We start from the raw sequence: 144179 nt of genomic DNA, 5'->3' as shown, positions 1-144179 counted from the left end.
GTGGCCAGGCTGCTGTAACCTGTTCCTCATCTAAGAAAAAGCATAATCATCAATACCAGCCACCACAGCCAGGCCTGAGAAAACAGCTCAGAGAAAGTGCCAACAGACACACCCTTCCTGCAGGCTGGTCCTGTCTGCTTTGTGAGCTGCTTCATGCTGGGTCCAGTGGAATTATTTTGGGATTATTTCTGAGGGTGGAGAGAACATTAGACACCCAGTCTTCTCTCCTGGTTTCTGTGCCAGAGGTTGGCTGTGTTCTTTGGCAGTGGATCAAGGAAGTGTGATGCATTCTTAGTAAGCTAAGATGGCTGGGTGATGTCAGGGTTTATTCCCCGGGCACAGTTTTCAGCAACGTGCCAAATTCAATGGCTTCACCTGCTACTTCCTAAAATACATACTGGGGACTCAGATCTGATTCTAGACCATGGTTTAAGTGACATTCCACATAATACAAAATATCCCAGGTCTTAGCTGGCAATCTAAAGTAATATAAATTAACTTTCAGTACTATAGGATTTCAGTCCCCAAAACTAATGTGGACAATACGTTAAGCTTCACTGACTTCCTCAAGACCTTTTCCACTGGCACAACCCTCACATTTTACATTATATAAACTTTATGCTTACTTTTTTTCCCTATTGGGATATTTAAGATTGGAGAAAATGTTTAAGCCTTATAAAACCAGTGTCCTGGAATCCATGCCCCAGTTATTCTCTTTTTCCCAATTCTCCACCTGTACACGCAAAGTAACTGTGCTGTCCCCTGCTGACAGCAGGTGCTCCTGTCCTATGCCACTCATGACCCTATCAAAGATGCTGGCATCTGCCCCACCATGCACACCATGCCCTGTGGAGATGCTCTCTCCTTCCTCCCTCCCTCCGGTGGTCCAAAGAATAATAATTCATAGTTTATAATCAACACATGTCTCCCTGGTACCATCTCCATGAGGCTGCGTGAACAGAGTTATCACATGGGATCTCAGTGCTCACCAGTCAGGGCCTCCCAAGATGGCAGCTTCTGCCAATGGCATTCTCATGCTCTTTGTCAGTCAGTGCAAAGCTTTGATGGGACCTTGAACTCTCTCCCTCCTTTTTGTCCAAATATGCCATCAGCCACCCGTGTTGGCAGTTCTTCCATCAAAAACACTTGTTGTATCTCTTCTTCTAACCTCAGGCTTCCTCTCTAATTTGGAACCACATCTGTTTGCTCCAGTATCATTCCCTGAGTAGTCCTGACTCCAGGCTCTCCTTTTAAACTGTCATGATGATGATTATTTTTTAAATATATTTATTTTATTTTATTTTTGGCTGCATTGGGTCTCCGTTTCTGTGAGTGGGCTTTCTGTAGTTGCAGCGAGCGTGGACTACTCTTCGTTGCGGTGTGCGGGCTCTAGGCACACGGGCTTCAGTAGTTGAGGCTTGTGGGCTCTAGAGCACAGGCTCCGTAGTTGTGGCGCATGGACTTTGTTGCTCCACGGCATGTGGGATCTTTCTGGACCAGAGCTCAAACCCGTGTCCCCTGCATTGGCAGGCGGATTCCTAATCACTGCACCACCAGGAAAACCCCTATAAATTGTCATGATTATTATCACTTTCCTCACACCCCTTCTCCATGCAACAATCTGGGCATCTTAATTCCTACTGCTTACATTTATATAATAATTTCATATCATGAAGAAAATAATTTAATACCCAATTATTTTGGACCTAGAAACAATTTTTTCCAGGGACCATTCTACCCGCTCTACAATAGCTTTAATGATTTAAATACCTTAAGGACCTGGAGAAATTCTGCTATAAACATGTTTTATAAATTGTATGCATACTATGCTGGCCTTTCGACTTAACTATTTAACCTGCTATTCTACATTATTGAATTATCAGCTTGAAATATTTTGAAGCTGTTTTATCAGGTGCATATATGTTTAAAACTGAGATAGCAACCTGGTGCGCTGAAGTTTTTACCATTATGTAGTGACCTTTCTTATCTAATAATATAAGAATAGGGTTTAAGACCATAAATATTAGTGGAGTTGGAGAGGGTCACTATACAATTGTGTCTTTTTTCCATTCTTATATTTTCAGCTTTTACACATCCATGTAGTTTTCACTGTAGGTTTATTTCACTTATATTTATTGACATTATTGATCAATTTGGACATTTGTAGCAGACAATGTCGTGTTCTGTCCAGATCAATTCTCATATCAGAGTGTGCTTTGGGGGAATCTGATCTAACAAAACCTATTTTTACAGTCTCAGTGTATTATTTTAGTTCTCTCTCACATTTTCCATTATTTTAATGTCTCACTTTTTTGGGGGGATATTGATGTTTACATCTCCTCCACCCCCCAAAAGAAAGAATTTTAACACACTTTTAAATATTCCAGACTCTTCACTCCTTATGTTGGTAATACCTAGATTTAAAATTCACAGATATTACGGTATTTTTTTTCTCTTTGATCTTATTTTTAAAAACAAATATTACCAAGGTATGAAATCTCTTGTTCCCTCATATATCTCCTATAGCATCTCCTAGACTTTTCTCTCCACTTATACAAATACTTCACCCTAGTTTCCAATGCAGATCTTTGTTTGGCAAACCTTCTAAGACCTTCTATTCAGAGAATATCTTATCATGTCTCCAAGTTTGAATGACAGTTTATTTGGATATAAAATTCTAGATCCTAACTTGTTTCCCTTCAATATGTTGAATATCCTACTTCATTGTCTTCTTTCAACTAGTTGGTAGTGAAAAATAAATCTAATGTCAATCTGATTCTTGGGCTCGTCTGTGATTTGTTTTGTCTGTGAAGCCCTCTAATTTCTCTTTACTTTTGATATCTTATGTTTTACTGTAAGGTACCTTCATGTCAGCTTTTCTTTACCTCTCTTTGAGGGCACTCTATGAGGCCTTTGAAACAGAGGTCTTTCATCTTTATTTAATTTGGGAAAATTTAATCTCCATTATTCCTTCAATTATTTCCTCATCTCCATTTATATTTTCTCTTTCTGGGACTCCTATTACCTGGATATTGGCACTTCTATTTCTCTCCTTCATATATTAAAAAAAATTTTTTTTGGCTATTCTTCCAAGAGATTTCCTCAGTCTGTCTCCTCACTCATTAACTCATTCCTCAGACACATCCCATTGAATGTATTCTTTATTGTAAGTATTATTTTTGTTACCTAATATTTCTGCTTATTTTCAGACTTTTTTTTCTTGTTTCACATTGCCAGTTTTGTTTTTTGTCTCACTGAGTATGTTTATTGGGATAATTTGATTCATTTGTCCTCTTTTAATATTTCTACATCTGACACAATCTATAATTGAATATGTTATTTTTAGTTTTGAAATAATTGTGTTCCTCAAATGACTTCTTCTTTTGGTGTAAGTACACGTAACATTAAAGTTTTAGCTCATCTACTAGGCAATGTGGAAGGTAAAACCCTAACTTGCCTCAGCCCTGGTGTGGGAGGGAGATGTGTCCAGAGTGGAGAATCCTGGGTACTAATCACTTCACACGGTCAGGACTTCACCACTGTGACCAGCAAGAAGTACAGTTGGTTTTCTTGTAATCTTCCTACATCTTTTTGGTCTTCTATGGTTTTCTCCTCCTGTTTTTGTTTATTGACAGCTCTGCCACAGCAGGGTCCAAAGAACACTTGCACTGATGTCTCTTCTGGGTACTTGTTAAAAGTGTGTTTTCTGGGCTCTACCTCAGACTTGCTGATCCAGACTGAGTAGAGCCTGGGAAGCTGAATGTCAGCAAACTATCCAGGTGAATCTTACAGATGTCTACAATTCAGTCATTGCTAGTTCTTACTATTAATTTTGCTCTCAGAAGCTTTATTGAGAAAGTTGGAGGAGAATATACTGTATGACTGAACTGTATGACTGAAATGAGATTTTAATGTGTTGATATCATGTATCTGTCTTACACTTGGATCCCATTAGTATAAGTAAGCAGGGAGTGAATTTAGTGCATGTCTCCCAAGGGGCTCAAAGGACTTCAAGAATCTTAAATCTCCTTAATTATCAAAATATTCTCTAGTGGGCAAACATATTAATAGAAGAATAAGGAAAATAAAGCTTATTTTGTGTTGATGAATTATGCTGTCTATGGAAGAATATAGTCAGTCAAATAGCTATTGAAGATCATAAAACTGGATGGTAATAAGCAAGCCTGGAGAACCTGGGACACTGTTTGTGGCAGAAGAGTCCTTTGGTCATGATTCAAGCAGAAGCAGTTTACAACCACTGCAAGAATCTTCCTAGCAGCATATTCATTATATCCAAAAATAAGAAAGAACTCAGATGCCCATCAACAGTAGAGTGGATTAGCAAAATGTAGTATATTTGCAGTGTATGACAATAGAAATAAACTACAGACCCATGACACAACATGAATGAATTTCACGGACATAGTTTTGAGTGAAAGAAGATAGGATTCCAATTCCATTTATACGAAGTTCAAAAAACAAGAAAACTAAACTACAGTGTTTAGGAATTCAAACTTGGGTAGCTAAAGTATAAAGAAATGCAAGGAAATTATCTCCATAAATGTCTCCTTTAGGAAAGAGAGAGGGTTATGTCAAGTCTGTCTATCATTTCATACTGGCCTTTCCTGTCCAGGGATCTTGCCTGTTTATGCCGATGCGGGAGCTGAGGATACTGTGTTTGGGCTATATCAGCAATTCTCAGTGAATGTCCTCCTGACTGGAAAGGGAATTCGAATCCTCCTTTCTTTGTATAAAGGACAGTGCAGGTTTGAAGTGAGCAGTCAAAAATCTGCCACGGTTACCAGAACACCAAGTAGAGTTCCCTGTGCAGTGTAAAGCAACTATACTCGAATAAAAAAAATACATACATAAAGAAAGAAAAAAAAATCTGCCAGGGTTTACTTATCATGTCCCACTTCTGAGGCCACATTTCTTACAGAATGATTGAAAGTGACTGAGTTATTCTTCATTCATTCACATAACTTAATGTCACTTCTGGGGCTTTTAGGACTTTCTAACTTAAAGTGCTCTTCCCCATTTATTCACAGACTCGACTGATAGTTATGAGTACCTACCCGATGCCAGGCAGTCTTCTGGCTGTGCTAAAGATACAACATGTGGAAGAGACAAAATTTCAGCCTTTATAGAACTTGCAATTGAGATGGGAAGATAAAAGGCAAATAATAAATAATAAAAATTATGTATAGATGTAATTTAAAGTAGTAGTTAGACTTGAAAAAAATGTACCAGGGAAAAGAGGTAGAAGTAAAAGTGTGTGTAGGGGAATATGATTTCAATTTTTACAAGCCAGGGGAGACCTTTCTGAGGAGGCAATGGAAGTTTTCCATGATTTCCTTGTATATGCTATGAGGTGATTTTGTTCATTTTTTTGCCCTAGTCCTTAGGGTTGATCAGATAAACTGCTTTAGATCACTAGATCTAAAAAGTGTGCATTATTCATAGTTCTTTTTCATATTAGCCTGCAAACTATGGCCTGTGGGCCAACCTGGCCTGTTGGTCAACCACCTATTTCCTTAATGTCTATGAATGTTCTTACTCTACAATGGCAGAGACGAGTAGTTGAGACCAAGACCATATGACCCAAAAGCCTGAAACACTTACTATCTGGGCCTTTACAGAAAAATTGTGTTGGCTCCTGGCTCAGATCATTGATTTTTTTTTTTTTTTTTTTTGCGGTACACAGGCCTCTCACTGTTGTGGCCTCTCCCGCTGCGGAGCACAGGCTCCGGACACACAGGCTCAGTGGCCATGGCTCACAGGCCCAGCCACTCCACGACATGTGGGATCTTCCCAGACCGGGGCACGAACTCGTGTCCCCTGCATCGGCAGGTGGATTCTCAACCACTGCGTCACCAGGGAAGCCCAGATCATTGATTATTAAATTTCATTGTATTTAAAGCCATTAATCTCCCACTAAGCATTGCTTTAGCTGCATTTAACTGGCTTTGATATGACCTACATGTTACCATTCAGTTTAGACTATTTTTTAAATATTCACTATAATTTATCCTTTTAATCATGGGTTAATTAGATGCAAGTTGTTTAATTGCTAAACTATTAAGGATTTGTCTATTTATCTTTCTGTTCTTTACTTCCAGTTTAAATTCAAAGTGGTCAGAGAGCACACCTTAAATCTTTTCATTTATTTTTTTTTTTTCTGAGACTTTGATTGAGGGACCAGTATATGGTATATTTTGGTCATTGTTCCAACTAACAAAAAAAATGGATCTAAGTCTCCAATAAAAAGAAAATTGATATGCAGCTGTTAAGCATGGTATTTTACATAGGTAAATTTGATTAATTATGTTGTTCAAATATTTTATATCCTCGCTGATTTTTTGACTGCTGTTCTAATACTTAGAGATATGTATCAAAATCACCAACTGCTATTACATGATTTTAGCTGTTTCTTCTTTTAGCTCTGTTAAGTTTTGCATTGTATATTTTCGAGTTATTAGGTACACATATGTGAAACATTAAGTACAGAAAATTTTAGAATGACTATCTGTTTAGTTGATATTTTTATTGTTATGAAATATTTCTCTTTGCTTCTAGTGATTTTTTTTTTTTTGCCTTAAAGTCTATTAATTTGATATTATATACAAATAACCAGTTTTCTCTTGGCTACTGTTTACATGATATAATTTTTTCTATCCTTTTACTTTCCATTTACCTGTGTCCTTATATTTAAACTTCTTCTCTTATAGATAGCACATACTCAAGTCTTGGTTTTGTGTCCAGTGTGACAATCTCTGTCTTCAGTTAGAATATTTAGTTATTCATACATGATGCAACAAATAAAATAAATGGATCTAAGTCTCCAATATTGCTATTTATTTCTGTTTATACTATCTGTTCTTTGTTTCATATTTTTTCTTAGCAGGCTTCTTTTGTATTAGTTAAACATTTTTTTGTTATTCGATTATTCATCTCTATTAGCTATTCTCGAAAATTTTAGTAGTTACCTAGAGATTCAATATGAATCCCTCACTTACTACAGTTTACCTTAAGTTAGTTATTTTTACCACCTGAGCAATGCAAAAACTTTGTAGCATTTTTAATCTATTTAATGTTCTTGTTTATTGTGCTATTGTTGTCATATATTTTTATTTTTATTTATTCTGCTTAAGGTTCACCAATCTTCAATCTGTGTGTTGATAGCTTTCAACAGTTTGAAGAAATTGTTGCTAGTCTATTTTCAAATATTCATTCTGCTTCATTTTTTTTCTCTTCTTTTCTGCTGGAATTCACATTAAATGTACAGTAATTAGTTGACTGTTTAGATTATTTGATTACTTATTTCACATATATTTTATGCTCTTTATTTCCATTCTTCTTTTCTCTGTGCACTTTAGTTTGGATACATTTTATTGACTTATTTTCAACTGCATTGTTCCTGTCTTCTGCTATGTCTGGTTTGCTGTTAAATCCATCCAATGAGTTCTTAATTTTAGACATGGTATTTTTCATTTCTAGAATATTCATTTCTAGAAATGTATATATATTTTAGAGTTTCAGGTCTCTGTTGAAAGTATTCCTTCTATAGTTTCAATTCTCTGTTGAAAATCTTCAATTTTTTGGTCTTTTCATCTCTTACTTTTTAAAAAAAATCTATTAATCATAGATGGTCCTCCCAGCCTTTTGATTAAGAGACTGTAAAATTTTCCATCTCCTCAAACCTGGAAATTTTGCCCTTCGTAGGTTTTGAACTTAGCTATTATTTTACCCTGTGCAGGGTCAAAATCTGGCCAATGTCATGAGGTTCAAAATCTAGACCAATTATCTGTTTATTGCAGGCCTCTCTCTCTAACGGAATTTAGCACCATGAGACCATGGGAGACTCCATTCTGCCTTTCAGGCTCAAGTTTCCGGTCGCATACATTGTCTCATAAATCAACAACTGTCCTGTGAGGAAAACCAATATATATGTCAATTAGGTTGGATTTGCTAATTGTGTTATTCAAATCTTCTATATGCTTATCAATTTTTGGTGTACTTGTTTCATGAGTTACTGAGAGGATTATATTAACATGTTCCACTCTGAGGATTTGTCCTTTACATACTTTGAAGCTCTATTATTAGATACATAAATATTTAGATCAATTCTACCCTCTGGGTAACTTGAAATTTTATTGTCATGATGTATCCCTGTTTATCTCTATTTAGTATTTTGCCTTAAAGTTTATTTTATCTCATATTAATATGATAATATTAGCTTTCTTTTCATTAGTGTGTATGTTTTCCTTCCTTTAACTTTCTCCTATTTCTTTTTATCTGTATCCTTATATTTAAGATAATAGCATAAGTTGGGTTTTATTTTATTCAGTGTGACCATTTTTTCCCCTTTTCTGAAACATTTGGTCTATTTTCATTTAATGTATTTACCAACAAAATTATTTTTGTTCTCCCATCTTTTTTTTCCATCTTTTCTGCTTCTGTTTTCTCTTTTTCTCTTATATTTAATTGATTGGTTTTACATTGCAATTTTCACTCTAAATTTTGAAGTGTTTTTTTTCTACTATTCTATAAGTAGTCATGATGGAAATAATCCTGCATCCTTGCCTTGTAACATTTTTTGTTTTGGTCATCTTTCTGGACTCTACAGGGATTGTGGAACACTTTAACTCCATTAACCCTCCCCAAACCTATAGGTATTGTTGTCATGTATTTTAATTCTATACATATTTTTAAACCCCACTAGATTTTATTTCTTTATTAATTCATCATCCATTTAGATTTGCCACTTATATTTAAATCCTTCCTGAGTATACTAATAATCCTTGGTCAACTTAATTAAATTTCAGGTTTGCAATTTTATGGAATATCTTGGTTTACTTATGTTTGCCCTTACATGTAAGGTTTCATCCTTCAGGGTCTCATCTCAAAGCATGGTGACTCCATCCATGATAGGCCCTGGATTCTAACTTTTGTCTCCCAGGCTTACAAGTTTTTAAAAAGTGATGCTTATTTTCAACCATTTCTTCTGGTATAAAAGCCTCCCTGGTAAGAAGTTCCAAATGCCAATTTTACCTCTCTAGATTTCTGTTTATTCCCAGATACTTCTCAGCCCTCTGATGCCTTCAAGAATACACTCTTCCACTATAAAAGAATTTGGGGAGACTGTGAAAAAGATTGGAGATTACTAGAGGAATTTTGGGAGAGAGATGTTGGTAGGCTACAGAGTATTGTATCCCACTTCATCATCAGTCAAGAGTTGAGCTTAGTGCATCTCCTCACAGTCTCACAGAGTGACCAACACAATGCTAATTGTTATGCATTGAGTTTTGTCCCCTCCAAAAAGATATGTTGAAGTCCTAATCCCAGTACCTTGGAGTGTGACCTTATTTGAAAATAGGATCATTTTAGATGTCATTGTTAAGATGACGGGATACCAGAGTAGAGTGGTCCCTTGGTCCAATATGACTGCTGTCCTTATAAGAAGACGACCAACTGAAGACAGAGACACATAGGAGGAGGCCATGTGAAGACAGAGGCAGAGACTGAATTATGCTGTCACCAGCCAAGGAACACCTGGGGCTACCAGAACCTCAAAGACTCAAGGAAGGGTCTTCCCTTGGAGACTTCAGAGAGAGCACAGCCCAATCAACACCTTGATTTCAGACTTCTAACCTCCAGAACCATGAGAAAATAAATTTTTGTTGTTTTAAGCCACTCAGCTTATGGTACTTTGTCATGATAGCCCTAGGAAACTAATACACTGATTCACACCTAAAAATCTTAAAAGGGAAAATTGTTAGCTAGTCACTCTGTGTGACAAGAAAGTGTGACTGGGTTGGACAACCTTCAGGCCTATATTTCTCAGGGAAAAGAATGGATAAACATTTCCCAGGGATTAGAGATGGGTCATACCTGAGAAAGAGCTGTTGTGGAGTTATCTTAGATCCTGTCCAAGAGAGCCACCAATATGTTAGGAACTCAACAGCAGAGCAAAATTCCAAAATCTCAGAAACTAAAAAACAATCAGTCACAGAAGATCTATTTTCCTATATCAAGGGACCTACAGGGGAGAGATCCTCAATGATGTGGATCAACAGTCTCAAGGCAACCCACTGAAACATCCCTGAGATAGTCAGTTAAAAAAATCCACGTATCTCAGGAAACACTCATGCCATCTCATAACTAGTCAGGTAAGAATTCCCTGCTCCTTTTGTCTGAGTGAAGTAAAAACAGATTTGAGAGATGGAAGGAGGAACAGTAGAGGAGGATCAGTAGAAGTTCAAGGAGATGAAGACAGAGGATGGAAATCACAGCCCCTTTTCCAATGCAGTTGGTCAGTCTACAATAAACCTAAGTTGGAGGAGGAGGAGAATATGCCACAGAAATAAAGTTTGGCATTTCTGATTACTACCTTGGATTAGACATTTTAATTATTAAACAGACTTTGGAGGAACTGGAGTGATCAAGGAATATTTTCTTACCCAAGAAGGACCCAAGAAGTCATTGAATCTTCCATAAATTTCATCCAGGAACAGAGAAGAAACAACCCTACATTAAAAAATGCAAGGAGAGAGAGAGTGATAAAAATAAAAATAAATTTGCCTGCCTCTTGAATGTAATACCTACATGAAGCAAGTAGAAAATTTTGGAGTCAGCCTACTGAGAGAAGTAGGTAAGAGACAGAGTCCAGTGACATTTGAATTTCAGCTTCTGGTTCTCCCTGCTTCTAAGTTGTGCCCCTCCCACCTTGGTGCAAGATAATTGTTCAAGTGGTCACAAATAATCTAAAATAATTTTCCTCCTTGGGAAATCACTCCTTTTCTGTTATGGGCTGAATTGTGTGCCTCTCCCCACCCCCACCTGCCATGCATATGTTGAACCCCTAACACCCAGGACCTCAGAATGTAAATTTACTTGGTGATAGAACCTTTAAAGAGGTGATTAAGTTAAAATGAGGCACTAATCCATTATGACTGCTGTCCTCATAAGAAGAGGAAATTTGGACAGAGAGACACCAGGGATGCATGTGCATGGAGGAAAGACCTTGTGAACACACAACAAGAGGATGACCATTGGCAAACCACAGAGAGAGGTCTTGGCAGAAACCAAACCTGATGACAACCTGATCTGGAACTTCTAGTCTCCAGAACTATGAGACAATACATTTCTGCTGTTTAAGCCAACCAGTCTTTAGTACTTTGTTATGGCAGCCTGAGCAAACTAACACATCTTCCATGATTCTATCCATGTGGTCTGAATGGCAGCTTTCATTTTCATAAAGATCTTATTCTCTTAGTCACAGACATAAGACATGATGTAGGCCAATCATGGTACTTCATAGGCCCCAGTGATTAAACCAGGATATGGGTTTGTGATCCAAATTAGGACAATCAGGGACATTTTCTGTAATTTTTCAAACTGGAGCTGGGATAAAGGATTTCCAATTTCCTTTCAAAAGTGGGTATCTAATCCACTATTCATTTTCCTCTCCATGATGGAATAGGCCAAATATATTTTATTGCCATCAGGTGGCTTTTGCCTTTTTGTAGGGCTCAAATTTGTTCAGTTGTTCTTTGCTGTTGACAGATTAGGCACTCATTACTAACTATAGCCAGACAGCCCTGGTGAAGATAATTTCATGTTGTTGGGTCCATGCACAACGTCCACCCTTGCCACATTGGCTGATTGTTCATGAGTCCATTGAGGAAGCACTTGAGGTGGCTGAGGAGAGAAGACTGACTTCTACAGAATAGTTTGCTGTGTTCACCAGGTCGTTGACAACTTCTCCTAGGCCTACGATTTATTGCCTCTCATCTCCAAATTTACTCTTTTTTGCCTGCTCTGTGAAAATGGATCTGGACCCTTTAAATTTTCTCTCTTTTCTCTTCCTTTTATTTATTTATTTTGCCAGCTGGTATATATTAAGCTTTTTCAGTAAAGGGTACTGAAGAGATATTTCAGGAGGAAAGTGTTCTAGTGCTGACTCAGTGGGCTCCTGTAATGTGGGCAACTTTTCCATTGTCCAGTTTCTGCAGTGCTTTGTAGTCAGCCACCCAGCAACTTCCATTAGCATCACTCTCCATTAGGTGGTGCCTCTGGTGAGATACCTTTCCTGAAGAGCAGAAGGTACCATCAGCACAACACCACAGCAGCTTCTCTGCTCTACAGTGAGCCATGGCCATGCCATCTCCAACAAGGTCTGCATCCTCAGGCTCTGGGCTCTTCGTCAGCCCAGGGTCAGCAGATCTTCTCTTTATCCACTATCCATGTATACTTTAGTGTTCTTTTTACTTCTAATTAGCCAATTCCTCAGTACTCCAATCCCCTATATAGTTAATAATTCTTTACACTAAACTTTCCCTGTTCCAATTATTAAGTGGATTTTCTCCTGATTGGACCCTGACTGACACACTGCACAAGGGGTCTTTTTGGTGGCATTCACAGGGGACACTGATATGCTCACAAGGCAGGCACATTCTTAGAGTTCCACCCTCAAACCAAACCATCTTGTCACTGATATATCCATGTTGTTCCTTACAAGTCCCTGACCATCTAGCTATCCTTTAGCCACTGCAGTTGACTCTATAAGTAGAGGAACAACTCAGTGAGCCACTCAAGCTTCTTCCCATCTGAAAGATTTATTTCCCACTAATCTTCAGAGATTCTCTGAAATAGAGATAAAACAATGCAATGATCAATCATTTCTGGCTGGTGAGAGCATCTCATGCAGACCAACTGTATACTAGGCTCAGATCAACTGGTAATGGTAAAACCTTCCATAAGTCCATAGGTGAAAGTTGAATGAGAGGTGGCAATGGGTCAAGAATTGGCCTAATGGGAATGTGAGCCAGCTGCTCAAGCAACTTACCAAACCCTCATAGCTGCTTGAATTCATTGTCCTGTAGACCACCCATCTGGTGGAACTTTATTGTTTAGTGGGCCAGATAACCTGCAGTACAGGAAGGCCACTCAGCATGGACATATGATGTCCCATCTACCTAAGCTCAATTACAAGAGAAGAGCTCTTTCTGAAAGGGAGAATAATTACCAAAGAAAACTTAGCTTTGTTTCAAAACCCTGGGTTCTTTGCAGTGATTCTCTAATTGTGACTTGCCACAGACTCCATGTAGTATCTAGTCAATCACAGGCACCTCAAGTTTAACTGGATCCATTGCCTCTTAACGGCTAGATGGCAGAGATGCTTTCTTGAAGCCTCCAGCTGGAGAGCCTTCTCTTGCTCAAGATCACGAAGAGCTGGCAGCCTAATTGATTCCTTAGTAAATAGTTTTTGGAGCAGCATGCTCAAATGTGGCATATGTTGCCTCCAAAACCCAAAGAAGCCCAACAACCACTCTTTCATCATAGCCCTTCCAGTTAGGAGATTATTTTCAGAAAAAGCAGATAGTCAATAAACATACAAAAATATGCTTAATTTCATTAGCAATCACAGGAATGCAAAGCAAAGTCATAATGATATAAAATTACTACCCTGCCAACTTGGCAAAAAATTTAAAGTCTGAATAAAACAAGAATTGGAAAGGCTGTAGACTAGTGAGTATTTTCATGCTTTGCTGGAGGAAGTATAAATTGGTAAATGACGTTGAAAACAGTATGCCATCACCTAGTGATGTTGGACACATACATAACCTATGAACAAGCAATTCTACTCCTGGTTACTTACCATAGAGAAACTCTTGCACAAGAAGTTTGTAACAAGACCCGTAAATAAAAATGTTCATGGTAACTTGTTTGTCATAATAAAAATCTAGACAATAACACAATTGTAAATCAACAGTAGAATGGTAAATGAATAATATAGATATAATGGGATAACACAGCAATTAAAATAAATGAAGTACAAATATCATGTTTAGTGCAGTAGGCAGAATTCTAAGATAGCCCCAAGATTCCAAAGCCCTAGTATACACACAATAGTCCCCTCCACTTGAGTGTTGATGGGACTTGTGAATATGATGGGACAGTCACTCCCTTTATTGTGGTATGTAATATGACTCCACTGTAGCAGACTGGTGAGAAATTCTCCTGCTGGCCTTGAAGAAATGAGCTGTCATGTTGTGAAAGGAGGGACCCACATGGCAGGGATGTAAAAACTGAGAGTTGTTTCCAGTTGGCAGCTAGTAAAAAAAATGGGAACCTCAGTCCTATAACTGCAATAAACTGGATTCTGCCAATAACCAGTGAGCTTGAAAGAGGATTCTGAATTTCAGATGAGACTGCAGCCCTGGTTGACACCTACATTTCAGCCTGGTGAAACCCTGAGCAGATGACTCAACTAACTCAGATGATCTGACCCATGAAAACTATGAGATAATAAATGTGTGTTTTTAAGTCACTAAGTTTGTGGTAATTAGTTACAATGCAATAGAACACTAATATATTAAGGTAAAGAAAGAAATCACAAAGCAAAATATATAGTATGATTTTATTTATGTAGTGTTCAAAATACTATGTTCCCTGGAGGTACATATATGGATAACAAACCTATAAAGAAAAGCAAAGGCATGATTGTCACTTAAGTCAGCATAATGATTCCCTCTAGGTTAGAGGGAAGGTTTACCATTAGAGAAGGGCATGTGGGAAACTTCTAAGTTTCTAGCACTAGTTCATATACTATCTTGGGTAGTGTTTACATGGGGATACACTTTATTATCACTGATGAAACAGTGCGTATAGAGTTTATACAGTTCTCTGTAAGTATGATATATTCTACAACATAAAATTTTAAAACGTGAGAGAAGGAATGGAGGAAAAAATGAGGTAGGAGAGAGAGAAGGGAGGGAGGCAGATAACCATTTTAGGAATGGCAACTGCAATTGAAATCACCATCTGATTAGACCTATTATAATGACACGGTGACTCCCCAATATCCATCTGATTTTTGCACAGGACATACAGGCAAGTTAAATGGGAGAGGTAGTAAAAATCAACACTTCTGTATCCTTCAAGTTTTGGGTGGTAACACTAATCACCAACATTCCCATTGTAAAATGGCACTACTTTGGGTTTATGTTTTGAGTACAGGGTAGGTGCATATGTTTATACCACAATAGCCCCTCACTCCATGGGTCAGGAAGCTGATGTGAGAATCCTGCCAGATGACAAGCATGCTTATTACAACTGACATTCAGAATCTGGAGAATTAATCTCAGGATGGCTTGTGGACCTACTGGAACCACTGAGAAATGATGCAGCTGGTGCTCACAAGTCCCCATTCTGATTGAGGGACCATGGTGTCTTTCTAGGAAGTATGTTGTCTCTATTCAGATGGCATCAGTCAAGCTTTGCTTAACCAGAACTAGCATTGTACTTATCAAAAAAGGCATAGTGGACTGCACAACTATTTCAGTCCTTGGTACTTTCTGACCAATTAGCCTCTGTTAAATATCCATGTAGGCCAAACCATTCAGATTTCTATTCTAGCTCTTTTATGTAAGAATTCTTCTCTTAAGTTGGACTTTGTAAATGTCATCTAGGAGCCTTCTTAATGATATGGACAAAGAATCTCTTGGTTCATCAAAGTCTTTTTTTCAATACCCACTTTAGTCCAGTTGACTACAGGCTATCATTTAAGTAACTACTTGGTTACTAGCTGCTGTGGACTACTGTCCCATTCTCTAACACTACCTAGTGTTCTTATTGCCTTCAGCTAACCATTTCAGACACTAGTCCCAGATTTCTATTTCTTTGAGGATCTTTCTGGATCAGTTCTGTGTCAGTAATAGTTCTTGATTGAAGACAACAGAATCCACTGTAACCAGTTTAGGCAGGTGTGTCAGAGCTTCCCTAAACTACCCTCAGGCTCGATGATTTGCTACAAAGACTCACAGGACTCAGAAAAGCTGTTATATTCATGGCTACAGTTTATTGTAGCAAAAGAATACAGATTAAAATCAGCAAAGAAAAAAGGAGATGAGACAAAGTCCAGGAGAAACCAGGCACAAACTTCCAGGTGTCCTCTCCCATGTATTCACATGGGGATGTGCTTAATTCCCCCAGCAACGATGTGCGACAACACATATGAAATATTGCCAACCAGAGAAGCTCACCCAAGCCTTGGTGTTCAGATTTTTTATTCAGGGTCAGTCATGTAGACATGTAATGCCTTACAAGACAGAGTCTTACAAGGGCTCAAAGATTATTTCCCAGGGTTCCAGTCAAGGGTTAGTCTTGAAGGCAGGCCCTTCTTTAGAATGTGCAGTGTTTGAACTACCCAGGCTTATTGAGTTAACCCATTCCTGCCCAGCAGTTAAAGATTTATAAAGAAATATCACAAAGATCACAGTACAGTCAGAAGGGACTGCCTCTAGGTTAGGTTTCTGAGAACATTTCTCAGAACTATATCATAGAGATGGCCTGCTAATGGAGATGCTGTCTCAGACAAGACTATTTTTGCTGCACATGGAAGGCTACCACTATCTAATATGTACAGCCTAAGTCCCCCTGAACAGAAAGACAGAAGACTGGGGAATGTAAGATTGTTTCAATTCCACTTTGGGAGGTAGAATTCAAAATGTCAGAGCATATCAAAATGACCGCAGGGAGTTCAAAAGAATTGGGGGCAGCCATTAATGATTAATGACAGTTGTTCTCTGAAGTGGGTTATGGTTGGGGGGATGAGTGGTGGGGGGATGTCTGGATAATTACCATTGAAATCACCTAAAGATTTGGCAAAAATTCAGGTTCCTGAGATTCATCTAAGACCTACTGAATCCCAATCTATGGTGTTAAACTCCCCCATTCCCAAATATTTTAGTAAGTTAGTCCAGTACTACAGTGCTTGAGTTTCTGACTTCATTAATTCTCTGCTTTCACTCAGATACTTATTTCTTTTTTTTTTTTTCGGTACGCGGGCCTCTCACTGTTGTGGCCTCTCCCGTTGTGGAGCACAGGCTCCGGACGCGCAGGCTCAGCGGCCGTGGCTCACGGTCCCAGCTGCTCCGCGTCATGTGGGATCTTTCTGGACCGGGGCACGAACCCGTGTCCCCTGCATCGGCAGGCGGACTCTCAACCACTGCACCACCAGGGAAGCCCTCAGATACTTATTATAGCAAAATGATAAAGCAGAGGCAGAGTAGCAGCAACTCACTGCCAGAGACAAGGTGAGTGTGGAGCTACAATATGCAACAAGGCCAGAATGATAATTAGCAAGGCTTACCCTACAGGGGGTCTTTGGTATTGGGCAATCAATCACAAGGTACATAAAAGAAAAATATAGGAGCAATCCATGAAGCAATTTAACTTGATCCATATTGCAAAAGGAATTCTTAGCTGGGGAACAAATACCATGAGGATTCAAAATCCTTCACCAAGTCCCAAGTTGTAGTTATTTCACAGACCCGGAGCCCCCTGAATTGCTTGAGGAAGCAATTTCTGAAAATATCACGAGTACAAATGGTAAATATTCCTCCTAACATTTCCCAGTCTGAGTAGCAGACAATTACAAGGCCAATTGTGTGCTGAAGAAAGAGAAAAACCCAGGTCTTCTGTGGACACTTGGAATTAATTCTGTGGTTCACTAAACAGATAGGTAACACTAAGGTCAAAAAAAAAAAAAGACTTTGAGCCTGTGTCTAAGTCTCAGAGGACCATGAAAACAAGCTAAAATTATTTTCCTAGATCTTGAGAGTGTTATTGGACTAACCTTAGCAATTGACAGAATCCTCAACTGGCTCCCTAGTCAGTGGAGCAAAGCATATTATTGGATGAAAGACCAAAGGAAACTATGGAGCTGCCTCTCTAAAAAAACAGAAAAACACATGCCTGTGAAAATTTCGAAGATCACACCACATTCAAAGGCTTGAAATATATAGTAGTTGGTGATTCCTATCACATCTCCGGAGATCAAATTGTTAGGGGAACTACTGACTGAAACTGCCTACCCTGGCCAGGCCCACAGTAACCGTTTGCATGAGTTATCTTGTGACAGAAGGTCCTGGTAAGGAACGTGGAAATAAGAAGCCACCACCAATGGTAAGAATTCAGGAAAGGTCAAAAGAAGAGAGAAGAGGCCAGTCCATAAGTCCTACCAACCTCCCAGAATCCTTCTTGCTGGAATCCATCTTGGCTGAGTGATGTGCAGGCCACCAGGAAGGACCCTGACTCAGAATGATTGGCCAGAGACAACCCGGAAACTAATCCCATCACCACAAAACCTGAGACTGCAAGCCACGTGGCACAGCAGTCCTCCTGGGTTCCCTTACCCTGCTGCTCTCCACCTGGGTTCCCCTTCCCAACAAAGTCTCTTGCTTTGTCAGCACATGTGTCTCCTTGGACAATTCATTTCTGAGTGTTAGACAAGTGCCCACTCTCGGGCCCCAGAAGGGGTCCCCCTTCCTGCAACAAAATAGGTCTTGAAGAATGACAGCAGATTACTATAATGTCAATCAAATTGTGATTACAATTACAGTTGCTATCCCAGGTATATTTTCTTTACCAGAGCAAATAAATACAGTTCTTGGTTACTGGTGCATAGTGATGAATCTGCAAGATGATAAGTTCTGTGTCTCAATGACCAGAAAACATCTGAAGGAATTCATTGTGTCTGGCAGGAGTAACCTCTACAACTCTGTGCCAGAACAACCTGCAGAGGATTTGCTTATCTTGTCGTTCTACAGGAAATCATCCTTGTCTGCTACATTGATGACATCTTACTGAGAGACACTGGAAACCTGGGAGTGGCAGATACCAAAGATGCCTGGGTAAGACATAGCGATAATAGAGTAGATAAGTGAGATTTCATTTAAAAAGGAAGGCCTTTCCCAACATTTATCACCTTGGGAAGATGCATGTTCTCAGTCAGGAACTGTAAGCCATGGTGACTCTTGAGTAGGCAGTAAATGATATTTATCCTATTCTGAAATTTTCCAATTAGCTTGCTACTTGGTTCTGAAAGAGACTAAACGCGTGATAAGGGGACATCAAGTGACTTCATGAACTGAAATTTCCATGGTGGACTATTATTTAATCTACCAAGCCATAAAGTTGGCCGTGCACAGCTGCACTCTATCAGAAATTGGAAGCAACTGATATAAGATCAAAAGCCTGGTAAATTAATCTTCCTGCAAATAATAGCTATGAACTCTGAACAATAACAACAATACCAAAATGCCTGAGGGCTCTAGAGACTGAACAAATAGAGTTGGGGAAAGAGCTGAAATTGGGAACAAGTGACATGAAGGGAGAGAGTTCCCATGTTTTCCAGCTTTGCCCCGAGGGCAGCCACAGTTAGGGAGATGACAATGTGGGGCAGATAACATTTGATAGAAAGGTTGCTATCTTCTGGAGAGAGGAACCAATAAAAGGAGACCAAAGTAATAAGGGTCATCAGAGAATAAGGGGGAACCCCATAAAGAAGAGAGAGAAGGCAAACCGCAAATTCCATGTTTAAACTCAGCCAAACTTTCTTGCTGATCACTGAAACATGAATGGATGAAGCAAACTGAAAACAGTGTGCACATGCTCCCCACATCAGCTATGACAGCTTTCAGTTTGAGTATAGCCAAGTTAAATGCCTGCACTATTCAGAACAATATAACATGAACCAGAGTCTGCATAACATAAGTCTTCCTGATGTCCAGGATATAATACAAAACTATTTGATACATGAAGTACCAGGAAAATATGACTTAGCCTCAGGGGAAAAGAAGTTGACAGATGCCAACCAGAGATGACCCAGATATTATCAAACAAGAATTTGAAAACAGCTGTTGTATCTTTGCTCAGTGAAGTAAAGGAAAATACACTTGCAATGAATTTTTAAAATTTAATTTTTCTTTAAAAAAGAAAACTTTAGAACTGAAAAAGTACAGTATCTGAAATAAATTAACTACATGGGTTTAATAGCAGAATGGAGATGACAGAGTAAAGAATCAGTGAATCTGAAGATAAATCAGTAGTAATCATCTAATATGAAGAAGAGAGATTGAAAAACAAATGGATAGAGTTTCAAAGAGATGAAGGGCAATTTCAAAAGGGTTAACAGAAATGGAAAGATATCTGGTGCTCTTGGATTGGAAGGATTAATATTGTTAAAATGAACATACTACCCAAAGCAATCTACAGATTTAATGTAATCCCTATCAAAATGACATTTTTCACAGAACTAGAACAAATAATTCTAAAATTTATTTTGAACCACGAAAGACTTTGAATTGTCTAAGCAATCTTTTTTTTTTTTTTTTGAGCAGAAGGATTCAGCAAGAGGCAAAGTGAAGTCAAGAAGTAGATATGTTAATATCGGATGCTAGTGAGGGATAAAAGCAGGCAGGTGAGGGGGCTTTGCCTGCCAAAGCAACCTTGAGAAAAACAGAAGAAACTTCCCAGACTTCAGACTATACTACAAAGCTACAGTAATCAAAACAGTATGGTATTGGCACCAAAAAAGACACAATGGAACAGAACAGAGAGCCCAGAAATAAACTCACACACCTATTGTCAATTAATCTATGACAAAGGAAGCAAGAATATACAGTGGAGCAAAGACAGTCTCTTCAATGGTGCTGGGAAAACTGGACAGCCACATGTAAAACAATGAGCAACCCAAGCGCCCATCAACTGATGATTGGATTAAGAAAATGTGATATTTGTGTGTGTGTGTGTGTGTGTGTGTGTATATATATATATATATATATATATATATATATATATATATATATATAATCTCCAAATAAAGATAGCTCTAGGCTGAGGTCATGAACCATTGAGGTACAGTCTCACTCTACTCTCAAAATGAAGGTTCTTTCTTACTAATCCAACCCTAATTATGTACCTGCTGGTGCCACTAGCAGTCTCAACTTCTCCTCTTGGTACTTGTTTCCAAATGCCAGTCCCTATGCATGTATCTTCTCAGCCCAACATTGTGGCTAAGAAAGATATTATGGTGTTTTCTCATACTATATCTCTTAGGAACCCAGGCATGCCCAAATCCTGTCTTACCAATTTCCCTTGCCTGAATACTATTTTCCCACTGTGGTAATCAACAATGGAATCCTAACTAAAATAGAATCATAGTGTGTCTTTATTAACACACCAACGTATTCCTAATAACTCTCAGTATAGATTCCAACAAATGCTATATTAAAGCATGAAGCTTAGACTACCTATTGTCCTTTATATTTAAACTCCTGTGACCAGTTTGGTCAGGCAATAAGCAAGCAAATATACAGAGTACAATGGCTGGGACCCCAGGGGATCCCCAAGTGAACGTATATATCCTGGCACATGGAATGAGACACAGAGGGAGAGAGAAAAAGAGAGAGAGAGAAGCAACTTTTAACATACAATGACCTTGGGACTTCCCTGGCAGTCCAGTTGTTAAGACTTCATCTTCCAAAGCAGGGGGTGCGGGTTCAATCCCTGATTGGGGAGCTAAGATACCACATGCCTCGTGGCCAAAAAAACAAAACATAAAACAGAAGCAATATTGTAACAAATTTAATAAAGACTTTAAAAGTGGTCCACATTAAACAAAATCTTTAAAAAAAATACAAGGGCCTTGCCTACTAGTAAAAATAATCTAATGATTGTCAAATATTTTATGTTTTCATGTCTCTTTAATGAAGTATAATTTACATACGTGAAATTCACTCATAAGTGTCAGTTAAACAATTTTTAGTAAATGTATACAGTTCTGCAAACATCACCACAGTATAATTTTAAAACAATTCCATCACTCCATGAGGTTCTCTCATGTCCGTTTGCAACCAATCCCTGCTCTCACTCCCAGTCCTAGGCAGCCTTTGATCATCTTTCTGTCTCTTCAGTTTTGCCTTTTCTAGAAATTTTGTATAAATGGAATTCTATATAATTTATATAAATGGAATATACAGTGTTTTCTGTCTGCCTCCTTCCACTTTAGCATAATGTTTTGACATTCATCCATGTCGTATGTATCAGTAGTTTGATCCTTTTTATTGTTGATTAGCATTCTGTTGTACAGATATACCAACTGGGGGAGATTTGCACTGCTTCCAGTTTTTGCTATTATGAATAATGCTATACAAGTCTTGGTGAGTATGTATGTTTTCATTCCTTGTGGATAGAAAATTAGGAGAAGAATTGCTGGGTTATATGACAAGCACATGATTAACTTTTCAAGAAAGTTCCAAACTGCTTTCCAAAGTGACTGCACCATTTTATATATCCACCAGAAATTTTTCCACATTCTGGACAACAGCCTTATATTATCAGCCTTTGTGATTGTAGTCATCCTAGTGGGCATGAAGTGGTACCTTTTTGTGGTTTTAATTTGAATTTCCCTAGTAACTAATGATGTTGAATATCTTGTGTTAATTAGCAATTTTAATATTATATTTGGTGAAAGGGCTATTCAAATATTTGGTCACTTTCAAATTGGATTGTCTGTCCTCTTATTATTATTTATTTATTTATTTTTATTTTTTGGCTGCACCACGGCATGTGGGATCTTAGTTCCCTGACCAGGGATCAAACCCGTGCCCCCTACATTGGAAGCACAGAGTCTTAACCACTGAACCACCAAGAAAGTCTCCTTGTCCTCTTATTTTTGATTTGTAAGAGTTCTTTATATGTTCTGAATATATCTTCTATTAGATAGATAATTTTCAAATATTGTCTCCAGTCTGTGGCTTTTCATTTTATTAATAGTGTATTTTGATTAAAAAAACTTTTTAATTTTGATGATGTTCAATTTGTTGTGTTCTTTTATGGATTGTGCTTTTGGTGTTGTCATATCCAAGAAACCTTTACCCATGCTGGGGACAAAAATTTTTCTCCTATGTTTTCTTCTAGAAGTTTTATAGTTTTAATTCTTACATTTAGGTCTATGATTCATTTTGAGTTAATTTTTGTATATGGTATAAGGTAAGAGTATAAGTTCATATTTTGCCTATGAATATCCAATTGCCCCAGAATCCCATTAGTTTAAAAGACTATGCTTTCCCCACTGAATTGCTCAGGCACTTTTGTTGAAAATCAGTTGACCATAAAAGTGAATTTATTTCTGGACTCTCTATTCTGATTCATCCATCTATAAATCTATCCTTATATTAATACCAAACTGTCTTGTTTACTTTAGCTTTATCATAAAATTCAAAATCAGGTAGTATACAAAAAAAAAAAACAAACAGAAGAACCATTTTTCAAGAAATTATTTTGCTATTAGTTCCATATAAATTTGAGAATAATCTTGTTAATTCTACAAAAAAAAAAAGTTTCATTGCATCCATAGATTAATTTGAGAGAGACTTGACATCTTAAGAAGATTGAATCTTCCAATCCATGAACATGATATATCTCTCCCTTTATTTAGTTCTTGTTTAATTTCTTTTAGCAATGCTTTGTAGTTTTCAGTGTACATGTCTTGCACTCCTTTTGTTGAATTTATCCTAGGGCTTCCCTGGTGGCGCAGTGATTGAGAGTTCATCTGCCGATGCAGCGGACGCGGGTTCGTGCTCCGGTCCGGGAGGATCCCACATGCTGCGGAGTTGCTGGGCCCGTGAGCCATGGCCGCTGAGCCTGTGCGTCCAGAGCTCCGCAACGGGAGAGGTCACAACAGTGAGAGGCCCACATACCGAAAAAAAAAAAATTTATTCTAAATATTTTATTCTACGTGAATTTAAAAATCAGTTTGCTAATTTCCACAAAATGCTGAGATTTTAAAATCACATTTGTATTGAATCTGTACGTTGATTTAAAGATAATTGACGTCTTAAAACTAGTCAATTAATCTATAAAGATGGAATAAATTTCTATTTATTTAGATCTTTAATTTCTCCCGGCAATGTTTTGTAATTTTCTATGTTAAGGAGTAGTATATCACTTATTACACTTATTACTAAGTATTTGTTGCTTTTTCAATGCTATAATCAATAATGTTTTCAAAATTTTTCATTTTCTAGTTTCTTGTTGCTAACATATAGAAAAAAATTGATTTTTATATATTGGTTTTGTTTCAAACAATCTTGCTAAATTCCTTACTAATTCTAAAGGTAGACTTACAGATTCATTTGGATTCTCTTTATTATAGCAGAGTATATAATTTTGTCATCTATGAATAATAATAATTTTACTTCTTCCTTTCTAATTTGTATGCTTTCTATATCTTCATCTTGCCTTATTTCACTGGCTAGGACCTCCAGGAAAATATTGAAGAGAAATAATGAGAGTGAAAATCCTTGTCTTAATTTAGAGGGAATGCTCTTAGTCTCTTGTTATTTAGAACAATTTTGTCTATAGCCCCTGCAATCAGCTAAGTCATTTGCTATTGCCCACGAGTCCAGGTGTATCTCTCTCTCCCAAAATGGATGACGTACCACCAAAAGCTCTACCCACTGAGAGGCTTTCCACTACCCTGCACCACTGTTTTTCATTTTCTGATCATACCAACACCACAAGTTGACCCGTAGTGAATCAAGCTCAGGTCTTTTTCTTCTTTGTTAGCTGGCTATAGGGAATACTTTACTGGGTCAAAGGTGTGAGCTCAGGGAGTGGGAACAGTGCAACAGTGGTGAATAACATGGGGGTGAGAGACAGATGTTCTTTCAGCTTATTTGTGATGTTTGGATCTGCTTAAGACTGATCTTGGATGTATCACTTCCACTGTTGCGATGAACTGTTGCTAGTCCTATCTGATCCTATGACTACATTTCAAAAAAATATTATGGAAATAAAAGATCTGAATCTGTATGTTGAAAAGGGCCTCACTGTGAATTTGGAAAACTGGTCATCTCCAAATCATATCTTAGTAAAACCTTTAGACATTAAAAATAAAGAAAAATCTGGACTCTATGCTAAAAGACCAGACAAAGGACAGAAAATCCAGTTGCCATCAGATTTCTTAAAAAGCAACAAAAGCTAAGAAGGAGTGGAGCAACATATACATGAAGATCAAAGATAAAATGTGAACCAAGGAATTTTTTAGAGCCAACCAAGCTGTGCTTTGAATATCAAAGCTGTAGGAAAACAGTTTTAAACATAAACAAACTCAGGGAATACTGTATGCCTGATCTCTTCCTGAGGAATTTACTAAAAGACAGCTTTTATTAAACCAAGATATGACTGAAGAAACATCAGTAAAAGGACTGATTATAAGAGTTAAATGTATTTAATTATAGCTCTAACCCTAAAACAAACTGTTGATTAGGTGTAAGAATAGTTTGTAAAAGTATGTTGTTACAAAGTAGAACTAATACCCTTTTTAAAATAAGAAGGGAGGGGAGAGAGAACAGGGAAAGAAAAATATGCTCATTTATTGTTACATAGACAATAGGTAGAATTCAAAGGATATTGCATAGCTGTTGAATCAAATAGTAGAAATCTCAATAAAGAATCCTAAGGGGATTATATAAAGTATGAGTGTAAAGTTTTCTGTCATAATTTATGTTTCTTAAATACCAAAAGAGATAAACTTAGTAAATATAAAGGAAAAAGGGAGAATAATTATAAGGATATATAATATATATTACATATACATATAAAGATGTGTGTGTTTGTGGGTTTATTTCTGTAAAAGGAAACTCAGGAAGGATAACCTTAAAAAAATAAAAGTGGCTACTTATAGAGAGTGGGTGGGAATGGGGTTGAAGGAGTGGGAATTAGAGTGAAACATCTCCAGGTATATCTTTTATGTAGTTTTCATATTTGAAACATCAAAATGTTTTACATTCAAAAACTAAAATTCAAAAACTAAAATTAAACTAATGTAGATGAAAGAATCAAGCCCTAAAATTCCTTACAGACAGAAACAAAAAAATCTAATTATGTATCAAACTAAAAAGAATTAATTCAAGAAACTTCTGAACATAATACTCTGAACATCTTTATGGGAATTTAGTTTAAGGACTAAAAGAATTGCAAAGAAATCTTGAACTTAGTAGATTTGTTGTTGATAGTGGTATTGGTAATTTGTGTGTATTGTAAGATAGAGCCTGTGATAAATATATTGGGTTCTCACTGTGGGAGAAGAGAAATAAATATGGAATGAGAGGAAATGCAAAAGAATCAGCATTTGATATGAAATATCATTATGAATATATATATATATATGTATATGTATATACTCCATAAGTATGGCCATTGAAGAAGTGACAAGTTAGATGCAATGACTAGTGCCCAGATTTACTAAAAGGAACCAGGTTTCTGAGAAATGACTGAAATGGGGCAGAATAAATCTGAACATTATATTGTGCCAAAATCAAAGAAATGCTCAGGCGGATAGGGACATGTCAAAAGGATACACAGTTGGCTTGAGGGGCCCCAACTGGACAAATCTGGGACAATTTGAGCACCAAAAAGAATAATGATGTAATGTATTATGCCATATGGATAAAAAGGGAAGCTATGAATCCATATTAATACTAAAGAAAAGTGGTGGTTAGGCGGAAAATTTCTTCTTTTCTGAAGAACACGACTAATAAACCTAGAAGGAATGGAAGAAAATTTATCATTGTACAATCACCAGTGTAAAGCTGAGTTAGGCAATGATCACCCATGGATGCTAAAACTAGTGGGTAAAATACTGAAATATTTACTCAATTCTCAAAGTATCACCACTCAGATTACTTACTAATTACAACATATACATACTAGTTGCCCATACTGGATGCTTGATTCATAATCCACCCTTTCTTGGTTGTCTCCCTTCCCTAACTTACTTCCTTACTTCCCTACTAATGTTTCCTTGGGGGGATCAGTTCCCAAATAAACTACTTGTACCCAAATCATTTTCTCAAGATCTGTTTCTGGGGCAATCCCAAATTGAGACAATTTCATCCATTCACGTATTTATTCATAAACATTTATTGAGCATTTATATTGTGCTAGGCACTGAGCCAAGTCATTAGCAGCACATTGTCTCTTTAATCATCACAATATCATCCCCTTTATAGATGAAGAAATTGAGGCTTAAAGAAGATAAGCAGCTGGCCCCAAATCACACAATTAGGACTGAGTACTGGAAGGGAGTGGTGGCAGTGCTGGCTGGCTGAGGCTCTCAGAAGGCTGATTTTGAACTGAAGAGTATGGAAAAGGGGCTTTCTGTTCAGGTAACAATTTGAGAATATTGTTCTTTTTTTTCTTTTTTTACATCTTTATTGGAGTATAATTGCTTTACAATGGTGTGTTAGTTTCTGCTTTATAACAAAGTGAATCAGTTATACATATACATATGTTCCCATATCTCTTCCCTCTTACGTCTCCCTCCCTCCCACCCTCCCTATCCCACCCCTCCAAGCGGTCACAAAGCACTGAGCTGATCTCCCTGTGCTGTTCAGCTGCTTCCCACTAGCTATCTACCTTACGTTTGGTAGTGTAAATATGTCCAGGACTCTCTCTCGCTTTGTCACATCTTACCCTTCCCCCTCCCCATATCCTCAAGTCCATTCTCTAGTAGGTCTGTGTCTTTATTCCTGTCTTACCCCTAGGTTCTTCACGACATTTCTTTTTCTTAAATTCCATATATATGTGTTAGCATACGGTATTAGTCTTTCTCTTTCTGACTTACTTCCCTCTGTATGACAGACTCTAGGTCTATCCACCTCATTAAAAATAGCTCAATTTAACTTCTTCTTATGGCTGAGTAATATTCCATTGTATATATGTGCCACATCTTCTTTATCCATTCATCCGATGATGGGCACTTAGGTTGTTTCCAACTCCGGGCTATTGTAAATAGAGCTGCAATGAACATTTTGGTACATGACTCTTTTTGAATTATGGTTTTCTCAGGGTATATTCCCAGTAGTGGGATTGCTGGGTCATATGGTAGTTCTGTTTGTAGTTTTTTTTTTTTTTTTTTTTTTTGCGGTACGAGGGCCTCTTACTGTTGTGGCTTCTCCCGTTGCGGAGCACAGGCTCCGGAAGCACGGGCTCAGTGGCCACGGCTCACGGGCCTAGCAGCTCCGCGGCATGTGGGATCTTCCCGGACCAGGGCACAAACCCGCATCCCCTGCTTCAGCAGGCAGACTCTCACCACTGCGCTACCAAGGAAGCCCATATTTGTAGTTTTTTAAGGAACCTCCATACTGTTCTCCATAGTGGCTGAACCAATTCACATTCCCACCAGCAGTGCAAGAGGGTTCCCTTTTCTCCACACCCTCTCCAGCATTTATTGTATCTAGATTTTTTGATGATGGCCATTCTGACTGGTGTGAGATGATATCTCAGTGTAGTTTTAATTTGCATTTCTCTAATGATTAATGAAGTTGAGCATTCTTTCATGTGTTTGCTGGCAGTCTGTATATCTTCTTTGGAGAAATGTCTATTTATGTCTTCTGCCCATTTTGGGATTGGGTTGTTTGTTTTTTGTTATTGAGTTGCATGAGCTGCTTGTAAATTAATCCTTTGTCAGTTGCTTCATTTGCAAATATTTTTCCCCATTCTGAGGGTTGTCTTTTGGTCTTGTTTATGGTTTCCTTTGCTGTGCAAAGGCTTTGAAGTTTCATTAGGTCCCATTTGCTTATTTTTGTTTTTATTTCCATTGCTCTAGGAGTTGGGTCAAAAAGGATCTTGCTGTGATTTATGTCATAGAGTGCTCTGCCTATGTTTTCCTCTAAGAGTTTGATAGTTTCTGGCCTTACATTTAAGTCTTTAATCCATTCTGGGCTTATTTTTGTGTATGGTGTTAGGGAGTGACCAGATCTCATACTTTTACATGTACCTGTCCAGTTTTCCCAGCACCACTTATTAAAGAGGCTGTCCTTTTTCCACTGTACATTCCTGCCTCCTTTATCAAAGATAAGGTGACCATATGTGCGTGGGTTTATCTCTGTGCTTTCTATCCTGTTGCATTGATCTATCTTTCTGTTTTGTATCACTACCATATTGTCTTGATTACTGTAGCTTTGTAGTATAGTCTGAAGTCAGGGAGACCGAAGCATCCAGCTCCATTTTTCATTCTCAAGATTGCTTTGGCTATTCGGGGTCTTTTGTGTTTCCATACAAATTGTGAACTTTTCTGTTCTAGTTCTGTGAAAAATGCCAGTGGTAGTTTGATAGGGATTGCATTGAATCTGTAGATTGCTTTGGGGAGTAGAGTCATTTTCACAATGTTGATGCTTCCAATCCAAGAGCATGGTATATCTCTCCATCTATTTGTATCATCTTTAATTTCTTTCATCAGTGTCTTATAATTTTCTGCATACAGGTCTTCTGCCTCCTTAGGTAGGTTTATTCCTAGATATTTTATTCTTTTTGTTGCGATGGTAAATGGGAGTGTTTTCTTCATTTCACTTTCAGATATTTCTTCATTAGTGTATAGGAAAGCCAGAGATTTCTGTGCATTAATTTTGTATCCTGAAACTTTACCGAATTCATTGATTAGCTCTAGTAGTTTTCTGGTAGCATCTTTAGGATTCTCTATGTATAGTATCATGTCATCTGCAAACAGTGACAGCTTTACTTCTTTTCCGATTTGGATTCCTTTTATTTCCTTTTCTTCTCTGATTGCTGTGGCTAAAACCTCCAAAACTATGTTGAATAAGAGTGGTGAGAGTGGGCAATCTTGTCTTGTTCCTGATCTTAGTGGAAATGCTTTCAGTTTTTCATCATTGAGGATGATGTTGTCTGTGGGTTTGTCATATATGACCTTTATTATGTTGAGGAAAGTTCCCTGTATGCCTACTTTCTGCAGGGTTTTTATCATAAATAGGTGTTGAATTTTGTCAAAAGCTTTCTCTGCATCTATTGAGATGATGATGTGGTTTTTCTCCTTTAATTTGTTAATATGGTTTATCACATGGATTGATTTGCATATATTAAAGATTCCTTGCATTCCTGGTATAAACCCCACTTGATGATGGTGTATGATTCTTTTAATGTGCTGATGGATTCTGTTTGCTAGTATTTTGTTGAGGATTTTTGCATCTATGTTCATCAGTGATATTGACCTGTAGTTTTCTTCCTTTGTGACATCCGTTTCTGGTTTTGGTATCAAGGTGATGGTGGCCTCGTAAAATGAATTTGGGAATGTTCCTCCCTCTGCTATGCTTTGGAAGAGTTTGAGAAGGATAGGTGTTGACTCTTCTCTAAATGTTTGATAGAATTCGCCTGTGAAGCCATCTGGTCCTGGGCTTTTGTTTGTTGGAAGATTTTTAATCACAGTTTCAATTTCAGTGCTTGTGATTGGTCTGTTCATATTTTCTATTTCTTCCTGATTCAGTCTTGGCAGATTGCGCATTTCTAAGAATTTGTCCATTTCTTCCAGGTTGTCCATTTTATTGGCATACAGTTGCTTGTAGTAATCTCTCAAGATTGTTTGTATTTCTGCAGTGTCAGTTGTTACTTCTCCTGTTTCATTTCTAATTCTATTGATTTGAGTTTTCTCCCTTTTTTTCTCGATGAGTCTGGCATATGGTTTATCAATTTTATCTTCTCAAAGAACCCGCTTTAAGTTTTATTGATCTTTGCTATTGTTTCTTTCATTTCTTTTTCACTTATTTCTGATCTGATTTTTATGATTTCTTTCCTTCTGCTAATTTTGTGGTTTTTTTTTTTCTTCTTTCTCTAATTGCTTTAGGTGCAAGGTTAGGTTGTTTATTCGAGATGTTTCCTGTTTCTTAAGGTGGGATTGTATTGCTATAAATTTCCCTCTTAGAACTGCTTTTGCTGCATCTCATAGGTTTCGGGTCGTCGTGTCTCCATTGTCATTTGTTTCTAGGTATTTTCTAATTTGCTCTTTGATTTCTTCAGTGATCACTTCGTTATTAAGTAATGTATTGTTTAGCCTCCATGTGTTTGTATTTTTTACAGATTTTTTCCTGTAATTGATATCTAGTCTTATAGCGTTGTGGTCAGTAAAGATACTTGAAACAATTTCAATTTTCTTAAATTTACCAAGGCTTGACTTGTGACCCAAGATATGATCTACCCTGGAGAATGTTCCATAAGCACTTGAGAGAAATGTGTATTCTGTTGTTTTTGGATGGAGTGTCCTATAAATATCAATTAAGTCCATCTTGTTTAATGTATCATTTAAAGCTTGTGTTTCCTTATTTATTTCCATTTTGGATGATCCGCCCATTAGTGAAAGTGGGGTGTTAAAATCCCCTACTATGAATGTGCTACTGTCGATTTCCCCTTTTATGGCAATTAGTATTTGCCTTAGGTATTGAAGTGCTCCTATGTTGGGTGCATAAATATTTACAATTGTTATATCTTCTTCTTGGATCGATCCCTTGATCATTATGTAGTGTCCTTGTTTGTCTCTCCTAATAGACTTTATTTTAAAGTCTATTTTCTCTGATATGAGAATTGCTACTCCAGCTTTCTTTTGGTTTCCATTTGCATGGAATATCTTTTTCCATCCCTTTACTTTCAGTCTGTATGTTTCTCTAGATCTGAAGTGGGTCTCTTGTAGACAGCATATATATGGGTCTTGTTTTTGTACCCATTCAGCCAATCTGTGTCTTTTGGTGGGAGCATTTAGTCCATTTACATTTAAGGTAATTATTAGTATGTATGTTCCTATTCCCATTTTCTAAATTGTTTTGGGTTTGTTATTATAGGTCTTTTCCTTCTGTTGTGTTTCTTGCCTACAGAAGTTCCTTTACATTTGTTGTAAAGCTGGTTTGGTGGTGCTGAACTCTCTCAGCTTTTGCTTGTCCGTAAAGGTTTTAATTTCTCCATCAAATCTGAATGAGATCCTGGCTGGGTAGAGTAATCTTGGTTGCAGGTTTTTCTCCTTCATCACTTTCAGTATGTCGTGACACTCCCTTCTGGCTTGCAGAGTTTCTGCTGAGAGATCAGCTGTTAACCTTATGGGGATTCCTTTGTGTGTTAGTTGTTGTTTTTTCCCTTGCTGCTTTTAATATGCTTTCTTTGTATTTAATTTTTGACAGTTTGATTAATATGTGTTTTGGCGTATTTCTCCTTGGATTTATCCTGTATGGGACTCTCTGTGCTTCCTGGACTTGATTGACTATTTTCTTTCCCATATTAGGGAAGTTTTCAACTATAATGTCTTCAAATATTTTCTGTCCCTTTCTTTTTCTCTTCTTCTTCTGGAACCCCTATAATTCGAATGTTGGTGCATTTAATGTTGTCCCAGAGGGCTCTGAGACTGTCCTCAGTTCTTTTCATTCTTTTTTCTTCATTTTGCTCTGCAGTAGTTATTTCCACTATTTTATCTTCTAGGTCACTTATCTGTTCTTCTGCCTCAGTTATTCTGCTATTGGTCCCTTCTAGAGTATTGTTAATTTCATTTATTGTGTTGTTCATCATTGTTTGTTTCATCTTTAGTTCTTCTGGTCCTTGTTAAATGTTTCTTGCATTTTGTCCATTCTATTTCCAAGATTTTGGATTATCTTTACTATCATTATTCTGAATTCTTTTTCAGGTAGACTGCCTATTTTCTCTTCATTTGTTAGGTCTGGTGGGTTTTTATCTTGCTCCTTCATCTGTGGTGTGTTTTTCTGTCTTCTCATTTTGCTTATCTTACTGTTTGGGGTCTCCTTTTTGCAGGTTGCAGGTTCGTAGTTCCCATTGTTTTTGGTGTCTGTTCCCAGTGGCTAAGGTTGTTTCAGTGGGTTGTGTAGGTTTCCTGGTGGAGGGGACTAGTGCCTGTTTTCTGGTGGATGAGGCTGGATTTTGTTTTTCTGGTGGGCAGGTCCATGTCTGGTGGTGTGTTTTGGGGTGTCTGTGGACTTGTTTTGATTTTAGGCAGCCTCTCTGCTAATGGGTAGGGTTGTGTTCCTGTTTTGCTAGTTGTTTGGCTAGGGTGTCCAGCACTGTAGCTTGCTGGTCGTTGAGTGAAGCTGGGTGCTGGCATTGAGGTGAAGATCTCTGGGAGATTTTCGCTGTTTGATATTATGTGGAGCTGGGAGGTCTCTTGTTGACCAGTGTCCTGAAGTTGGCTCTCCCACCTCAGAGGGACAGCACTGACTCCTGGTTGCAGCACCAAGAGCCTTTCATCCACACGGCTCAGGAGAAAAGGGAGAAAAAGTAGAGAGAAAGAATTAGTAGAAGTAGGAAGAAAGGAAGAAAAGAAAGGGAATAAGGATGGAAGGAAGGAAGGAAGAAAGAAAGAGACAGAAAAAAGGAAAGAAGGAAAGAAGGAAGGGAGGGAGGGAGGGAGTGAAGGAGGGAGGGATGGTGGGAGGAAGGAAGCAAGGAGGCAAGGAAAGAAAAACAAAAGAAAGAAAGAAGATAAAGTAAGATAAAATAAAATAAATTTATTAAATTAAAAAATAATTATTAAGAAAAAAAAACGGACAGACAGAACCTTAGGACAAATTGTGGAAGCAAAGCTATACAGACAAAATCTCATACAGAAACATACACATCCACACTCACAAAATGAGGAAAAGGGGAAAAAATCATAAATCTTGCTCTCAAAGTCCACCTCCTCAATTTGGAATGATTCGTTGTCTAAAGGAGGGAAGGAAGGAAGGAAGGAAAGAAAGAAAGAAAGAAAGATGAAAGGAAGAAAGAAAGAAAGAAGATAAAGTAAAATAAAATAAAGTTATTAAAATTAAAATTATTAAAAAAAATTAAAAAAAGAAAACGGATGGATAGAACCCTAGGATAAATGGTGGAAGCAAAGCTATACAGACAAAATCTCACACAGAAGCATAGACATACACACTCACAAAAAGAGGAAAAGGGGAAAAAATCATAAATCTTGCCCTCAAAGTCCACCTCCTCAATTTGGGATGATTCGTTGTCTATTCTTGTATTCCACAGTTGCAGGGTACATCAAGTTGATTGTGGAGCTTTAATCTGCTACTTCTGAGGCTGCTGGGAGAGATTTCCCTTTCTCTTCTTTGTTCTCACAGCTCCCAGGGCCTCAGCTTTGGATATGGCCCCGCCTCTGCGTGTAGGTCGCCAGAGGGCATCTGTTTTTCGCTCAGACAGGACGGGGTTAAAGGAGCCGCTGTTTCGGGGGCTCTGGCTACTCAGGCCGTGGGGAGGGAGGGGCACGGAGTGTGGGGCGAGCCTGCAGTGGCAGAGGCCGGCGTGACGTTGCATCAGCCTGAGGCTCGCCATGGGTTCTCCCGAGGAAGTTGTCCCTGGATCCCGGGAACCTGGCAGTGGCGGGCTGCACAGGCTCCCCAGAAGGGAGGTGTGGATAGTGATCTGTGCTCGCACACAGGCTTCTTGGTGGCGGCAGCAGCAGCTTTAGCATCTCCTGCCCGTCTCTGGGGTCCGCAATTTTAGCCGCAGCTCGCGCCCGTCTCTGGAGCTCCTTTAAGCGGTGCTCTTAAAACCCTCTCCTCGCACACCAGGAAACAAAGAGGGAAGAAAAAGTCTCTTGCTTCTTCGGCAGCTCCAGACCTTTTCACGGACTCCCTCCTGGCTATCCGTGACGCACTAACCCCTGCAGGCTGTGTTCGCTCCACCAGTCCTCTGCCTGCGCTTGGACCAAAGCCCGAGCCTCAGCTCGCAGCCCCGTGCACCCGGGTGCGTGAGCAGACAAGCCTCTCGGGCTGGTGAGTGCCGGTCAGCACTGATCCTCTGTGCGGGAATCTCTCCGCTTTGCCCTCCGCACCCCTGTTGCTGCACTCTCTTCTGCGGCTCCGAAACTCCCCCTCCTCCGCCACCCACAGTCTCTGCCCGCGAAGGGGCTTCCTAGTATGTGGAAACCTTTCCTCTTTCACAGCTCCCTCCCATTGGTGCAGGTCCCGTCCCTATTCTTTTGTCTCTGTTTTTTATTTTCTTTTGCCCTACCCAGGTACGTGGGGAATTTCTTGCCTTTTGGGAGGTCTGAGGTCTTCTGCCAGCGTTCAGTAAGTGTTCTGTAGGAGTTGTTGCATGTGTAGATGTATTTCTGGTGTGTCCGTGGGGAGGAAGGTGATCTCCACGTCTTACTCTTCCGCCACCTTCCCCTCATCCCCGGTACGTGACTCTTTTTGAATTATGGTTTTCTCAGAGTATATGCCCAGTAGTGGGATTGCTGGGTCATATGGTAGTTCTATTTGTAGTTTTTTAAGGAACCTCCATACTGTTCTCCACAGTGGCTGTATCAATTTACATTCCCACTGAACAGTGCAAGAGGGTTCCCTTTTCTCCACACCCTCTCCAGCATTTATTGTTTCTAGATTTTTTGATGATGGCCATTCTGACTGGTGTGAGATGATATCTCAGTGTAGTTTTAATTTGCATTTCTCTAATGATTAATGAAGTTGAGCATTCTTTCATGTGTTTGTTGGCAGTCTGTATATCTTCTTTGGAGAAATGTCTATTTAGGTCTTCTGCCCATTTTTGGATTGGGTTGTTTGTTTTTTTGTTATTGAGCTGCATGAGCTGCTTGTAAATTTTGGAGATGAATCCTTTGTCAGCTGCTTCATTTGCAAATATTTTCTCCCATTCTGAGGGTTGTCTTTTGGTCTTGTTTATGGTTTCCTTTGTTGTGCAAAAGCTTTGAAGTTTCATTAGGTCCCATTTATTTTTGTTTTTATTTCCATTTCTCTGGGAGGTGGGTCAGAAAGGATCTTGCTGTGATTTATGTCATAGAGTATTCTGCCTATGTTTTCCTCTAAGAGTTTGATAGTTTCTGGCCTTACATTTAGGTCTTTAATCCATTTTGAGCTTATTTTTGTGTATGGTGTTAGGGAGTGATCAGATCTCATACTTTTACATGTACCTGTCCAGTTTTCTCAGCACCACTTATTGAAGAGGCTGTCCTTTCTCCACTATACATTCCTGCCTCCTTTATCAAAGATAAGGTGACCATATATGGGTGGGTTTATCTCTGGGCTTTCTATCCTGTTCCATTGATCTATCTTTCTGTTTTTGTGCCACTACCATACTGTCTTGATTACTGTAGCTTTGTAGTATAGTCTGAAGTCAGGGAGACCGAAGCATCCAGCTCCATTTTTCATTCTCAAGATTGCTGTGGCTATTCGGGGTCTTTTGTGTTTCCATACAAATTGTGAAATTTTTTGTTCTAGTTCTGTAAAAAATGCCAATGGTAGTTTGATAGGGATTGCATTGAATCTGTAGATTGCTTTGGGGAGTAGAGTCATTTTCACAATGTTGATGTTTCCAATCCAAGAGCATGGTATATCTCTCCATCTATTTGTATCATCTTTAATTTCTTTCATCAGTGTCATAATTTTCTGCATACAGGTCTTCTGCCTCCTTGGGTAGGTTTATTCCTATATATTTTATTCTTTTTGTTGCAATGGTAAATGGGAGAGTTTTCTTGATTTCACTTTCAGATTTTTCATCATTAGTGTATAGGAATGCCAGAGATTTCTGTTCACTAATTTTGTATCCTGCTACTTTACCAAATTCATTGATAAGCTCTAGTAGTTTTCTGGTAGCATCTTTAGCATTCTCTATGTATAGTATCAGGTCATCTGCAAACAGAGACAGCTTTACTTCTTTTCCGATTTGGATTCCTTTTATTTCCTTTTCTTCTCTGATTGCTGTGGCTAAAACTTCCAAAACTATATTGAATAAGAGTGGTGAGAGTGGGCAACCTTGTCTTGTTCCTGATCTTAGTGGAAATGCTTTCAGTTTTTCACCATTGAGGATGATGTTGTCTGTGGGTTTGTCGTATATGGCCTTTATCATGTTGAGGAAAGTTCCCTCTGTGCCTACTTTCTGCAGGGTTTTTATCATAAATGGGTGTTGAATTTTGTTGAAAGCCTTCTCTGCATCTATTGAGATGATCATATGCTTTTTCTCCTTCAATTTGTCAATATGGTTTATCACATTAATTGTTTTGCGTGTATTGAAGAATCCTTGCATTCCTGGAATAAACCCCACTTGATCATGGTGTATGATCCTTTTAATGTGCTGTTGGATTCTGTTTGCTAGTATTTTTTTGCGGATTTTTGCATCTATGTTCATCAGTGATATTGGCCTGTACTTTTCTTTCTTTGTGACATCCTTGTCTGGTGTTGGTATCAAGGTGATGGTGGCCTCGTGAAATGAGTTTGGGAGTGTTCCTCCCCCTGCTATATTTTGGAAGAGTTTGACAAGGATAGGTGTGAGCTCTTCTCTATACGTTTGATAGAATTCGGCTGTGAAACCATCTGGTCCTGGAGTTTTGTTTGTTGGAAGATTTTTTTCTTCTTTTTTTGTGATACGCGGGCCTCTCACTGTTGTGGCCTCTCCCGTTGCGAAGCACAGGCTCTGGATGCACAGGCTCAGTGGCCATGGGTCACGGGCCCAGCCGCTCTGCAGCACGTGGGATCTTTCCAGACTGGGGCACAAACCCGTGTCCCCTGCATCGACAGGCAGACTCTCAACCACTGCACCACCAGGGAAGACATTCTTGGAAGATTTTTAATCACAGTTTCAATTTCAGTGCTTGTTATTGGTCTGTTCATATTTTCTATTTCTTCCTGATTCAGTCTTGGCAGGTTGTGCATTTCTAAGAATTTGTCCATTTCTTCCAGGTTGTCCATTTTATTGGCCTAGAGTTGCTTGTAGTAATCTCTCATGATCGTTTGTATTTCTGCAGTGTCAGTTGTTACTTCTGTTTCATTTCTAATTCTATTGATTTGAGTCTTCTCCCTCTTTTTCTTGATGAGTCTGGCTAATGCTTAATCAATTTTGTTTATCTTCTCAAAGAATCAGTTTTTAGTTTTGTTGATCTTTGTTATCATTTCCTTCATTTCTTTTTCACTTATTTCTGATCTGATTTTTATGATTTCCTTCCTTCTGCTAACTGTGGGGGTTTTTTGTTCTTCTTTCTCTAATTGCTTGAGGTGCAAGGTTAGGTTGTTTATTCGAGATGTTTCCTGTTTCTTAAGGTAGGACTGTATTGCTATAAACTTCCCTCTTAGAACTGCTTCTTCTGTATCCCATAGATTTTGGGTCGTCGTGTCTCCGTTGTCATTCGTTTTTAGGTATTTTTAAATTTCCTCTTTGATTTCTCCAGTGAACACTTCATTTTTAAGTAGTGTATTGTTTAGCCTCCATGTGTTTGTATTTTTTACAGATCTTTTCCTGTAATTGATATCTAGTCTCGTAGCGTTGTGGTCGGAAAAGATACTTGAAACATTCAATTTTCTTAAATTTACCAAGGCTTGACTTGTGACCCAAGATATGATCTACCCTGGAGAATGTTCCATGAGCACTTGAGAAAAATGTGTATTCTGTTTTTTTTTGGATGGCATGTCCTATAAAAATTATTTAAGTCATTGTTGTTTAATGTATCATTTAAAGCTTGTGTTTCCTTATTTATTTTCATTTTGGATGATCTGTCCATTGGTGAAAGTGGGGTGTTAAAGTACCCTACTATGAATGTGTTACTGTTGATTTCCCCTTTTATGGCTGTTAGTATGTGCCTTATATATTGAGGTGCTCCTATGTTGGGTGCATAAACATTTAGAATTGTTATATCTTCTTCTTGGATCGATCTCTTGATCATTTTGTAGTGTCCTTCTTTGTCTCTTCTAATAGTCTTTATTTTAAAGTCTATTTTCTCTGATATGAGAATTGCTACTCCAGCTTTCTTTTGGTTTCCATTTGCATGAAATACCTTTTTCCATCCCCTTACTTTCAGTCTGTATGTGTCTCTAGGTCTGAATTGGGTCTCTTGTAGACAGCAAGTATATGGGTCTTGTTTTTGTATCCATTCAGCCAATCTGTGTCTTTTGGTGGGAGCATTTAGTCCATTTACATTTAAGGTAATTATCAATATATATGTTCCTATTCCCATTTTCTTAATTGTTTTGGATTCATTATTGTAGGTCTTTTCCTTCGTGTTTCTTGCCAAACAACTAGCAAGACAGGAACACAACCCTACCCATTAGCAGAGAGGCTGCCTAAAATCATAATAAGTCCACAGATACCCCAACACACACCACCAGACGTGGACCTGCCCACCAGAAAGAGAAGACCAAGCCTGATCCACCAGAACACAGGCACTAGTCCCCTCCACCAGGAAGCCTACACAAGCCACTGAACCAACCTTAGCCACTGGGGACAGACATCAAAAACAATGGGAACTACGAATCTGCAGCCTGCAAAAAGGAGACCCCAAACACAGTAAGATAAGCAAAATGAGAAGACAGAAAAACACACCACAGATGAGGGAGCAAGATGAAAACCCACCAGACCTAACAAATGAAGAGCAAATAGGCAGTCTACCTGATAAAGAATTCAGGATAATGATAGTAAAGATGATCCAAAATCTTGGAAATAGAATGGACAAAATGCAAGAAACGTTTAACAAGGACCTAGAAGAACTAAAGATGAAACAAACAACGATGAACAACACAATAAATGAAATTAAAAATACTCTAGATGGGATCAATAGCAGAATAACTGAGGCAGAAGAACAGATAAGTGACCTGGAAGATAATATAGTGGAAATAACTGCTGCAGAGCAAAATGAAGAAAAAAGAATGAAAAGAACTGAGGACAGTCTCAGAGCCCTCTGGGACAACATTAAATGCACCAACATTCGAATTATAGGGGTTCCAGAAGAAGAAGAGAAAAAGAAAGGGACAGAAAATATTTGAAGACATTATAGTTGAAAACTTCCCTAATATGGGAAAGGAAATAGTCAATCAAGTCCAGGAAGCACAGAGAGTCCCATACAGGATAAATCCAAGAGAAATACGCCAAAACACATATTAATCAAACTGTCAAAAATTAAATACAAAGAAAACATATTAAAAGCAGCAAGGGAAAAACAACAAATAAAACAGAAGGGAATCCCCATAAGGTTAACAGCTGATCTTTCAGCAGAAACTCTGCAAGCCAGAAGGGAGTGGCAGGACATACTTGAAGTGATGAAGGAGAAAAACCTGCAACCAAGATTACTCTACCCAGCCAGGATCTCATTCAGATTTGATGGAGAAATTAAAACCTTTACAGACAAGCAAAAGCTGAGAGAGTTCAGCACCACCAAACTAGCTTAACAACAACTGCTAAAGGAGAATATTGTTCTTATAACACTTTTAGGAAGCAATGAATAAAAGTGATGACTGGAAAATTGAGAAAACATTTCAAGGAAACATATTTTTGCAATTGAAAAAACTTATCTTTGTTTTCTGGGAAAGCTGCAACACACACACACCACCCCCACCACCCCCACCACCCGCCCATGGATTTACACCCTAGCTCTACTAGGTTTTAGGTGTGGGACATGGGCAAGTTACTTATTTTAAGCTCAATTTCCTAATCCATGAAATGCATAATAGCAAAGGTTGTTGTCAGTATTAGTACAATTTATTTAAGCAACTAGCACTTAATTGGTTCAGAAATGCAATTTGTGGAAATGAATTCATTTTCAGGAACTTTGCGTTAAGTACTGAAATGTAGATGCAATCACTATCATGCTTAGCAGGAACTAAAAAAGAAGCAATATAAAATATTTTATGTCAAGAATAATATCAGCGTTAGAATTTTTAAAAACCTTTGTCTTTTTATATTATAATGATGGTTTACTGTCACAACGAAAAAATAAAAACAACAAAAAGAAGGCAAGCTTTGTTTCAAGGAATACCAAAAAATTCCAATAGTAAATTTTATCATTTTGATAATTTTTTATTCTCTTGTGTTGAGTAAGAATAAATTGCTTATCAATTGCAAACTATATTCACGATTCTTCCCTTGCTAGATATTTTCTTTAGTTGAGGTATCCCAAAGAAAAACAGTAAGTATAGTTGTCTACACTATTTTTACTAACCAAGATTTTATTTAAACAACGCACTTCCTTAGATTTAAAAAATTGTTAGAATTTCTGTTAGGATCAGTATGATATGTCTTAAAAATGGTATTAGACGCATGAATTCAGTGTGAAAGCAGCAACCGCTGTTCAATAAAACTCCTCTTTTCCATCTACTCTCTAGCTGGGTAAGGCAGGCACAAAGACTGAAATGACCATAGTAAAAGCATGATTTAATGACTTGCAGGGTTTTGCCTGAGTGACTTTTTTTTTTTTTTTTTTTTTCGGTACGCCTGTCTCTCACTGTTGTGGCCTCTCCTGTTGTGAAGCACAGGCTCTGGACGCGCAGGCTCAGCGGCCATGGCTCACGGGCCCAGCCTTTCCGCGGCATGTGGGATCTTCCCGGACCGGGGCACGAACCCGTGTCCCGTGCCCTGGCAGGCGGACTCTCAACCACTGCGCCACCAGGGAAGCCCTTGAATGACTTCTTAAGTAGTCTTGGATATATGTGCAATTAGTGAAATTTAGTGGTTGAATAAGTTGTAGATTTAAGAGAATTTTGTAGGTTATCTTGCTATCTTAATTTTATACATAATAATACTAAGGTCCCAAAAGATTAAAAGACATATATTGTTGCTTACTTAGTTGCTGGAGTTCACAAGTTAAAATATATTACTTTGATAATTTATCAAAACAAATTTATTTGCCTGATTTTTCTGTCCCCACTAAATTGTATAGGCAGGCACTTCTGCACCTTGTATCTCTGCTTGGCACAGTTGAAAAGTGAAACATCCAAAGATACACTACTTTACCATATATTAGCTCATTCATTCAAACACTTTTTGAGGACTTGCCAGGTTTTAGCTACGGAGATAGATACTGGGAACAAAAAGCAAACCAAAGGCACTCTCCTCTCTCAAGGAACTTAAGGGGAGACAGAATTGTAAGCACAGCACATAAACCAACAGTATGTGAAAAGTGACATGATAGGAAGAAGTGGCATGAGCAACAACCCTGCCTGGAAAGATTAGAGAGGCTTCTCAGAGGAGGTGCTTGAAATTGTTTAAAAGACAGAACGAATTGCAGGCAAAAGGGCTCCAAATGACTGTAAAGTACTGCTCCAGGAAGGGATCCATGAGGGGAGTGGAAGGAAACGGGGCTGGGAGGCAGAGCCCACCTCCAGTGGGCCTTATTCTTGGAGTTTGAACATTTTCCAGAAAGCTATGAAGAGCCACTGCTATATTCAAGCAAGGGAGCAATAAGATTCACATTTGTTTCTTTGAAAAACATTCCATGATGAGATGCTTCAGTAGGAAAGCATTGGACAAGCATTGTGTTGGGTGTTGGGGATACAATAATGAGTAAGATAAAATGGCCCTGCCCTTCTGGAGCTTATATTCTGGTTCAAGTAAGAAACACTAAGGATCTAAATTATGGTAGCAGCAGTGGGATTATATAGAAGGAAATGGATGTTATAATAATAATGACAATAACAGCTATTAATAGTAATAGTAGTGCCTATTCCCATTTATTGGATGCTTCCCATATGCTAGGCACTAAACACTTCACATATATTGTCCCTGTTCACTCTCCACAGTAGCCGGATGAGGTCAGTACTATTATTTTTCCTGCTTCACTGATGAGGAAACAGAAAGATTAATTGAATATTTAATTGAAGTTTCTATATCTGGTAAGCGGCAGAACTGGAATTTGCATGGGATTAAAAAAAAAGCTCACCTTTACTGAGCTTGTACTACGTACCCAGCATTACTCTAAGTGCTTTTATATATACTAACTTGTAATCCTTACAACAACCCAATTTTACAGATGAGAAAACCAAATCACAGAGGAGTTTATGATTTTGCCCAGCATTTTTGCAGTTGTTAACCTATGCTTTTAACCACTTTGCTATGCTACCTAATTCTAAAATCAATTCTTTAAGGAATATGTAACTTTGCCTCCTAAATGTCAGGAGAGTGAGGAAGAGGAAGAAATCTAGGATTACTAACATTATGATTGGGGACTGCCATAGATGGTAGAGTCATCAATCAAGTCAAAGAATGTAGGATGATTTGGTTTCATTCACCCCTAACTCCAGATGCCTACGTCCACCTGCTTCCTTGATTTCTTCATTTGGATATTAGGATACAGGGTCAGCTGCAGTGAAAGGTATCTAGAATAACCATGGCAGATTATAGAAGTTAGTAGCTGTCTCACACCAAAGTTCACTGGTATACAAACTGTGACTCAGGAAGTCCTCAGGGACACATCTTATTGCTCTAGCTCACAACCCCACATTCCAATCATCAGAAAGGGACAAAGGGAAAGAAGCATCTCATTCCTTTTAGAATATGATCTGGAAGTTGCTCACATCATTTCTGCTCAGATCTCACTAGTCAGAACTTAGTGACATGGCCACACTTAGAGAGTTTATTTCAGGCAACTGTGTATCTGGCTAGATATTCCATTATCATGTATGAAGAGTAGAGTAGAGTGCATATTAGGGGCCAACTAGCAATCAGTCTGTACTACAGAGATATAGGCATCTCAAATTTAACAGTTGCAAAAACCAATTCCTGCTTATTCTTCCAAAATCTGCTTCTCTCCACAATTATCCACATCTCAGCTAATGATGAAGAATGGGACACAGTCAGCAGTTCGATTTCAGACGTGGATGAATTTGAGGTGCCTGTAGGATATTCAATACAAATTTTCAATAAGGGGCTGAAGATACATGTCTCAAGTTTCTGAGTGAGGTCAGTGTTCAAGATTCAGATTTCATTCCTGACTTATATAAGTGATAGAGAAAGAGTATACATAAACAGTTCTGTGAGAGACTGTAATAATGGCAGGTGAAGAGAACCAAAAGCAGAGAGGATAAGCATTCTGTAAAGAAGACTTGGCAAAGAGTGGTCCAAGACACAGAAGATGGAGAATTCAGGGTGATGGAAACCAAGGGAGCAGTTTCCAGTAGGTAGTGGTTAGCAGTGTGGAAGGCTGCCAAGTGGCCATATACCATGAAAATTGAGAAGCAACTTTTAAATTTGATCATTATGCCATTACTGACATTAATACTAGCAATGTATATGTTGCTAGTAAAATGGGAGCACATGCTAAATTTCAGTAGTTGAAGGAAATGGCAATCTGGTAGCTTTTCCAAACAGAAAGGACAAAGTTAATAGGAGAATTAATGAACAGGAGAGGGAATGACTGAGGGATTAAGTCTTGAGTGGCACCTCTCCCCATATATATATATATATATATATATATATAATATATGTATTAGCTGTAGAAAGGAAGACAGATGGCTCATACTTTAGGACAGGAGATCAGGGGGAGTACAGATTTGGGTAATCTGTAGGAATAAGGGTGAAGGTGTGAAGGAGTTAATGCCTGAAGTCCGTAATGATAAACAATGATACAGATAATGCTAATATCACTACAGCTATTACTAAGCACTAACATTTACTGAGCACTTGTCATATGCCAGGCAATGTTTTTCATGAAATTAATTTTGCTACAACAGTATTTCTTAAATACTGAGAGCTACTCATATACTGAAAGCCTAGTCTTTTTCAATAGTTGAGTGTGTAACATTTTGATGCAACCTAAATATAGCAACAGTAACTTTTATCCCACCATATCCAACCATTTTTTCCCCATTCTTTCAGCTTCTTCCTGATCCCAGGGACATGCTAGGTAATAAAAAATTGTGTTTTTGCATTTTGATTCATCTGTTGTGACTCACATCAAAAAGAAATCTTGAGCAACCAAACAGCCCTGTTGAAAAACCAACTTCATCAGCAATTTGGGGAACACTGTTCTATAAAAACTGTTGGGTTACTCCGAAATAAATTTCATTTTACTGGTGATTTCCTCTTGGACTGTGAGTTCTTGAGGGCAAGGATAGGGATTGTTGATCTTTTATTGTTTTCCAAAGCCTGGCACAGTTCTGGGTAAATAGTAGAAGTTCAAAGTTTGTTAAAGGAATTAATGCACTATGCTAAAAAAATTAAACTGCTCCTTTCACTTTATACCTGAAATGAGAAACTTAGAAACTACTGGGTCTCATTTTGCCTACAATAGCCTAACAAATTTACTACTTAACTTGGTAGCTACTAAGTTGTTTTTCTGGGAAAATGTACCTGAAGAAAAATATGGGTTTGACTTGGGAAAAAAAATTATTCATAAAAACTGATATATATGGAGATGGAACACTATTAGTATTGTAAGGATTCCTGACAATGTTCCATACTGGTAATTTTTACCAGCAAACATTTTGAAATTTGAACATGGACAAGGCAAACAGCACAGTGGGTTCTTGAAACAAGTCTGACACTAGCATCACACATAAGAATGCCTATTTAATATTAACAAGCTAAAAGGGCTATGGGTAATTTCTCCAGATTTCAAGGAGGAATTGGGATCCTCTTTGATCTTAGTAAAGAACTGGCATTTAACTGACATTTAATTAAGAGGTTTATTTCTCTTGCCTTTAATTTTCTTGGAACTCATGGTTTTCTGCCACATTTGATATACCAGGTTATTACCAAAAAAAATTACATTATTCAGACAATTTTTACGTAAGAGGAAGTAGAATTGCTAAAAGAATCTTCATATGCTAGATATTGTAGCAATATTTTACTTTAATGAAGTCTTTAAAGATTTACACTTGCCTATTTTGATAATATGCAAAGATAAACCCTTAAGAGACTGATTTTAACTAATCTCTCCCATAAAACATAACTGCAAAGTTTCCAAATGAGAATCTGTAATGGAAGAAAATGAAAAAAGAATAAGGAACTGAGTTAAAATTGGGCATGCTTTAATACTGTCATTTATCATGTTGTCCTAGAATAATTTAAATTCCACTAGCTTATTTTTTGTTGTTGGGAAGCAGTATACATATATATATATTATATTATATATATACATATATACATATATATATATAAGATGTTCTAAGAATGACAGCTAAATTCACTGCCATGTACTACTGTTGATATAAAAAGTTTGAATACTAGATGAATGGGATCTCATACAGTATTCTATGCACCAAAAGCCGCAAACCTTAAGGATATGAATTGTTAGTGACCCCATTGCAGCTTTGCTAGTAAGTGTTGCAGAGCCATAAAAAATCCTTTTAAAAAAGATGGTGACCTTGGTGCTAAATGTGAAGGCGCACGGCTTTAAATGGATTCAGTCGTCATACGGATCAGAATTAGCCTGTATCCAGCTGGGGTCAACTAAGGGGCCACTTTCTCTTTATCGACAACCTACTGAAGGTCAAAATTGCAGGAGACAGGCTTTCACCTTCATGTAAACTAGTGACACATCGTGTGTTGGCAAAAGTCCTAAGCAGATGACCTTGGTCCCCTGAAAGCTGGTCCGCACTCTTGGGCTACCTCTGCAATGTTTACAAAGCAGCTCAGGGCGTAAAGGGGTTGGGATCGGAGACCTAGAATATGGAGTGTTCTGCCCCACCGCGGGGCTAGCAGCTTTCAAAGCCCCCTTGGCGCAATTTCGGAGCCGATTCATTCCCCAACAAAATCGGGATCGTCCAAGTTCAGGCACGTTCCTCGGTTGGGTTGACCACGGGACTCGCCAACACTCCAGAGGGCTCCAGGGCGTTTCCGGAGTGTACCGCCTGCTTTCTGTCGGGCCACAGACCACGGTGGCTCAAAAGAGGCATCGCCCCCTCTTTCCAATGCCAATATGGCGACCAACCTGGTGGGACTCCGAGGAGGCGCTAGCTACTTCCCCTTCCCAACAGCCCCTGCGCTGGCGACGACGGCAAGCAGGAGGGGAGCGGAGCTGGCGGTGGAGGGCGGGGCAGAGCGCGGCGCCCTCCCGCCCGCACACCGGCCCCGCCCCGCGTCCGTGCGTCCAGGCCTGGAGCCCTCTCCCGGCCGGGTGGCGCGCGCTGCCTGCCGGGATACTCGGCCCGCCCAGCCAGTCCTCCCCGCTTACGCCGCGGCCGCGAGATCCGCGTTTTTCCCAAGATGGTGGCGCTGGGCTCGGGGTGACTGTAGGAGACGATAGAGCCCGACTCGCCTTCGCCGGAACCTCGACACACCGCCCTTCTCTTGCTCGCGCACCCCGCCTCCGCGTAGCCTTCCGCCGGCTCGGGCGCCCGCCATCAGCCGCCGCGCCGACTTGCGCTTCACCTCTGCCGACCCGGCGCTCACGGCCGCGGGCGGCGGCGCCTCTCTCGGCTCTACTTCGGGGCTGTACTCGGACCACCTCGCACCTAGCCGCGGCCAGGCGGGCCGCGTAGCCCCCCGGTGCGGACAGGCAGCGGCGGAGCGGCGGCTGGCGACGAGCGCGGGGTTTTCTGCGGCCCCTGCGCCTCCTTTCCCGGTCTCGGTCTCCGGAGAAGGAAGCGCGGGTCCCGCATGAGCGCCGGCGGTGGCGGCAGCGAAAGGGAACGAGGCGGTGGCGGGCGGAGGCGGCGGGTGAGGGCTGCGACGACCAGTGAAGCGGCTGCTGCTGCTGCTGCTGCTGCTGCGGGGGCCGCAGCCCAGGCGCGGGGGCGACGACAGGTCAGTGTGGCTGAGGACCGGGCCTGGGCCGGGGCGGCCGGGTGGCACCTCCCATCGTCCCCTCGGCCGCCCAAGTCCCCTTTCGGGGCAGGCTCCGGCGAGGGTAGGGACGCCCCCACCCCCGCCGGGGCGAGTGTCTGGGGGCGCGCGCGGTCTGGAGAGGCCGGTGCCAGAAGTAGGCCTCTGCTAGCAGCGGCTGTTGCTGCTCCTGCCGTGACTGTCAGTCCTGGCTGGGCGCCGCAGGGAGGGAGGGTTTTGTCGCCCGAGGGGACACGAGCGGGCCCGGGGCGGGGCGTGCTGGCGATCGAGAGGTGGCCCTTCTTGGAGTGGGGCTAGCAGGGCCGGCCTGGGCCTCAGGCTGGGAACGGCGGGCCTTTTCCTTCCAAGGGGAGCTCTTCCTTGCTGTTTTCGAGGTTTTGGCCTTCTTGGTGAAGAAATATTTAGACGTGTGCTTTGGTGGGTTGGGGTTTTGGGGGTGGACTGGTGGGGAGGGAGGGCGGATGAAGTGTTAAATCAAGCCCAAGGGTTGTGTTCACAGATTACTCATCGAGATTCTGAAATTAAACGTGAGCTACTGGGTTTGCTGGAGACTATTAAATGCAAACCTGCAAACAGTTGGCCCTTTTTTTTTTTTTACAGTTGAGAAAATGAAAAGGACTCGTCATGGTATGGAGGATTTTGTTGGTAAAGTCAGAATTTAATGCGACAGATGTTTTGATCCATAAAATTGTTAAAAATAATTTTAATACGACGCTGGTTGGTTAATCTTAGAATCCTTGAAAGATAATTTAGTTTCCGAATTTTTTAAAACGTTCTGTGGATATGTTAAAAAAGAAACATTACAAAGTCTGTTATTATATTTATTAAGTGGCTAGGGTGCCGTCGAAAATGTCAGCTAATGGCATATGGGATTTACAGTCCGAAGTTACCCTCCATCAATCAGAAAGGAATACAGGTATGACCCATAATTTCAGATCATTCCACTATCTGTCATATTGAGAGAAGCAGCAGATTACCCCAGAATTTTGTCTGGGGTCAGGGGGAGAAGGGGGATTGAAATGGAAACGACCTAAAGTTCAGAAGTACAACTGTTAAAAAGTTACTTGTGAAAGACACTTGAGATACCCAGTAAATGTTGTCAAGTGATTTGGACAAGAGGGCTGAGAAGTGTTTATCTTACACCTCTGACGAGTAAGTACCCTTACTTAAGAGATTATTTTGTAAAGCATGTAAAAAAGTTTAGAGTTTAGGAAGATAGAAAGAAGTGGAAATAACTTTGGAATTAGACCCTGCTTGTAAATCTGAACTGCTTATCACATTTTTAATGAAAAAATACAATATTAATGATGGTGCTGCTAAATCCAAAGAATGACCAGAAGCCCATTAAAGAAATTATTAATCATGACAAAACAGAAACAAGAAGTAGCTTGAAGAAATAATGATCTCAGGACTTCCCTGGTTGGCCAGTGGTTAAGACGCTGGGCTCGAAATGCAGGGGGCCGGGGTTTGACCCCTGGTCAGGGCACTAGATCCCGCATGCCACAACTAAGAGCCCGAATGCCACAGCTAAAAGATCCCACATGCCGCAGCTGTAACCTGGCGTAGCCAAATAAATAAATATTAAAAAAAAAAAAAGACTTAAACTCCTGTGGCACTAACGGAATGCTTTAAATAGCAAACCAAAAACAGTTTTAAAAAAATTTAAAAATTAGAACGTAAACTATGAAAGTCTTATTGTGTCAGTATTTACTAAGTAGCATTAATGTGCTGAGTAGCATGTACACCATCTTCTGACATTGCTGGGTTACTGAGGAGTTTACACAGAGACACAAATTACAATGTTCTGATTCATTTTCACAGGTTTTATATGCTGCTTGTATTTCATATCTCTTAAATTTACACTTTTTTTCATGGCTTAAAAAAAAGCTTCTTAAATAAGTAGTCAGAAGCGAGAGGAAGACACATTCTCATCCAACTTGCCCAGTCCATTTAACAAGATTTGTTGGGTACCTACAGTGTCTTTGACACGTAACATTTAATGTTTTATTCCTTAAACCATAGATCACTTCTAAATGACTCCTCCTCTCTCCCCTCCAAAAACAATCCTCTCTCCCCTTAAAAAAATATTTGGAATAATTTGCTGTTTCTCTCAATATGCAGTCAGTGGAATAATATAAAACTATGGATCATACCTAAGTTTTTCAGCCCAAACACTTAAAGTAAGTGTCTGTTTTCTTAAATGATTACTGGTCATGTTCTTCAGTCATGTTTTGCCCTTTTGTTTAGACCTGTAGTTGTATAGGTCAAAATGTAGAAACATGACATTAAGTATACATATGCAGCTGTTAAAAAATAAGTTTTATGATTTTTATGAGTGAAGACTAATTTTCAGAAGTGATTTTTCAAGTAAAATACTTGGGTAAAGTTTTAGATGCTCTTTTCATAATGATTCAGGATGACAAAATTTTGGCTGATTTTGATAGTCCCTGCTCTCTCCCCACTGCAAATGTAAAGGTAAAGTATAAAAACCAAAGACATTATGGTATGTATAGTGGAACTAGCTTTGGAGTTAGATCCTGCTTTTAATTCTGGCTTACCCTGGTTGTCTGACCCTTGGCAAGTTAGTTAATCTCGAGCCGCAAGTTTTGTCATCTGTAAAATGGGGTGGTGAGACTAACTCAGAGTTGTGAGGATTAAAGCATGTGCAATGCCTAACACATAGGCACTTAATAAGTATTATCCTTTGAAGTCTTCCTACCCAGTTTTTCTGAATGTTCTCAAAGCACCTTATAGACAGTGGACTCTAACATATTATCCTTTACATTGTTATTTTGCTTACTGGCTTTGAACTCACTTTTTAAGGACAAGGACTTCTAGTGTTTACCAGAGAGTATGTTACCAGAGTATGGATGACTTAGTTATCAGCTAACATTTATTAGGTATCTACTGTGGCTACTCTGAGCTGAGCTTGGTGTAGGGGCTATAAAGACAAGACTCGTGTCTCTGTCTTTTGGAAGTGTATAGTCTAGTGACTTTCTCCATATAACACTTTTTGTGAAACCCTGTCAAATAATGGAGCCGCATTCTCCTGGTGCCCTTCCACTCCTCAGGCAGTTCTATGGACTCAACACCTCCTACTCCCAGCTCCTGTTCTAAAGAATATTGTTTTACTGCTTCCTTTATACACTGTCTGGCACATGTTAGATACTTCATATCTTGGTCCCAATCCTCCACCCAGTGTCTGGCACATAGTGTGTTAGTGTTTGTGTGTATGTATATGTATAAAAAAAAAAATTTACTTTGGCAAGTTGCCTGTAAATACTCCGCTATTTTTCTGGGACAGTCATCATTCTGTCTTCTGGTTATAAATTCACAGAAGTTGTGAGCCTGAGTAGGGCTATTCCTGTTTTACACATGAGGAAATTGAAGTGCAGAGCTTTAAGATGGTTTTCTTAAAGTCACCAGGTGGCAGAGCCAGGGCACATTTTGAGCCTCCGGACTCCAGGTCAGGACTCTGCACATAATGGTACATGTTCTGTCTTACCTGTTAGGAGGCATGTTACTTTGCTTTGAGAATGCCCACCCACCTTATTGCAGTTAAGTGAGTATTTTCTATGCTATTAGTAGAAGGCAACCTTCAACAAGATGCCTTTTCTGACCATAGCAGTTACTGGAGGAAGTGGGGCTTTTTCTTCTAATAAAGAAAATAAAGTAAAATTACAGTAAGTGGAAATAGTGTTAATCTACAAGCCTATATCCTATGTCCAAAACATGAGATGTTTGAAATACTTAAAGATGCTACATAAATAGGTTTTTCCTTTTTCCTTTTTTTTTTTGGCTGCACCATGCAACGTGCGAGATCTTAGTTCTAGGGATCGAACCCACGCCCCCTGCAGTGGAAGTGCGGAGTCTTAACCACTGGACCACCAGGGAAGTCCCTATAAATAGTTTTTTAATGAGATTACTTACAAATACATGATAAATTTCTTTGCCAACTTTTCATTTAATCTCAAAATTGTCACAGTGCTTTGATCTGAGTTATCTGTTATCTTTAACATAAATACCATTATGGATAGTAAGTTAAAAAAAAAGATCATTAAGTATAAGGTCTATCTGAAAGTGAAATAAGGCTAGTACTTTTTTTTTTTTTTTTTTACTGTTGTTTGCACATGAGATTTAGCTGACAGTTATTACGGTTTGATTCTAAGCCTTGTGACTGTGAACGCCCTAAAATTATATGTAAAAATTTAAGTGCTTTAGAGTCTCAACAGGTTCTGTGAACGAAAGCCATGGAGAACCATTGATGTGGAGGAAGAAACACTAACTTTGGTGTCAGAAGATTGTGGGTTCATCCTTCTTCTCTAGCTTCCTAGCTGGGCATGAGTAGGCCATTTAGCTTTCTAAGCCTTGACTCTGTTCCTTCTGTCAAGTAAAGGTGATACTTGCTTTGTTTCTGAGGAATGATTTTCAAATGAGATCATTCTTGAAAAAGTAAATTAATGGTACTCTATAAAGTGACCTTATAACTGATTTAGTGACTTGCCCAAGAAAACATGTTGGTTAGTGGTGGACAGACCATTGGAACCTTAGTGTATTTTCATGCTTTTCTCTACTAACATTTTTAACTTTTCCATAGAAATATTATTTTTGGAAATACTTAGTATATGAATTTATTTTATATTTGGTAACTACATTTGAAATAAACAGTAGATCTTCATAGTTAGTGATGCATTATTCAGTATTATTAGTCCAAAGTCAAATCACTTCTGTAATTTGCTTTACTTTTGACCTCTCCTGTTAATGTGATAAAGGCAAGTGAATCATAGGGTTGACCTGAAAGGAAAAGAGGTTTTGGAGACTTAGAACCTTACTAGATTAAATTATTCCTGAAGTTCAATTTTAGGAAATCTTCTGGAATCTCACATAAGATGTCATATGTGGATTGTGGAAGAGAATCCTAAGTAAGACTTCATTAATTAAAGTCAACATCTGTGCTGCAAATAAAGCAAGGAGGTGGTGTACGAGCCCTGAACACTTAACCCAAGTAGGATAAAAATCTTCTTTCAGTGAAACTCTTGGCTTGCCAGTGTGGAGACTACTGTGGTGACTCTTTAACAGTTGATTGTGTTCCAGAAGTTGATCTTCTGTACCCTTTGGGAAGAGATGAGGTTAGTCAAGCACAGATCTCTTTATGTTGCAGAAATAAAACATGAAACTTTTTTTTTTTTTGACCTGTCTCTTTGTGGTATGCAGGCTTGTAGCTCTTTTTTAGGTCTTAATAGGTGTCCATTTTTCATACTTTCAGTAATTCAGAATGTTCCTTTTCACATTTGAGACAAGTAGTGCTACACACAAATTACATAGCTAGGGGCTGAATGAAGATGCTACCAGTACTTTACACATATTCTTTTCATTTGTTGACTTGTGTCTCCTTGTATCAAAAAGAATGGCTTATCCATTTCAAGTCTCTAATAGACGTCTACCTCAGCAGTCTCCTTGAATGTGAGAAATAGTCTTAGGATTAATTGCCCTTGTGAGCTGTAGCCAATATGCTAACTCAGTTATTTTTATATTCTTTGTGATGCAGCGTAAATTCTGAATTTTCCTTACAAATTAAATATACAAACAGTAGAAAGAATAATACAACAACCATGTATGTACCACTCAGTATGGACAAATGTCACATTTTGTCACTTGCACTCTTTAGCACCCTTTCTAAAAGGGATGTTCTTTATTTTCTTCTCAGATGATAGCTCTAGCACTGCAGATACCACTACAGGAATTTCTTCATACAACAAATACTTTCCTATCTTTTATCATATGTAAAGCATAATCCTGATTTTTGGAAGGGAAAGGATGAGATGCCCAGCAGTGTTTTCTATATAAAGCTAATGGGTCACAGGAAGAAATTTGGGTTATTTCCAGCTTATTAATTACCAGCTTATTAATTACTTTTTTCTTAGGAATTCTGCTTATTGTGCCTTGTGTTTCTGTTTGCCAATATTGATAACCTTACAGTGTGCCATGAATAAGGATACTAAATATTTACCTTTGCTAAATAAAGTTTTTGTTTTGAGACTTAAAAAATACCTGTCTTTTGAACACCTATTGTATGTGACATGTATACTAATTGATAAATCCCATTTCACACAAAGAATATTTAGGTAACATTTTTTCTAGTTTTCTGAAGTGAGCTGATAATGTGCCATATTCCATGTTGGTGATAGAAAACTATGCTGTTTAAGATAATCCAAATTTAGAGCTCCTAAGAAATGAAAACCTTCCCTAATTAGTTAAGCTGCTTCATTCATATTCAATTTCTTACACATTTTGCTATGTCTGTAACATATTGTTATAGAATGTTTATGTCCCCCCCAACCCCCAAATTCATATGTTGAAATCCTGACCCCCCATTGTGATGGCATTAGATGGTAGGGCCTTTGCGAGTTGATTAGGTCATGAGAATGGAGCCCTCATGATGGAATTAATGCCCTTTAAAAGACTCCAAAGAATTCCCTCCCTCCCTTCTGCCACTGTGAGGATCTAGCCAGAGGATGGCCATCTATGAAGCAGGAAGGTGATTCTCGCCAGGCATCACATCTGCCGGTGCCTTGATTTTGGACTTCCTGGGCTCCAGAACTGTGAGAAATTTTTGTTGTTTATACACCACCCAGTCTATGGTATTTTGTTATATAAGCAGCCTAAATGGACTAGGACACATATCAAACATGTTTAAAGAACAGAGGAGGAAAATAGGAAATTAAATCGATAAAATTTGGTAGCTAACGGAGGGGTACATTGTGCTTGATAAAATGGAACTGCTTTTTTTTGAATTTTATTTTACTTTTTATAGAGCAGGTTCTTATTAGTTATCTATTTTGTGCATATTAGTGTATATATGTCAATCCCAATCTCCCAATTCATCCCACCACCACCACCGCCACCCCCGCCACTTTCCCCCCTTGGTGTCCATACGTTTGTTCTCTACATCTGTCTCTATTTCTGCCCTGTAAATGGGTGGAACTGCTTCTTAAAAGTTGACTTTAATGTTGACATGAGAACACTTAAGTATAATATACTAGAAAAGCTGAACAAACATTAGACTTTCATATACATAAAACTAGATTTCTGCATTTAAAATCATCTATTTCTTTAAATTTAATTATTACCCAGTGTACTATATTTCATATTATCTTCAAAATAAAAAGTAAAATCTTAGGGTTTCATTTAACTCAGTATCTGAGTCAGTCTCCTCCCTCCTCAAAATTCCTCTTACATGTTTTGGGTAGATGAAGGGTAGGGAGGGGTGAACTTAAAAATAGATGGATCCAAGTTGTAAAATATTGATAGGTCACTTAACTCAGCTGAAATTAAACTATTTACTCCTGGATTGAAGATTCTGTGTGAACACTAAATATTTGCTGTCTCTCTCTCTCTCTTTTTTTTTTTTTCTGTGTGCTGTTTTAGGTATTTATAAGTGCTGGATGAATGAGCTACTTTTTAGTTAGTTCAGGACTACTTTTAGATATGTGCTGTGGGCTAATGAACTATGATCAGGATATAATGAAGTATGATCTGGAACAATCCTCTAGGCCTCAGAACTTCAAGTAATTTTAAGTAAAGATGGACTAGGGGTCAGCCTGGATAGTGGGCCAGAGACCCACTTTACTGCCTATTCCTGTGCTGAATTTGACAAGGCACTCCTAGGAGAGAGAGAGAGAGAGAGAGAGAGAGAGAGAGAGAGAGTGTGTGTGTGTGTGTGTGCGCGCGTGTGTGCGCGCATGTTCTCACACATGCCCATTCCATATTACTAGCTGACACCAGGTTTTGAGAAGTTGGGGCTGATGGCTATTCAGCCTACCAAGGTTTTCTCTCCAGCGAACAAGGTCTAATCCCCTTAAGTGCTTTTTTAGCTACGTAGTATGTGTTTAAAATGGCGATGACTACAATAGTATTTATTTTGTGTTCTTATTCTGATATCTTTCCTTAGTTCTTTTATAAAGGAAGTAGTTTGGATTAGAAGATCTCCAGAGTAATTTTCGGCTTGGATATTATATGCTCACTTTTTAAAAAATATATGTATATATTTTAATTAAAAAAACATTTAAAACAGTAAATAATATATCAGGTACTTATTTACCCATCACTCAGAACTATAAATTATGCCTTTTGATCCTTAGCGAACCAGATGCAGTCTTACATATGCATTTGTAGCCACCTCACCCCCAAGTCCTATTACCTTCTCTCTTTACCCAAGGTAATAACTATCCCGAGGTTCTTGAATTTCATATCCTTGTTTATACTTTTACTGTATATGTGTACTTGTATCTGTAAATGCTATATATGGTGTTGGATTTTGTGTTTTAAAATTTTTACAAAATGGTATTGTTACTGTACATATCTTTCATCAGCTTTTTTTTTTTAAACTATTTTTTGGGATATGTATGTTGATGCATGTAGCTCTAGTTTAGTTTAACTGCTGTATAGTACTCCATTGTATGATAATATCAAATATATGTGTCCCACTACTAATGGATATTTTGAGTTTTTTCCTTTTTCGCTATTATAAACGATGCTGCAGTGATCATGTTGACACATTTCTTTGTGCACATATTTCTTTGGGAAGATTCATGGAAGTGAAACTGCTGGGAAATAGATTGTGAATAACTTTACTGGATGTTGCTAAATTCTTCTCTAAAATGGTTATGTCAGTATATACTTTTTTTTTTTTTTTTTGCTTTACGTGGGCCTCTCACTGTTGTGGCCTCACCTGTTGTGGAGCACAGGCTCCGGACGCGCAGGCTCAGCGGCCATAGCTCACGGGCCCAGCTGCTCCGCGGCATGTGGGATCTTCCCGGCCCGGGGCACGAACCGGTGTCCCCTGCATCGGCAGGTGGACTCTCAACCACTGCGCCACCAGGGAAGCCCGGTTATGCCAGTATATACTTTATCAGCAGTGTACGGACATTTCTTTTTCCAGCATCCTAGCCCATACTTGAGATTGTCAGATTTTTAAACTTTTGCAAATTTGATGGGTGTGAAATTTTAGCAAAATATTACTCTCATTTTAGCATTTCCTTGATTATTCTGGGTGGTGGATATATGGATATGAATTTTATTATTTTCTGTATGTTTTAAATGTTTCATAAAGAAATGGTTTAAAAGAAAATAAGAGACAACGTGTTATACAACGTTTATGTTGTAAAGGATCTTGGAGATCATCTCATCCAACATTCTTTATGATGCAGCCGGGAAAGTTATCAGAATAAGAATAAAATATGAAACCCTACTTATTGTCCTTTGTGATATTCTCTTTTGGGATATATCTCAATTTTTGAAGTGAAGCTCACGAGTCTTTTCTTTTATGATTTCTGTTTTTTATTGAAGAAATCCCTTTTAATATTGTCTGCAAATAGTTGAGAGGTTTTTGTTGTTGTTTATTTTTTTGCATTTAGGTCCATCTGGGAGGCAATTAGGAATCTTTTTTTTTTTTAAATAAAAAACGAGTTGTCCCAACATTAAGTATTGAATCTTTTCCCCATTAAATTTTTTAAATATCACCTGTATCATCTGCCAAATGCTTGGGTTTGATTTTAATTTTTTTTTTAAACACTGGTAGTACATTGTTTTATTTCAAATAGCTTTATGTTAAGCTTTGAAGTGTGAGTCAAAGCCTACTCCTTTATTCATTTTCAGAACTTTTATTCTTACACTTTCACTCTTCCATAATAATTTAAAAGCAGTGTATCAAGTTTCTTTGCGGATATTAATTGGAATTGCATTGAATACATCAATTAACTTGAGAATTGACATAGTTTATCTTGCCATTTATTCTGTATTTTACAGTTTTCTTCCTAAATTCCTTTTATACATACCTTGTTAAATTTATTCCTAGATATTTGATCTATACATATTTTTTTGCACTGTAAATAGGATCTTTTTTCTGTTACATTTGATCATTGCTGGTGTTAATTTTGTATCCATTAACTTGGGTGAACTCCATCAGTTTTATTAGTTTATAATTCTTTTAGATTATTATAAACAACAATTCTCTTTTCCAGTGAACTTTTAAAAATACAAGTCTAACTTTGTTACTTTCTGTTTAAAATTATTCTTTGGCTTTCTGTGGCTTTTAGAATAAGATGCAGAATCCTTAATTGGTCTACAAGGTCCCATCTGACCTGGATTCTCTCTGCCTCCTAAGATTTAATTCACACTCTCCTTTGTTTGGAACCACCTAACAATATTGGCCTTTTTTTCAGTTTTTTGAACTATCCAGGCTCCTTGTTGCAAACCTTTTGCCCAGTGCATTTCAGTCTGCCTAGAACACAGTTAGCCAACAAATTTTATCCATCCTGTAGGGTTCAGCCTAAATATTACTCAAGGAAGCCTTCCTTTTAGAATCTCTTTGTACTTACTAGTATTAGGGCTTTCTTGTATGGTATGATTATTGAATTCTGTGTTTCCTGAATAAGTGCTTAGCTCAACTGACATTAAATAATTACTTTTGAATTGAAGATTCAATGAGAAAAATAAATGTCGGTCTCATTTTTTTTTCATGTGCAGTTTCAGGCATTTGTCAGTGTTGGATGATTACTGATTGATCAGAATTGCATTTTTTTTCCAGTTAGAGAAATATTACTCCAGTTGGTAACTGCTCAAAAGAAAATTTGTAATTAGGCTACACTTAAGTATTTTACTAGACATTAATAGAAAATTAAATGTTCTCAATGTTTAATATTTATGTCCTTCGAGTATGGATGGTCTTTAGAAAAACAATTTTCTGTCTTTTAACAGATGCAATCTAGTTCACTTAAAATTATATGTTGTGAATTTTTTTTTTTTTTTTGCGGTATGCGGGCCTCTCACTGCTGTGGCCTCTCCCGTTGCCGAGCACAGGCTCCGGACGCACAGCCTCAGGGGCCATGGCTCACAGGCCCAGCCGCTCCGTGGCATGTGGGATCTTCCCGGACCAGGGCACGAACCCATGTCCCCTGCATCGGCAGGCAGACTCTCAACCACTGCGCTAGCAGGGAAGCCCATATGTTGTGAATTTTTAAAAGCATTTTGAAGTTAAATTAGAAGCTAATGGTCTTTTATCCTTAATTCAGATTTTATGACTTTAGATGCTACATTTGATAGATGAAATGTAATAAATTAAACATAAAATAGTGTTCATGATTATTTCTAGGAAAACTCACCTACCTTTAGTTATTTTAGTATATTGCATTATAAATATTTTTTGTGTGTGCGCTGGATACTAATGTAATTCTGTGTTTAATTTTAGGTTAAGTTCTACGTAAGATTGAACTCAATTTAACTATTGTGCAGAAAGAACCCAGAGGAAAATTTCAGAATAATAAGTCATTGGGACTATGTGTGTGGCACATTGCTTTTGTTTTCAGATCATGGAATTGTTGCTTGTAATAAGTGATTTATAATTAAAGTCAGGAAATTGAAATAATTCTGGTAATTTGGAATTTTTAAAGGCTTTCCATAGATGACACTTGGGATTTACACTGAGATAAGATTCTCTCACTGCTAGTAAGTCACATAATAAACACTTAAGTAAACACTGGGGAAAGATAGCATTTTAATGTTGACAGATCATGGGTTTACCTTTTATAGTTTTCCAGACAGGTAAATAAGCATAGTTTGTTTACTTTTGAAAATGTTCACAGAAACCAGAGAGAGGGGAGGGCCAAGGGTCACATTAGAGAGTTCCGTTCTTTTCTAATGCACAGTGATTGTGATCCTAAAATTTTACTCCTGTATATAAACTGACCATACACCGAGATTTGCCAGCATGGCCTCAATTTTAAATGTTAGGTTATTCCTGTAAATCATAAAACCAGAAATCCTAGAACTTTCATATTTCCAGAGAGCCTTTTATATGTCATGTTTGGTTGCCCCACCCCTCAAATATTGGTGTGTAGAATTAATTATTTTTGAGAATCAGGAAATACAGAAAAAAATACGTATTTTTAAAGTATAAAAAGAAGTGGAAGTTTTCCTTTCTTAGCCAATTCCAAAACTTAACTGTTGTTCAATTTAAATGTAGAAAAACATAAAAACATCTGGTGAATACCAAACAAATACATCTGTGTAACAGATACTTGTAGTTTTTTTCTTTTTTGGGGTGGTTTATAAAAAATCATTCCATACACTTTTTATAATTTCCAACTTTATTGAGATATAATTCACATACCATAAAATCCACCATTTAGAGTGGGTTTTAGTATATTCAATTGGCAACCATCACCATTATCTAATTTTAGAACATTTTCGTCATCCCCAAAAGAAACCCTGTACCTGTTAGCAGTCATTCACCATTCTTTCCTTCTTCAGCCCTTGAAGAGTGGCAACCACTAATCTGCTTCCTTACTTTATGGGTTGCCTATTCTGGACGTTTCATATAAATGGAATCATAAAATATATGTCCTTTTGTGTATGTCTTCCTGTACTTAAATGATATTTTGGAGGTTCATATTACATTGTATGAGTATACACATACTGTTTATTCAGTAATCAGTTGATAACTTTGGATTGTTTCTATTTTTTGGTTATTATGAATCATGTTACGAACATTCATATATAAGCTCTTTTGTGTGGACATATAAATTCATTCTCTTGGGTAAGTACCTAGGAGTGAAACTGTTGGGTCTTAGCTAACTAACTGTGTTTAACATTTTGAGGAACTGCCAAACTTTTTTTCCAAAGTGGCTGCACTATTTTACAGTTACATCAGCAGTATATGAGGGTTCTTTCTAATTACTTCCTTGACAAACCAATTGTCTGTCCCTTTTATTTTAGTCATCTTGTGGACGTGAAGGTATCTTTGTGATTTTGATTTGCATTTGCTAAATGACTAATGATCATCATTTCATGCCCTAATTGTCCATCTTCAGAGGTCTATTTAGATCCTTTGCTGTTTTAAAATTGGGTCATTTTTCTTTTTATTGTTGGCTTTTAAGCGTTTTTATATGTTCTGGATACAAGTCCCTTATCAGATATATGATTTCCAAGTATTTTCCCCCAAAAGGTTGTTATTTCACTTTCATGATTGTCTCCTCTGAGGCACACAAGTTATAAATTTTGGTGAAGTCCTGTTTGTTTTTCTTTTGTTGTCTTTGGTGTTATTTATTGTATTGGCCAAAAAGTTTGTTCAGGTTTTTCCATACATCTTACAGAAAAACCCGAATGAACTTTTTGGCCAACACAATAAGAAACCATTGTCTGACCAGTCATATAGATTTATACCTGTTTGCTTCTAAGAGTATTGTAGTTTTAGCTCTTACATTTATGTTTGTCATCTGTTTTGAGTTAATTTTTGCATATGGTGTTACATGTTTAGGGGTCCAACTTTATTATTTTTACATATAGATATCCAGCTGTCTCAGAAACATTTGCTGAAAAAGACTGTTCTTTCCCATTGAATTGTCTTGGTACCCTTGTTGAAAATCAACTGGCCATAAATGTAAGAATTTATTTCTGGACTCTCAGTTCTCTTCCATTAATCTGTATGTCTGTTCTTCAGCCATTAATACACATTCTTGGTTACTGTAGATTTGTAGTAAGTTTTGAAATTGGAAAATGTGAATATTCAAACTTGGCTCTTCTTTTTTTGGCTGTCTGGGTTCCTTGAATTTCTGTGTGAATTTTAGGGTTAGCTTGTCAATTTCTGCAAAAAGGGCAGGTGGGATTTTGGTAAGATTTGTGTTGAATATGTAGGTCTATTTGAGGAGTATTGCTACCTTAGTATTATGTCTTTTGATCCATGAACATGGGATGTCTTTCTGTTTGTTTAGGTCTTTAATTTTTTTGTGTGTTTTGTAGTTTTCGTTGTACAGGTCTTAACACTTCTTCTGTTCAAAAGAAATGTATTTTATATATTCCTAAGATTCATTCTTTTTGATGTTATTGCTTATGGAATTTTTCTTAATTTTATTTTCAGATTATTCATTGCTTGTGTATATAGATTTTTGTCCTGAACTTGTATTCTGTACAACTTGTTTTTTTCCCCTCTTAACTATTTGTTATAGAAATCTTTTCCATGTGAGTGGTTACATGTGCATCTACCTCATTCATTTAGCAAATATTTATTGAGCACCTACTATGTCATAGGCATTTTTCTAGGTGATAGTGGAGACAGCAGTGTACAAAATCCACCAAAACTCCTGTTTTCATGGAACTTATACTTAGTAGGGAAAGAGAGATCATAAACATCAAAAACAAGATATGTAGAATATATCGTATGTTGCATAGTACTTCAAAGGAGAAAAATGAAGTGGGGTATGAAGTATTTGAGAGTGCAGGGGATGAGTGCAAATTTTAGTGTGGCCAGAGAAAACCTCACTGAGATGATAACTTGAGTAAAGAACTGAAGGAGATGCGAGAGCTAGCCATGTGGATGACTGGGGGAAGAGCATTTCAGGCAAAGGGTGTAGTGAGTAAGGAAACACTGAAGTGGGAGAGTGCCTGATGTGTTTGAGGAACAGTGAGGTGGCATGTGGGGCTGTAGAAAAGTTAATGATGGAAATCGAGTCAGAAAGGGAATGTAGGATACAGATCATTTGGTCATAATAAAGAGTTTGACGTTTACCTTTGAGTGAGATGGGAAGCCATTGAAGGTTTTTGAGCAGAGTGGAAAGTTCTGACTTAGGTTTTAGCAAGATCACTCTGGCTGCCATGTTGATCGTAGATTGAAAGAGAAGGGCAGAATCAAGAGACCAGTTGGCAGGCTATTACAGCAGTACAGATAGGAGGTGATGACGGTCGGACAAGGTGAGGCCTATCAGGTTGGTGAGAAGTGGCTGAATTATTGATACGTGTTGAAATTATAGTCTGTAGGATTTGGTAATAGGTCAGATATAAGTGTGAAATAAAGGGAGGAGTAAAAGATGACACTGAGGTTTTGGCTAGAACAACTGAAAGTATGGAGTTGAACGGTACTTTTTAGTTACTGCATTAAATCTACGTGTGGTATCACAGCCCACGTAACTACAGGTAATTTTACCGTATCAGCTTGGTGGAAAGGGAAACAAAAGAAAAAACTCAAGAAAGGAAAAGAATGTTAGATGTGGAACATATGTCCTGAAGTAAACTTGATAGAAGACTATCAGTCTTTTGACTTATATCAGCCTTTAGAACTGAACTAGGAAACTAACTCAGAGTTCATAATATATTTTGAAACTCTTTATTGTGGAATTTAGGTTGTTTAAAATTTTTTTTTTTTTTTTTTTCCGGTACACGGGCCTCTCACTGTTGTGGCCTCTCCTGTTGCGGAGCATAGGTTCCGGACGCGCAGGCTCAGCGGCCATGGCTCACGGGCCTAGCCGCTCCGCGGCATGTCGTATCTTCCCGTACCGGGGCACGAACGCGTGTCCCCTGCATCGGCAGGCGGACTCTCAACCACTGCGCCACCAGGGAAGCCCTGTTTTCAATTTTTGATATTACAAATAATGGTACATATTATTTCTGTAAGGTAGATTTCTATAAAATGACTGTTAGACCATGAGGCTATGTCAGCTTAAAGATTTGATACTGTCAATTACTCTTTAAAAACTTTTTAATCAAGTTTCATTCCCAGCACATTGTGTAGGACTGCTGATTTACCTCATTGCTTATTATATAGTATCTAGTCATGAAATTAGAATTTTTTGATATAGGTAAATCTATCTATCCTTTATGGCTTCTGAGTTTCACCATGCTTACAAAGATAATACAGAAATCTCATATTTTCTAGCACTTCTATGAGGTTACTTTATAGGTTTAGATTTATAGATTTAGATCTGAATACATTCAGCATTTTTTTGAATATTGTATGATTTAGGTTTAGATTTGGATTGCATTTGGCATATGTTTGGATGTTGTGTGAAAATATCTAACTTTTCTAAGTTCTAATATCTAAATATCCCCACTTGGGCAGCTAATTCTCTAGACCAGCGGTTCCCAACCTTTTAGGCACCAGGGACCGGTTTTGTGGAAGACAGTTTTTCCACGGACAGGGGGTGGGGGTGGGTCGGATGGTTTAGGCGGTAACGCGAGCGATGGGGAGCTGCAGATGAAGCTTCTTCGCTTGCTCGCCTGCCGCTCACCTCCTGTTGTGTGGCCCTGTTCCTAACAGGCTGCAGACCAGTACTGGTCCGGGGGTTGGGGACCCCTGCTCTAGACCACCTAAGGGATCCTTTCCCCACTGATTTAAAATACCATCTTTTTATATATTGTTTTCATAAACTAAGAAAAAAATCATGTTTATTGAAGTACTGAATTTAAATCCAGTAAAGTGCACCTTTTTTTTATTTTTAAAATTTATTTATTCATCTGTTTAACTTTTTTTTGGCTGCATTGGGTCTTCATTGCTGTGCGCAGGCTTTCTCTAGCTGCGGCGAGTGGGGGCTACTTTTCGTTGTGGTGGCTTCTCTTGTTACGGGGCACAGGCTCTAGGTGCACGGGCTTCAGTGGTTGTGGCACGCGAGCTCAGTAGTTGCGGCTCACGAGCTCTAGAGCGCAGGCTCAGTAGTTGTGGTGCATGGGCTTATTTGCTCCGTGGCATGTAGGATCTTCCTGGACCAGGGATTAAACCCATGTCCCCTGCATTGGTAGGTAGGTTATTTATTTTTTCTTTTTTGCGGTACGCAGTCTTCTCACTGTTGTGGCCTCTCCTGTTGCGGAGCACAGGCTCCGGATGCGCAGGCTCAGCGGCCGTGGCTCACGGACCCAGTCGGTCCGCGGCATGTGGGATCCTCCCGGACCAGGGCATGAACCTGTGTCCCTTGCATCAGCAGGCGGACTCTCTCAACCACTGCACCACCAGGGAAGCCCGGCAGGTAGATTCTTAACCACTACGTCACCAGGGAAGTGTGTGGTAGTTCTATGTTTAAATTTATAAGGAATTGATGAACTATTTTCCCAATGGTTATACCATTTTGCATTCTTACCAGCAACGTATGAGAGTTCCATTTCTTCCAAATCCTTGTCAGCATTTGATACTCTAAAATAAATTGCAGACATTCTCATGGATGTGTAGTGGTATCCCACTGCAGTTTCTTTTTCTTTAATTGTAGTAAAATATGCATAACATAAAATTTACCATCTTAACCATTTTAACTGTACAGTTCAGTGGCATAAATTATACTCACATTGTGCAACCATCATTCTTAACCCATTTTTGAAACTTGCTCATCATCCCAAACTGAAACTCCATCCCCATTAAACAGTAACCCCCCAATTTCTTCCTCCTCCCTCCAGCCCCTATTCTACTTTCTGACTACGAATTTGACTTTTTTAGGTGCTCATGTAAGTGGAATCCATGTGATGTTTGTCCTTTTCCTTTTGGCTTATTTCACTTAGCGTAATGTCCTCAAGGTTCACCCATGTTACATCATATATCAGAATTTCCTTTTTAAAGCTGAATAATATTCTATTATGTGTATATACCACATTTTGTTTAATCATTCTTTCATTGATGGAGACTTGAGTTGCTTCCTTCCTTTGACTATTGTGAATAGTGCTGCTATAAACATGGGTGTTAAAAATAGATCTCTTCAAGTCCCTGCTTTCAGTTCTTTTGGGTATATATCTAGGAATGTAATATATCTAGTAATTTTGTGTTTAATTTTTTTGAAAACCAATATACCATTTTCCATAGCAGCTGTACTGTTTTACCTTCCCACAAGGGTCCCAATTTCTCCACATCTTTGCTAATACCTTGCTAATATGTTGTTTTTATTTTTAAAAAATAATTGCCAGATAATGGGTATGCAGTGTCATTGTGGTTTTCATTTACATTTCCGTGATGACTAATGTTGTTGATGTTTTCATGTATTAATCGGTCACATGTATGTCTTCTTTTGTGAGTATCCAAATATTTTGCACATTCTTTTTCTTTTCAGGATACAGGTCCTTTTTTAGATAGGCATGTATTCTGTATCATTACTGATTTTTTTGGGGGGGATACTTTATTAATTAACGAGAGGAGTGTTGAAATCTTTAACTATAGTTGTGAACCCACTATCTTTTCTTTCACTTCTCTTCATTTTTGCTTCCATGTATTTTCTTTATTCTTTAATTTTTTGGCTGCGTTGGGTCTTTGTTGCTGTGCGTGGACTTTCTCTAGTCACGGCGAGTGGGGGCTACCCTTTGTTGTGGCATGCGGGCTTCTCATTGCGGTGGCTTCTCTTGTTGCAGAGCACGGGCTCTAGGCAGGCTTCAGTGGTTGCAGCACACGGGCTCCGTGGTTGCAGTATGTGGGCCCCTAGAGCGTGCGGGATGCGGTAGTTGTGGCACGCAGGCTCAGTAGTTGTGGCTTGTGGGCTCTAGAGCTCAGGCTCAGTAGTTGTGGCTCATGGGCTTAGTTGCTCCATGGCATGTGGGATCTTCCCAGACCAGGGATCAAACCCATGTCCCCTGCGTTGGCAGGCTGATTCTTAACCACTGTGCCACCAGGGAAGTCCCCGTGCTTCATGTATTCTCAAGTTCTGTTATTAGATGCATTCACATTTAGGACTGGAAGATCTCCTTGATGAATTGATTGTTTATCATTAAGAAATGTCTCTGTTCTCCAGTAATGTTCCTTGTCCTAAAGTCTGCTTTGTCTGGTATTAATATAGCTACTTCTCCTTTCTTAGGATTCGTGTTTGCATATTATATCTTTTGCTGTCTCTTTACTTTCAACTTATATGCCATTATATTTAATAAGTCTTTTAGATAGTGTATAGTTGCATTTTTTGGATTTTTTACAGTCTCTGCTTTTTAATTTGAGCGTTCAGTCCACTTATATTTATTGTAATTTTCAATAGTAACACTACCAGGTTACTATTTATTTTCTAGTTGTACCATTTATACTACCTTCTTTTTTTCTTCCTTTCCTGATTTCTTTTGGATTGAGCATTTTTTCGGAAGTCTGTTTTATCTCCAGTATTAGCTTATACCTAACCTCTGTTTTTTTTCCAGTGGTTGCACTAGTATTTACAGTATGCACCTTAGTTTATTTCAGTCTGCCTTCAAAATTAGACCTCTTAGAGTATAATGTAAGAATTCTAATACGTTATAAATTCATTTACCTTTTTGCCATTGTAGTCTTCCATTAATTCCCGAATAGAATTTCTGATTATTTCTTTAAACAGTCAGTTGTTTTATAAAGAAATTTAAAAATGAAAAGCAGCATTCTTTGATGTTTTGCCCATATTTTCCATTTTCATTTCTTTTCCTTTGTGTAGATTTGTGTGGACTTTTTTCATGGACCTAAGTTTCTATGTGGTGTTGTTTTCATTCTACTTGAAGAATTAAAAAATTTCTAAAGCACCAGGTCTATTGGCCAAAAATATATTTCAGCTTCTATTTGTATGAAAATGACTTTATTTCACTCTTCAACATTTTATTAGGAAAATTTTCAGACTTACATGGATGTGAAATAATTGCAGAATGTAATTCCACAATTAACACTTTACTATATTTACTGTCTTATATCTATCCATCTATTAATTTGTCTTATTTTTTTGATGCTTTTCAAAGTAGGTTGTGGATGTTAGAACATCTCATCCTTAACTTCATCATATATAGTAGAATATCTCATCCTTAACTTCATCATATATAGTCATCATATATAGTCAACTAAAACTTAGAAATTTAGTATTATTTAAATTCAGTATTGTTAACTGAATTTAGTATATTGTTCTGGTTATCTATTGCTCCCTAACAGATCACTCCAAACTCATTGTACCGCAAACGTCAGCAGTCATTTCTTTTGCTTTTGAATCTGTACTTTTGGCAGAGACTGGTAAGGATAGCTTGTCTTGACTTCAAGCATGTGAGCTGGACTTGAGGTAACCTAATAAGTTGAGGCTGTTATCATCTAAAGGCTTGCTCACACATCTGGATATTGATGCTGGCTGTCAGGAGCTCTGGTCTAGGACACTTAGATGTTGCTTTTGTATATGGTTGCTTGGCTTCATTGCCAAGTGGCTGGCTTCATCACTGTAGAGTGGCTACGTTCCAAGAGTGAGTAGTATCAAGAGACCAAGGCAGAAGTGCATGGCATTTTTATAACCTAGCATCAAAAGTCTAGCTTATAAAAGAGCACACACTTCCACCGTACTTTCTTGATTGAAAGTCACCGAGGCTGCTCAAATTCAAGAAGTCACATAGACCCTACCAGCTGATGGGAGAATGCCAATGTTAACCTTGTAAGAAGAGCATGTGGGATGGATTATATTGTGGCTGGCCATCTTTAGAAAATACAGTCTGCCACATATACCATTCCATGTGTTTTGACAAATGCTTACATCTTTGCAACACAAAGTCCTATCAAGTTATGGAATCTGTACCCCTTCCTAGCCATTTCCTGCCCCCACATTACCCACACCCCTAAGTCAATCATTGTTGTGATCACTTTAACATAGATTAGTTTAGCTTGCTCTAGAATTCCATATAAATATAAATCATGGTACTTATTTGTATAAGGTTTCCCTTAGCATAATGTTTATGAAATTCATCTATGGTACTGCATGTGTCAGTAGTTTGTAACTACATTCTTCTCTTAAGGGACACCTGGGCTATTTTCAGTTTCTAGCTGTTGTGAAAAGCCTTCAGTGAACAGCTGTATGAAAGACTTTATGTAGATATGTATGGTTTCTTTGCTCTTGGGTAAATACCTAGGAGTGCAGTTTGGGTTCTAGGATAGTTGCCAGATCTTTTTCCCAAATTGGTTGTTTTATACTCTTACCAACAATTATATGAGAGTTTCCAGTTGCTCTACATTCTTGTCAGCATTTGGGACTGTCAGTCTTTTTGATGTAGCCATTCTGGTAGATGTATAGAGGTTTATCTTCATATTTTGAAGGATATTTATCACTTGATATATAAGTGATATATCAAGTGATAAATATGTCTAGGTTGACAAATTTTTTTTTCAGCATTTGTTTCTGATGAGAAGTCTGTGGTTATACTTATCTTTCTTCCCCTGTACTTAAAGTCTTTTTATTTACCTCTGCTCTCTTCATTGCTGGTTTTCTTTGTGATTATCCTGCTTAGGATTTATTGAGTTTTTGGTTTTGTTTTTTTGGTCTGTGTTTATGTTTTCATCAAATTTGGAAAAGTGTCAGTCATTATTTCTTCACATGTATTTTTTTAAAGTTAGCTCTCTTCCTTCTACACTCTTTTCCAGGGTTACTCTGGTTATATGTATGGTGTTAGACTATTTGATATTATCTTCAGGTCATTAACATTTTTAGTTTTTTTGGTCTCTGTGCTTTAGTTTACTTTGTCTTGTATTTCACTGTCCTTTTTTTTTTTCCCCTGCAGGGTCAAATACTTTCAGATATTTTATATATTTATATAAATATGTATATATTTATTTACTTTTTGTATTTCTAGAAGTTCCATCTGATTTGTTTTCATGTATTCCTTTGAATCCTTGAGCATATTTATAATAGCTGTTTGAAAGTTCTTGTCTACTGATTCTATCAATTCTTTCATTTCAGGGTCTATTGATTGGTTTTTCTGTTGGTTATGGGCCGTCTTTTCCTGCTTACATATTTAGTACTTTCCTATTGGATACTGAACATTGTTATAGTCTATTGTTGAGTGGCTGAATTTTGTTGTCTTTTAAAGTGTTAAACTTTGTTTTGCCAGCGAGCTAAGTAACTCACTGGTCAGCTTGATCCCTTCAAGGCTCTATTAGGGTGTATCTAAGAGAAGGCTTTACTTTAAGGCTGGTAGCTACTACAAATGCATGGCCCTTCTTAGTTCTCTACTAAATGTCCCCAGTGTCAGCATATTTTCTTCATTCTGGTTGGGAGAAACTTAGGGATCTCCTAGTCCTGTATGAGCACTGGGGATATTTCAGCTCACAGCTCTTCTTTCCCCAGCTTCATATAGTCTTTCCCTTTATTCATGCAGTTTTGTGTATAGTGGCAGACTCGAAAGGACCCCCAAGTGACAGATTTCTGGACTTTCCTCTGCATAGCTCCCCTCTGTGGCAGTCTGTCTTATTAAAAATTCCACCCACTTCAGCCTCAACTCTGACCTCTTGCTTCTTACCTCAGTGAGACTGCTGTCCTCTGACTGGGTTTCCCTTCCATTGACTCAGGTTGGGAAGCCTCCTCCATGAAGAAATTCAAGCATTGGAAGGGTTCACCTCATTTCTGTTCGTTCTCATGGATCAGTCTCACACTGCCTGTTATCCAAGGTCTGAAAACAGCTGTTTCATGTGTTGTCCAGTTTTCTTGTTTTTGACTAGAAGCAACTCTTATATACTTTTGGATCTTTCTCTGGACTTAACTTTCTGTTCCATTTAAACATTTAGCTAATGCTCATACTGTACTGTGCTTTTTAAAATAAACTTTTGATTGAAGTATTAGTACACATACAAAAGTGTATAAATGTGCACGTAACTTGTTTAACTTTCACACACTGAGCACACACGTTTAGCCAGCATTCAGATCAAGAAACAAGATCAGCTCTTCTGAAGCCCCTTGTGCTCTCTTTGTCACTACCTCTCTTTCCCCAAGAGTAACCACTATCCTGACTTCTACTAGCATAGATTAGATTTTCCTGTTTTTATATTTTATGTAATTAGAAACAGTCACATTTAGTTGTGTCTGGCTTCTCTCAAATAACATATTTGTGAGATTCATCTACATTGTTGGCTGTAGTCAGTTGCTTATAATTTCTGTATAGTACACTTGACCCTTGAACTAGGTAAGGGGCTGGGGGTACCCATCCCCTGCATAGTCGAAAATCTGCATATATAACTTTACAGTAGGCCTTGAGAACTTTACATTTCTGTATCTGTGAATTCAACCAATTGCAGATAGTGTGGTACTGTATTAATGTATTTACTGAAAAAAAAAATCCACGTAGAAGTAGACCTGCATGATTCAAACCTGGGTTGTTTAAGGGCCAACTATATTTTGTTTTTCATTTTGCTGTTGATGGACATTTTAGTCATTTTTGGTTTGGGGCTACTAAGAATATTGTTACTGTCAGTATTCCACTGAACGTCTTCTAGTGAACATATGTACTCATTTCTGTTTGATGTGTACTTAGTGGAATTTTTAAGTCATAGGGTAAATGACTAAACTAAATGATTTAGTTTAAATAGATACTGTCAAAGTTTTTTGAAGGGGTTGTATTGATTTTAATTATACTAAAATATTTTATGCTTTAGTCCCTGGTAGAACAAGTTCTTGGGAGAGAGGCATTATTCTTCTTTGAGAAAAATGAAAGTTTCATGGTTATTCTTACATGTTTGACCTTCAAAATAAACTTCTGTTAGATTGGCATTGGGTTAAATTTGTGTTAATTTGGAATTAAAGGATACCCTTGTTTGTGCATCCATGAATTGCATTTGGAGCTAGTTTAGAATCCTTTGTCAGGCCATGATCCTCATTCCTTTTTTTTTCCTTGTAGAGGGAGGTGTGGTGTCAAGAAAACAATCCCCATTACTATGAAAATAAACATATGGATGAGATGAGCACTACCTTCTACCAGCTTATAGCTAGAGGCACTGAGAAACGTATTCAGATAGCTATAATGTATAAAATAATAAATTTAGGGTGGAAATTAAGAAATTATTTTATAGTATTAGGAACATATAGTTCCCAGACAAGACAGTGGTTATTTACAGAAGAGCTTAGAGAACTCTGTGAGATACAGCCTTTAAAATGAGTAGAGTTTTTTTAAACAGGGCATAATAGGTGGGTGGGGGGTGGAAGTTAGCAAAGGAGAGAGAAGTATTTCTGAGTGAAGTGTCGTGAGAAACAGAAGCATTGAAATTAGAAATACAGATGGCCAGTATGTGATAGCCAGTAATCCAATGATGGGACTAGATCAAGTACTTGGTAATGATGTCATAGAGTGGGCAGTAAGGCTTGTATGAATGGGTGGAAGCCGGTGGCAGGGACTTCATATGATAGTTTGAAATTTATCCTGTGGGCATTGGGAAAGTATAGATTTTGAGTATGAGAGTGATATGGCCAAATTTGGGTGTTTAGGAAGATAATTCTAGTGGCAGAGTCAAGGATAGAGGAAAAAGTAGAACTAGGTGAAGTAATGAGCATCTATAACATGACTATGCATGGGGCAAAAAGGATGCAAGTGATATTTCAAAGAAAAAAATTACAGGATTTGGGTATAAATTAGAAGTGTACAAGGGAAGGAGCATGGCCTTTACAATCAGACAACTTGTTTTTAATCTTGTATTCACTAGTTAAATGACCTCTAAAGCAAGTCATGTAAAAGAAAACTTTCCTCTTCATAAGATGTTTATCCTGTGAAGTATATTTTGTGAACATTTTCAAGCACTGGAAGTGTAAAAATAAAAATGAATGATATATGTGTTCTCTACAAGTGTGGTCTAGTCTGAGAGAAGAGGCTGGACTGGCAGGTTTTGGCCAAATTTTGTATAGTTTCATAGGAAATGTTACTCTGGAACAAAGCCAACAAAGGAATAATTGGGGGCAATGTTGGAGTGTGGGAGAATTTCTGAGGTAGAATTGATAGCACTGGGTGAACGGTTTGTTGTACTGCAAAGAGAGGGGCCTTCTCTTTAGAATATGACTCAGAATTTTCTAATGGGTGACTGGACTGGTAGTGGTACTGTTATACCTTCCATGGTTTTTCTTAATATGTCTGGGATAAACCTTGCTCATGCCTCAAAGCTCAGTTTATATGTTACTTCATGAAGAACGTATTTCCTTTTTCCCCAGACTAAGTCAGAATACTGTATATGTACACTTAACCATATCCTGGTTTCTTCTTCACAACACTTAACTATGCATTGCAGTTACCTAGTTTATTGTGGTTTTTATTGTGCGCATTTCCCCCATTACATGGGGATACAAGATTGTCTAGTTTCTTTACCACTATGTCTTCATCCACTTAGTAGACACTCAAACATATTTTTAAACTGAGTTATAATTGACATATAACATTGTATTAGTTTTAACTAGTAGACATTCTTTGACCTTTAGTATCAAACCATACATTGGTTAGGCTAAATAAAAATGAGGGGGAGAAAATAAAGAATGGCACCAATTTTTTTCATTCTGTAACTAGTAGGACAACAAGATTAGGCACATTCAGGGTGGAGTACGTTTTTTGGGAAAAATTGAGCTTGATTTTAGATGCTAATGAAACAACCAAGTGCATGTGTACTATTGGTAATTGAGAGTAGCAGGCTTATGACTCAAGAGATGAAGGCTTAAAGATGTAGAGTTAGGGATCCTAAGTATAGAGAGGTGCTATAGGAATGGATGATGACATTGCACAGAAAATTAATTCTTAACCTACGAAAAGGGGCTATTGATAGAAACTTGGAGAGTGGCTATGATTGAGGGGTAGGAAGATGAACTAGCAGAAGACTTAGTTCCTGTCAGAGGTAGAAGAACACAGGCAGGTACAGCATTATGGAAGTCCAGGAGGGGTGAGAAATGGTTAGCAGTGTGAAATGCTGCAGAGAAAAAGTAGGATTAAGAGGCCACAGGATTTGGGACATATAAGAATGATGATGACTTTTATAAGAAAAGTTTCAGTATGTGGAAGGTTTTGTATGTTGCATCTGAGCTAACGGTTTTCAGGCCTTTCTGGCAGTTAAAGGAAGGAGAGTAAGGAAATGGTACTGTAAAGAGTTCATGGAGTTGAGGGAATTATGTTGAAAGTACTGTATGAAAGCAGTGTTCTGAAATTTTAGTGTAACTGCAGAATGGACTAGAATGAGGTAGAGCCTAAAGACAGGAAAATTTACACAGGAAAGTTATTGGAACAGTCTTTTGTTGTGAAATTTACAAACGTACAAAACTTAATGAGTTTCAACAAGTAGCTTTCCCATAAATTTAAGACACCATAAACATGGCATAAAGGAGAACAAGATTGCTGAGTGGACACAATAAAAAAGTGATAGAAAAGGTAGTCTGAAATTAAGTTTGACCGAGGGTTACAAGGAGGTGAAGGAAATAGGCTGTTGGAGAGGAGATAAAGGACATGACAGATGTAATAATAATATGTATGCACCTGTGTAGAGAGGGAGAGAGAAAGAGAGCAGGCAGATGGACTATTTTAAGGATAAGTGAAAACGTTACAGGGACAGGTGGATGTAGATTGGTATAGGCATTTCTTATTATTTGATTCCTTTCTTATTAGATTATTAGACTGAGCGCTCTGTTGGAAAGGAATGCGTATATAAATAAAATAAAGGCACTAGGTCTGGTGTAAGAGTGCTAATGGTTAAATTTGCCAAGAGTGCAGGTAACATTTCTGGTGCTTACAGTTTCTGTTACTTATCCTATATCTTCATAGATTTGGTACATTCTGTGATTATGTGTTCCTAATCTTCTAAGGCAAAGTTTCTCAAATTGGGGTATGCATATCACCTGAAATGTATGTTAAAAATACAGATTCACACACCCCCATTTTATGTACTGAATCACAGTCTCTGGAGGTTGAGATCAAGTAAGTATCTGCATTTTTTGTTGTTTTTTTTTTTGCGGTACGTGGGCCTCTCCCGTTGCGGAGCACGGGCTCCAGACGCGCAGGCTCAGCGGCCATGGCTTATGGGCCCAGCCGCTCTGCGGCATGTGGGATCTTCCCGGACCGGGCCATGAACCCGTGTCCGCTGCATCGGCAGGCGGACTCTCAACCACTGCGCTACCAGGGAAGCCCAGTATCTGCATTTTTTACAGGTTCCTTAGGTGATTGTATTATAGAACAGAGTTTGAGACTCAGTCCTCTTAACACTTGGTTAATTTAAAAGAAATATTTATATGCAATATAGTATATTCATTTTCTGCCATCAACCTGTAGGATGCTGGGTGGGTTTCCTTATTTGGTGGAGGACTTGGTTTCTTTATATGCAATAAGAGGAAATGTATTAAAAGACTTTAGTTCCTGTTCAACTGAGGAATGCTCTGATAATATACAGATGAGTTAAGAATTTACGGTGATTATTTGGATGCATGCTTTAAGCTTCAGAATTTGGTTTTTGATAAGTTAAGTTCTGATAGATATATGAAATGTTTGATTTAAGAAATAATATTTGCTACCATACACTGAGACCCTGTTATGCTCCAGGCGGCATTGTCCTACATACTTTAAAAATATTTTCTCTATTACAACAACCTGACACCTAAGACTTACAGGTCAAGGGACCTGCCAAATGCTGCTACTCAGGAGGTAGTTGGGCAGACCTAATACAGCAGGTCCTCAGCATAGGGAATTTAATTAAAAGCTTAATTGCTGTAGGTATCTGAAGGAATTGGAGGCATGTAGTTAAACAGTTTTCATATATTTTCAGCCATTTTGGAGGGAGGGAAGAGTAAAGAAACGACAAGCAGTAAATTCTTTGGATGAAAATGGGTATCATGGTTCTGCCAGCTGAAAGCACTCAGACCACAGGGCCTGCCTAACCACCTTTCCATGCATCCTGGCAACAGCATTAGGGGCATTTGTCTCTTAATATGTTTCTGGACATTCATAAGTATTACAAATGAATTTGCTTTTATAATAAATTTTAGAAAAAAATTTTTCTATGAAAGTTGTCCATCCAGTTGTCTGTGTAAAAAGAATTGAGTGAGGTGTTTTATATTTTAGGTTAAAAATCTGTAAGAGCCTGATTTTAGAATTCACCAGCTCCTCAGAAGTTTGGCGAAATATGGTATGTTCCCGTTTTATTTTTTGGAATTCAAAATTGCATGTATATCTTAATGCCATGGTTAGAATAATGACAAATGTGTTCAGCAAATTTGGGTGTCTGCCATTTTTAAAGCATGTGCTAGGTGCTAAATCACTATGCTACCAGGTAGACTGTATGAGGAATCCAGGTGGGATTCTGAAGAATTTTAGAAGAGGTTAGTATGCTATGAGAAGTAAAATAATTGCATAAGAAGGTTGAGAGGGTAAGTTTGGCTGTTTAGGCTATGAGTTAATAATAGCTTCCATTTGTTGGGCTCTTACTATGTGCCAGACACTGTTGTGAACAATATATATGTTTGTTCATCCTCATGACAGCCCTCTGAAATAGATACTACTGTTATCTTAGTTCTGCATATCAGGATACTTAGGCTTGGAGAGGTTAAGTAACTTGCCCAAGATTTTCCATCTAGTAAGTGACCAAACAGGGACTTGAATCCAGACTGACTCTGGAACTTCTGCTCTGTGGAGCACTGGACCTCATGAAAACGGAGGTCTAGAAGAGAGGACTTGCCTCAGTAATTTTCACAATACACGTAGCTCTTTAACGAATTAATTCATCTCAGTTAGTTAATTAATCAGTTAAAAGGTATTTTGACTTTCTCATTTTTATGTTTACAGGTTGGAAAGTTAGACTTGCATCTTTTAAATCCACATACACTATTAGTCTTATGAGGACCCCACAGGAAACACTGTTCATTTCAGGGGCGCCTTACCTCTTTCCCATATGACTTCAGGAATATGCTAGGTTTTTATTAGAAAACATGCAACTATGATAGGAAAATCTGGGAAATTTGAATATATCTTCCAGGGATTAGAAATCCCAGTTATAGGCATACCTCAGGTATTTCAGGTTTAGTCCTAGACCACCGCAGTAAGGCAGGTAAAGGTAATCAGGTGAATTTTTTGGCTTTCCAGTGCATATAAAAATTATGTCTACACTATACTACAGTCTGTTAAGTGTGCCATAGCATTATGTCTAAAAAAGTAATGTACATACCTTAATTACAAAATAACTTTACTGCTAAAATATGCTAACCATCATGTGAGCCTTCAGCAAGTTGTTGTAGTAACATCAAAAGTTACTGATCACAGATCACCATAACAAATATAATAATGATGAAAAAGTTTGAAATATTGCAGGAATTACCGAAATGTGACATAGAGACATGAAGAGAGCAAATGCAGTTGGAAAGATGGCACCAATAGACATGCTTGATGCAGGGCTGCTACAAACCTTCAGTTTGTAAAAAACACAATATCTGTGAAGCACAATGAAATGAAGTATGCCTGTGTTGGAGTCCCCTGAAGTTAATGTATTCTTAGGCAAACTCGAACCCTTATCTGAATTTGAAGCCCAAGTTCATAGGCTGCAGAGTTATGGGCTCAAGCATTGATGTTTCATCCCTTCCCTTAGGGTTCTCAGATAACTTGCTATTTTATATAGGGCTCTGGATCCGTGCTGTAAACCACCTTCTGTGGTTGTCTGTTGTCACTTGGAAAGTGTTAACTATCAAGGATCTTCTTTTTTCTTTCCTAATTTTCTCATCTTTCCTCAGTTCACTTTTCAGATTTGGCCTGGATATATAGTTTGGTAGGGAAATCATCAGGGGAAAAACTAGTTGCAGGACATGAGCTCTTGATTCTGGGATATTTTGGATGTGTATCTTTGCCTGAAACTACAGTGTGATTAGGATGCCTGATAAATGTGAACCATGATAATCAGGAATCAGGAAAGTTCAGCTAAGGCCAAGTCAGAGGATCAAAAGATACTAGGTTGAAGGAGGAGGAAATGTTTTCATATTTTGCCATTCTCTCTCATGAAATTGAATATTAGTGGGTTTATGGCTGATGTGGAGAACATGTTTTCATGAAATACCCAAGGAGTTTTGGCTAATGTTAGATTATCCTATTTTAATATGGAATAAGTAGGAATAGACTGGGTGTGTGTGTGTGTGTGAGTGTGTGTATCTGTGTGGGTGTGGGTGTATAACTGTTCCATTAAGCATTTGACTACCTGAAAAACTGTACTACTATTAGTCCCATTTAAATTATTGTAATGGTGGGGTGTCAATCCATATTTTAAATCTTTGTTCATATATTTAAATCATGAGACTCTATAGCAAAACTAAATGAAATCACAGAATACTAACTCTGGATAGGCAGTCAGTATATCTGGGTTTTTAATCCTAGTCCTGGCTTCAATGCTAATACTAAAATCTTGGGCAAGTCAATTAATCACTCTAAGGCTGCTTGGTTTTTTCTTTTTCTTCTTTTAAATTCTTTCTATAGTATCTGCTCTGAATAGGTAGAGCCCAAATTATCTTTAGACTTAAGATGCCGTTGACCAAAGTGCTTTGTAAACTGTAACACTTCATAAAAGTACAGGAGATTATTATATTTTCTCAAGTGAAGAAATCATTTAAGGAAAAAAAAATGCTGGAAAATAGTCCTTAAAAAGCATTTCTATAATTACTCTTCTGATGGTTGTTGCATTGGCACCTAATTTGAACCTTTGAAGATTATTTTTGAACAATGAATTGGGTTTATATATTAAAGTGTTCTAACTAAAGATTTGTTTAATTTATTAGAGTTATTAAACCTACGCTCAGATCAAGTTAGCAGCTAGACTGGTGTGACAACCTGTTTTTAATCAGTGACTCAGAGCTGTGATCACCCTGATGTCACCGAATGGCCACAGCTTGTAAAAGGTAATTTTAAATGTTATTTTACAGCCTTTAAAAGGCTGTCATTGTAAAATACGTGCTGTAAAAAAAATGAAGAAAATGTACAGTTGGCAGGAATACTGCCTGCTAAGAATAGTGGACCTAAGAGTTGACCTGTTTCTCCATTTAATCTCCTTCCTAAAATACTTTGTGCCCTTTCCCCAGACCTATCTATATGAATAAACAGGAAAGTATTTCTATAAAGTTTCTAGTTTTTAAATAAACATTTTATTATGAATATTAAAAAAAACTATGAAAAAAGTCTTAATATGCATTTTAAAGTGTGCTTTTTATGTGAGTTTTAATAAATCTAGTATACTTGTCTCTCCTAGAGAGTTACAGTAGAAGGGCTTGCAGGCTAGAGAAGCTGGACCTCATAGAAATCTCTTTTCTGATTTGTTATTCTGACAAACTTTAGGTTAACCTAAGTCAATACTTTTTGGGTTTTTTTCTCCTTTGGTTATATGTCCTCAATTTGTTAAAATTAAAATATGTACCAGATCCTTACTTCCAAGAACTTGAGAGTAAAGAATAAAGAGACTCTTCAGGGGCTAAATTGAAGCTTGGAAACTATTGTTAGATCTTAGGTATTTTATAATTTTGAGAGTTTGGATCCTAATTTTAGGATATTCTTTAGTAAATTATTTAGAAAATTAGTAAAGTATTTAGAATAAATAATATTCTAATTATTTAGAATATTTAGAATAAAACAGACAGAATACAATAAGCAGAATGACTAGAAATTTATTCAGGCAGGTACTGTTATTGCTCACTGTAAGGTAAAAGGTGCTTCTATTTGTTCAGTGTATATTCACCTTTCTCTGATTAAAAAACAGTTTTTGTTTTGAGTAAAAAACAATTATGCTAACTCTGTTTAAGAGACCTAGGATAGATCGTATTAAGGTAATAATCTTCAGTCCTTATTCTTTTGTTCTTCTTGTTGACTGAATTGATTTAAATTACTTGATTTGACTTAAAGTGGTTTTTGGTAGCTCACATTAATATATGTTAATGTTAAGTGATCTAGTTTATTTACAGTAATTTCATGACATTTTGGTGCTAATGTTTACATATCCTCTTGTTTAGAGAATAGACTTTGGAAAATAGAATGTAGTTACCATTTGATGTATTTAACCTCTATCCCATTTCAGAATCTCAAAACTTTGCAGCAGTTAAAAATTGTGCTTCTGAGACTTGGATTTGTTTTTCCTCTTGCTTGTATCTTACCTTTTTGCAGTAGTAGTTTAATTTCCCTGTCATTGTGTCCTCAGTTTTTCCCCTCTCTCTCTTCCCCTGTTAATTTTGAAAGTTTTGCCGCCTACATGTATGAAAGCTTCTAATCTGCCTCTCTTCCCTTAGTGCCAGCAGGTTTATTTTTTGTTTTGCAAGCCTGCTCTGCCTCCTTACAGTATGACATCTGATGCTGGAGGGTCGCACTTTCAAAAATGAGTCAGCTGGTACATGGGGTTATCATCACTTTTTAGCTCTTCTGTCTGAGAGATACAAGTTTGGAAGCAATCTTGGGGTACTAACCCACAAGGCTGGTGGAGACCAGGTGTGTCACAAAGGTGATTTGCTTGCTCCCTGGGGGAGAGGGTGGAGTGAAATTTTTGCATTTGTGTCACTGCCAAGTCACTGCCACCTCCAGCATGCCCCAGTTTTTAGTTCTAATATCATTTTGTGCAAAATTGAAAATGTAAATATACTGCAAAGAAGATCTAAAATAAATATTTGAGCTGCTGGATTTTTTTTTATTTTTTATTTTTATTTTTTGCATTCTTGTCCTTGGACCACTGCAGTGAGGGGTAATTTTGAAAGTCTGATAAAGAAGTGAGTTTTTTAAAATCTAAGAAATATGGAAAACAGATTCTTTTCTTTTCTGGTGGCTCTGATTTTAAGATTCTCTTGTTAAAAGTTGTTTAGAATTTGAAGTCTCAAGTCAGTTATAAATTTACAAATCAAGTCCTTGTAATGTCAGTTTGCAAATATAGCTTTTGACCTCTAAAAAATATTTTACCTGTTTTGTGAATTAAAAGTGTTAGAAATCAGTATTATGTTGATTCACCTTAATACAATATATATTGACTGATGCTGGTTGTAAAAGTGAATAGAGTAACAGGAATTTATTTTTAACAGCATGATGGGGTAGGCAAAATTGGTTCATGCCCCAAAATGAAAATAAAAGGCTTCTTAGTGTCTTAGAATTTTCAGTATTTCTACTTAAAATAGCAGCAGTATATTAAAAAAAAAAAAAGAAAAGAAGTGGCAACTATTTATAACTGAAGTCAATTCACAGTTATCCACAGCAAAATTTTAATACCCTAGGATGGTACAATTTTGACAGGTAGTACATCCTGCCAGTGTATTTTCAGGGAAAGCTACTTTCATTGTTGAAATAAGGTAATCATGGTTAGAATGGTAAAACAGACTTAAGTGTCTCAAAATTCAAAAGGGTATTAGATTGAAATTTGAATTATCTACAGCAGAGGTTGGCAAACTTTTTCTTAAAGGGCTAGGTAATAAATATTTTAGGCTTTGTGAGCCTCATGTCTCTGACAGAGTTTCTCAGCTCTGCTTTTGTAATGTAAAAGCAGCCGTAAATAAATGAGCGTGATTCTGTGCCAGTACAACTTTACAAAAATAGGCGGCCAACCCAGGCCTTAGTTTGTCATCCCAGGCAGTAGTTTGCTGATCCCTCATCTAAAGTTTGGGACTGTTAATACCAGTGAATACTTTTGATATTGTGGATAACCAGTACTTGGCTGTAGAAGGTTTCATAGTTGTGGGTTTTTATTATAAATATTTGACTTTGTGAATAATTATGATTTATTACACTGGTTTGTATGTTGGTATCTAAATATAGTGTTTACAGTTTCCTTTCCTTAAAAAAAAAAGAGAACTGAGTTTTTATTAGTCTAGCCCTTACAATAAATGTGTTGTATGGCAATCTGATTTGATCACTTTTTCACATGTTGAACTTTTAAAACTGTTAACCATTAAATCTTGTTTTCAAATTTGTCTTCCAAAATAAAATGTTTGCCCCTTTTTGAAATATGGAATATTTTGCTTAACTTTACTGAATTGCATTTTACAGATCATCAGGAGAACCTCAGTCTGACGACATTGAAGCTAGCCGAATGTAAGTATAACTTGGTTGAGGCTGTGGTGTCTTTTAAGTTGCACTAGATTGCTTTAATGGTATCACATTATTTGAAAATAATTTCCAGTTAAAGAGAGTATAATGCTTTAAAAAGTAAATTGGAAGATAGGAAAACACATGTCTAATATTTTCCCTACCAAATAAATACCTCTAAATCTTGGTAACATGCTACTAGATTTCTACTTCTGGATAGATAATTGCATGCCCCTGGATTCTTACATATTTTTCCTCACCTAGCAGTTTTGGGGAAATAGATGGGGAAGAGTTCAGCTTAACAATCATTTATTAAGTGTCTGCTGTGTATAAGATATTGGGTGCTGTTTTGTGGATACAGAGATGCATAAGATTAGTTAAGCTAAATTAACCTACATAAATTTAGTCTACTCAGTGTAAAAGACCCAGAAGCAAATCATTTCAATCATTGTGGTAGAAGGATACCCAGGATGGAACATGAACATAAAGAAGTACCAGGGTACTCAAGTACCCTGATGCAATAGGGACCTAATCCAGATGGCAGGGAAATAGGGGTGATCAGGGAAGGCTAAGTTAAGTCTTGAAGTGTGACTGGGAGTTAGGTAGCACATTCTAGGCAGAAGCAGGAGCAGAGTTACAAAGCAGCATAGTGAATGTAGGGAACAGTAGGCAGTTGAGGATTTTTAGATCATAGACTGACTGAAATGTAGGAAATTGAAGGAGATGAGACTTGAAAGAAAGGACTAGGTGCTTGCATACTATGTAAAGGACCTTGGCCTGTCTCTCATAGGTATTTGGGAGTCAGTAAAGAATTTGCTAAGTAGGGGTAGTAACCTTGTTAGGTGTATATTTTTAATAACTTTGCCAACAGGGAAGCAGGATTGAGGAGAAATCATGTGGTGGTACGTTGACCAGGGCTTCAGTCAATGAGGGCCTAAATAAGGGCAGTGGTATATTAGGAATTCAAGATAAAGTTTTCTGGATGAAAGAAAAATAGAAGGTGAAGTAGGTAAGACTTCAGTGATTAGTTGTGAGAATATAAGAAGTTTAAGATAATATGAGAAGTGGTAATTGTTGAAGCAAGGTTTTTAAGATAGTAAGGGTTGGAATGAAGAATATAGGTGTAGGGATTTCTCTTGAATAAGAGCAAATACCCAGATCTTATGAAACTAGAAGAAGGAGGTAAAAATGGATATGTGATGTTAAATGTATTGGTAGGTAAGAATGGGGAAGTCAAAGTCATTTGTGTCTGAATTGTCAATTTTCTTAGTAAATTAGGTCAGCTACACCACTGTGTGCTTCTTGAAAAAGTGGTTGTGGATTAAGCTTGGGACATGCAGACTTAAACAGCAGATTTCTCTACTGAAAACAGTGGAAATCCTTTGAAATGCTCATGTACATTGTGCATCTCCAAGAAGGGACTATAAAATGTATTTCTCAAATTTATGTGTCCATGTAACCTTTAAAAAATTTTTTTTGTGGTAAAATGCACATAACAAAATTTGTCATCTTTACTATTTTTAAGTATACAATTTAGTGGTATTAAGTACATCCATATTGTCGTGCAGTCATTGCCACCATCATCTGCATAACTCTTTTCATCTTGCAAAACTGAAAATGTACCTGTTAAACAGTCACTCCCCATTCACCCTTCTCTCTAGCCCCTGGCAACCACCATTCTACTTTCCGTCTTTATGATTTTAACGACTCTACCTCATTTACTGTGAGCGCCCACAGTATTTGTCTTTTTGTGATTGGCTTATTTTACTTACGTAGCATGATGTCCGGGTTCATCCCTGTTGTAGCATATGTCAGAATTTTCTTCCTTTTTAAGGCTGAATAATCTGTTGTATGTATGTAACGTATTTTGTTTATCCATTCATCTGTTGATAGACACAGGTTGCTTATGTTTTAGCTATTGTGAATAATGCTGCAATGTACAAATAGCTCTTTGAGACCCTGCTTTTATTTCTTTGGGTATATACCCAGAAGTGGGATTGCTGGATCATTTGGTAGTCCTATTTTTAATTTTCTGAGGAACCTCTGTACTGTTTTCTACAGTGGCTGCACCAAATTAGCATTCTGACCTAATAATGCACAAAGGTTATAATTTCTCCACATTCTCATCAACATTTGTAATTATCTGTTTTTTTCATAGTAGCCATCCTAATGGGAGTAAGGTGATATTTCTTGGTAGTTTTGTGACCCTGTAACTTTTTTTTGTAATAAATTTATCTATCTATCTATCTATCTATTTATGGCTGTGTTGGGTCTTCGTTTGCTGCCTGTGGGCTTTCTCTAGTTGCGGCGATCAGGGGCTACTCTTCATTGCGGTGCGCGGGCTTTGCATTGTGGTGACTTCTCTTGTTGCACAGCACGGGCTCTAGGCACGTGGTCTTCAGTAGTTGTGGCATGCGGGCTCAGTAGTTGTGGCTTGTGGGCTCTAGAAGGCAGGCTCAGTAGTTGTGGCACACGGGCTTAGTTGTTTGCAGCATGTGGGATCTTCCTGGACCAGGGCTTGAACCCATGTCCCCTGCATTAGCAGGAGGATTCTTAACCACTGCACAACCAGGGAAGTCCTGACTATGTAACTTTTTAAGAAATATTTTCAAGTAGTTCTCGTGGAACACGGAGTTTGGTTAGGGGATTTTGAGAAGACTGAAAACTTGGAAAGTTATTGGGGGAAATGGGTAAAGAAGTGGACCAGATATTATTGAGAGTCTCATGCTACTGAGTGGCCAGCTAAGGTTAGCTTACTGCATACTTGCAGTTTAAAGACTTTTCTTTAATAGCTAGAAGAAGATGCATGGTATTTCAGGGTTGGCTATTAGAGCATATGGGAAGTGGCATGTGTGTAGAGTGTTAACATTGGAGTAGTTGAACTTATATGTCATTGGCGATGGCCACTGTTGGAAAGGTTGTGATGCCAGGTGAAGATGTTGGGTTGGTTACAAAAAGCTTGATGGGTCAAAGAGATAGTTCAGTATAAGTGAAACTCTTACAAAGATAGATGATAATGATCAGAGCCTAAGGTGGTGATTGGCTGAAATTGAGAGGAGGTGAGGGACCCTCAAGTTAAGAAAGTCAAATATTTTGGGGGCTAGAGTGTTGGGATAGATCATGCACACAGACATTGAAGTCACAATGCCAGCAATATAACTCGGGAAAAATAGAGCCTTTAGTATATGGGTATAATTTACCAGACCAGAGAGGGAAGGAAGAAGGATTTCAGGTAGATAACATGAGTTTCAAAGAATAAGTTGTGTTTGTGCTGTGCTTTGTTTTGTTTGGGGGGATGGGCATTATTTTTAATATAAGCAATTAGAATAAAAATGGTGCACTTAGGGGTTTGAGTTGTCTATGGAACCCTCACCTAAAAGGATTGCAACGTAAGAAAAGCCTTTGGGGGTAAATCAGGTTTTAGTGAAAGCTAAGAGATTGAGGAACTATTATATAAAGCAGTTGAAGATAGGTGACAGCCTATATCATAAATGTATTTCTAGAAATCTTGATGGAGGAGGTTAGATGGATGAATCAAGAGTAAAGAATGGAAAAGGAAAGATGGAGGCTTGCATTTTGTAGTAAAAACCAAGGATGGCAAGAATGTGAGGTTGATATAGTTTCTCAAATTCCTATACCTGTAGAAATTGTAACCAGGCAGTAGTTTAGTAAGATTTGTTCTACCTTAATCTTGTGGGTCTTGATTTACAAAATAGGTGATGAAGGAATCTTGTTTTTACCTAAGAATTAGCTAGTGTGTTTTATTAATGGCAACATCTTAAATTTATTAAAGCATGATTTTTTTTTAGCACTTTGAGATGCATTTGCATTTGACATCCTTTAACTAGGGAACACCTTGAGTACATTTAAAATAGTAATTTATATAAAATTAAAGAATATGCCTGTTTTTAGGAATTCCTAGTGTCATCCATTTCCTAGAATGCAGAAAAACATAGTAAAAGTTTTTAAGAGCTGCATGCTAATTTATAGTTTAGCCTAGAAATAGAACTAACACAATAACCCAGATCTTTTTATTCAATTATATATGTATTATGTACTTGGATTTTGTTTAAATTTATATATACCATGTAGTAGTCTTTTTGCACATATTAATTTAGACTCTTTAATTTTCTTAATGATTTCAAAGCAGTTTCTAGTAACTTCAGATTTCTTATCTTTGGTAGTTACTCCCCAACCCTATCTCTAACACTTAGGCTATGTTTTCAGGTCTATAACTAATACAGTAAATGGAACCAAGGGTAAATGTATCAAGTGATTTATGATTCAGTGTTTGGAAAGCCTATTTTTTCTAAATGTTGGATAATGACCAAGGACCTAGTTCTCAGGCCATCATTATCTGTTCTCTCTAGGTAAGAACTTTAACATATATACTATGACAACTTGCATATTTTCATCTCCAACTCCGACTTAACCTTCTGAACTGTAGACGTATATATCTAATAATTGGATGCCTGATTCTCACACTTAAGTCCAAAACAAAATAGAGCTCTTGATTTTCATCCTCTCAAATCTGCTTCTCTTGTAATCTTTTTGCCATTTTAATCAGTGGCAACTCTTTTTTTCTTCCAGTTCATCCAAAGTTTTGTTTTGGAAGCATCCTTGTTTTCTCTTTGTCTTACTCGCATCAGCAAATCCTATTGACTCCACCTTTAAAATTAATTGATACTTCAACAACTTTTTTTTTTTTAAACACCATTTCCACCTCAACCACTCTGATTAAAGCCATCATTTACCAAAAGAATGAAGTTGTTTCCCAGTAGTCTTGCTGCTTCCATACTTACCCCTTACCAAGGTATTTTCTGTGTAGCAGCCAGAGTGATCTTTTTTAAGGTCGAAGTTAAACCATGTTGCTTATACTCAGAACCTTTCAAAGGCTTCCCGTCTCTCTCAGAGTAAAATCAAAGGATCTACAAGGCCCTGTATGAACTTCCTTTCACTTCTGTGACCTTTCCATTTTCTCTTGACCATTTTTGTCTATGGCTTTATGCTCTTGCCCTTAATGTTTTGGTGCTCTTAAGACTTGTGCCTGTTTTCTGTGACCCTTCTCTGTGATATCCACATGGCCTCCTTTCTTACTTGCTTTAGAGCTCTTAAATGATACCTTATCAGAGAGCCCTTCCTTGACCAACTTTCTTCAAAGAATGGTCATGCTCTGTCTTCCCTGTGCCCCTTCCTGTGCTGTATTTATCTTCATGGGATTTAATGTCATCTGACTGGTTTCCTATTGATTTCTTTGTTGTCTGGCTCACTTAATACTGTCAGTAGCATGGAAGCCTAATGAGAGTGCCGGGCATACAAGAGGTAGTAAGTATTTATTATGTGAAAGAGTGAAATGACTACATTTATGTGAAATGTTTATTTCTACCTTTTCAATTCCCTTGTAGAAATGTAGGAAGAATATTCTGGGATCAGTTAAATATAAATAAACTGATACATGTACACAGCCTACAGAACTTGGGTAATAACTTCTTCTTGAGCACTTACCATACGACAAGCCATAGTGCTCAGTACTGTACATGCATTATATCATAGGAGAAGTAAGCCTTTTATCAGAGTAGACTATGGTGATATAACTTGTGTCCTCTGAAAGAGATTGTAGAGAATTGGTATAGTTTCTTCCTTAAATTTTTGTTAAACCCTTCTGGTAGTGGTGCTTTCTGTTTTGGAAGGTTATTTTATTTATTTTTTTTTGCGCTATGCGGGCCTCTCACTGTTGTGGCCTCTCCCATTGCGGAGCACAGGCTCCGGACGCACAGGCTCAGCGGCCATGGCTTACGGGCCCAGCCACTCCGTGGCATGTGAGATCTTCCCGGACCGCGACACGATCCCGCGTCCCCTGCATCGGCAGGCGGACTCTCAACCACTGCGCCACCAGGGAAACCCTGGAAGGTTATTTTTTAATTGATTTAATATCTTTAATAGATATAGGCCTACTCAGGTTGTCTGTTTCTTGTGAGTTTTGACAGACTGTGTCTTTCAAGGAATTGGTCCATTGCATCTAGGTTATCAAATTTCTGGGCATAGAATTGCTCATAGTACTCCTTTATTGTTTTTTTAATGTCCATGTGATTTGTAGCAATGTGCCCTCTTTCATTTCTGATATTAATAATTTGTGTGCCTTCTCTTTTCCTTAATTAGCCTGGTTAGAGGATTACCAGTTTTATTATTGATCTTTTCAAAGAACCAGATTTTGGTTTTTCTCTGTGGATTTCCTTTTTTCAATTTCATTGATTTCTGCTCTAACTTTTCTTATTTCTTCTGCTTACTTTGGATTTAATTTGCTCTTTATTCTAGTTTACTAAGGTGGGAGTTTAGATGATTGATTTTTTTTTTTTTAAGATCTTCTTTCCTAATAAATGCATTTAATGTTATGAGTCCCCTGTAAAGCACTGCTTTCACTGCATCTCACAAATTTTGATGAGTTGTGTTTATTTCAAAACATTTTTTAGTTTCTCTTGTGATTTTTTTCTTTGACTTGTGTTACTTAGAAATGTGTTGTTTAATCTCCACATATTTTGAGATTTTCCAGTTATATTTCTGTTACTGATTTCTAGTTTAATTCCGTTGTAGTCTGAATGTAGACATTGTATGATTTCTGTTCTTTTAAATGTGTTAAGGTGTGTTTTTTTGGCCCAGAATGTGGTCTGTCTTGGTGAATGTTCCATGTGAGTTTGAGAAGAATGTGTAATCTGTTGTTGGATGAAGTAGTCCAGAGATGTCGATTATATCCAGTTGATTGATGGTGCTATAGAGTCATCTGTGTCCTTAATGATTTTCTGCCTGCTAGATCTGCCCATTCCTGATAGAGAGGTATTGAAGTCTCCAACTATGGTAGTGGATTCATCTGTTTTTCCTTGTAGTTCTATCACTTTCTGCCTCATGTAATTTGATGCTCTGTTGTTAGGTGCATACACATGAAGGATTATAATATCTTCTTGGAGAACTGACCCATTTCGCATTATGTAATGCCCTTTTTTTAACCCTGATAACTACTTTGCTTTGAAATCTGCTCTGGCTGAAATTATTTATTTTATTTTATTTTTGGCTGCATTGTGTCTTCGTTGCTGTGCATGGTCTTTTCTCTAGTTGCAGTGAGTGGGGGCTGCTCTTCGTTGCAGTGCACATGCTTCTCATTGTGGTGGCTTCTCTTGTTGCAGAGCACAGGCTCTAGGCACACGGGCTTCAGTAGTTGCAGTATGCGGGCTCAGTAGTTGTGGCTTGCGGGCTCTAGAGAACAAGCTCAGTAATTGCGGCACACGGGCTTAGTGGCTCCGCAGCATGTGGGATCTTCCCAGACCAGGGATTGAGCCCGTGTCCCCTGCATCGGCAGGTGGATTCTTAACCACTGCGCCACCAGGGAAGCCCTCTGGCTGAAGTTAATATAGCTACTCCTGCTTTCTTTTGATTATTGTTAGTATGGCATATATTTTTTCTATCTTTTAAAATTTATATGTGTCTTTATATTTGAAGTGTAGAAAACATATAGTTGGGTCTTATTTTTTGATCCACTCTGACATCTCTTTTAATTGGTGCATTTAGACCATTAATGTTTAAACTGATTATTGATACAGTTGGTTTAATATCTAACATGTTTGTTACTATTTTCTATTTGTTGCCTTTGCTTTTTGTTCCTATTTTTGTCTTCTATTCTTTTTCTGCCTTTTGTGGTTTTTACTTGAGCATATTATATGATTCCATTTTCTCTCCTTTGTTAGCATATCAGTTATCCTACATTTTTACTTTTTTTAGTGGATGTCATAGAGTTTGCATTTACATCTACTCTTAGTCCACTTTCAAATAATGCTATATCACATTACAGGGAGTGTGAGTACCTTGTAATAACAAAATAACCCTAATTCCTCCCTCCTATTCTTTGTATCATTGCTGTCATACATTTCACTTGGATAATAGCATACATACACATAAATACATATATAAGCATATATATATAGATATATGAGCATATATGTACACACACATATATGTACACACACATAAGTATTCGTAACCAAATACATGGTGGTATTATTTTGAACAAACTGTTACCTGATAGGTCAGTTAAGATAAAGAAAAATAAAAGGCTTTACTTTACTTTCCACTTATTTCTTTTTCATTGCTCTTCCTTCTTTATGTAAATTTGAGGTTCTGATCCTGTATCATTTTCCTTCTCTCTAGAGAACTTCTTTTAACAAGAAGGCTGGTCTACTGACAACAAATTCCCTGAATTTTTATCTGTCTGAGTCTTTATTTCTTCCTCACTTTTGAAGAAGAATTTCACAGGGTACAGAATTCTAAGTTGGTGGGGTTTTTTTTTGTTTTTTTTGAGGTACGCAGGCCTCTCACTCTTGTGGCCTCTCCCATTGCGGAGCACAGGCTCCGGACACGCAGGCTCAGTGGCCATGGCTCACGGGCCTACATGGCCTAACCGCTCCACGGCATGTGGGATCTTCCCAGACTGGGGCACGAACCCGCGTCCCCTGCATCGGCAGGCGGACTCTCAACCACTGCGCCACCAGGGAAGCCCTAAGTTGGTGTTTGTTTTCTTTCTTTTTTTCCCCTTAATACGCTATATATTTCATTTCACTCTCCTTTTATAGTTTCTGAGGAGAAGTCAGATGTAATTCTTATTTTTGATCTTCTGTAGGTAAGGAGTTTCCCTCCTCTGGCTTCTTTCAGAATTTTTTCTTTACCTTTGATTATCTATAGTCTGAAAATGATATGCCTAAGTGTAGGGTTTTTTGGGGGACATTTATCCTGCTTGGTGTTTTCTGAGCTTCCTGGATCTGTTGTTTGGGGACATTCTCAGTCATTGTTTCAAGTATTTCTGATGGTCTTTTCTTTTTCTGGTATCCCCTGTATGTGTATGCTACACTTTTTATAGTTGTCCCACAGTCCTTAGATAGTCAGTTTTGTGTTTGTTAGTCTTTGCTCTGTTTGCTTTTCAGTTTTTGGTGATTGTATTGATATATCTTCAAGTTCAGAGTCTTTTCTCAGTCTACTGAGAAAAGTTGTTTCCAGTCTACTATTAAGCCCATAAAAGACATTTTTGAATTCTGTTTCAATGTTTTTGATTTCTAGGTTTGTTTTAGTTCTTTCTTAGGATATCCATCTCTCTGTTTACATTGTTCATCTGTTCCTACATGCTGTCCACTTTATTCATTAAAACTAGTAAATTGTATATTAACTAGCCCTTAGTTGGTTTAAATTTCTGGTGTGTTAATTCCAACATCCCTACCATTTCTAGTTCTTATGCTTGCTCTGTGGTTGCAAATAGTGTTTTTTGCCTTTTAGTATGCTTTGTAATTTTTTCTTAATAGCTGGACATGATTTCCCAAGTGAAGGAATTGCTATAAATAGGGCTTTAGTAATGTGATAGTGAGATATAAGGGGAAAGGAAGCATTTGATAATATCCCATCAGGGTAGGCTCTGGTAAACTAGTTTGCTTGAGGACAGGCCTTGGTAAGAAGAATAGAGGGCTCTGGTGTGTCTCAAAATGGTTCCTTTCCTCCTATCCCTGCTGGAAGCACGAGAGGATTATCCCCAGTATTTGCTTTGAGAACCTGCTTGAGCTTCTTGGGGTAAGTCTCATAAGAACTGTGGGGTCTCCCCTGTGACTGGGCCCCCCTCTAGACTTACCTATGCTCAGTCTCATGTCCTGTCACAGATTCCTGCTTGTGGATCTCTGCTTCAGTAAAACTGTGTTTGTCTATTCAGTATTAGGGACAACAGTTTGCAGTTTATGTTCTCCCTCCCTTAGGGATTCAAGAAGAGTTGTGGATTTTTTAGTCTCTTTAGCTTTTTACTTGTTATTGGATTGGAGAAGTGATTTCCTAGCTCCTTACTTGTGGAACCAGAAATCAGAAGTTGAGATATAGCTTGGATGCTGTTTTCAGTGGGGAGTGGGAGAAAATATTTCTATACGACTTTCAACTCAGATATACTTACATGTGTATAAAAACATTTATGGATTAAGTAACATCTTGAAATACATTCTGAAGTAAAAGGTACAAATCTCTTCAACCAAATAAAGATAGCTCTTCTGTTTTCAGGTTTCTCTCCTATGGGTTCTGATAGCACGTTCTTCTTCAGACTGAGCCTTTGCATATTCTTTTGTGTGCATCTGATATACCTAAGAAACTGGGAGGTATCCTGACATCTGTTTCCCTTTATGGTTAAGTACTAGAAAAAGGTAGAGTTAATTGACACTGTTATCTAGACAATATCAGGAGAGAAATTGAAGACTCCTCATTGAGGCTCTGAAATTCACTGGGTTATTTATTAATTTATTAATAAAAAAATTATCGGATCATGTGTCTCAGGGAGCTTACCTACCATGTAATTAATAGGCAGTTATTATAAGGTGTACTGAGAGTAGGTACAGGTTACTGTGGGAGCAGCAGTCGTGATCCTGGAAATGATAGCTAAGCTGAATCTTTGAGGATGATTAGTTATAAATATTGAGATCATAGTATTCTAGGCAGGAAGAAAAACTTTTTTAAGACCTGGAGCCAAGGAAGACAGCAGAACAAATCCTCTGAACTGTTATGCTGGAATACAGAGTTACGAGACGAGAGAAGTGGTGAAAAATGTAGCTGGAATTAGAAAGCTAGAACCATATAGTGAAAGGCCTTGGCACTACTGAAAAGTCCCTGGTTTTCTCCTGATAGACATGGGAACTAATGAAAGGTGTTAGGCATAGAAGTGGCATGAGTCATAGTCTGTCCACTTTTCTACCACAAAGCATTGTAGAAACCTATATATTCTGTTTTGAATACAAGGAAACATGCTTCTGGTTCATGGTAGGAATGGATGAATAGATGAACTGCCTCTGACTGAGTCTTCTCAGAAGGCAGAATGAGCAAAATTCTGCTGTTTTGTTGAAGTACTCCAATGAAGCAGTTTTTAGAATCAGTGTGAATTTTGTATTTTATTCATTATATCTTACGTGTCCTTAAAAAAGTTTAAGAAATGTTAGTGGGAATAGTTTACAATCCTCGCTCCTAGGATAATTTGTGAAGATTAAAGGACATAATTTACAAAAACCACTCACTGTATGTTAATGAATGTTTATTGTTATCATTTCAGCTTGTAGCTCTACCTTCTACCCAGGTGTCCATCTTAGAAACCTAGGTATTAGCTGTTCCAACTCATTTGCCCCTACATACTGCATCTTTTAAATGTTTCTTGCATCAGTTTCCTCTTCTTTCCTGCTACTTCTTCATTCTTTGCCTGGTCTATAATAGTAGTCATCACTTAACTCGATTGCCTGTCTCCAGTTTTGCCAACTTTGGTCCCAGTTTAGAAAATGGAATTATCATAAAGGCAGATTTGACTTAGTCACTGACCTGCTTAAAACCCTTTAGTGACTCCTGCTGCAAGTGTTCTTATCTAGTGGTTTATGAATAGTGTGTGAACATTCTGAAACTTATTGCCAGATGGAGTATATGTGCATGAATTTTTATGTGGAGAAAGTTATTAGCCTTTGTAAGATTACTCCTCTGCTGGCTGAAATCTGAATTTCTTATCATATCTTATAAAGTCTCCCATAATGTGGCTTCTCCCTGCCTCTTCATATTTTTGAGTCCTTCTTTGAACTTTTTACTGTTGAACTGCTTCCAGTTGTCATAAGACCATGTTCTTAGGCTCTTCTGCCTTCACTCACTCATTTCCCTCTTATCTGAATCAGTCTTCCCACCCTTTGTGTTGTCAGTTCCTAGTCATCCTTTGTGATTCATCTTGGTTAAATTGCCTCTCTTTATATTGCCATACCTCTTGAGTCCCTATGATGTTAAAATCTTCTGGCTTTTTTCCCCTTTAAACAGTAAGTTCCTTGAAGAAAGAGCCCATATAGAAATAGCCATAGGAGCTGGAATAGTACTAGTTTCTCAAGCAGAGTTTGAACTATACTGAAGGAGACATTTGGAAGTCATCAGGTGTTTCTAAAGCCTTGAAAGATGAAACTGTCCGAAGAGAAATACAAAAGAAAAAGTGTCTAATGGCTGGTCCCTGGGGAGTATAATAAGCATTTCTAGATTAGGAAGGGAAGTATCTGAAGAACAGCCAGAGAGAAAGGAGGAAATCAGGAAATAGTGTCCTGAAAGCCCACAGTCAACAATTTCCAAAAGGCCTACATTTCTCAGCAAGGTTAAGTAAAATAAGGAGTGAAAAGTGGTGACTTGGTGAGAACAGTCTCTACATTACTGGATACAGGGTGCTGTAAGCCTTGACTTTGTTCCCTACACACTGTTACTTGTTTTTTCCACTAATGCTTCTGGACTGTTTCTGTTATTTTCTCAGTATAAGAATCCCTGTTCCTTTGAGGCTGTGCTTTTCTGGCTGTGTCATCTTCTCTCTTCATTATCTAGTTATCTCCCAAGGCTTTCTCAGTCTTTGAAGAACTCATACTTTTGTACTCTGCTGCAGATCCCCTGCTGTCTTTGTTTACATGGGTAACCTCTAACAACATCTCAGTTCCCTACCCATTTTATCTTCAAAAACCTTCACCTCTGCTTCCTGCTCCTTCCCATTCCCATAGGCAGGTAGGTCTGAACTGTTTTACCCCTGAAACCTTTAATTAAAACACCCACCTCTGGTTTCAGACTTTGTGTGCTTTCTTACTTGCTTTCTCTCATCCCATCTGTCCTTCCTTGTCTTTAAGAGATGTCCCTTGGCCCCTCTGCTATCTTCCAGCCTCAACCCTCTGGTTCCTGTACTCCTGACATAGACTGTTGAGCCCAGAAGATTGAATAGATTGTATTCCATAGGTTGCCTTTTCACTCTATTGATTGTTTCCTTTGATATTTCTTATTTTTAAGTTTGATATAGTCCCATTTGGCTATTTTTGCTTTCATTGCATATGCTTTTGGTGTCATATCAAAGAATTCATTACCCAAATCCAGTGTCCTGAAGCTATCCCACTATGTTTTCTTCTAGGAGTTTCATATATTCAGGTCATATATTTAGGTCTTTAATCCATCTTGAATTAACTTATATATTGTATAGTATAAGGTAAGGGTCCAACTTCATTCTTTGCTTGAGGATATTCAGTTTTCTCAGCACCATTTGTTGAAGAGACTGTTCTTTCCCATGTTTACCCATGGCACCTTTGTTGAAGATCATTTGACCGTATGTGTAAGAGTTTATTTCTGTATTCTCTGTTGTGTTCCATTGGTCTGTATGACTTATCTTTATACCAGTACCATACTGTTTTAATTACTGTAGCTTTGTAAAGATGTTTTGAAATCAGGAATTGTGAGGCCTCTGGCATTGTTTTTCTTTCTCAAGATTAGTTTTGCTATTTGGGGTCCTTTGAGATTCCATATGAATTTTAGGATTTCTTTTTCTGAGAAAATGCCATTGGGATTTCAATAGGGATTGAATTGAATCTGTAGATTGCTTTGGGTAGTATGGACCTTTTAACAACATTAACTAAGTCGTTGAGTCCATGAACACAGGCTGTCTTTCCATTTGTTTGTGTCTTTAGCTTCTTTCAGAAATTTTTTGTCAGTTTCACTGTAAAAGTCTTTTGCCTCCTTGGGTAAGTCTGTTCGTAAGTATTTTATTTTTGATGCCGTTGCAAATGGGAATATTTTCTTAATTTCCTTTTCAGATTGTTCATTTTTCGTTTATAGAAGCACAACTGATTTTTGCAAGTTGATTTTTGTATCCTGCAACTTTACTGAATTCATTTATTCTAACATTTTTTTGTGTGGGATCTTTATGGTTTTCTGCATATTCATGTCATCTATGAACAAAGATAATTTTGTTTCTTCCTTTCCTATTTGGATGCCTTCATTTGTTTTTCTTGCCTGAATGCTCTGACTAGGATTGCCAGTACTGTGTTGAAAAGAAACGGTGAGAGTGTGCATCCTTCCCTTGTTCCTGATGTTAGAGGGAAGGTTTTCAGTTTTACACCATTGGGTATGATATTGACTGGGCTTTGCTTATATGCTTTATTATGTTGAGATAATTTCCTTTTGTGTCTAGTTTGACTTTTTGTTATGAAAGGGTGTTTGTCAAATGCTTTTTCTGCATCAGTTGAGATGATCTTGTTATTTTTGTCCTTCAGTTTGGTAATTTGGTGTATGACATTGATTGATTTTCATATGATGAAGCATCCTTACATTCCAGGAATAAATCCCACCTGGCAATGGTGTATAATCCTTTTCAGGTGTTGTCAAATTCTACTTGCTAGTAATTTATTGATTTTTGCATCCATATTCATCAGGGATATTGGCCTGTATTTTTCTTGTCTCCTAGTTCTGTCTCATTTCAGTATCAGGGTAATGCTGGCCTCATAGGTAAGTTTGGAAGTGTATGTATCCTTCTCTTCATTTTTTGGGAAGAGTTTGAGAAGGATTGGTGTTAATTCTTCTTTAAATCTTTGGTAGAATTCTCCAGTGAAGCTATCTTATCCTGGGCTTTTGTAGAAATATATTCATTTTTTTCCTAGGTTATTCAATTTGTTGGTGTATACTTGTTGTTAGTAGTCTCTTATGATTCTTTTTATTTTTGTGGCATCAATTATAATTTATCTTCTTTCATTTCTGATTCTGTTATTTGAGTCATTTCTCTTTTTTCTTGGTCTGGCAAATGATTTGTTGATTTTCTTGAAATTCTCCAAAAACAACTCTTACTGTCATTGATTATTTTTTCATTTGTCTATGCTCTATTTCATTTCTCTGTAATCTTTGTTTCCTTTCTTCTGAGTTAGTCTGTTTTTCTGGTTCCTTGAGGTCTAAAGTTAGTTGTTGATTCGAGGTCTTTTTTCTTTTTTAATGTGGCTGTTTACCACTATAAACTTCTCCAGTACTGCTTCTGCTGCATCCCATACATTTTGGTATGTTGTGTTTCATTGTTGTTTGTCTCAAGATATTTTCTAATTTTTCTTCTGATTTCTTCTTTGACCCATTGGTTGTTCAAGACTGTGTTGTTTAATTTCCATAAATTTGTGGATATTCAAGTTTTCCTTTTGATTTTGATTTTTAACTTCATTCCATTGTGGTTGGGAAAGATACTTGGTATGATCTCCGTCTTCTTAAATTTTGTTATGACTCATGCTCTTTCCTGGAAAATGTTTTATGTGCAACTGAGAAAATGTAGATTCTGCTGTTGTTGTGTGGAGTGTCATTTATTTGTCTATTAGGTCCATTTGGTCTATTATGATGTTCAAGTCCTCTGTTTCCCAAGTGATTTTCCGTCTGGTTGATATATCTACTATTGAAAGTGAGGTACTGAAATGTCCTACTGTAATTGTGTTACTGTCTATTTCTCCCTTTGATGCTGCTAATGTTTGCTTAGTATGTTTCAGTGCTCTGCATATATATTTATAATCGTAGTGTCTTTCTGGTGAATTGACCCTTGTATTATTATATAATGTGTCCTTTGTTTCTTATGACAGTTTTTGACTTTATTTTCTTATATATAAATATTTTCTTTATTTTCTGATCATATGTATCTCTTCCCTCTTTCGGTTATATTTGCATAGGATGTTTCTTCTGTTCTTTCACTTTCTGCTTGTGTATGTCCTTGTATCTAAAGTAACTCTTTTGTAGACAACATATAGTTGAGTCTTTTCTTTTTTAAATCCATTTAGCCAATCTATGTCTTTAGATTGGGAGTTTAATCCATTAACATTTAAAGTAAGTACTGATAGGGAACGACTTACTATTGCCATTTTGTTAATTGTTTTTTTGTATATATTGTAGTTATTTTTTCCCCTCTTTTTCTCTGAGATGCCTTCCTTTGTGTTTTGTTAATTTTTCTTTTTTGTAGTGACATGCTTTGATTCCTTCCTTTCTTTTGCGCATCTTCTATAGGTATTTTCTTTGTGGTTACCATGGCAATTACATAAAATCTTACAGTTGTAATGAAGTATTTTAAACTGATAACAGTTTCATTTGCGTACAAAAACTTTACTTCTTTACATCTCTCCCATTTTTGTTGATGACACAAATCACACCTTTTTATATTTCATATCCATTGACATATAGTTGAGTTTTTAAAATGTTTTTATATTTTAACTCTCTACCTGAATTAAAAGTGATTTACTCTCACCACCATTATAATATTACAGAATTCTGTATTTGTCTATAAATTTACCTTTACCAGAAAGCTTTATACTTTCATATGCTTTTGTGTTGTGTTTTGTGTCCTTTTGTTTCAAGTTGTAGGACTCCCTTTTGCATTTTTTGTAAGGTGGGTTTAGTGGTGGTGAACTATCTCAGGTTTTGTTTATGCTAGGAGGTCTTTATATCTCCTTCATTTTTAAAGTCAGTTTGCCAGATAATAAATAGTGTTTTGGTTGGAAGGCATTTTTTTCCAGCACTGTGAACACGTCATCCCACTCCTTTCTGGCGTGGAAGGTTTCTGCTGAGAAATCTGCTGATAGTCTAGTGGTAGCTTCCTTGTACATGACCAGTATTTTCCGTTTTGTTGCTTTCAAGATTTTTCTTTACCTTTGGCTATGGACAGTTTGATTATAATGCATCTTAGTATGGGCCTCCTTGGGTTCATCCTAGTTGGAGTCCTTTGAGCCTCTTAAAATTAGATACCATTCTTTTCTTCCTCATATTTGGAAGGCATTTGGCCATTATTTTTTCAAATAAGCTGTCTGCTTCATTCTCTCTTCTCTTGCTGGTATTCCCCGTAATGCATATATTAGTCATCTTGATGATGTCCCATAAGGCTTTCTTCATTTAGGCTTTCTTCATTTTTCTTTTTCTTTTCTTTTCTTTTTTTCTTCTGACTCAAGAATTTCAAAGACCCACCCATCAGGTTCATTGATTCTTTTCTTTTGCTTGATCAAATCTGCCATTACCTCTTGAGAATTTTTCAGTTCATTTATTGTATTCTTCAACTCTAGAATCTTTGGTTCTTTATATATATATTTTTTGATATTCTCATTTGTTCATGCATCATGATTTCATCTATTTTCTCTGTGTTCTCTTCTAGTACTGTGAGTTTCTTTAAAGCAATTAGGCTGAATTTTTTGTCATTTAATTCGCACAGCTCTGTTTCTTTAGGTCATTTTCTAGAACTTTATTTTGTTCATTTGACTGGGTCTTGATTCCCTGTTTTTTTATGTGCCTTATTTTTTTTGGTTGTTACTGATGTGGATTTTGCATTTGGAAAACAGCTTCTCTCCCAGTCTTTATGGTCTGGCTTCATAGAGGGGAAGATCACCATCATTCAGCCTAGCTAGAGATTCTTGGTACCTCTAAAACCTTTTAGGGAGTGCATCTTCTCTGGACTTGTGCTTGTAATTTCCCAGTTGAAGAGGTTTATTGGTTTTTTTTCAAGAGCTTATAGTATTTTGCCTTCTCTTGTGTCTTTCTGTAGCACTTAAGGTTCTCTGAGCAAGCCAGAGAACTGTATTTTGTTTTCCCTAGGCATCCAGTGTATGCTAGTTCCATCAGTTTTGAGTTAGGCAAGACAGAAAGTAGTTCTTTGGGCAGCCCCCTTGAGAATGTTGGACATAATTCTTCTCTTTTTTTTTTTCTGTTCCCAAGGGTGATGCTGCAAGTTGGGCTTTTCATCACTATTGTGAACTGTGCCAGTTTGAGGAGGGGTTGAGGCAATTGATATGAAACAACTTTTCTTACACATTTCTGGCTGGTTTAGGCTTTGAGCTTGCTTGAGGTACTGCAACTTTCTAATTGGTTTTGGAGGTTTCCTAAAAGGTTTTGGGATCACATGTAAGTCAGTTTCTGTCGGGGAATCAGTTCTGGTGCTGCTTTTTTCTCCATCCTGCTGTCCTTTCTGGTTGGCTGGTTAGTTTTTTTTTATCTTTGTTCAGATAAATGTAGTAATTCTACAGTTCAGTTGATAGGAATGCACCTGTAGGCTCATTTATCACCTGTACAAAGCTAACTTTGATGTGTATTGAATAATCTTTAGTATAAATTCAAAGTTAAGTCTTAAGAATTTTCTCACCCTAACACTGAAAGAACTCTAGGTGTTTCTCAACAATATTTATAAAAGCTATTAAGTTTTTTAATAACTCCAAGGTTTTCTCAGCTCCCTAACCTCCTAGAAAAGATTATTTTATAAGAGTGATCCAGCTATCTAGAATGCAGAATAGTCCGCCAACCAGATCTTTATCACAGAATTTACAGCATATTGCCTGATCCATGGTAGACACTCAAGTGTATAATTAGTCAAGGTACAAGTTTTGTTTTGATTGTCTTTGAATCAGAAATAAAAATCAAAGACCATATTTCATGATCATCACAGAGAATTAGTAGTTGCTCTACACTAATGCCAACGTGTACTTTGTATTCCTTTCCCTTTAGGATCTTAATTGGAGGGAGGTGGATGGATATATTTTGTATTTTGTTTATTCTTCACTCTAAAATGTCACACTGTTTTAAAAAACAAAATGTTTTTTTAAGGTGAGTAATTTTGTATAAATATTTAGTTGTACAGTTGTGTTTACTGTATAATAAACTCTCTAGGCATTGAGATTATAAGCCTCAATAAAAGAATACTCAGGAGTTATTATTACAGTAAACATATTTCTAACAGTAAAAAAATACCAATTTAAATAAAAACTTTTTTTGTGAAAACTGTATCTTATTCTATAGTTAATGGCTTGTTGCTTGGATCATGGTAATAATGAGTTCACAATTGAAATAATCTAATAATTCACTCAAATCCATTGTAATAGAACCAGCCATAAACCTGATCATGGCTGTGTCACAGATGTTTGTTTGGTCGGATCTATTTCTGTAAGGCCTAATACTATCTAGGATAACATTGGTCGTTCTTAAAATTTTTTTATGTTAAATAAAACTTTGGGGAAGGGGTGGAGGATTTACAAAGGCAACATCCTAGAAGGAACAAAGGTGTTCTACTTTCTTTGAGGCTAGTAAGCAGTGGTTATTAGCTTTATAGACTGATTATATAAGCCTTGGGCCCTTTTCTGTTTTACCTCTGGCTTCTTGATTCCTCACATCTTCATTTGACTTCATTTTCAATTAAAGCCCCTCTACTTAACGTTCACATGTTCTTTTGATCTTTGCCTTTTAATCTCCTTTCATTATTCTGTACTTTCTCCACCAATAGTTCTTATGTTGCACGTCACAGTTAATATTTCTTTTAAGTTCTGTCGTTTTGTATTATAATTACAGTCTTGTTTGCTCACTGTTTACTGATACATCTTCACTTTCTGACAGTTGCTTTTTTTTTGGCCACGCCATGCAACATGTGAGATCTTTAGTTCCCCGACTAGGGATCAAACCTGTGCCCTCTGCGTTGGGAGCTTGGGGTCTTAGTCACTCGACTGCCAGGGAAGTCCCCTGACAGTTACTATTTTTATTTCTTCATTTTCTTTGTTCTTGTATTCATTGTTTATTTTCCAACTTCCTAATAAGTTCAATTTAAGATCATTTTCCACTAACATCTCTTATATTGTTGGCAGCTGTTTCAGTGGTTCTGATTCCAGTGGTTTGCCATTGGTATAGGAACATTAAACATACTTTCCTAGTATTTGTTTCCTTGACAGGCAAATTAAGTTGCTGTGTATAATGTGGTCAGAGTTTAACTCTTGTATTTATCATTATTATTATAGGGTTTTGTTTGTTTGTTTTTGTTAAGTACCGGACTGTTCCAAAAACAGAGTCGGCAAATGTGGTGTTAGTACCATTGATGATGTTGACATTGGTTTTCCTTTTCCTCCCCTGATGGCTGAAACCATTTCCTCTGCCATTTGATCTTCTGTCTAAAAAGTTACAATACGGCAACAGTATTTTCCCCTAGTGTTTTACTTTGAAAACTTCCAAACATGCAGGTAAATTGAAAGAATTGCACAGTTGATGCCATATGCCTGTCATCTACATTCTACCTTTAATATTTACAGTGCTTTATCATATGTCCACCCTTCTATTTATCAATCCATCTCCCCCCCCATACATTTCAAAGTTAATTGCTGACATCAGTACACTTCCCCCTAAGGTGAAACCATTTTTAAAAGATTTCCGCCAAGTTTTCTAGAGTAACTCTGGCTCTCTATATTATTCCACAGAACATTTATTTGTAGGACTGTCTCACTGATTCAGTCATAGAAGTAAAAGAAGTCAGTGGAAAGTATTACCTGTTTTCAATGTGTAAGTAATCTCAAGAGCGTTGAGTGCTATCACTAAATGTCACTTGATAAGAAAAAATCCCTTTATAAAAAATCAGTATATTATAAAGTATAATACTTGGTTTGTTTTTTACATAGAAGAAAAGGCAGTGAGATGTGAGGAAATTATAGAAAGTTAGCCATAGCCCCTCTTGGGGTAGTTTTGAATGACAGATAAGGTGTCACTAAAGGGGACCCCATTGGGAAAAGATGTCTCTTCATTTCTTTCCTTTTTTCTGTTTCACTTTCTTCTTCTTTTTCTCTCCTCATCTCTTCTTTATCTTTCTTTTTCCCTCTCTCCTTTGTTTTTTGAAGTCATACTTGAGGGAGTTATACATTTTACTGCATAAAATGATTTGCTGAGGGAAAAGAAAGAGTAGGAGGCCATGTGATTGGATGGAAGTGTCACTGGAGGGCAGAAAGCCCAGTCTCTAAATTAAGAGTTGGGAATTTTTTTCTGTAAAGGCCAGGTGGTATTTATTTTAGGCTCTGCAGGCTGTACAGTCTCTGTTAAAACTACTCAACTCTGCTGTTGTAATGTGGAAACAGCAGTAGACAATATGTAAATGAATGCGCTTGGCTGTGTTCTAGTAAGACTTTGTGGATGCTAAAATTTGAATTTCGTGTAATTTTTACATGTCACAAAATGTTATTCTTTTACTGACTTTTTCAACCATTTAAAATTTAAAAACCAAACAAGCTATAAAAAAATAGGTGGCATGCTAGATTTGGTCCATAAGCTATGATTTGGCAACTTGATGTATAGGGATTAACCTTGTACAGGTTATTTACCAAAATGTCATTATTAGTGTACATATTCCCAATGTAGAGCTTTTTTATGTGCTCTAAATTAGATGGGGATACAGAATTATATACAGGTAATTCAAGGTGTCACTGAAGTGAGGAAAGAAGAAAAATACTTGGTGTGGTTGATTCCACTAATAACATGGAGGTTCTGTCTTGGCCTCCTTTCAGTCCTGTTTCATCAGTCTAGCTGCCGTTTCTAAGTCTTGGGGCAGCAAAGCAGATCAAATAGAGGGGCCTACTTTTATATTAAATCTACCCTTAGTGGTATTAAAAGCCCAAGTTTTGAGTCAAACCTGGGTTCAGATCTCTTACTAGATATGTAACTTGTTAGGTAACAGCTCTGAGCATCAGCAGAATGCAGGTTAATATAGCTAATCATAGACTTGTGAGAATGCTAATAAAAATTGTAACAATAATGGTGGCTAACTATGTGCCATAAGTTAATGGTGCTTACTATGTGCCATGCAGTGTTCTAAGCACTTTTTATATATTAACTCATTTAATTCTCTCACAGCCATAATAATTCTTCTGTATGCCATCATTTTTAAGATGAGGAAACTGAGACACAGGAAGTTAAGTAAACTCATTCAAGGTGACATAGTTATTAAGTGGCAGAGCCAGCATGTGAACTTGGGCAATCTGGCCTCAGAGTGTGAACTTTTAACTTCTAGGGTTTATTGTCGTCTAAAGCAAGAACATCTGTAAGCCTAGCACGTAGGTCTTCAACAAATTACAAATATATTAAATTTACAGAATATAGTGCTACCTGTTCTTCAAGAAACTGTGTTCTTGTGTGATACCAGATGTGCATAAATTTGAGATTCAAATTATGATTTTTCAGAAGGCATTTTACTTTTTTCAATTACACATTATTTATGGGATTTTTTTTCCATAAAAGTTTTTAGTACTACTATTGTTAAGAATTATTTTGAAATGTATCACCTGTAAGACAATATAGTAGAAACGACTTACACTCTGAAGCCGGAAGACCTCTGGACTCCTCCTCTCATCCTAGTTCTGCACTTTCCTTTGTGCGACCTTGGATACGTGATTTGACTCTTTCAGTTCTGTCTCCTTTTTTGGCTGTGGCCTGAAGATCATCCTCAAAGTCATGGGATTCAGATGAGATAATCTATGTGAAAGTCCCTTGCAGTGTGTCTAGTATGTTACCAGGCATTCAACAAATTATAGTTCCTTGCTCACCTCCCTATTAACAGATTTAGAACTGAAAGGAGTCTTAAAGATGGGAAACTGAGGCCCAGAGTTGTTCAGATAGTATAGCTACTTTGATTCTTAAAGCCGGTTTTCTGATTTCTCATTCTTGTTCTGTTTTTAATGTTCACACTTGTTTATGTATTACATTCAGAAGCATGTGTATGACCGGTATTTTTTGGTTTGTTTGTTTTTTTAGGACAATAAGAAAAATAGCTAAACTGTTTTGGTATTTTGATTTTTTTTTTTTTTTTTTTTTTTTTTGCGGTATGCGGGCCCCTCACTGTTGTGGCTGTCCCGTGGCAGAGCACAGGCTCTGGATGCGCAGGCTCAGCGGGCATGGCTCACGGGCCTAGCCGCTCCGCGGCATGTGGGATCTTCCCGGACTGGGGCACGAACCCATGTCCCCTGCATCGGCAGGTGGACTCTCAACCACTGCGCCACCAGGGAAGCCCTGTATTTTGATTTTTGAAACTAATCTTTAAAAACTCATACGGACAATTTAGTAAACCTTGAGGCCATTCGAATCATGTGTATGAAGTTTTGAAACCACTAACATTTTCCCTTTTCATATTCATTAATTTTAATATACAAGTAGCATGTTATAGAAAAAATAAATTGCAAGCAAAATGATAGAATAATTTAAAAAACTGATTCAATCACATTATTCAGGGAAATGACTGTTAACACTTTGAAATAAAAATGGCTTCATATGACACTACTTTGTAACAGACTTTTACAATTAAAAGATCAATTAGTGATCTATGCCAAATTCAGATCTTGATAATTTTTGTTTATTCCATTGTGTGAATGGTTATCAGTTCATTTTAGTAATCTGTTTTTGGGCATGACAGTTTTTTTTCCAGGTTTTGTGGAAACAAAATTGTCTGATTATTTTCACCCAAAATGGGATGTTTGATTCATATGGTTCATCCTCTGATTCATTTTTAAGACTTTTGATAAATGTTCATAATTTTCTTCCAGAAAGGAAATACATACTTATTTACATTCTCACTAGGGAAGGCTATAGCGTTTTGGAAGAAGAATAGCAGTGTATGGTATAAACCTTATAAATTCTATACTTCTCTTTCTTTACATGTTGTCACTTTAGTATTTTGCACAGTGATATATCTGAAATAATATGTTTTAATTTTCAGGAGTGGAATTGTTTATAGCTACATATAATAAAATATCTAAGTGCGTTTTGTGGGTTTTTCTTTTTTCTCTGTTCGCATGCATTGAGTGGTAAATTTGCATGGAACATATGAAAAACAGCACCAGAATGAATTGAATGTGTTTGAGTTATTACTGTTTGTCAGTTACCTTGATAGTTTAGAGACAAAGTCCTACTTTTGAGACAAAATTGGACTTACTAGTGTGTCTCTTATTTGTCTTCTTGTTAGTTGTTCAGTTTCTCATGATTAACAAGATGTATCTCATGATTAACAAGATGTATCTCACGATTAACAAGATGTAAATTCTAATACCATTTGCCATTTAGTCCTACATGTTTGTGAGATCATTGTTGGAACATTTTGAGAATTAAATTAGATAAATTATTTTTTAAATAGTTTTGATTATTTGTAATTTTTATTCCTGCGTGTCTATTTGGAAACAAAAGGAATAGCTGTGAATTATGTTTTTTTGGATCCAGTCGACTACTCAAGTTATGGTGATCTCATACCATCAATAGTAGAAGTATAGATCTTAAGAGTTGGAATAAGCCATAGAGATAGAAATTAGTCCAGCTTCTTGCTTGATGAAATAACCCCTTCTTCAATAGCCTTGCTAGGTCTGCTAGAACAGCCATAATGGAACATTAATTCGCATACTTTATGTTCACAGAGTAAGAGTAACATAAGATTTTGCTCTAAAAGGAATTTAAAATATTCCATGTTCCTATGACATGGTATTAATGAGGAAGTTTACTGATACCTTTTGGGTTCAAAATTGTATGTTTTGAGCCACTTTCTTGTAATATAACACAAGGTTTGGATATTTTATTTATAAATTTCTTTTTAAACCTTCCGTATAGTAGATAATGGGGGGGGGTCCTTCTTTGTTCCACATAGAAGTTCTATGTTAACTATAAGTCAAGTATTTACAGGCTGCTGAAACAAAATGGTGATTATATAAAGGAAAGCTGGATTGATACTTTAAATAGACTCTCATTTTCTTAATGTTAATTTTTAAAGTGATAGACTACTAAAACTCTTAGTCATAAAACTTGTGATTTTCAGCTGTGGTGCTAAACAATTGAAGCACATCAAACAAGCGCCCCTCCACTGCGCCCCAAACCAAAGGAAAGCATATTCTATTAAAACAATGATTTTTGACAAGCATTGATATTCTTTATCATATGTCTTAGGAAATAAGTATCAAATATTTCACCAGTTAAAAGTTTTGTGTAAATAGTGTATCTCCATTTTCTATACCTCATCTTAATACGCTTGTTTATTACTTCAGTGCTTGACTAACTTCTACCTTGTTGATGATCTGTTGAGCTTTGTACCTGAGAGCTCTACTAATCACTGTGCTTATTGTTTGAATGTTTGGTACAGGAAGCGAGCAGCTGCAAAACATCTAATAGAACGCTACTACCACCAGTTAACTGAGGGCTGTGGAAATGAGGCCTGCACGAATGAGTTTTGTGCTTCCTGTCCAACTTTTCGTCGTATGGATAACAATGCAGCAGCTATTAAAGCCCTTGAGCTTTATAAGATTAATGCAAAACTCTGTGATCCTCATCCCTCCAAGAAAGGAGCAAGCTCAGCTTACCTTGAAAACTCTAAAGGTGCCCCTAACAACTGCTCTGACATGAAAATGAACAAGAAGGATGGACAAGGAGCAAGAGATGATTTTAAAGGTAAGACGTTCTATTTTTAATTGAGAATTTTGGACTGAAAACCACATTGGAGATTTTCAAAATGTGTGAGGTGTTGCTGTTTGCTTTTTTTGTCTCATTTTTGACCTTAGGACATGATAGTACGGTGGAATCGATTTTTTATTGTGATAGAGGACAGAACTAATAGTTGAGTTAATGATTTCACTCTGTTTTACTGTTCTGATGATCTTTAATTAGAAGAAGATTATATTCACCAAAGTTCCTTTGCTAATGGATTGATTAGAAATTTTAAATATTTTCCACTAGGAAAAATGTATTAAGTAGTAGTTTAATAACCTAAACTAGGCCACAAGGTCATTTAGATGTTGGAATAGCTGGACTAAATATCAGGCATGCGTTTTGGAACCCGAGCACTGTACAGTGAAAGTAGCAGACTGATCAGTGGTCTTTTTCTGTTTCTGAAGGCAAGGCAAAATGTTAATAGTTACCTGAGAAATAATCAATTTTTCTTTCTAATTTCCTGTATCCTGCTCACCTTCTCCCAGGCATTTGGCACGCTCATACTGCCAAGAATCATTACGTAACAATGGTAGTCTTACCCAAGCCTTATTTTTCTTTCTAAATGATCCTGTATTTCAATACTTTTAAAACTTTTTCTCCTTTTAATAAACTTTAAGCTTTCTTTCTCCCAGTGAAGGCAAATCGGTATTAGAAACAATCAGATTTTTGAATGACTGACAGTCCTACCAGAGGTAATTGTATTTTAAAAGAGGAAGCTTTTTGTTTAGGATATATAGAAGTTAGATACTACCTCTAAAGTTTTCAGTAACGTCATTTGAATCAAGTTTAAATTAATTAGTGAAATGGAATTGTGTTAATAGCTTCTACTCTGTTTTCATAATAAAGCTGTTTTCATAACTTTATTACAGCTTTACTGCATGAATATTTCTATTCCATGAATTAGCTCACACACCAGATAAATAAGTGAACGTTGTCAATATGTTAATGTGGAAGTTGCATTATACACATTTCCCCAGCAAGTGTGCCCCATAAGAACAACCGTTACTGTGAATGTAGGATGTGCTGCCACAGTTGAAGGCAGCAAGCCATATGGGGGTTATAGTGCAGGATGGATGTACCCATCTTCTTTTTGGCTATGTGGTTCATTTTAGAGGTACTTATTGGGTGATTATCCTCAGTCTTTGTGTACTGTTTAAGCTCAAGTTTATATAATTTAGCAGTTCATTGTACTTTCTTCCAATATACTACACTCTTTCCCCCCGCCCCCTTTTTCCTGCAACATCTGTATTTACTATAGTATATTTTTACTAGGAATTATAAATATATTAACTGCACTAGTACTTTTATTTTGAGTGTTAATTATATATGTTAGCTCCAGTTACAAAGTTTCAGGTGTTGAATAGTCTGCCCCAAACTCTCTTTTTGCATAAGAATTTAAGTTTAAAATTTTATAGATTGAGTATTTTTCAAATATACATATATCATAAAATATACAGGTATGTCATACAAAAATGTCTCATTTATTGTTTTCTCAGTAGAATACCTCCTTTTATTGATACCCAAACGTTAATGAATGTTTATATTTCAAAATGCAGTGTTTTTTAACTAATTTACATTTATGTCTGAAAAACTCAGTTTAACATTTTAAACAAAACACCATGGGAATAAAGTATTGGTATATTTTATGTAGAATTAGTAGAATGTCAGAATCACTTGAAGATGTTCTGAAGAGCATGTCATGCCAACAGAGGGTGCGTGGGTCTAGAACGCTGCTTATCCGTAAGATAAGCCATATTTACTACATGCAAGGCAACTCTTTGTTAACAACTTTATTATTTGATGATTAGGAAACAGAGTGTCCTATGTCCTAACTGGATAGTTATTTATAATAGATAGTTACTATGTTTTGGTTACATTTTAAGAAATTAGGTGTTTTTTGTTTTTGTTTTTTGGACCTGGTCTCATAAGAACATATTATAATTTTTTCCAATTAAAATAGTGTGAAATAAGCTCCCAGTTAGCAGTTTCACACACTTCAGGAAGAGGTTACTGAAGTTTAGCAGAAGATGCCTAAATATCCTGAATAGAACAAACCTTAAGGATTCGTTCTTAAAGAGTTATGGCCCATAAAAGAAGGTGTTGACAGTCTGGTAGCAAGGACCAAAGATTAGATTCATGGTGTGATAAAATTTGGTATTTTTGTGGTTCAGTTTTTGGAAGCTGCTCATTCACTGACCATTTGCATTTTGTATTATCTTTTACTATGAAGCAAGTATAAAAGCAGAAGTAGGAATCATATTAAGAAATTTTATATGTGTTCATTACAAGTATAAGGGTCCATTTGACACAATGAAGATAGGATTATCTACATGACTCTAAAATTATCCTCTGCTTAAGTATTTGATGACAAGGCTGTCACTCTTTTGATGAAAGGGATTAAGACTTTTGTCAGTAATATTGTTTTACCAGTACATCTTCTTAGAGTTAACAGACAAAATATATCATTTGTTCTCTTTCCTGTAAAATAACATATCTGAATAGTTAATTCAAAATGACAAAACCTCTTTATTTGGGGTGCTACATTTTTATTTCTTCCACAGTTCGATAATTTTTACTGGCCTGTATGAAAAGTGGTCTCAAAATATTAGTAAACACTATTTTTTTTTTAATTTGAAGTACAGTTTTATAATTTGTAGAGACCTTTATAGTCTTTGCTTGGGTAATTTGAAAATTATATTAGCTTATTTTGTACATCTGCTAATAAGAATAAATGATTTTTTTTTCTACTCAAAGTATGAGTTAGTCATATTTGTCTCATTTATCAGGAAAACAAATCCTGAGAAGTCCACCAGTAGGCTTCCACTTAGGTCACTGGCAGACCTGTGTCACATACCGCCCCCAATGCAAGTGAGGATTGGAATACTAGTGTTTAGTTTTCAGTTTCTATCACAATGGCATGTTGGGGTAAAGGTGGTGAATAGATTTGGAGTTAGCCAGCCTAAAGTGTCTGCCCAGATATATTAGAGAGCTGGAGGTTAAGAGAGCAGTTTCAGAGGATCACATTTCAGATACAGAACAATGATAGCACTTGCTTTGGAGTTAGAAGTAATTGCAATAGAAAATTTAAGTTGATATAGCCATGTAAACTAAACTGCTATTAATCAGGACACAAAAGTCTTGGGGTATTACCCAGCGTTACCCAGCTTTCTGTTAGTTGAGAATGAGATCTTGTGGTCGGTCATTAGAGGTTTCATATCCTTTTGGTAATCGGTTAGTCTTACCTGTCAAACATTTGAGTACTTTGAGTAATGCCAGACATGTTTTATAGTCATTAGGGATCACACACAAGGCGCACACGCACACATGTTCACGCGCGTGCGCACTCCCAGCCACCCCCCTTTCAGGGTTTTTGAATTGTCTCTGCCCAGAGCATTCATTGTTTTCTTTGCTATTAGAATTGATTTATAAAGTGAAATTTGGTTATCTTCTGTTTAAAGGCTGTTTTCACTTCTTTTATTAATGTAGTTATTTGACTACAGGGTTGAAATATTTTTACTTCTGTATTTTCATTTAAAATACAATTGTTTATGCTTCTGTTTATTGCATGCAATAAATTGTTGACTATTGAAAACATTTTATTTTATATCTAGTAATCTAATATTCATGCAAGTCATAACAAAAAATAGTGTCATCGGGTTATATTTCTCAGCTTTGGTAGGTGAAATTTTGTAATTATATAGGCTTTTCTGAGAAAATAAGTGAGAGAATGTAGGGTGGGTTTGGTTTTTTTGATAACATCATGAAGGTGAGTACATTATAGCTAAGCTAATTTTCATTTTAAAATTGTTAGTTTTTTTCTTCTTTTTTCTTTTTTTTTTTTTAATTGAAACTCATGGTAAGTGCCAGGGAGTTTTATGATATAAGTTGTTGAACCAACCCATTGCCTATTGTATGATATTCCCAACCATTGGGATTTACTACTCTTTCGAGTTTGAATGTTTTACATTGTTTTTCACTCCAGTCATTGTACTCAGTAACAACTTTGAAAAAAGTCAAACATTATGAACGCTCATATTAAACTGCACAAAATAAATCAACATTTGAGTAAGATGAGAACTTGCAGTTTTAGGAAACAGCATGTTAAAATTCATTTTTGTGTGTGTGCTTGTATTTTCTCGAGTAAGAAAAGTGTAAGAGAGGGAACACATGGAGTTTTTCTTTCTTTTTCTAATGTATTTCATGCAGTGGCACTCACCTTAAGCACCCATGCATTCTGTAACCTCCAAACTTACTCTGTTCCTCTCAAGGGAGTATATGTATAGATTTAAATTTTGTTGTTAAAGAGAATGGGAGCTGTAGGTTTATCTGGTTTTGTCTGAAAGCGAATAATAGCAAATGTAAAAAGTCTAATGGCAAAAGCTGACAGTGGAGGCCTAAGCCACTATATTTAAAGACAGATATGAGAAGGAAGTAAAATGAATTCCAGCAAACTGCAACAAACTCTTTCACCCCTGCAACTGTCCATGGCTCCAGAGATTTTTATCTCAAAAAGTCCTTGAAGTATTTTCTTCTTTGTTTCTTCTGTGATTTCATTAGAATTTTAATTTGTTAACATTACGGTAACTCTGAAAATGTGTAGTAAGTTGATATTCAGTCTGGCCTTTCAGGGCCTGCTGTCATTTTTGCCTTTTATGATGTTATTTCTTTATGGGGAAGAATGGATATAATAGAAAATTATAATAAAACTCCCATGGATTTGAATACTACAAGCTGTAAAAACAGTGGTAATATATCAGTTTAGGGGGGAGATGGTCATTACTTGTACTTTAAAGACTCTGAAAGCAAGATGAGGAAAATGAAAGGCTTCTCTACTTGTAAGGATCAGCTAGAATACAATATTAAGTAGACCCCAGAAAGAATACTAGCTTATTACAAACAGTGGAAATTTGTTTCTAGCTCATCTAACAGCCATAATATTTTAGATTGGCAGAGAGTTCTGGTTCATGCAGTCATTCAGAGTTGCAGCTGTAATGGCACTATCTTTAACACACGATTTTCAGAACCATCCTGGAAGCATCATCCCATTAGCCAGAAGGAGAAAAGCATTAGCGTGAAAGTAGCACTTATCTCAAAAAGCTGGGAAAGCTGGAGAATGTGTCCAACTCTGTGCCCAGGAACGAGAGGAAACAGATTTTGGTGACTACATAGTAGTCTGTTTCGCTTGTCTGCTCATAAGTTGCCTTCTTCCCACCCTATTGTTTTCACTGCATTGTAACTATTTCCTTTCACTGTGTAAGATTTATTCCAACCTGGCTGCAGATGGCAGTGTCTGTCAACTTCAGAGCTTATGGGAAATGATATATTAATCCTTCTCAGTCACCCACAGAATGGCCACCCTGAAAAAAAACTAAGACTCAGAAAGGAAGACTCAGAAAGGAACTAGTCTGGTTTTAGGACAAGGGCTGTTTCCAAAAGAGAACTCTGAAGAAATCTTTATTAAAACCTTGCCTTCCTAGTCTTTTGAAACAGAGTAGTGAAATAAGGAAGAAACCTCTCAGAAAAATAGTGGTGTTTCTGCTCTAAAGTAAAGCTAAGTTGTAAGAGGTATATTGTGATGAGTCGGCACATGATATCTTGGTTCATATTTACAGTTAAAACTGCACGTTAATGTATACCATCACTGTGAAAATGAGCTTGAGCTCATTAAAAGCTATATATAAGAATACATATAGAATATAAAAGAATGAGTAAAGTTGTTAGTATTAGTAGTACATTGAAAAAAATAGGTAAGCATATTTTGTTGGTTGAACCTAAGTATTAAGATACTTTTTAAAAGAGTTGTAAATCATAAATGGTATTTATTGCAAAATGTTTGGCAATTTTATTTTTCACTAGAACTTATTAAAAGAAAGCAAACATACATATATATTATGAAAATAAATGTTCTCTTTTTTCCTAATTTTCTAGATGTGACTTACCTAACAGAAGAGACGGTATATGAAATTCTAGAATTATGTAGAGAGAGGGAGGATTATTCCCCTTTAATTCGTGTTATTGGAAGAGTTTTTTCTAGTGCTGAGGCATTGGTACAAAGCTTTCGGAAAGTCAAACAACACACCAAGGAAGAACTGAAATCTCTTCAAGGAAAGGATGAAGACAAAGATGAAGATGAAAAGGAAAAAGCTGCATGTTCTGCTGCAGCTATGGAAGAAGATTCAGAAGCATCTTCCTCAAGGATAAGTGATGGCTCACAAGGAGATAACAACTTACAAAAATTAGGTCCTGACGATGTGTCTGTGGATATTGAGGCCATTAGAAGGGTCTACACCAGATTGCTCTCTAATGAAAAAATAGAAACTGCCTTTCTCAATGCACTTGTGTATTTGTCACCTAATGTGGAATGTGACTTGACATATCACAATGTATACTCCCGAGATCCTAATTATCTGAATTTATTCATTATTGTCATGGAGAATAGAAATCTCCACAGTCCTGAATATCTGGAAATGGCTTTGCCACTGTTTTGCAAAGCAATGAGTAAGCTACCCCTTGCAGCCCAAGGAAAACTGGTCAGACTGTGGTCTAAATACAGCGCAGACCAGATTCGGAGAATGATGGAAACGTTTCAACAGCTTATTACATACAAAGTCATAAGCACTGACTTTAACAATCGAAATCTAGTGAACGATGATGATGCTATTGTTGCTGCTTCCAAGTGCTTGAAAATGGTTTACTATGCAAATGTAGTGGGAGGGGAAGTGGACACAAATCATAATGAAGAAGATGATGAAGAGCCCATTCCTGAGTCCAGTGAATTGACACTTCAGGAGCTATTGGGAGAAGAAAGAAGGAACAAGAAAGGTCCTCGAGTGGACCCACTAGAAACTGAACTTGCTGTTAAAACTCTGGATTGTCGAAAACCACTTATCCCTTTTGAAGAGTTTATTAATGAACCACTGAATGATGTTCTAGAAATGGATAAAGATTATACTTTTTTCAAAGTAGAAACAGAGAACAAATTCTCTTTTATGACATGTCCCTTTATATTGAATGCTGTCACAAAGAATTTGGGATTGTATTATGACAATAGAATTCGCATGTACAGTGAACGAAGAATCACTGTTCTCTACAGCTTAGTTCAAGGACAGCAGTTGAATCCATATTTGAGACTCAAAGTCAGACGTGACCATATCATAGATGATGCCCTCGTCCGGGTAAGTTGGGCTACTGTTTAAAAATTAGTACTAGATTGAATACCTAATGATGGGGAGACTGTGATACAGTTCAGTGAATTTATTTTATAAGTGACTCTTTGGGGGGAAAATGTATGTATATGATTATATAGTATAGGAACACATGGACTTTTTTATTGTAAATGTAAGTACTATATTTTTGTTGCTCCTGTCCAAGTTCATAAATGTTCCACAAAATATTGGTTGTCTTGTGTCATGATCACTCTCTTTGAAAAAGAATAAATTTTCTAAATCTTGACAACTAACCCCCAAAGTTTTGTCATTCAGAAGAGAAGTGGATGTTGCAGAGCACAGAAACTAGGGGGTTGTGGAGATACCCAATAATAAGTATGAATGTAAGTCTTAATAGGGAGAAATGGTAGAATAAAACCACACCATGAAATAATAAGTGGTGTCTAAAAATGCCATCATGTGAGGTTGAGTATTGCATTATTGTGAGGTTAATGAAGTGACCTGGGCAGGTGGTGCATGCTGCTGGTAGGAGTTCCTGCGGGGTCACTCAGAAGGTCCCTGTTTGGCACTGCCTGACTGTAGTAGTTTCTTCCTACTTAAATATACATATGGACTACACCAGGCCTTGGAGTTGGTTGGAACTTCTGGGAAAACAGCAGCTATTCCAGGAATTTTGTAATTAGTGGTGTCTGTATTATCAACCCAATCCAGGGAGATTGAACTGGGAGAATACTGAGAACACAGGTACCCACCTTCTAGTTCCCTGTTTCTCCAGATGGGTTGCTTTTTGTTCACTCCTTCCCTCCACAGAAAATAAGAATTTTAGTGCCCCCATTTAAGAATGTAAGCCTTTTTAGAAGACAGAAACCAATTGCCAATCACATTGTACCAACATTTACATTTGTTATAGGGTTCTTTATCACAAGATTTTATTGTATTTATAATATTAGATGTACCTGGCATTGCTAGTTCTTTTTCATCAACTTCAAGTAAAATTTAATGGCAACTAAAATTAAGATATAGTCAGTCTTCTATACTAATAAAGGAAAAGAACCCATGACACAGATAACTAGAAAGTAATGAAATTTATTTCAAAATATATTTTAGTTTTAGAATGGATTTATCTAAATCTGAGAATTTATAAAACTAAACCAGTGGAAAAAGTTGTTTGACATCTTAGAAATTTAAAAGTTGCAGAAGTTCTGTGCTTCTTTTCTTTGTTACCTTTTTTTTTTCTTTAATACCAAATAGGTCTCTAATGTTGAAAAAGGATTCTTCATTATTTAAGCAACTCAGGCAGTTTTTCACCAGAGACAGAAAGGGGCAGTAGTTGCTTAGAGTAATTATCATTGCTTGCTTGCTTTCTGGTGCCCTTTTAATTTTACTTTAGTAGTTTTGAGTTACATGAATAACTACTGACTTAATATACTTAATAACTGATCATCACATAGCCAGCAACTTATTTTCCATAGTTTAGCAGAATGATAGGGTATTGTATAAGGGTGTGATGATATTTTATGGAAAGCACGTTGAGGTGTATCTATGAATTTCCATTGTTAGAGCAGAACTACAAATCCCCAAACTACACGTTTTATCTTTGTCTTCTTGGGTTTAGGATCTTTTCATCTGTTTCCAAAAGCTGTACTTGGCCTTTAAAAGCAATGAAATTACTCTCTGTGACATTCAATCCAGAATTTAAAAAAAATGTCTACCTTTCTTAGCTGCCTTCTCAGAAATCTACTGAGCCTTACTGTCTTCCCCCACACCATCCCATTTCCCCCCCCCCCCAGTAAAGCAAGACTAAGAACTTATGAAACTTTAGGTACTTATTGTATGCTTACTTTATTCTATTTTAAAAATTATCCTCTAGAATTTTGAGGAAACAACCATTTTAGTTTATAAGGATGTCCTTTGAGCAAGTGTTAGGGTAAAGTTAACTGTGAGCTTTTAAATTATGCTAACAAATTGTTTTTTTAGTGAGTTCAGCTTAATTATGTCAAAGCTAAATATTATCAATTTACCTATTATAAACTAGGATTCACTAGATAATATCTGTACTTGAATATTACCACTTCAGAAACCCTTTGTGTGAGGCCCTTTGCTAAGCAATAGAGATGTAAAGATGAATCATGACCACTGAGGAGCTTCTTAGGGGTACACATTAAGCAGATTTTACTGCTAACTTTCTTCCTCCCATCTCGTCCCTCCCTTCCTCCCTCCCCACTCCCTCCCTCCTCCCTCCCTCCCCCCTCCCTCCCCACTCCCTCCCTCCCTCCTTCCCCTTTCCTTCTTTAATAACACAGTGTGAAAAGGTTAAAAAATAAAAAGCATCAAAATAGGTCTTGGAAGTCAAATTGATAATCTGCCAATTTTTTGGGAAACATTCATAGCAGGTGATGATCATGATAAAGTTATAGTGTTTTAGTAACAAAAAGTAGTTTAAGGTGATCCTCTCAGGTACACTCTGCGAGGTACTGATGGATTTTCAACATATTATTCCCCAGTAAGATCTACTTTGCCTTTTTTTTTTTTTTGCTGTACGCGGACCTCTCACTGTTGTGGTCTCTCCCGTTGCGGAGCACAGGCTCTGGACGCACAGGCTCAGCGGCCATGGCTCACGGGCCCAGCCACTCCGCGGCATGTGGGATCTTCCCGGACTGGGGCACGAACCCATGTCCCCTGCATCGGCAGGCGGACTCTCAACCACTGTGCTACCAGGGAAGCCCTACTTTGCCTTTTTTAAGCCTCATCTTTTTATATAACAATTTGACAAACAAAATAAACCTATTGACCACTTTCTTATGACCTGCTAATTTTGAACTACAGAGTAGGGTCAGGAAGAGAAGAGGAAATGAGAAACTTTGTGGTGTGCTCAATATTAATAATTAAATAATCAAGGTTATAGGGCCTTAGACTTTAAGAGCTAAAGGGAGCCTTGGAGCTCATCTACTCGTTAGTTTATAAATGAGGCCTGGAAAATAGTGACTATTTCCTGGAAAATATGGCACTCTTGAGTATTTCTATTGGGTCTTATTTTTCAGTTATTAATTGTAAGACTGACTAGCTTGGAGGGAGCGGTAGTAACTTAATGATTATAGATTTTTTTTATTTAAAGAAAAATATATTCCTTGCTTTCATGTACCATATAATTCAAACCAGAGTAGCAAATTGTTTCCTAACTGGAGTTTTTAGAGGAACTGTTTTTGATGACAGTAAGAGTATTAGTATTTACAATATTTTATCAAACCTAAGATATCTTCACTGGTTGTAGGACACACTGTTATTTTAATACAGCTAAAAAGAACAAATGCTGCCAATTTAGTTTTGAGACGCTGTCAATTTTATGTTATATCCTGATTTCAGAGACGTTAAAATATGAAAACAAAAGCAAATTTTAAAAATCAATGAAATGTAATATATAAGTTGTCTTTCCACAAATATATATCAGAATCGTTTAAGAACTACCCCTACAGGGGCTTCCCTGGTGGCGCAGTGGTTGAGAGTCCGCCTGCCAATGCAGGGGACACGGGTTCGTGCCCCGGTCCGGGAAGATCCCACATGCCGTGGAGTGGCTGGGCCCATGAGCCATGGCCAATGGGCTTGCGCGTCCGGAGCCTGTGCTCCGCAACGGGAGAGGCCACAGCAGTGAGAGACCCGCATACCAAAAAAAAAAAAAATACCCCTACACCCTTAAATTACTGGAATATTTCTCCCTAGGACTTATTTTCACTACTTTTTGTTGTTCCGTAGGAAATAGTACAGTGATAAACGGGCTCAGAACTCAGCTTTCATTTGAATGAGAACGATCCTAATGTGATGAGGTTTTTACGGTATTTTGCTAATAACATTTATCTATTTGTGTGTTCTTTTAAATTATCTTTTAGATAATTTGTCATTTTTTTCTTAGACAAAACATCTTCAAGGTAAGAAGAATTAAAATTTTTTTTAAATTACCTTTTATGTTAGGAAATTGAGTTGAGGGTATGAGTATTTTGGAAGACAGTATTGCTGTCTGTGAGGTGCACCAAACTGCCTTCGTATCTGAATGAGAGATTTGTTTAAAAAAAAAAAAAAATCCAAAGTTCTACCCTCTAGAGATTCAGATTAGGAGCTCTCGTGTATAGCCTAGTAATATATATTTCTGTTAGTAACCCCAGGTATTCTGATAAAGCCAGACTGGAAACCAATATTTGGGAGATGGCTGTTTGTACAAGTTTATATATACATATTTATTGAGGCCATTTTTATATACAATTACATGTTTAGGAACTGGCAGGCTTTAAGAGAGTGATGAGGATTGTAGGCATAGGGGTAAGGGGTGATATGAGACTTGGTTCAGATTAGTCAGGGAGTCCTAGAATTTTGAGTAGAGATCTAAAGACCAAAAGAAATGGCTGTGATGTAGAACTGGATAGGAAAGTCCAAAAATAAGAACTAGAACATATTAAAGGTGATAGGTACAAATGCAAGCCCTACTGCCAAGAGGTTATGCTCAATCTCTTCTAAAAATCACTCACTCATTTTATTCTGGGCTCTGCTTTACCAATACTGTCTAATCCAGTCCCCAGCATTTTCCTTGATAGACATCCTTAGTTATTATTGAAACAAAACTTGATTCTTTTACTTGTCAATTGACCTACAGTGCTTTAGGAGTAAGATTATTCTGTGCTCCTTTAGGTATGTTTAATTGTATCATCTACATTCACTATATTGTGCTTAATGCAATGGCCATTATAGTTTCTTAAGATTTATTCTAATTGAATTGAAGAACTTCATACCTGATTTTTGTCCTTTAATTAGAACGAGAGTGAAATAGATCTACATAGATTCATCGTAAAATAATTTAAAACAATGAAACTTGTCAAACTTCTTAGTTGTTACATGCGAGGAAAATGAAACTCAGATTCTGACCTACAGAAATTAATAACAGAATTGGAAGTAGAACTCAGGGTTCCTGGTCTCACAGGCAGATGTGATTATATGATTTGGCTGTTACCCAGACATCTAAACTTTATATTTAAGATAAACAACTTTTCCTTATCTCTTTACAGAGAAATGAAAAAACTAAATATACCCAGGTAATCTAAAAATCTCATTCCAGTCAGTAGTTTTAATGTACTCACTAGCAAAGTGTTTAAACGTAGATTCTAGTAAGTTGACTGAAGTAGTTTAAGCCAGCCATTCTTATGGATCCTAAGCATTCTTAAGTATTAGGTCTGTTTTATCTGAATACTGCTACTTCTACTTAAATATCCATACCATTAGGAATTTTTTTTTCGACTATGAATCAGGATACATTTGACATAATCTGTCTTTTGCCAGTCTCCATATTAAATTAATACAACGTGTACTCTACTTTAAGAAAACCTATATGTAAAAATCCAGGTCTGTGTACTAAATGAATTTAATTAAAGGATGCATGCAAATTCTCCTTTTTCAGACTGTTCATTGACATATTCTTCCAATTTCCAAATATTCTCCTGCCTTCAAGATAGCTTTTGATTAAAAAAATTCAATTTTAAATGGTATGTGTCTATTACATAAAGTGATATACCTTTACTATTTAATTCTTAAGTCTTCTCTAATTGAAAAATGAATTAGAAGTGCTTGTTTTTAAGAAAAATAAAAATAAATGCAGTCCATTAATAATGGCCTTTGTCAAAATAATTATTGCTAAATTTTGTTATGTGTTTGTTACCACAAAAGTAATTTTTATAAAAGATAGGCTACTGATGTCATAAATTATACCATATTTTAGAGAACCATGTAGTATATCTGAGAATGATAATCTAAAATAAATAATAATGGGAAATTTTCACCCACGGAATTCAGTTGCAGTCTATTTTTCAAGCCATTCTTTTTGTGAATATTTACATTTGAATATATCCTGATTCTAAAAATAATATATATTTATTGTAAAAAAAAAAAGATTGAAACATACGGAAGAGCATAACAAAGAAAATCACTCAATATTTTAAAAAAGATTGTTGCTAGTCATTGAGGAGAGGCAGTAAAGCATAGTAAAGAGCTTGGTGCCCGGACTAGAATTTCTGTTCTACCATTTACTGACTGACTTGAGCAAGTTTATGAATCTCATTACTTCAGGGTATGCATCTGTAAAATAGGGTTAATAATATTACCGACCTGATAAGATTCTTATGAAGATTAAATGAGTTGATACGTGTAAAGTGTCCTGGCATATTAAGTGCTATATATTGTTTTGTTGTTAATACCGGAATATTTTTGTTCTGTTACAGCTGAGTCATTAAATTTTCAGCCAAGCCTGAAAAAAATTTGAGAGCCAATAAAACAAACGTAATAATAAGAGCTAGTATTTTTTTTTTTTTTTGTGGTATGTGGGCTTTTCATTGTTGTGGCCTCTCCCGTTGTGGAGCACAGGCTCTGGACGCACAGGCTCAACGGCCATGGCTCACGGGCCCAGCCGCTCCGCAGCATGTGGGATCTTCCCGGACCAGGGCACGAAACCGAGTCCCCTGCATCGGCAGGCGGACTCTGAACCACTGCGCCACCAGGGAAGCCCAAGAGCTAGTATTTATAAAGAATTGTTGTGCAGGGAATTCATCTGTGCTTTGCATACATTAACTTATTGATATATTTTTATGCTCATTTTACAGATGAAACTAAAAGAGAGATAAAGTGACTTGTTTATAATTATCATAATAATAGAACATATTGCATTAAATTCTTTTGGCATTCAAGGTGTGGAATGGAGTGAAGATTGGTGGGAATGGACAGACATGTAATATTTTATTAAGACTGAAGATAAATTTGCTTCACTTGTGATACGAAGTGTCTTGTGTGGAGCTAAGACTAGAACACGGGGCCTCTGAATTCTTTAGAAACTACACCAAATCCTTTAAAAAGTATCAGTCACATTGACACAGAGTCAGCTCTCAGTTACAAATGTTAGTGAGGAAGATACAGGACACATAATTAAATAACAGATAATTATTTTTTTCCACCTTGAGATAGCTGTACCTGATAGAAGCATGTTTGTCTTTGTGTTGTAAGGGTATACATAAACATTGATGTACATTTCTGTAACACCTAGGCAGGTGGAAACTGGGAGAAGGAAATTAGCGATGCGTTTCATGGCAATACGGGATATTGGCCTGATGGGTAAACCACATTTGAGCTAAGATGATAATTCTGACTTAGTCCATAGCCAGTGACTTGAAACAGGTTTCCAACTGGAACTATTTTTTTTCCCCTAAGTTATTTTCAAAATTTGAGACTAGGCTATAAAATCAAATTGAGAATTTTTTGTTCAAAGAGCAGAGGTGTTTTAAAAGGTAACAATATGATGTGTTATCTTAATATCACCCACTCTAGAACTCTTTCTCATACATTCTTATTAAGCCTTCACAACTTTGCAGTGTGAAGAATACCATCCTAATTTTTTTCCCCCTTTGCAGATGAGGAAACAGGCTCAGCTGAGTTCCTTGCTAAAATTTAAAGGTTAAAAATTATGTTAAGTGACAGTTGGGCCTAATACAGAGTATTTGACTCAATCTTTCCACAACGGCACTGTCTCAAAGATAAATTATCTTAATACAACTTGGCATAAAAATGATTTTGCAAATGGTAGATACCACTGTTGTACGGGATAGACATTCCTTAAAGCTAAAGATTCTAAATTCACAGAATCATAGAATCCAAAAGTCGAAGATATCCAGGAGATCATTTTGGCTTTGTTCAAATGTTTTTGATTGCAGCCCCTAGTAAGAGATATTTTACATAGCATTCCAGTACTCATGTGCATATCTGCCTGTACATATAATTGAAGCAAAAGTTTCACAGAACAGTAGGTGCCAGTACTTTGTGGAATGCATTCTGATTTTTTCCCTTATTTGGTTTTCATTAAATGGATTGGACTACCCACTAATGAATTGCAGTTGGCAGCTTGAAAAACATTGATCTAGGGCAGCTGACCTGAATCATGAATTTGTGAGATTTTATTTTATTTTTTATAGACACACTAGAATGTACAAAATAGTGCTGTTACTTAAGATAATTACTTTAGGACTGACTATAGTACACTTACTCTGATGATGTTTGCATTGCTCAAAACCATTTTAAAGATTCTAATTGGAATAGTTGCAAAAACCTGAGCACCCTTAAATATGTTCTGTTTTGGCAGATTTAAAGTCACTTTAGCAAATAAGGTGGATGATCAGTCAGGCATGCTGTTAGTAAATTTCAGACATAAGACAAATTACAGTATAAATATTTCACATTAGAATACAGTGTTGATTTTATGATTAATCTCAATAACTGAGAGCAATCATTATATTATTCTATAGATACAAAAAGTATTTGGTAAAGATTTATAGTTGAAGAAATGTTGAAACTGGGGTTTGATAACTGTTAGTAAGAAGTTAAGAGTAAGGAAGGATATAGGCAAGTGTATGTCTCATCTGCTTTCAAAAAAAGTGGATATAAAATATGTTCTAATCCATTAAAATGGTAATTTGTACCTAAGGTGCTATTAGGAGACCATAAACTGCTTCCCTAAATGTATTTTTCTTAATTGAAATTGTTTTATTTATGGTTTAATAGATATTAAGACTTAATTCTTGAGTTTCTATTCTAGTAAACATAAAGAACTACAAGTGAACAGTTTTGAAGTCAAAAGTTGTTTCTCCTGAAATAATTTGAGTAGTTACTTCAGGCATTTTTGTTATCTTGACTTTTTTCCATGTCCTTATCTTACTGCCCAGGTTTGTTATATACATAATTAACAGAAAACCTAATTCTAATTTTCTACTCTATGTTAATTTCATAACAGATCAGTAGTTAGAAAGTAACCCTTCAGAATTCTATGCCAGTTTTTCTTCTGTCCTATTTTTCCATTATCTTTGAGACTGAATCTTTGCCTTCACTGGCTTTTTACCAGTTTGCTTCCTGTTTCCATTTAAAATATATCAAAAACAATATCTTTTATTTGCTCCCTACCCCTACACCTTATTTTTATTTTCTTTCATCCTAATACTGGCATTCACCTTTTCACTTTATCTTTTCACTCACTAGCTAGAGATGATCGCTATGGAAAATCCTGCAGACTTGAAGAAACAGTTGTATGTGGAATTCGAAGGAGAACAAGGAGTTGATGAGGGAGGTGTTTCCAAAGAATTTTTTCAGCTGGTTGTGGAGGAAATCTTCAATCCAGATATTGGTAAATATTTTAGTGATGTGATCATGGTGTCATATCTTTTTGAATTAAGAATTTATTTACCTAGGTTTATAAATATTTTCAGTTATGAAGAGCAGCAGAAGGAGATTTTGGTATGGATTACCTAGAGTCACAGATAATGACTGAATTTGTGGGCTTTGGGGATTGGTCCTGCATCACTCGTTTATTCAAGTTCTTATTTAGATAACTTAAACAGATACTTTATTTTTTATTTTTTGGCCACATTATGTCTTCATTGCTGCGCATGGGCTTTCCTCTAGTTGGGGCGAGCGGGGGCTACTCTTTGTTGCGGTGCACAGGCTTCTCATTACAGTGGCTTCTCTTGTTGCGGAGCATGGCCTCTAGGTGCGTGGGCTTCAGTAGTTGCAGCATGCAGGCTCAGTAGTTGTGGCACACGGACTTAGTTGCTCCGCGGCATGTGGAATCTTCCCAGACCAGGGAGTGAACCCATGTCCCCTGCATTGACAGGTGGATTTTTAACCACTGTGCCGCCAGGGAGGCCCCTGGAAGGTGGATTCTTAACCACTGGACCACCGGGGAAGTCTGACCCATAGCATTTCTGAGACAAGAGTTTCATAGAATAATGGTCTGAAGACTGTTGAGAATGTCTCACAAGTGTATCATGCTCAAAGTTTGGAAACACTGGCTGATATCAAATTAATTTGGTTTATTTGCTACAGGATCTCTTGGGCTTAATATTGTAATGTTTTCCCAAACTTTTTGAACTCCAGAACCCTTCTTCCATCCTGTATCTAATAGTATTTGCTTCCCAGAAGAGTTTTCATTGAACACAGTTTGGGAAAAACTGATCTATAATAGTCTAAAAGTGAAGAATTTGGGTTTCACTGATAGACAAAGTAATAGACAAACTTGGCAAAGTAGAACAGGAAAAAGATAACAGCTTCTTAGGTAGTATACTATTGTATAGTTGTGATCTGATTCAATTTCTACAGTATAACTACTTGATTACTGGGTTTGCTTACTTTTAAAATTGATTGCATGACAGTTATAGGAAAAGAATTTCTCAAAAGCTACCATCATAATTGTGAAGAATGTGGCAGAGAGTACTACAGATCATTTCCCTTAAGCTTTGAGAATTGAACCGTTAAAGTCTATTGATTCTCAGTATGTACAGTGAATTGACTTTTCTGTAATTGTTCTTAGTCTACTTGCAAATGAAAATAGACATTTTGAGTTCATGACATAAATATAATAGTTAAGACTTTGTATTTTAGCTAATGTTTGTTAATCAGAAAGCTATGCCATTTTGTATGTAATTCATTCAAAGTAAACCTAGACACATAGAACCATGCCCTTTTTGAGACAGAAAATTTATGAGCTTCATAAATTTGGTAAACTTTAGCTGTAGGTTCTGATGTATCTAAAAAAGTTAAACATTAACTATAAAGTATATTTACATTTTATGCAGAAATACTTTTAAGAAAAACCATACATTAAACAGATCCACTTGATAGTAAAACAATTAAAATGATGACAATAGAAATATCAAAAAGGAATATTTTAGAAGAGCCACACTTGATGAAGCTTTTCTTCCAGGGACCTGAAAATAAATGTGCCCCAAATGGTGTCTCCTTGAAAGATATTATTATCTTTCACACAGAAAGATGAGAGTAGTGACCTATGTAATTTACATTCTGATTAATTTGTAATTTATTGCCCTTGAGACCAAGGACATGCATTTGTGATATTTCATCAAAGTTATTAATTGTAATTATTTTTAACTGTTCTGACCCTGTTAATACCATATTTATAATTAAATGAAGTTTTTAAGCACTTCAGTAGATGTTGTAACTTAGGCCTGTAAAAAAAGTTGGATGTAAACTGTGAAATTCAAGTATGAATTGGATAATTTATAAAATGTTATTTCATGAACACTAAATTGCATTAGAAAAATGTCTTAGTTTAATTCATGTTCTTATGATCAAGGGGACGTTTTAAATTTCCCTTTATATTTAACTTAAACTGCATGTGAAAATGAAGAAACATTTTCAGAACTTTTAAAAAACTTATAAATTGATTTATATGCTCTATTGATTTCTAAAGTTTGTTCTATTGGAACTTCCCCCTCTTTTCCAGACCTAATTCTTAAAATATTTTCATTCAGTTTCACAGTAGCAAGTGAAAAACATTTTAGTAAAATGAAATTGTTAATTCAATTAAAATATCATTTAACTTTTATCTTAGATATTTCTTTAAAGGGAAGGAGATAAATCTACCTTGGTAATGGCTATTCAGATTCCTATTTTTAAATGAGTGCTATCAAAAAGGTTTCCAAACTTGCGTTTAAAATAGTGAAGACCATGTGAAACTGAAAGAAGACTACAAATACAAATTACTTTTATTTTACTTATTGGCTCACAGTTAATGTGTGTATTAAATGGGTTTGATTTTGGGGCATAATCTAAGTTTATCAAGTTTACCTGAGTTTAAGTACTTGGCATCTTTGTTAGAAAGGTGCTGGAAAAACTAAACGGAACCGTTGTACAATTTGGGGAAAACACAGACTTTTACTTAATGAAATTCAAAATTGTTTTTTAAAACGGTATGTATGGATTGAATATGTTTTTATAAGTGAAACATTTTCAAAGTATGATTAGCCTTTTTTCCTTTTGCATTTATTTTTCAATGATTGAGTAGATAAAGTGTGAATGCAGATTAACTTTTCATTTGTGTTAGTAGAAGATTAGAGAACTTGAATTTAATGAACATTTTCCCTAACTTCTTAGAAAATGCCACCAAAATGCCTTATTACTTTATTTCTTTGGCTTCTTAAAAATATATGCTACCATTTGCCACAATTTATAACATTCATATGTATTTGAACTTTGTTTTCTCAAGTGCTAATGTAAGAGAAAAAATATTTCTATACGTAGTGCACATAAGCTTACATGTATAATTGTATATTTTTATATTTTATATGTATAAATATTTGTTCATCAGTCTTTAATAAAATGTGAAAGTAATGTATTTTTAAAAATCATTTCTTATAGGTATGTTCACATATGATGAATCTACAAAATTGTTTTGGTTTAATCCATCTTCTTTTGAAACTGAGGGTCAGTTCACTCTGATTGGCATAGTACTGGGTCTGGCTATTTACAATAACTGTATACTGGATGTACATTTTCCCATGGTTGTCTACAGGAAGCTAATGGGGAAAAAAGGAACTTTTCTTGACCTGGGAGACTCTCACCCTGTAAGTCTTTGGTCATTTTTTCTTCTCTCTTTTAGATTTTATTTAAAAGCAAATACAGAGTTTCATTTATATAAAAATTTTAAAGCTTTCATTTGGAACCTTTGTTAATATCTATACCTAGTAAGATAAAGTTGCTTTAATCTGTCTGAAGTACCATAAACACTTAAAAACTCGAAGGGGAACTTTTTTACATATTTCTGTCAGCAAGCTGGCTTTGTAAAGATTGATTCTGTAGGAAAGTGTTTTTAATTTTTTGTTCGTTTGTTTTTAATGAAATCATGAAATTGCCCAGTTAAATCAGAGCTGCGCTGAGTAAGGGGCTGGTGGCTACAGCCGCTCTTTAACCTTGAGACACACCTCTAAGGTTCTCATAAGAGCACAGTGTGAGATCCATTGCTAAGTAGCTGGTGTGGGGTTTCTCAGCAGAGAATGGGACATCACCAATGACTGACAGTCTTTCTTTAGTTTCTACATATAAACTATTGGGGCAGGAATACTATCTATGCTTTAATTTTTATTGTTAAAGGCTTTTTTTTTTTAATCTTTTCCCAAGAAGAGTGATACAAACTGTTGTATTTTGTAGTTCTGTGGTAGCCTTAATTTTCCATTTCTGATTGTTAGGTTCTATATCAGAGTTTAAAAGACTTACTGGAGTATGAAGGGAATGTGGAAGATGATATGATGATCACTTTCCAGATATCTCAGACAGATCTTTTTGGTAATCCAATGATGTATGATCTAAAGGAAAATGGTGATAAAATTCCAATTACAAATGAAAACAGGAAGGTAATAAATGTTTTTATGTCATCCTTGTCTTTTCTCTTTATTAACAGAATTTTAAATCATATATGCTTCTAGTTTTTAAAGGAGTATCTAATATCCATACAGAGACCCAAGAAATCAAGTAACCAAGTTATTATAAAGGAAATAACCACAGTTTCCTAAATTTTGGCTGTAAGCTGTATGAGAGCACATGGTTGGGCATTAAGCCCCTTTTAGAGAAAGAAGGCATGCATAGGAGGTAGTGAATGGCTCAGTGTGGCTGTGGTATAAAGCATGAAGTGGGGTGTTTCTCATATTAAGCTGTAGAGGGGAGGGAAACAGGGACCTTGTAATTAAGGTCCTTATAACCAAACAGATGATAATTGCATTTAATGTACTCACACATATATGTGCCTTAAGTATACGTCTGAAAAGTATTAAAGAAATCAGTTTTGTGTTTTCTGTTGACTAGAAAAGTATGCATCTGGAAACAAAGGGGAATAACCCAGAACATAACAGGGAAATTACGATATATATATAAAACCTTTAGTAAGTGTGTGTTAATGTTAATATAATTTTTGATAAAATATTATATTCACTAAGTTAGGATACAAAAGTATATTTTCCATTTATGATTTGGTATAGTAGCTTGTGCATCAATTAAAACACCAATATTTTTGTTGAACTGGATACAGTAGGCAGCTCCCCAAATATTCTAGAATAGAAAACATGAGACTTCCTTGTTTGCTTATACATATCCAGTACATTGCACTTTATTAAAAATGTTAATTTTTATAAATTGATGTATAAATGGTTTAAATGTCTCTTTGTTTGCATACCTAATTGAGAGAACTTTAAAATTGTATCAACTTATTTGTGCATGGCCTTTTTACAGTTCAGTATTGACTATAATAGAGAGCTGTGAAATTGTTAAAGGTATTTTCCTTTGTGTGTGTAAAGTTTGAATTTTAAAAAATATTCTTGAATGTTTTTTCTTTGGGAAAATAAAAACAAAAAAGTTACGCAGCCCTGTAGCTCGTTGTGTTTTGTTGTACTGCATATTATAAGATGCTCTTGTGGTTAATATTTTCTGCAGGAATTTGTCAATCTCTATTCTGACTACATTCTCAATAAATCAGTAGAAAAACAGTTCAAGGCTTTTCGGAGAGGTTTTCATATGGTGACCAATGAATCTCCTTTAAAGTACTTATTCAGACCAGAGGAAATTGAATTGCTTATATGTGGAAGCCGGGTAAGAAAGCAAGGGTTTGCAAAAATATCTTCTATTGATTAATTGTTTGTAATGGTGTGGTGTAGATGTTAAGACATGTTTTCTCGAATTTGCAGAATCTAGATTTCCAAGCACTAGAAGAAACTACAGAATATGACGGTGGCTATACCAGGGACTCTGTTGTGATTAGGTAAGTGCTTAATTCTTAAAAGGAAGATTTAATTCACCAAAGGGATGTGTGCTTTATGCTTTTAGACCTTTGTCTCCAGGTTTTACTTCCCAAATAAGCAAACTCACAAATTCTCAATCTATAAAATTGGAGGTATATTTGTAATATAATCAATCACCAGTTCTTATTGTTAATCTTGTGGTTTATTTCCTGACTGATGTGTTTTATGTAAGTGGCATGTTTTTTTCTGCATTGGGGGTATAAAGTATCTAATATTCCTAGTAATTCTGGTTAGAATGTGCTTACTGCCAGTTACATGATGAGGAAAATAGAACTATCACTTCCGAGTATTTCTCCTTTCTTTTGAACTCTGTGAAATGTTACTTACCTACCCTATATGAAGCATCTTTTGTGTGAAATGGTACATTCTTTGTTTTAATCCTTACAACATGGCAAGGTACATACTAGAATTGTTATTGTACATCTGAAGCCTCCAAATTCTCACAGAAAGAAGCAGAGATTCCCAGTCTTAACTGCTTCCAAGCAAATGCTATTGTCTTCTTTTCTTTACTACTGTCCAGTCCTGAAAGACATAGGCTTCTTCCTCTCCTGCTAAGGTGGGTTTAAGGGGACAAAGATGCCCTTCTGGCAGTCACTGGTGGAGTGAGGTGGGAAGGCATTCCTGGAGGTTGTCTCTGAAGGTTATTACTCTAAGACTCAAGTGTGTGAAAACCATAATGAATATCAATTGTATCTAGAAATAAATAATATGTTATTTTATGTTCTCTTGTTTTCTTTTGTTCTGTTATTTTATTATTCATTCTGGTTTGTGGGAGGTTACTGATAATTCCTCTATTTAGCACACCCTTGGTCATTTCTAGCAGCAGTCGTGAGCTTTTTTTACTTTTAGCAACCACGGTTCTGCTATTTACTTGAAGTTCAAAGGTGACCCATAAAAGGGTTGAGATAACATGATGAAAGGATAACCTCACTTGTGAGTATTATCACAGCAGCATCTCTGTTAGTGATATTATTGATCACAGATAGTTATGACTGTGTAGCATCTTAATGTTTCCCTTAGAATAGTTGAAGATATCTTGTGCTCCTCCTTATGGAGAAATTACTTTTTAAGTTAAGGTCTTAATTTTATTTCTATCTTTTATAATAACATAATTGCTGCTTGATACATATCTTAAGATCATATGTGAATGCTTAAAAAAATTTTTTTTGAATTATAGTTGATTTGCAGTATTGCAGTGTTGTGTTAGTTTCAGGTGTACAACATAGTGATTTTTTTTTTTGCAGATTATATTTCATTACAGGTTATTATAAGATTGGGTATAATTCCCTGTGCTGTACAGTAAATGCTTGTTGCTTATCTATTTTATGTATAGTAGTTTGTATCTGTTAATCCCATACTTCTAATTTGACTCCCCACCCCACCCCCCATCATTATGTAAGGTCTCTCTTTATGTCTTGTAATTTTCTTTGATCTGAATCTGATATGACTGTAACCATTCCTGGTTTTGTATTGCTTTGCTTTTTGTTTGCATGATATATCTTTTAATGTCTTTTTACTTTTCAGCCTATCTATGTTGCTGAATTTGAAATGAATTTCTTAAAAATAGCTGAGTCATGTCTGTCAATCTTTGCCTTTAATTGGTATATTTAGGCCATTTGTATTCAAGGTAATTATTGATATGTTAGGGCTCAAGTCTGCCATTTGTTTTCTGTTTCTTTCTTCTTTATTGTTCCTTGTTGATATCTTTTTGCCTTCTGTGGGATACTTAGTTATTTGAACATTTTTAAGGATTTCATGATTTTAGTGTTCTTTTTTTTGTGTATGTTGCTTAGTATAGTGTTCTTCATGGTTGCTGTTGGTATTACATTGTACATATGTGGTATTGCTATCAAAATCTCTTCCTGTGAAGTATGGAAACCCCACCTTTAAATATCGTTGTCTTGAATATTACTGCTGTTATAATTTTTGTAGCAGTCATCACATATGATTTATAAAATTCATGAGGAGGATGGTAGTCTGTTGTATGTACCTGTATTTCTTCTATTTCTATTCTTCTGTTTGCCTCATAGTCCATCTTTTATCACTTCCTTTAGCTAGTCTTCAAAGGCAGATCTGCTAATGACAAATTCTTTTAGTTTTCCTTTGCCTGAGGGTGACTTCCCCTTTCTGAAGAACAGTTTTGTTTGTGCTATTTGGGGTTTCTTAGCTTCTTAAGTCTGGGTTTGTGTCTTTTTCCAAACACGGGATGTTTTCAGGCATGATTTCTTGAAATACTTTTTCAGTACCACTCTGTTTATCCTTTTTTTTTTAAAAATATTCCTTTATTTATTTATTTTGGCTGCACCGACTCTTAGTTGTGGCGTGCGGGATCTTCATCGTGGATGTGGGATCTTTAGTTGCGGCTTGTGAACTCTTAGTTGCAACATGCATGCGAGATCTAGTTTTCTGACCAGGGATCAAACCCAGGCCCCTTGTATTGAGAGTATGGAGTCTTACCCACTGTACCACCAGAGAAATCCCTCTTTTTCCTTTTTTTCTATGCCTCTCATGATACCAACGTTCAGTCATTCGTCATTGTTCACATGTACCTGAGGCTCTATTTATCTTTTTTCAGTCTATTTTCTCTTTTGTTCAGATTTTTATCCTTGGTCATCTTGACTCTACTATTGAGCCCATCTCGTATTTTTCTCTTACTCTGTTTTTTAGTTCTATAATTTCCATTTGGCTCTTTTTTATTATAACTTATAATTTTTGCTGAGAGTTTCTGATGTTTCAGTTTTGAAACACTAGAACTTGTAATTGCTTGTAGAATCATTTTTATGACGACCTCATTAAAATCTTTGTCAGTTAATTTCAGTATCTTATTCATCACAGTGTTGACATTGGTTGATTCTCTTTCTTTCATGTGATTTTCCTGGTTCTTGGTTTGACAGGTGATTTTGGATTGTATGCTGGACATTATGGCTGTTTTGTTAGGAGACCCTGGGTCCTATTACGTTTTTTACTTTAGCAGTTTAAAAAAAAAACATTTGTCTGAACACTGTCGTATTGTGTAGACAGACATGTTGGTTATTTCCAACCCTGTTAGGAGAAAGTCACAGTGAATCATCTTACATACAGATTATTCCATACATATGTAGAGACATCATTAAATTGGGAATTGGTGCTAAAAGTGGGATTGTTGAACCAAATGGTAGATACATATATAATTTTGTTAAATACTGCCAAATTCTCCTTCACAGAAATTGTGACATTTTGCACTCCCACCAGTAATATATGAGTATCTCATTTCTTACAATTTTCCCAAACCCATTGTGTTGTTAAACTCAGCTGTTTACCTGTCTGTTAGTTGAGAAATGGCATTTCAGTGTAGTTATAATTTGTGGTTTTCTCATTATGAATGAGGGAGGTTGGGCATCTTTTCTTATATTTAAGAGCTATTAGTAATTTATATAGTTCTGCTCATTTTGCTGCTCAGTCATTTTGATTTTTAGAAACTTTATATTTGTATTAGGGACATCAGCACTTGAATAAATTAGCAGATATTTTTTCCTAGTTTGTCATTTGACTTTGCTTACAGGGGTGTTTTGCAAATGAAAACTATTATGTTTATGCAGTTAAATACTTTGTATTTCTTTAGTTTTTTTTAAAATACTTTTTGTTTTTGCTCTTCTGTTTCTGACCTCCTATGTCCATAGTAGAAATTTTACTCATATTGTTTCTCCTCTAGTCACCACATAAATTAGCTTTATTTCCAAGTTTATTTTGCATATTTCTTGAGTATTTTTTTTGTTGTTGTTGTTTTTTTTTGTTTTTTTTTGTTTTTTGTCTTGAGTATTTTAGAGACTTCTAATTTCTATTTCAGATTTGTCCATCTCTCACTGAGTTCCATGTGTGTTTATGTGGCCCAGTGCCTTCTACCTGACTAGGGCCAATTTTTGTCAGCTGCTTTCATCCTTTTACAACCAGAAGCTACTTTTAGGGGACACCTCTGCTTTCCAGGGTGCCCCCTATCCCTTTCAGGCATGATGTCTTCCTGAGACTGCCATATTTGGTCCAAGATACTTTCCTCTTGCCAGTGCTCTTATCTGCCCTTAGTAGTTCACTCTTGGGGTGGGGCTCTGCCCTTTTGGGGTGAACCCTAGCCCATGTAATTCTGCACACCCCATTCTTCCACATAGCTCCTGCTGGACTCTGCTGGTGTGGACTCAGGTGTATATAAACTCCAGTTTACATGTCAGTTTGAGTTTTCCACTCTGTTTTTTCTAGTTAACTTAGGCATAGATTATGGGTGTTTTTATTGGAATTTGTCTGCTTTATGTACTGGATAGGTTTTAGAAGATGTGAGTGGGATGCAATCCATACAGCTACCACTTTAATGTAGAAACACAAAAGCTTCTTTTTTTCATTTTCAGTTTTCTAAATAGTTGCATTCTTAGTTCACAGTTTTAATGTAGAACATAACACTTATAGGAAAAGAAGAATTTTGCTCAGTAAGTGTTTTCATTATATAAACTGATAGTAGTAACCCTAATATTTTAAGTTCTAATTTTTTAGAAAGAACCAAAAAAACAGCTAAACTTTTCACAGTGACCACTGCTGGTCTGCTGTTTCCTTCAGGGTTTGTCTCCTCTACTCAAGGGCACCCATTGGTCTGCCTCTTCAGGTGTGGCTGATTCAGTATGGCTTTAGAACACTCCTGAAGGGTGAGGAAGCTTTTCTGCCCTGACAAAGGGCTCTGGATTACAGCAGACTTGCTTTTTCTTGCCAGCCACCCAAAAGGAATGACCTAAACTGTGGTATGATTTCTCTCCTTCCTGAGAGATGTGCCTATACATTCCATGTCCAATTTCCTCTTGTGTAGTTTTTTAAAAATTCTTTTCTCTAGGTGAATGGGGGGTTTGCAAGAACTGAAGGGTGGGGAGGATATTAGAGTGTCAGGGAAGGGAAGTGGAGAGAGCCAAGAATTCTAATAAAGCTGCTAAGCTATGTTAGAAATAATGGCATTGCACCAACAAAAATACTAGCATTTTGGTAATAGAAGTTGTATTCTAGAATATCAAAAACTAGAATTGTAATTATGGATGTAGGAAGTATGACATTCTCTGCCAAGTTTCTGGAAAGAACTTTCAAATAGATATTAAAATGCATTCTTCAGAAAACTAGAGCTTATCAATAAATTCGGTAAAGTTGCAGAATACAAAATTAATATACAGAAATCTCTTGCATTTCTATACACTAACAATGAAAGATCAGAAAGGGAAATTAAGGAAACAATCCCATTTACCATCGCATCAAAAAGAATAAAATACCTAGGAATAAACCTACCTGAGGAGAAAAAAGACCTGTGCTCCGAAAACTATAGGATGCTGATGAAAGAAATCGAAGACGACACAAACAGATGGAAAGATATACCATGTTCTTGGATTGAAAGATTCAGTATTGTCAAAATGACTATACTACCCAAGGTAACCTACAGATAATCCAATTCCTATCAAATTATCAATGGCATTTTCTAGAACAAAATTTTTAAAATTTGTACAGAAACAGAAAAGACCCCCAAATAGCCACAGCAATCCTGAGAAAGAAAAATGGAGCTGGAGGAATCAGGTTCCCTGACTTCAGACTATACTACAAAGCTACAGTAATCAAAACAGTTTGGTATGGGCACAAATGTAGATCAATGGAACAGGATAGAAAGCTCAAATACAAACCCATACACCTATGGTCAATTAATCTATGACAGAGGAGGCAAGAATATACAGTGGAGAAAAGACAGTCTCTTTAGTAAGTGGTGCTGGGAAAACTGGACAGCTATATGGAAAAGAATGAAATTAGAACATTCTCTAACACTGTACACAAAAATAAATTCAAAATGGATTAAAGACCTAAATGTAAGACTATACTATAAAACTCTTAGAGGAAAACATAGGCAGAAAACTCTGTGACATAAATTGCAGCAATATCTTTCTGAAATAATGAAAATAAAAACAAAAATAAACAAACTAATGAAACTTAAAAGCTTTTTGCACAGCAAATGAAACCATAAACAAAACAAAAAGACAACCCACAGAATGGAAGAATATATTTGCAAATGAAGTGACCAACAAGGGATTAATCTCCAAAATATGCAAACAGCTCAGGCAGCTGAATATCAAAAAACAAGCTAATCAGAAAATGGGCAGAAGATCTAAATAGACATTCCTTCGAAGAAGACATACAGATGACCAAAAAGCACATGAAAAAATGCTCAACATCGCTAATTATTAGAGAAATGCAAATAGAAACTGCAATGAGGTATCACCTCACACCGGTCAGAATGGCCATCATCAAAAAATCTACAAAAAATAAGTGCTGGAGAGGGTGTGGAGAAAAGGGAATCCTTCCACACTGTTGGTAGGAATGTAAATTGATATAGCCACTATGGAGAACAGTATGGAAGTTCCTTAAAAATTAAAAATAGAGGTACCATATGATCCAGCAATCCCACTCCTGGGCATATATCTGGAGAAAAGGATAATTCAAAAGGATACATGCACCCCAGTGTTCATTGCAGCACTATTTACAATAGCCAAGATGTGGAAGCAACCTAAATGTTCATCAGCAAAGGAATGGATAAAGAAGGTGTGGTACATATGTACAATGGATATTACTTAGCCATAAAAAAGAATGAAATAATGCCATTTGCAGCAACATGGGTGGACATGTAGATGATCATACTAAGTGAGGTAAATCAGATAGAGAAAGACAAATACCATATGATATCACTTATATGTGGAATCTAAAACAAAATGATACAAGTGCACTTATTTACAAAACAGAAACAGACTCAGACTTCTAAAACCAACTTAAAGGTTACCAAAGGGGACAGGTGGGAGGAGGGATAAATTAGGAGTTTGGGATTAACATATACACACTACTGTATATAAAATAGATAATCAACAAGGACCTACTCTGTAGCACAGGGAGCTCAGTATTTTGTAATAACCTATATGGGAAAAGAATCTGAAAAAGAATGGATATATGTATAACTGAATCACTTTGCTGTACACCTGAAACTAACACAACATTGTAAATCAACTATACTCCAATATAAAATAAAAATTAAATTCAAAAAATGCATTCTTTCGCCAATTAAAAATGTTTTTGTTTTCCAAAATCTTAAAAATTTTTATCTGAGAAGTAGTGTGTATGTTAAATTTATGGATTATTCAAATAAGCATGCCAGGATTGCTCTTAATTTGCTTGCATTTTGTTTTTAGAGTAAGTTTAACGAGCATCATTATAACATGAATTTTATCACATAGGTTTTAGGAATGCCAGGGATTAAATTATTCTCTTAAAATAACTGCAGATGACAGATATATCAGAATAATACCCCATCTCCCCTTCCCCAGCACACACTATTGATATTGATTATATAATAATTGTATACTTTTTTATTAGTACTTTTAGGTGTGTGGGTTGTTTTTATTTTTTTCTTTTCCTTTTCTTTTGTCTCTTATCTGTATCACCTTCTCCCCCAAAGTTGTGTAAGATATGAGCAGACAAAGAAAATAAAGGAGGGGTAAATACATTGTATACACACATGCACACACATAGACAAAGAAAATAAAGAAGGAGGGGTAAATAAAATACACACACACACCCAAAGACCTCCGGAGTTAAGTTTTCACAGTACACACATTTTGTCTTTTGTTTGTTACTGATTATATATTTACAGTTTACATAATTATTTCCTTTTGTTGGACACTTAGGTTTACCAGTTATTGCTGTTGTAGATAATGTAGTGATGAACAAAAGCTTTTATATTTTTAAAAACTGTTTCCTTAAGATAAATTTGCGTAGTGGAATTCCTAGGTCCTAGATGAACAGAAAAGAATCTTCAGGGTACTTGATATTCCAGGTTATCGCCTATTATGGTTTTAATGCAAATCATAAACTTACATTAGTGCTCATTATAATGAATGCCAAACTAAAATCAGTATTTTATATTTTCTTATTAGGGAGTTCTGGGAAATCGTTCATTCATTTACAGATGAGCAGAAAAGACTCTTCTTGCAGTTTACAACGGGCACAGACAGGGCACCTGTGGGCGGACTAGGAAAATTAAAGATGATTATAGCCAAAAATGGCCCAGACACAGAAAGGTAATTATTAAATTGTGACTGTATACTGAAAACCTTGCATTCCACATTACACATGTGTGACGTATCCAGAAGCTTCTGAGCACTTTTGCAATTTTATATAGAAATCTCCAAATCACATGAAACATTAGTTCAGAGAATATTTTGCTGTTAATGTTTGAGAAAATTTTTAAACACTGGCCAGGTTAAAAATTATTATGGAGTTCACTTGATTTGAAATTTTAAAAATTGGTGTGATTAGTTTTTGGTTGAGAATTTTTTAATTGGAAGCCATATTATGTCATCTATTTAGAATAGTAAAGTTGAGGCTCAGGAGATTGTCTATTCAGCCCTATATTATGCTAGAATGACGAATTTCATAGTCCTTACATTGTGTTTCCTCTCCGTCGTGTAAGTTAACATTTGGTGCATAGTGACCGTATGTGAGCAGTAGTATATTTAATAGCTTGAATGTATAGAAACATTTCTATTAGTTTTCTACATTATTTGATATTATTTGGTATTGTCTGTATTATTTGGTATTAATGTAAGTTTATTGGTTATCAAATCAATTACATAGTCATACAAGAATATTTCTAATAAGCATTAAAGAGCCCAGACTTTGAAATTTTGGAAACGAGGTTTGAATATATTACCTCCACCTTTGAGTAAGTTACTTAACTTCTCAGTGACTTCAACTCTACAGTGGGGAAACTGACACCCAGTCTGTAGGTTTATTGTGAGAAAATTTAGTTAAATGAGCTCTCAGGGTTAAGTACCTAAAACAATATCTGGTATGTAGTAATAATTTTGTGGATGCAATATGTTATCATCAACCATCATCATTATTAGCATTGAGTAATTTATGAGATAGAGACAAACTGCAGTTTGGTAGTTGTATGGCAAGAGCAGAAAGATTATCCATGACTTGTATTAATGTATAGTCTGCATTGCAAACCATCTCAACATATATACCATCTAAAGTAGGATCATTTAATACTGAGCGTATTTCCCATGACTTATTTTCCTATTTTTCCCCTTTCTCTCTATATAGGTTACCTACATCTCATACTTGCTTTAATGTCCTTTTACTTCCGGAATATTCAAGCAAAGAAAAACTTAAAGAGAGATTGTTGAAGGCCATCACTTATGCCAAAGGATTTGGCATGCTGTAAAAAACAAAAAAAGGGGGGTGGGGAGAAAAAAATTTTAAATTTTAATAAATATAACAAGAGGGATAAAATTGGTGGTGATAGTGACCCAGTACAAAAAGGCTGTAAAATAGTGAACCACAGTAGTCAACTATGTCTGTGCCTCCCTTCTTTATTGGGGATATGTGGGCTGGAACAGCAGATTTCAGCTACTTATATGAACAAATCCTTTATTATTATTATTATTTTATTTTATTTTTTTGCGTGAAAGTGTTACTTTTTCTTTCACTTGTATGTACAGAGAGGTTTTTCTGAATATTTATTTTAAGGGTTAAATCACTTTTGCTTGTGTTTATTACTGCTTGAGGTTGAGCCTTTTTGCATATTTAAAAAATATATACCAACAAACTACTCTCCCAAGGAAAATATTGCCACCATTTGTAGACCATGTAACCTTCAAGTATGTGCTATTTTTTTTGTCCCTGTATCTAACTCAAATCAGGAGCTGTATTTTTTTTTTAAACAATTTGCTTTTGAAACTTGAAGTCTTGAAAACAGTGTGATGCAGTTGCTGCTGTTCTAGTCCCCAAAGAGTTTTCTGTGCAAAATCTTAAAATCAATAAAGATGGAAGGGAGAACTTGGAATGTTTAACTGCAGCCCTCAGAACTTTACTTTAGTAACAGCACAACGAATTAAAAACAACTCATGCCACAGTATGTCGTCTTCATGTGTCTTGCAATGAACTGTTTCAGTAGCCAATCCTCTTTCTTAGTATATGGAAGGACAGGGATTTGTTGTTGTCGTCACTGTTGTTGTTGTTGTTGTTTTAAGTTTACTGGGGAAAAGTGCATTTGGCCAAAAGAAATGGTAGTCAGACCCTTTGCAAGAAAGGTAGGAAGTTTGTTGTTTATTATAAACATAAAGCATGTGAAAGTGCACTTAAAATAAATTTTTTATTAATTGCTTATTACCCGCATTTTAAATAGACAATCCAAAGTCTTCCCTTCATGTTGCCATCATCTTATCTAATCAGCCATTTTATCAAGGCACATGATCAATGTTGGAACATAATGGAAAGGATGGCTACTGTGCCTTGTTTTGCCTAATCATACAGTAAGCAGAGACCTGGAAGTGAATGGAACTATTACTCTTTAGTCCTATTTACATTGTCTGTCCCCAAAGATTAAAGTTTATTTCAAAAAGTAAGTGTTAAATAATACTTTCATGTACTATGGAAAAGTACAGGTTGGTTTAAATTACTGGACATTCAGAAGTAAGTAGTTTCTTCCCCTTTCTAGTCTTCTGTGTCTGTGTTGTTAATTTCTTTTATTGCAATATAAAATAAAAGGATTATGTATTTTTAACTGAGAAGAGACATATTGATATATCCTTTTACTGCAAGTTACAGCTAATGTGCTGAGCTTGTGCCTCGATGATTGTTTTAACTATGACAGATCAATTTGATGATTTGTTTGAAATTGGCAGGAAAAATACAGCTTTCAAATCATTGGAGGGGGAAAGAGGATGTCTTTAAGAATTATTTTAATTCTTTTAGTAATTGAGACTTAACTGTTATGTACCATAATGCTAAATAAAAGTGACATTTTTCACCATAATTTAGTGGAAAAAGAAGACATTGCTTTCCATATTGTGATAAAGTAACATGGGGTTTTTCTGGGCCAGCCTTTAGAACACTGTTAAGGTATGTACACTACCTTGATGCAAGGGACCCTCATGCTACTACAGTCATCTTAAAAGGCCTCTCATTCCTGTGCTTCTTGTGTATAATGAAAGTGAGAATAAGAGAAATCAAATACTCTGGGGGCGTTTTGTATAATAAATTCATGAAGAAATTTGTGTTCTTTGGTTCTCAAGTTTTATTATCACTACAGTATTGAAGTTCTACAGTTGTAATAATATCTGTGTGAAGTTTTTGAATAGTAATTGAGTATAGGTTATCAGACATAGAATTCACATCAAATAGACTTTTAACAGTTGAAAATAAACCTACCCTTGAAAATATTTTAAGAGAAAAATTCATTGGTTGTCTAGACTAATTGCTCTCACTTGCTTAGTAACTAATTATCCTGGGCATGTTACCACTTTTTATCATTGCCTCCTTTTCACTACTGTTTACAAAATGTCACGGAACAATATCTTTAGGAAGAGGAAAAAAAATAGAAATTTTAACTGTAGTAGATATCTACCCCAGATGTCATGTTATAAAATACTCTTTTGCCTGGATCAGCAGGAAGCTCTGGAGGAAATAAAGAACCATAAACTAAAGTAATTGGTTTTCCAAATAAAATACAAACTTTCTCTTATATATCATTGTTACTGAGTATTTCAAACATACAATAAAAGCACGGCCTGTAGCCAAACTTTTCTGGAGCCTGGCCGCTTCAGCAAATTGAGTTGGATTTCCTCCCCTATATACTTTCCTGGGCTGTGCTTAGTTGTGTGATTAAAAAAAAAACACGGCCTGTAGCCAAACTTTTCTGGAGCCCGGCCGCTTCAGCAAATTGAGTTGGATTTCCTCCCCTATATACTTTCCTGGGCTGTGCTTAGTTTTGTGATAAAATCCAATGACAACTTCCCTAGCTTTATTTTGGGATACATACCTAAGCAGGGAGATCCACGAAATGAGGCTTCAAACAGAACTTGCTGATGGTATTCATTTCCCCATTGGCACAGGTCCATCTTATTAGAAAAGACATGATTGTAACCTGGCAACATGACTCCCTGTTCCCATAATACCATGACTGTGCTGGGATTTCAGGCCCCTTTAAGGGGTTTTCTCAAGAATTTCATTCAAACTGTCATTAGAAGGAGTGTCTTCCCAAGGCTGCTCTCTGTAGTCATGCTCCCCTTACCTGTTTACCTTAAATTTCTTTTTTGACCTTCCACTGGCTTCTAAGGACCATCTTTACCCTCCCTACCTCTTCCCTGAGCCGCCAGAGAATTCAAAGCACAGCTTCCTCTGGCTCTCTCTCTTGTTGTCTTTTACCCACAATGTTAGTGTATAATTTCCTGGGGAGGCTAGAGAGTGTTACTAGTGCAGAGTCTCAAGACTTTTTCTTTTCCCCTATTCAAATCCAGTAGTTGACTTTTGTTAACCACTGTAGGAAGATTTTGGTGCAGATGTGTCCCTGTGAGAAATGCTGCTAAACTATTGCTGTGCCACTAAAAATGCTCTCCTGAAAGGTACTCATAGCCTCCTACTTGCCAGTGAGAACTCCAGTAACCTTGGCAGCACCCTGAACTTGGTTCATCTGCTGTCCTTTTTTCAGTTGGATGGATACTACTATAATTGTAAAGTTCTGGTCTGTACCTGCCCAATTCTGTCTGTTATTCCTCCACCACTCAAAAAGATTCTTCCTCAAATCCATGTGTTCTGCTCAGTCTCTATCCCCAGAATATCTTTCTGGTACCTCAAAATCAATGCACTTAAAAATGAAACTCTTATGTCTGTACCTACCATTTATTGTTTCTTCCTTAAAAGCATCATTTTCAACGCAGAATCCCTCATCCCTCAGTTGTCACTGCTTGTATCATTTCTTTCCCCCTCCATCCTTCAACATATTTCCTTTCAGCCCCTGATCCTCTGACTCACCTGGATGCTGTTAGTAGCTTCCTAACTCATCTGCCTGACTAACGTCCTCTTGCATTCTTTTTTGTTCTGCCAAAACACAATTTTGCTAATTTAAATATCCTTTGCTTCAAAACTTGTTCCCCTTTGAATAAATCTGCAAGCCTGCATCCAAAACCCTCCATAGGCTCAGCCCCACCTCCTTTTCCAATTTTGCCATCAGTTACAGGCATCTCTCCCTGCGTCCCCACCCACATCTTATTTACCATCAGTTACAGGCATGTCTCCCTACATCCCCACCCACATCTTAGCATGCTGTGCTTAATTATTTCATATTTCTCAAGTAACCTTGAAGGCCAAAATTTTAAAAGCGCCTCACCCATAAAGACTTCATCAACCCCCAGAGTGCCTCTGTAACCTAACAGCAACCCAAACTTCCCATGGTAGTACATGCATGGTTGGGCACGTCGAACAGTGAGGAATCACTGGGATTTTTCTTTTTTTCCCATAATCATTACCTGATGTGGGCAGATTCATGGGGAAGATTGTTTATCTTTGTGCCTCTGCCATGTAGTAGTTGCATAATAACTTTGTTAAAGGATTAGCTCTATTTTTCCACTAGCTTGTCAATCACTACCTGATGAATGATTGAAAATGACTCAGCGTGCCATAGAATGTTCAATGAAGCTTCTCTTTTTTCCACTAAAGATGGCCTCAGTCTCCTCTCCCTCCTCCCCCAAAAAGGTTTTTATTTTAAATATTTGAATATTTAGTGGCTAAAGAACTTGCTCTTGGAGGAAGTGGCTCCCCAGAATAACCGGCTCTGTCATTTCAGCCTGTGAAACTGTAGGTTACTAAGAGGGGAAGGATGAAAAGAACAAAGTCCTTGAAGGCAAGATTTTCCTGCTTTATGGATGTGCTCTGGCAACCAGGAGCCTCTGTGCAGGCAGCCTCTGTGGCTACACTCCTCTCCCAGTGGAGATGGGAGCGGGTGTCTTACACCATCCTGCTGTTGCCAAACCCTCACATCAAGGAGCTATTCTTTGCTAAATACTGTGTTTTTTATACTAAATGAAGCACTCACCATGATGAATACCTGTTTTGCCAGAACCTTATAACCATTGCTACAAATTGACCCTTAAGTCAGGATTCTTATGTTCAGCTGAACAGGATCGGGAATAATTATCCTATCTTCCAGTCTCCAGGAAACCATAGAAAATGTGATGGGCATGTGTCTCGTAAATAGTGCACAGATTGAGGACACAACCTTCAGAGTTGGATGACTGGGTCTCAGTCCTGGCCCTGCCCTTCCTTCAGCTTGGATTATCATATCCAAGACTCAGTGAAGTTGAGATACAGATGCTAGGCAACCTGTTGCAAGACAGAAGAGGGAATCCATTGAGAGGCTGGAGGTGCTTGTAGTGATTTCTTTTGCAGGAGTTGACCCTCATCTACCTCAAAAAGGAGGAGGGGTGTTTTCCCTCATCTTTGTTTTTTTAATTAAGATAATTCACATAATAAAATTCACCCCTTTAAGGTATATAATTAGTGGCTCTTAGAATATTCACAAGATTGTGCAAGCATCACATATAATTCCAGAGCATCTTCATCACTGCAAAAAAAGAAAACTTGTACCCATTAAAAGTGACTGTCTCTCCCCACTCTCCAAGTGCTAACCACTAATCTACTTACCTACTTTTTGTCTATAGATTTGCCAATTTTGGATATTCCATATCAATAGAATCATACAACATGTGGCCTTTTGTGTCTAGCTTTTTTCACTTAGAACAATGTTTTCAAGGTGCATCTATGTTACAGTATGTTTCAGCACTTCATTTCTTTTTATAGCTGAATAATATTGTATTGCTATACCATATTTTTGTTCATTTGGTAGATATTTGTGTAGTTTTCACTGTTTGGCTATTATAAGTACTACAACCATGAACATTGTGTACAAGTTTTTATGTGGACATAAGCTTTCATTTCTTTTGGCTATGTACACAGGAGTGAATTCCTGGGTCATATGCCCAATCCTTTCAAGGAACTGCCAACTGTTTTCCAACGTGGCTGCACTATTTTACATTCCCACCAGCAACTTGAGTTCTTATTCCTCCACATCCTGGCCAACACATATTATCTGACTTTGATTCCAGCCGTCCTAGTGGGAGTGAAGCGATATCTCAGTTTTGATTAGCATTTTCCTAATGACTAATGATGTTGAGCATCTTTTCATGTGCTTTTGGCTGTTTTATCATCTTTAGAGACATGTTTATTCAGAACATTTCCCCATTTTTTGATTGAGTTGTCTTTTTATTATTGAGTTGTTTAATTTTGATGCAAGTCCCTTACCAGATAAGTTATTTGCAAATATTTTATCCCATCCTTTAGATAGTATTTTCACTTTATTGATGGTGTTCTTTGAAGTACAAAAGACTTTAATTTTGGTGATGTCCAAATTATCTATTTTTTCTTTTGTTGCTTGTGCTTTTGGTGTCATATCTTAAAGAATCATATGTGTCTTGTAGTTTTAGCTCCTATATTTAGATCTTTAATACATTTTTGCATATGGTGCCTTGTAGGAGTCTAGCTTCATTTTTTGGCATGTGGATATCCAATTGTCCAGGCACCAGTTGTTGAAAGACTTACTTCCCTGTGAATAGTGTTGGCACCCTTATGGAGAAATAATTGACCGTAAATATAAGACTTTATTTCTGGACTCTCAATTTCATTCCATTGACCTATATGTCAGTCCTTATGCCAGTACTACATTGTCTTGATTACTGTAGCTTTGTAGTAAGTTTGAATTTGGGATGTGTGAATCTTCTAACTTTGTTCTTTTTCAAGGTCATTTTGGCTATTATGGGTGCCTTGCAGTTCCATGTGAATTCTGGGGTCAGCTTATCAGTTTCTACAAAACAGGCAGCTAGGATTTTGATAAGGATTGTGTTGAATCTGTAAATAAATATGGGGAATATCGCTAATTTGACAATATAAAGGTATTCAATTCATGAATATGGATGTCTTTGCATTTATTAAGGTCTTTAATTTTTTCATTGATGTTTCATAGATTTCAGTGTACAAGTCTTGGTCTCTTTGGTTAAATATTTTCCTAAGTGTTTTATTCTTTTTGTTCTTTTGGATTTTCTATATACAAGATCATGCATCTGCCAAGTAGAAATAGTTTGACTTCTTCCCTTTCACTCTGGGTTCTTTTTATTTCTTTCTTTTCTAAGTGCCCTGGCTAGCACCTCTAGTACAATATTGAATGGAAGTGGCAAGAACAGATATCTTTATCTTAGTCCTGATTTTATGAGGAAAGCATTTAATCTTTCACCATTGAGTGTGATGCTAACGGTAGGTTTTTCATAGCTGCTTCAAGTTGAGGAAATTTTCCTTCCCTTTCTAGTTTGTTGAGTGTTTTTTCTCAAGAAAGGATATTAGATTTTGTCAGATGCTTCTTCTGCTTCTGTTAAGATGGTCATGTGGGTTTTGCCCTTTATCACATTGATGGATTTTGGTATGTTGTACCAACCCTGCATTCATGGGGTTATCCTACAGGTCCATGGTACACAAACCTTCTAATATGCTGCTGGGTTTGGTTTGTTTGTATTTTGTTCAGAATATTGCCGAATAAAGGGCACATTTACCAATGATGAGGCTGAAGTGTATGTTTCCTATAGGCCACGTGGGGTCATTGTAAGAGACTGGTCACGAGCTGTCTTCAAAATTACCCTGCACAAGTGGGCTTCCTGCTCTGGAGCAAGGCATCCAACATCTGAGTACCATCAGATGTAGAAGCTGTGTGAGGAGAAGGAAGCTACCAACCAAGCCA

General features: G+C 36.9%; 1 protein-coding gene across 3 annotated transcripts; it reads left to right on the top strand.

Moving 5' to 3' along the window:
* Window positions 1-46522: 46522 nt before the first annotated feature.
* On the top strand, window positions 46523-138611 carry UBE3A (ubiquitin protein ligase E3A). Of its 3 annotated transcripts, XM_065872921.1 has the most exons (13): window positions 46523-47085; window positions 74674-74737; window positions 77364-77483; window positions 80593-80637; window positions 105356-105660; window positions 111628-112874; window positions 121917-122061; window positions 125091-125296; window positions 125918-126082; window positions 127155-127310; window positions 127406-127479; window positions 135487-135630; window positions 136661-138611. In XM_065872921.1, the coding sequence occupies exons 3-13, from the start codon at window positions 77464-77466 to the stop codon at window positions 136779-136781; spliced, it is 2628 nt and encodes an 875-aa protein (XP_065728993.1). In that variant the 5' UTR covers window positions 46523-47085; window positions 74674-74737; window positions 77364-77463; the 3' UTR covers window positions 136782-138611. The 3 variants fall into 3 exon arrangements, with proteins under 3 accessions (XP_065728993.1, XP_065728994.1, XP_065728995.1); XM_065872922.1 differs by lacking the exons at window positions 74674-74737; window positions 77364-77483 and having other exon boundaries at window positions 46525-47085; window positions 136661-136785; XM_065872923.1 differs by lacking the exons at window positions 46523-47085; window positions 74674-74737; window positions 77364-77483; window positions 80593-80637; window positions 111628-112874 and having other exon boundaries at window positions 105456-105660; window positions 121921-122061; window positions 136661-136781.
* The last annotated feature ends 5568 nt before the right edge of the window (window positions 138612-144179 follow it).

The sequence above is a fragment of the Phocoena phocoena genome, chromosome 2, assembly GCF_963924675.1.
Source record: "Phocoena phocoena chromosome 2, mPhoPho1.1, whole genome shotgun sequence".
Classification (NCBI taxonomy): domain Eukaryota; kingdom Metazoa; phylum Chordata; class Mammalia; order Artiodactyla; family Phocoenidae; genus Phocoena; species Phocoena phocoena.
This window is presented reverse-complemented; position numbering and strand designations above follow the sequence as displayed.

Excerpts from the sequence above, each read along its gene's own strand:
- UBE3A (XM_065872921.1), top strand. The coding sequence starts at position 77,464 with ATGGCCACAGCTTGTAAAAG. Across the intron at positions 126,083-127,154 it reads TTACAAATGAAAACAGGAAG|GAATTTGTCAATCTCTATTC; the intron begins GTAATAAATGTT and ends TATTTTCTGCAG. Across the intron at positions 127,311-127,405 it reads TGCTTATATGTGGAAGCCGG|AATCTAGATTTCCAAGCACT; the intron begins GTAAGAAAGCAA and ends TCGAATTTGCAG.